General features: G+C 39.7%; 5 protein-coding genes and 1 long non-coding RNA gene across 8 annotated transcripts; 3 read left to right on the plus strand and 3 right to left on the minus strand.

Annotated features, from left to right (window-relative positions):
- Positions 1-34,052: 34,052 nt before the first annotated feature.
- Positions 34,053-40,744, minus strand: LOC146668727 (uncharacterized). Its single transcript, XM_085410725.1, has 4 exons — positions 39,890-40,744; positions 39,657-39,790; positions 39,327-39,429; positions 34,053-38,378 (listed from the first exon to the last, which is right to left on the minus strand). The coding sequence occupies exons 1-4, from the start codon at positions 40,191-40,193 to the stop codon at positions 37,177-37,179; spliced, it is 1,743 nt and encodes a 580-aa protein (XP_085266851.1). The 5' UTR covers positions 40,194-40,744; the 3' UTR covers positions 34,053-37,176.
- Positions 40,745-44,603: 3,859 nt separating this feature from the next.
- On the minus strand, positions 44,604-50,372 carry LOC146668728 (uncharacterized). Its single transcript, XM_085410726.1, has 4 exons — positions 49,171-50,372; positions 48,073-48,206; positions 47,507-47,603; positions 44,604-47,356 (listed from the first exon to the last, which is right to left on the minus strand). The coding sequence occupies exons 1-4, from the start codon at positions 49,433-49,435 to the stop codon at positions 46,188-46,190; spliced, it is 1,665 nt and encodes a 554-aa protein (XP_085266852.1). The 5' UTR covers positions 49,436-50,372; the 3' UTR covers positions 44,604-46,187.
- Positions 50,373-50,742: 370 nt separating this feature from the next.
- On the plus strand, positions 50,743-65,197 carry LOC146668729 (uncharacterized). Its single transcript, XM_085410723.1, has 5 exons — positions 50,743-51,348; positions 59,366-59,526; positions 59,618-59,711; positions 60,396-62,755; positions 62,936-65,197. The coding sequence occupies exons 1-5, from the start codon at positions 51,078-51,080 to the stop codon at positions 64,946-64,948; spliced, it is 4,899 nt and encodes a 1,632-aa protein (XP_085266849.1). The 5' UTR covers positions 50,743-51,077; the 3' UTR covers positions 64,949-65,197.
- A 2,605-nt stretch (positions 65,198-67,802) lies between these two features.
- Positions 67,803-100,142, minus strand: vwa11 (von Willebrand factor A domain containing 11). 3 transcript variants are annotated; one of them, XM_085410729.1, is made up of 19 exons: positions 99,991-100,117; positions 82,618-82,649; positions 75,611-75,800; positions 75,110-75,246; positions 74,864-75,008; positions 74,636-74,729; positions 74,097-74,231; positions 72,473-72,659; positions 72,185-72,354; positions 71,864-71,976; positions 71,625-71,741; positions 71,353-71,526; positions 71,103-71,235; positions 70,849-71,001; positions 70,620-70,712; positions 69,949-70,220; positions 69,635-69,768; positions 69,101-69,260; positions 67,803-68,965 (listed from the first exon to the last, which is right to left on the minus strand). In XM_085410729.1, exons 3-19 carry the CDS (start codon positions 75,791-75,793, stop codon positions 68,585-68,587), a joined length of 2,781 nt encoding a protein of 926 aa, XP_085266855.1. In that variant the 5' UTR covers positions 75,794-75,800; positions 82,618-82,649; positions 99,991-100,117; the 3' UTR covers positions 67,803-68,584. The 3 variants fall into 3 exon arrangements, with proteins under 3 accessions (XP_085266855.1, XP_085266854.1, XP_085266853.1); XM_085410728.1 differs by lacking the exon at positions 82,618-82,649 and having other exon boundaries at positions 99,991-100,142; XM_085410727.1 differs by lacking the exons at positions 82,618-82,649; positions 99,991-100,117 and adding an exon at positions 80,306-81,201.
- On the plus strand, positions 90,626-96,169 carry LOC146668731 (prostaglandin D2 receptor 2-like). The gene is made up of 2 exons (XM_085410730.1): positions 90,626-90,759; positions 93,764-96,169. The coding sequence occupies exon 2, from the start codon at positions 93,781-93,783 to the stop codon at positions 95,125-95,127; it is 1,347 nt and encodes a 448-aa protein (XP_085266856.1). The 5' UTR covers positions 90,626-90,759; positions 93,764-93,780; the 3' UTR covers positions 95,128-96,169.
- Positions 100,143-101,747: 1,605 nt separating the features above from the next.
- Positions 101,748-104,384, plus strand: LOC146668732 (uncharacterized). Its single transcript, XR_014912001.1, has 4 exons — positions 101,748-101,872; positions 102,334-102,412; positions 102,791-102,886; positions 103,649-104,384. It is a non-coding gene; the product is annotated as an uncharacterized LOC146668732 (long non-coding RNA).
- The last annotated feature ends 19,023 nt before the right edge of the window (positions 104,385-123,407 follow it).

A 123,407-nucleotide genomic window follows, 5' to 3' on the forward strand; every position in this document is an offset into this window, starting at 1 on the left:
AGAGAAGTAAAAACTGAGGGATTTACTTACAATGTGATTTGTCAATAAATGAGCTGTACATCCATAATTATATTTTTAACAAAATTAAATATAGCAGTCAACAACTTCCGGTGGAAACTGGTTGGTTGTTGCAGTTCAGTGGACACAGAGGTCACTAAAGGAATTTTAGCCTTTCCATAAAAATGTGATGCTTAAGACTTTGGTTATCAGTGATTTGATGGCATGTATAGTTTTTGCTGTTTCAGCACACAAGTAAGCACACACACTGGTAACCACCAGTCACTTGAGGAAAATGTGTCCTCAACTGGTTGGTAAGTTGTTGCAGGAGGCTGCTGCCGCACCAACAACTTTCTTGTGTTTCTGTTAGTTGCTGACAGATTGATGAAGTTAAACATCATTTGAATGGAAGACACCATCTTATCTGCAAACACTTGTCAAGTGGTGAAATGTGCAACGAAAACCAGAAACACGGACATTAGACCTTCATAGAAAAATTCGACTTGTTGAAACATGTTGGTTTCAGCTGTAAAGCAAAACTTTTACTTTGAAAGAGAACAGTCTCCATTTTCACTTTGCATTGCACTTTTTCAAGTTTCATTGAAGCTCATGGGTTAGTTAGCAAGCGTTTGCAGATAAGCCAGTGTCTTCCATGTGCAACTATATCAATCTGCTGACAACCAATGCAATCACAAAAAGGTTTTTGGACACTGAAATGTCTTTGCGGCCAATTTCACAGCGCAACCCCCAGCAACCAGTCAACACCTGGTAAGGGGCTATCATTTTTTTTCCCTATGGACCAGAGGTTGCGAACGGTTCTGCTACAGGTCTTTAGGCCTGTGTGACTAAGACCAAAGTTTGTTCAGACAAGCTACTCAACTGATTCAGTGTCATATACATTATAAATGCAGTATTTTTCATCTCTACCTGTAATGAACCATATCAAACGGAAAATGCAGAACACAGGATGCAACAATAAAAATCCATAACAATCCTGGACTTTCCTTCCATGTAGAGGAAATACCAATCGGTCAGTCAGGTCAATCCATCTATGCCAAAAATCTACCAAAGGTCACTTTCTGCTTCCCTGTGAGATGCCAGTGGCTTTGAAAAATTGCAGCATCTGACACCACAAGAATGACAATGGGTCAAGTTGAATCTAGCTTGGGAATGCCAAACTTCTAAACAAAGAGTAATGACAAAATAGCCGATGGCTGAAGCTAATAAACGGCTTCTGGTTTGTTCCCTTGGGTTTGCTGTTTGTTTTTGTAAACACAAAAGAAGATGAACTACTATCAGAGTGAAAAGTTTCCCAAATACTTTGTTCTTTAAACAAAAAAGCCTTATAGCTCAGTGTCCAAACAAAACTGTAAGTGGCTTCATGAAATCTCCTGAAAACATTAATGCGTCTGAGTTTCTCCATAAAATATCAAAGGTAAGGTAGATTTAAAGCCAAGCTTTTCTTTTTCATAAGCTTTGTCTGATAACTTTCCATTTGGTACCTGGTGCTCTTTTCACCTTCTACCGTTTACTGAAATTTGAGCTTCTGAATTCTAAAATGGAAATTTGTGCACTCTGTGGTGGCCTCAGAAGTTTCCACAATGGAGTGTAAAATCTGGTGTCAAAAGCATTTTTCTTCTTTTTGATTAAAATCCCACAATTCAAGGCTTTGACGGTGCTGCAGTGAATCCACAGCTGCAGCATTTGTTCAGTATAGTCTGAGGAGAGCGATCTGAGAAGCTGGGAACACTGTCGATTAATAGTTTTTCAGGGAAGACATACATGAGAGAGACAATACTCTTGTTGGAGAATGCCTGTTAGGTTTGCACTTTTACACTTCAGATGAACTCAGAAATGACAAAAACAGTTTCCAGAAAGATTTCTATGATAATTACGGTGGCACTGGCTGTCAAGCTAAACAACAAAAACTATGTTTCGAAGAACAACAGAGACACACAGCAGGAGCTATTTACTGTCGCACGTAAATACTGAGATTAGCTCTTCTAGTTTTAAACATTCAGTTATGTTTTTGTGATCATTCACAATATACACAGGCTGGTTTTCTCAGGCTCAGGCTATCCAAAGAAGAAAGTTCATCAAGATGAGAAAATTTACAGGGGTGCCTCCTTGACCAACTGAGGTGGAGGATAACAATTTGTAAAACACTGCTGCCTTCAGGCAAAAAAGGAAATACGATGAAAAATATGTAGGGAAGATTCAAAAGTCTGATTTTTTTTCCTTTCTTCTCTTTTCATTCTTATCTATATTTAACACCCCCTCCCTCCCTCCCTTCCTCCCTTCTTCCCCTCTGCAAAGCTCTCTGTGCCTCTAACTCTTTCTTGGTATCTTACACCTCAAATGGTGCAGAGACAGACTCACAGTTCACTTCATCTACTCTGCTTCCCAACAGAACAGACAGTTATGTGCTCTCACAACATGCAGTTATGGAAGCGCACTTACGTGTAACTTCCACACACACACATGAATACACCCTCTGACAAGCACAGAGTTGCGCATGGCTATGTGAAAAGTGGTTCACGCACACAACTGCCTAGTGGTAAGCTACATAGTCACTTGGCATGACACTCACATACACAAGCACACACATACATGAGTCATTTATATGGGCAGCCAAATGGACTACCAAGTGCTGCTTCACCTCCCATAAAGCTGCCATAAACCCTCTCTGCCTCTGACAGTTGACTGATTGGTGTTATAACAAGGCAGGTATGTGTGTGAAACTGGTGGCATATATGTGTGTCCATACACTGAGGTGGACAAACTGCCTCTTACTGCCAGGTGTGGATCTAAAGAAAGACAAATGTTTCATAAGGCAATTATCTTAGTAAAAATGGCACCCACAGTTAATAATATCTCCATAATTATTGGTGTAAAATGCAAATTTCAGTTCTTGTGAGCCATATATAATAGTGGGTGGTTTTTACTGACATTAATGTTTCGATTGTCCATCTTAATTTATTTTCTGCTCATTCAGAGTTTTTTTTCCCAGTCAAATCAAAATACCTGAAACATATACTTTAAAAAAGCTGCATTGTCTATGTTTCTCTCCCTGTAAACAAGGTCTAGATTTTTTCTCTCTCTCCTCCACAATAAATGTGTATTTGCTTGGAATTTGAAGCAATGATTCTCTCCCATCCAGCCACAAGAGCATACTGATATTGGGCATAGGTCGGGCATTAAGGTCACACAGTGATGTCAGATGTTGAGGTTTGCTTCACAGTTGGCATTCCAATTTATCCCAACGATGTTATATGGGGTTGAGGTCAGGGTAGTGTGGAGTCTAATTAAGTTCAAACCCAGAAAACCATTTCTTGTTTTAAATTTTTTTTATTCGATATCTTACACTGCAGAGGCAGAGAAAGGAGGAAAGAGAGACACAAAGAAGGTCCCAGACAAATATTAAGCAGGCCATATTAAAGTCCCACAGTAACAAAGTGTTAGCCACTCAAGACAATGGAGCCATAGGGACTGCTGTTGTTGTGTCGTGTATGAGAACGCTGTCATGTTAAGACAAGACTAAGATTTTCTAAACTGTGCACTATTGTCTGTGATTCCCAACCAGGGAAGAGGATAAGATACCCTTAGGGGTATTTTTGTAGTACACGCCCTACAACAAACTGTCACTTATGCAGGCACAAAATGCAGTTACAAGCAAAATATGTCTGAATTCTTACCTAAAAATGAGTCTACCTACTATGTGTGTGTGTGTGTGTGTGTGTGTCTCGACCTCAATTGCACTCTGTCTCACCTCTCACCTCGCCAACTAAAGCTCATAACCTCTTACCAGACAGAAGCCACTCTCATATATGTAACAATCTAACTGAAACTGTGTACGGAATATATTGAATAAATGCTTTAATCAAATGCCACTACTCAAAGCTTAATAAAAAGGATATAAACGAATAAAAGATAATAATGAATAACATGGCATGTATGTCTTGTAAGCGTGTAGGCAATCCTTCCATAGCTCTAAGTCACTTTGCACAATAGATCGTCTGGACCTAGCGCCAGACGAAGCTTCTGACCCTCAATTAACTGACTGAGCTTCAACTCTTTAAAAAGCACAAACTGCAGGGTGTGTATAAAAACAGTTATAACTGCACCAGAGCTAAAATTGGTCATTGCATGATGAAAACAGAGTAATGCCATGCAGTGACTAAATTGTATATTTGAATCAAAGTTTTTAAAAAGTCAAAGTGGTTGATAAAGTATAGGTAAACAGCTGAAGTTTTAATTTATCACAATGGATGGACAAACTGAATGAATTGTTAGCTGATTGCCAATAAATTAGTAGGTGAAAATAGTAGAGGAATGGTTAAAACAGTGAGTCAATAGTTAAACAGTTCACTGACAGTTCACTACCATAGCTCTATGTGGCATATATGAAGGGATCCTTCCACCTCCACAGCCCTATTCATGTGACAGGGAGGTGGAACCACTAACACATAATATAGTTGTAGGTTTTTAGAATGAAGTCCAGTCAAATTGCATTTTTAACTTCTACTGTCATCTCATGGAAATCCGCCCAGCTAATTGAACTTTAACAAAAAGCATTCCTCGACACCACCAAAGACTATCGGCTGACCCGATGCATCCATCAGTGTGTGTGTGAATGTCAGATAGAAAGCGCTCTGACAGTTTGCTTCCAAGGAGGCTCAACAGGTAAGTTTTTCTTCTGGAGTGTCAGCCAGGTTTCTCTACTGACATATAAGGTTAATTTAGGAAATTTGCAAACCACACAAAGGATGTGTTTGTGTTAACACAGCTAAGACCCAATACCCTGACCATTGAATGAAAACCAATCCAATACAATTTGTAAAACACCAAATGATATATTCAAACACATCAATCACAAAAGCCAAACAAACACACCAGTCAACCAGAAAATTCAGTGCGCACAGCCCATAATTTTGCTTCACAGCAGTTGCTTCAGTTCATTCATAAAACAGAAAACAAAGAAATCCACTCCAGGGTTTTTTGTTTTTTTTTATCCGTTCCTCGGTTCATTCCAGTAAGGTAATGTAGATCCCTCAGAATACTTTTTAGTTCTTCTGCTCATTTATCACACTCTTTATACAAACAGCCGAGACCCTAAATCCACCAGGTTTATAGTAAGTTATAGGAGATAACTTATGGCGCCCAAGCAAGCTGACAGTCCCTCCTGGTCTGTTTCTTTAACTGTTTCCACTGTACTTCAGGGGAAATGCATGTCACTAACGCAAGATTAGCTTAGCCTGTGAACTCACTGTGTGAGGAGGTTAAACAATGGCGAATTTCTGCCGGTATGCACATTTGTTTGGCCACAACCAACACAAGGTCTGTCTGTTGATAATTATGGACAGAATTACTACTAAAACTAAAAAAAGAAGGTCTTTGGTAGTGAATGTCTGCCTGACGTCTGAAGAACCATGGGCATCACCGAATGCTGCTTTTCCTCTCATGAGATGCTCTGCAAGGCCTTCAGTTGTGGATTGTTTGTGGAGCTTTTTGCCTTCAATTTGTATTCAGTTACAGAAAAACATGTTCTACTGGGCTGATACCTGTCCACTGAAGAATATTGCATTACTTTGAGAAACCTTGAGAAATTCTTGGATTTGCTTTTTGCATTATCCATTTGCACTGTGGACTACTGCGCAGTTTTGTAGCATTTAGCTCAATCTGACTGGAGAATAGCCTTGTGCACTTCAGTCTGGTATTTCTATCAGCAGTCACGTCATCAATAAATTCTACAGATCTGGTTCAATACATTCCCTTGCCATTGCATTGCCTCCACAATGTTTGACTGAACTTGTGGTATTTTAGGGATTATGAGCTCTCACTTTCCTTGGTTCATCTTGGTTTCATCTGTTCAAAGAACTGTGCAGAGATTTTTCCCTCTAAATTTATTCTGGGCGTCCTATTCTCAACCAATGGCTTGCACCTTGTTGTCAACACTCTGAATTTAGATTCATGCAGATGTTTCTTGATTGCAGACTTTGACATTGACACTACCCCCTGAAGAGTTCTTCACTCTTCAGTTTTTCATTGGTAATCCACTTTATTTGTCTTCTGTGGTGTCACAAGCCTTTTGATGTTGCTGAGGTGGCAGAGTGCATTCTTTCTTTTTTAAAAATACATGAGATTGTTCAATAACCACTCCTAAAATTGTTTGCATCTCTCTGATGGGTTTATTTGGTTTATCAGTCTAATTATGCCCTCCTTCACTTGCATCCGCATCATTTTGGACCACACATTGGGAGATCAAGTGAACAGCTACCAAATGTTAATTCAACACTTGGAAACAACTCCAGATGTTTTATCAGCTTACCAAACACACACACGCACACATGCTTTTGCATTCCTTAACCCTTCAGAAATGGAGCAGTGGTCTCTCTGATTCATATTGTCTCTCCTCTGCTCACATTAAAATTGGTACACTCACTCTTACTGACTCCCTCCCACTCTCTGCCTCGAACACATACACACACACACATCTGGCACAGGCACACGCACACAACAGCCCACAGCGGTAGCAGTGCTACCCGGTGTGGACAGCTCCATCTATTGTCTGTGAATAATGTCCAAGGTCACTGTGCACTCAGAGGGTGATCATAAAAACCATACGGCTGCTAACCACAGGCCCAACCACTGAATTAGACAGATGCTGGGTGAAACAGGGAGAGATGAAAACAGAGGAAAAGGAGGAGGTAAGCGAGAAAGTGTGCCAGTAAGTGAGCGATGGAGAAAGAAAGGGTGCAGCACAGAGAAGAGGAGGGATAGAGATAAAGGGCGGAGGGAAAGCAGGGAACGCAAGCAGTGGATAAGCATGGGTGAGGAGGAGAGAGGCATCTGATACCCTCTCTGCCTCTCTCTCTCTCAGATCAGCTTATCAGATCACAGATCACAGAGGAAGACAGCAGATCTGCACTCCTAATTTCACTCTTGCTTACTACTTGCAAATGTGGGAGCTTTTGAGTTTTTGTCACATCCAGGGACCAAATCTGAACTTCACGCCAGTTGACCAAGGACAGCTTGTCAAACCAGAGACACAATCTATTTTCCAAATTTGACTTCAGTGCACTTTCACTCAGCACACTAATAGACGGTCTCTCCCTTAATTGGGGTTTCTTAAGGTCAGGCCTCATGGAAATTAACAGAAAAGATTGCAATATTTGCTAAATTGACTGTGTGTAACAAAAAATCCATCCATCCATTTTTTTAAACAATTTATCAGTCTAGGGTTGAATAGAGCCTGGAGCCTATTCCAGCTGGTTGCCAGAGGTTGCCAGACCATCACCGGGCTAGCATAGATGTGTTTGGATTTCAGAAGATGACACATAAAGGCACACGGAGAGCTTTCAGTTTCCTAATGAGTTAGTTAGGAGACCAACAGCACTCCGATGAATACAAGGGTGCAGTTAGGAGCTGGTTTGAGTTGTTATTATTGTAGATGTATACTCTAGGCACAAAAATAATCAAGAATATGAAACTACAACTTAATACTTTGCTTTGCAAAAAACAACAACAGCAACAACAAAAATACATTACCAGCACTGAAGGTATTAAATAGTGGTTAATGGTTCCTGTTTGCACTTTCCATAATGCAAGATTTAGTGAAGATTGTAAGAAAGGCAATAGCAATTGTAGGTAACAATACTAATTAGTGGTAAGTTGAATAGCAGGTTTGCACATATATTGAAATGCAAGTACTGCCATTTTTTTCAAGGTTTTGTTCATCAGCTTGCAAAAACTCTTGAACTCCCTCCATCTTTATGAAGTCTCAAAATCGGATCATACTTTAGTCAAATCCTCATGAGGCAGAGCAATGCTAAAAGATATACAATCCAGGCAAAACCCATTTTTTCCTTGGTTGTACCGTCACTAGCATCAGATTAAAGGTTCTAAAAATAAGCAAATACAGTTAAGATTAATTGTATATTTTAAGAGTCTCATGCACCACTACTACACCACTACTACTCAGTGCACCACTACTAAAAATGAAAGGCTTAATTTTAAGAAAATGTAACATTGTATGTATGACCCAAATTGTCTTAAGGCTTACAATGAATCAATCACTGTGAGGGTACTAGGATCACATCTGCAGAAAAGGAAAAAAAAGTTGTTAATTCATATTTATCTCACTAATTTATCGTGTTTTTTTATTCTTGAGCTTCTCATTTTAATAGTTCATGACAGAATATAACTTTTACAGGAATGTTTAGCAATTTTTTAAAAAAGGAACACATGAAGCTAAAACCAAGACAGGTAGACAGAAACATCACTGACTGGTAATGTTGCTGTGTATCTTTTGTACATAAGCATTTGTTACAAGGTTCAGCCACTTAAGCACTTAAGCTTAAGGCCAGGTTATGCTCTACAAAATCTAGTTTATATGCAAAAGGAGTTTATGGTTTCTCTGAACAGTCACAGACAGAAACAAGATGATACAATCATTTAAATATGGAGATGAGAGCACATATTTTTTAGACAGTTTCTCCTGGAAGGCATTAAGAGTGTTTCACTTGGTTGTTCATGTAAAAAATAACCGAAATGCTTGTGTAAATGATCAAAAACCAGGGCTTAAGGGAGAAATTCAAACTCTGCCTCTTTTTGCAACAACACCTTGCCAGTTGCTGCATAAAATAGGTGGGAATGCTGGATTGTTAGTAGTGGAAACTTAAAGAAATGGTCAGATAAACTCTTCACACATTCCATCACAACCACCAACACCACCATCAATAAATGGTCACATTTCATATTCCAGAGTCGCAGCTGCATTTAGTACAATCATTATTTCCTTTTCTTTCTTTCTTTCTTTTTAAATGAACAGCAGATAACAAGTTTAGATTTGGGGCTGCTGCATATTATATTTTCACACTTAGAGGGTACACCACAGAAACGGGAAACCAGATTCATCTGTAAGCTTTTCTTTTGTAGTCCACACTTGGGAAGTTTTCTTACAACTAGACCCTCAAATGAAGCTATAATACACTCACTCCAATTAATTCAATTTGAAAATGATATTGTGGGCTGTTGTAGAAGTGAAGAAGTGTTGCTCGCTGTGTCAATGTCTAAACCCAGAAATAAAGATGCAGAAGTGTGTCTGCTTGGCATATTGGCAAAGTAAGCTGCTGGGTACAATTTTCACTCAAAGCAACATTTTCTTTCATATTGGAAGGTATGCAAATTAAGATGTACCCGAGGCTACCAATGATGAGGAATTTGTTTGCGTGTCAGTCATGAATGAGATCATTTCAAGCACAGCGAGAGCATGAAAATGGCATACCGAGGCACAGCAGGCAAAATATCTCCAATTAGTGTCTGCACAAAATGTTAGGACTGATGAGGGAATCTCATATATGTGATCACCCAAACAACCTCTACCTTGCATGTGTAAGTAGTTCTCCAGGTCCAGTGCCATATACAGCCTATGTATGGAATGCACACGATCTTACTCTCTTGGGAAAGATAATAATTTAGTGGCTTTTGACAAATTTGGAGAAAAGAGAAAAGGAACTATAACTTCAAAAAGACATTTGATGCTCTAAAGGTCTTTTAAAGGAATCAAAATAGGTTCTGCTGAAATAACTCCCACAACAGCCATGGAGACGTGTGCAATAACTACTACATGTTTATGGATTACTCTACTGACCTTTTGTTATTGTGAGTGGTTACAATAAAGTATATTGAGCATTCAATCATAATATACAACAAGAATTATTAATACCATTAAAAAAAAAAGCAATTACATTGAAAAAGTTACCTTTAATGAAGCATGTGATTAAGTGTCATTTTCATTTAATAAACTGTATAATTATGGCACCAGGAATAGAACTAGTTATTGGCTTTGCTCCTGTTTAAAGATCATGACACAACATATACTGCTCAAAAAATGAAAGGAACCCTTTCTTTCTCAAAAATGAAAAAAAAAAAGTCGTGCTGGATATCTATATTTATATGGACTGGGGAATTAAGGCATGCCACATTGTTTAATGGAAATCAAAATAGCGTAGGCTAATGGCATTCATTGCCATTGCCTAATCTGTACAGCTCTGTGTGTCTCTCCATGAATATGCTTCCCCAGACAATCACTGACCACCACCAAATTGGCTACCAACAAATTGGTCATACTGAACAATGTTATAGGCAGTATTATGTGCTCTCCAGGGCCTGTGCTGGACCTGCCAATTCTGGTATTCTAAATGACTCGACTGCACCAGGAAGTGTACGCAGGGCTCACTAGAGGACGCTGGGCCCTCAGGCCACCCTCATTAAGTCTGTTTTTGATTGCTTGGCTTGAGACTTTCACACCAGTAGCCTGCTGGAGGTCATCTTGTAGGTCTGGCAGTTCTCATCCTGTTCCTCCTTGCACAAAAGAGCAGATACCAGTCTCGCTGATGGGTTATGGACTTTCTACAGCCATGTCCAGCTCTCATAGAGTAACTGCCAATCTCTGGAATCTCCTCCATGCTCTTGAGACTGTGTTGGGAGACAATGCAAACCTTCTGGCAATGGAACAAATTGCTGTGTCATCTTGGAGGGTCCTACCTGTGCAATCTCTGTTCCTCATGCTACCAGTAGCACAACGCCAAAGCAGCAGAAACCGATTAACAACCCCCTCACCTATTTAACAGCCCTAATCAGTATCCCAGAAGTTTTAATGACTTGTTTCTATACCCGGATTAAAACGAGTTCCTTTAATTTTTTTTAGGTATTTTAGTTTAAGTAGCTAACACTTTTTCACACAGTAAGACTCGAGTTCCATTGGGTACAAAATTCTTTACCTTGAGTTTAAAATGAAGTCTGCAGTGTCAAAATAATTAGATTAGATGTGTGGGAAGTCCAAGTATGTATGACAGATGTACACTATTACATGTTATGCATATATGATTATATGGCATGTATGCTCATTTTTAATGTATTAGGGGACCAAGATAAATTTAAATGCTATACACTGCCCATCAGTTGAAGTCAATAAAAATCAAACAATCATGGGATGCCACCCCTTAGTGAAAGTACGTAATTTAAAGCTAATAAGCATCACAAAAACCTAGAAAAAATTATTACTATTGCAAAATCTACTGAAATGTGCTGTACAGCACACATATAGGATACATTTTGGGATACTAAACATAAACATTTCACAACAAGCCCAGTAAAATACACTGTATTATAATATTATAATATAATATATCATTATGTTCCAAAGTAATTTATGACAACTGAATGTTAAAGCAAAAAATTATTTATGAAGAACTCGCAACATCAAAGTCAGAGCAGCTTATATAAAGCCAATATCTATGGCGCCAAGTAGACGTGAGGTTGGAGAGTGAGGAAACGATTTAGAGTGGGTATTGCAAATCAGAGGGATTCCGAGGAGAAACCCTGAAAGCACCAAGGGTCAAAACCAGCTGGGGGAATGCAGGCACCGAAAGAGAGAGCTAGAGAGGAGATAAGGGAACGAGGCAAGTATAGTGATTAAGTAAGCATATGAAAGACACTAAACTAGAGCCTGACGTTTACCACTTAAGCATCAGTGCAAGCTGATGAAGAGTGGGTGAATGAACTTGCTGTTAAATGGATAGGAGGCTTGTGAGCTAATGGAAAACAGGTGCGCAGTTGGAGGCCCGGCCAGGCGCTGACTGAGAGCCCCACCTCCTGACGGGCCTCACCGGAGCTGGAAGATTCACCTACATGAGAAGGGTAAGAGATTAAGAAGATAGCAAGTGCAAAAAGGAAAGAGGGAAGGAGGAAGGATACTGATACTGCCAGCCTGTGACATTATATTATTAATGATAAAATACAGCAAGTAAATGAGCGACATGAACAGTGGGAGGATCCATAAATATTGAACAGAACCATGCTCATAAAATAAATATAAAACATAAAGAAGTAATGAAAAACCTATTAACCTGCTATAAAATATTTGTTTTATATATGTGCATTTGTTTTGTATTTAGTAGGTACGTATCATCTGATTTTATTGGATTTTAAAATTGCAATGTTTGTTTTTAATGCCACTTTTGGTTTTTTTTATTCAACAGGTGTGATGGTGCCATATTTGTCAGAATGCGCGTTACTGCATGTGTGAATTATTGTGTGTGTTTTGCCTGCTTTCCCCCATATCCCCATGCACCTTCGTAATTAGTGTGTTCTTGGTAATGTAGTCTAATGGCTTCACGGGAACACTCTGAAATGCTGATGAACATCTGTTTGGCAGAAAGCTCAGAAAACACACGTTCCGTCTATGTTGGTCTCAAACCCAGATAGAAATGCACATTTCCTACAGTTTGCCATCCAAGTGACTTTGTGTGTATGTAAATCTATGTGAAGAACATAAATGTCATGAGCTCGGAAGAATTGATCCAGCTGAAAAACTTAAACACCTGTAATTATACAAATATCCCTGCATAACATTTTGCTTCGTTAATGTGGCTGCATAGCAGAATCAATTAGCATTTTAGACATGCTCAAACATTTAAGTACACACGCAGAAACCAAATCCTTCACTTGTTTATCTCAGCGGTGAAGAAGAGAATTGTGGATGATTTTACACTCTTTCCATTCCCTTAATGCCCATTAAGACACATACAGTCATGCTGAATTCATAGCAGCTCTCTGACATGGAACACTTTCTACATGAGAACAGGTGGCTGTGTATGTTTGTGGCCTTGTTAGGGCTGTACAGTGTGCTGCCCCTACCAAGGTCAAAAAATGTCTCAGCACACCCTAGGAGAAGGAACAGGGCATTTTGTGTGTGTGTGTGTGTGTGTGTGTGTGTTGGTGTGTGCACCCCTGCCAGCTGGCAGGGACCCAACCTGCTATCAGTGTCGCGCCTTCTCCTGGAGACAGATCCGCTGCCTAGTTAAGAAGGTAAGCAGAGAATCTGATGCCTTCTCTCACTCTGGCCTCTCCTCCTCTCTTTTTGTCCTTCTGTCATTCTCTCAAATGTCAGGGCAAAGCAAAAAAGGGCAAAAAGTGTGCATGTGTGGGTGGTTGGCTCTGCAGCAATGTATTATGGTGCAACCAGCCATAGTCATGTCTAGGATCCAACAGTTTGCATGCTATAACCTGAGGCACATCCTTCAGAGGGACCAAAACATACAGTTATTGTGACACAATATGACTGACATTCATTTATTTCTTTCTCTCGAATACTCAGACTGCAGCGTGGACAGATGAAGGGACGGTGGGATGCAGGGATGAAGGAGAAGACGGATGCCAAGAGAGGGAACCATGCGACGACGGCGGCTTAAACAAGCTGCCTAATTGGACACAAGAGGCCTCACAAGTTTAGTGGCAGAAGACTTCAAAAACACTTTTCTAATACAAATACAACCAGGAGAGGCACATAAAGGGGCGCAGATAATTACAGACAATTGGCAAAACATGTACATAAACACACAGCAGTAAATGCAAAACAGAAACGGTGATGCGAGCAGCAAACTTGTATAAAATAATTATTGTCAGAAAACATAGTGCACACACACACACACGAACAGAAAGTAAAGAGCAGTGCTGTGGAGGGCTTGTGTCTTCCACTGACACATGTACATGTATAAGCTTACCAGCACACACACATACACACACACTTAATATAATAGGAGTCCCTCAGATCACAAAGCAGCTGCATTATTTAACAGTAGGACTAGGATAGCCTCCAGTGTGTGTGTGTGTGTGTGTGTGTGTGTGCGAATCTCCTTTTCCAGCTATAAATACACCTGCATCTGAGAATCCCCTTGTTCTTTTTGCTGTTTTCCTCTGTCTCTCCTCTGCTTTATTCACTGTCTCTCTCCATCTGCACCGGAACTGTTATACTCCACAGCGATTCATCACCATTTGAAATGTTTCTCGACTTAAATCTAAACGTTACCCAGCATGGAAGCAGGATTCAGTAATATATGATATTATAGGAGACGGAAAAGTAGTGTCACTGTCTGCTGTTTTTATTCAAAACCAGCCATCAAGATGATATGTATCATTTTCCCACCAGGTTAGGGTGTGAGTTCACCTATGTTTCCTGTGAAAATGATTGTTATCTCTGCATTACAAACCAAAAAGTACTATAAATGTCACTGATATGTCTCTAGAGTAGAATGCAATACGAGCTGTTGCACCCACACACTGGATCAGTCTCAGGCAGCGTCTGATCCAGTGCTGCTTATAGCGCCCATGTTGTAGATGAAAGACATGTGCTTCATTTCTAAATGGAAAATATTTTAATCAAGAACACGTCCCTCCTAAATGAGAGATTTTTACACTTGTTTACTGGCATATTTATAAATATGGTTAATATGCTTTAACACATATAGCATGATGGGCTTTCTCTTTCACATTCCTGAAGCTTGCAGATATGTTTAATTGAGCATCTCATTTGCATACTCCACTATATCCGGACAGACATTTCCTAAGGATTGCTACTGTACTGGTGCATAACAAAATAGCTGATCTCCTGGGTGATGCATTTCAGAAAAACCCATAAATGTCATGTCCTGCTACTTCGGTGTCTGTTCCAAGTTATATCTTGTTCTTTTACCACTTCCGGTTTTATTTTGTGTATTTAGCTCAACTCTGTGTCAGATCCTCCACTTTCTGCCCTTGTGTGTTTCCTTATGTTGTGACTGTGCGCCACCCTATTATGTTCCACCACTGCCAAATTATCCTTCCCCCTTGTGTATGTCTCCCCCTGTCTCTATGTCAGATTGTCTTTGTATCATGTGTTGAGCATTACAACAGTTTCCTCCATGTGCAAGGCTTCCTGTGAGCCTGACATTGTCTGTCTTTGATTTTTTTTTCTTCTGCCTTCTCCCTCTGGTTGTGCTTGCATGGTTCAACTAATAACCCGTGTACCGAACAGTTTTTGCCTCAAGTAGAGTTTTTCTTTTTCAATTTTAATACTGCCTCTGGTGTCATGCATTTAAGTCTACCTGTTCCTGCCAACCAATCATTACCGGTATCTGTTATCTGTGATAATTCTAACATATTGACTGCAAGATTAATTTACCATGACAATCAGCTTTTCTCATATTCTTGACTTCTTCTTGTTCTCGCATGTTAGAGAAAATTCGCAATAAGAGGAAAATGTTCAGATCATCGGCACCAAATTTCATTGCAGAAAACCAAATTGTTGAATAAGAAAATCAAAATAAAATCTTATGATTGTCCTAGAAAGAAAGTCGTGTGATGACTACAGTAAATCGATGTCATCATCTGAAAAACATTGATTCTTCTACAAGCATTTATGGCCATCCATCCTATAATTGTTATTCAAATTCTAAAGAGGAAAACCGCGGCTCATTAACAGAGCCACACAAATTAAAGCTTAATGATCTAATTCCATAAGTGTTCATGCGACACCGAGCCTTCAGAATCCTTCCGTTTTCTCCAATTCATCATAAATATGAATTATAATCACAAATGACTGTCAGGGGAAGTTTGCCAGTTCACTTGAATTTAATTAGTGCATTGATAACTTTCTCATTTTCATGTTCTGTTCTGTTTTAATACTATGTTGCAGATATTTTGTAGAATCAATCCAGTATCTCAAACTGAGAGTAAAGAATACCCAGCAAACCAATACTTTCGAATTTTGTCACATGGGAGGCAATTAAAATAATGCCAAGCAGCGTACTTTAGATGGGCAGACATGCATGCATGTACACTATCAACTTATGGCTGGATGTGGTCTCTTTGACTCTACTAACGATCAGAAACTGTGGCAGTTGATGGGAGCACAGCTGGATAAATATTCAGCTCAACTAAAAAGCTGAGACACAGCTAAAGACAATCTTACAATTGGCTGTACCCAAACCCCCTGACTCGCTGGACCACACAGTCGTGTGGGAGCACACACACACACACAAACACACACACACACACACACACACACACACACACACACACACACACACACACACACACACACACACCGAGTGAAATGAAAATATTTCAGTCTGGAGAAATTATTACATAATATAGCGTGAACTGAAATGGAAGGGAAGTCGCTTACAGCTATCCAAGGTCTTCATTTTGTCATAATATTTTATTGAACTTGAAGTGAAGATAAAGTGAAACAAAACCAGTAAAAAGCTGCAGCTCTATTAGAAGTTGTGGAAAAAAGGGAAAACATCTTGTAAAAATTGGAAGATTGAACTATAAACTATAAGTCCACAATTTATTAGTCAAAAAAACCAATCCACTGGATTCGTGTCACGTTAGACGTAACATATATTATAGATGATTTATTTTATCTCAGTTACTTAACAGGATTGTTTTCATAGTTAGGTGGTGGAAAATTCTTAATAAAATATCACTGGGGCAATCATGGCTCAAGAGTTGGGAGTTCGTCTTGTAATCGGAAGGTTGCCGGTTCGAGCCCCGGCTCGGACAGTCTCGGTCATTGTGTCCTTGGGCAAGACACCTTACCTACCGCCTACTGGTGTTGGCCAGAGGGGCTGATGGCGAAATATGGCAGCCTCGCTTCTGTCAGTCTGCCCCAGGGCTACAACTGTAGCTGCCTCCACCAGTGTATGAATGTGAGAGTGAATGAATAGTGGTATTGTAAAGCGCTTTGAGGGTTCCTGAAAAGCGCTATAGAAATGCAATCCATTATTATTAGTATGAAAAGACTGTGATCTCAGGTAAAAACTAAAGTCACCATGGAAACCTCTGTTTGATGGCACCAAAAGGAGTGTATCATCAGCAAAGAGCAAAAATGCAATTTTAAGGTGACTAAACCTTAGCAAAAAAAATAAGATTATTAACATTCAAAGGATACACTTTAGCTCACACTACCTTTCATCAATATGTTGCAGGTTAACGTGTCAGAAAAGATTCTAAGAAGATAATTGCTACTTTATTTTAGCTATTCTTATTTAAACAATATTCATAGAGTTTTTGTGCATTTTGTGACTCTTGACTTTTACCAGCATGTTGCTGAATCTTTTCCCCAATGATTTTAGATTGCTCTCGAAGGAATAAGGAATCTTTATTTGGCGAAAGAAAGGTGTATTAACAGACATGTACACTCAGTGCACATGAGTCAGTGTTGACGGGACTGCTGAACGTCACGTTCAAGTCGTACCCCTTCACACTCACATGAGAACACACAGGCCATTAGGACAGAAATGCATTTGAGGCACTTTGTGGTATTGATTTTTGTTTACTAGTAAAAATAGAACAACTTTCAAATGTAGATCAATAGTCACACTATTTCTGCTTTCACGAAACAGTACCAAAAGGAACACAAATGTACACATACTCAGTCTAAGAACAGTCTTGCACTTACCGTAGATGAGGGGTGGCGAGGTCCAGGAACCAATCAGATAACAAAAGAGAAGACAAAAGCATGTGTGGGGAAGGAAAAATATGAGGACACAATAGCTGAGAACAGGCACTTCGGCTGCGGGGTACAAATGCACTTAAGCTGTAGCCTACAATCTGTCAGTCCACTGCAAGGAAAAATAGAAGATGATTGAGAAGAGAGCACAGTGAAAGAGCATTGTTCTTTTTCTTTTTTTCCGTTCAATAAGACCAACAGAGAGCAAAGACGTGTTCCACATAAAGCTAATTTATTTTTGCTGCCTCTTGCCACTAATATGCCAAAAGAGGGATTCTTGTCAAAACGGTGAGATACAAAGTGCTTGCTCTGACACAGGCAACTGACGGAGTCCAGCCACAAAAATAAGTGGGCCCAGTGCAAGTCATTGTAAACTGAGAGGGTAGGGTGAAGGAAAATAACTCTGTGTTTTTGCCCTTCTGGCCATGTAAGTATTTCGCCTTCTGAGCCATTCTGATAGTTGTTTTTTATGCAGATGACTTGTAGTTGTCTAAAAAAAAATTTAATATTAAGTAGAATTTGGCCTCAATTTTTTTTAGTGTTGCTAAGGGTTTATTTTGATTTGTCTCCTGTTTTTATTTTTCCCCGCTGTTGCAGCTGTCTTCCATGGACAAACATGAAAAAACAAAACGTGTTTTTTTCCTCTCTTTCTTTCATTCCCAGCTCAGACTTCTTTTTCAGTAACAATGTAGAAGAAAAAATATGTGATGGCATTTTCCATGACATGCAAACATTCAAACATGTTCTCATTTAAAATCTTTTAACATGCATAAATGTATATTTTCAAGCAGATTTGGAGAACAAATTCTAATAATTTTGCCAGACTTTGTCTCTCAGTTATTTTTGATTAAAATGTTGTTGTTGTAGACAATCTGGCTGGGGAAACATAAACTGGGAAGCAAAACATAAGCTTCCCACAGATTACCAAAAAACATTTGACAGCAATCTTCTTCCCTGGAATAAACACGCAGAGACGTCTCCCGAAAGTTTCTGTAACTACTCTAATGGAAGAGGAAAAACAGATCCAATTTGCCATCTTTGAAATGAGTCAGGTTGACCTATGGTTAGGTCTGTCGCGCCACAGAGGATTAAATAGCCAATATAACTCTATTTTAGCTGTTGGGCTTACTTCCAGCTGACTTTATGTTTCTCTTTTTAAGAATTACTAGCTCTTTAAATTAAAATAAAACTATTTTTAACCATAAGTGACTGAATTGAATTACATTCATAAAAACAGAGGACAGCGCATATGCTGTCTTTGAAGAAAACTAATAAAAACAAGTTTTTTAAGTGTTTAAACAGCTGCAAATATGAGGGGTTTTGGGAGTGTGGGAGACACTTTCAGAAACAGGCTAAAGTGTTCAAACTGTGTAACCAGTGTGCTTTCATGTAGTTTTAATGGACACCTGCTTTCCAGTCATAAACAAGTATTCACTGCAGGTGCAGTAACACAAAACTCCTATTATATCTCTTGCAAGAAATGGGTATTTCTTTACATTTTCAAAACTGATATACTGTAACAGACCAAAATGTTTAATGGGTAACTAGACAACAAAAGGCAGGCTTTCATCTGTGTCTGTGTGCACGCTCTACCTCTAGCCTATGAGCAGCATGTATATCATTTGAGTATCGCATATACTGCACCCCACAGACAGTGTCTTCACAGTGTAGCCAGTTTGTCAGCAGACCCCCTTTGGTGCTTCGGTCACTCTGTTCTATTACTGCACAGTATGCATGAAACCAAACAAACACCATGGCCAATAGGCAAGGCAAACAGTTTCTCAGCATCCTGCTGCCATTTAAGGCACAGTATGAGGTCTGTGCTGTGCGCGTGTTGTGTATTTGGGATAATGGTAGTTGGTGAGCTTGAGAATTTTTCCAGTAACTGGATGAAGTTGATTGTGTATGTGTCACAGATGTGGGAATATAAAAGAAAGTTGCGCTTTGCAAATATGAAAATTTATGAGCATTGTTATGTCGCCGTGTGTATTTCTAGACGCTGCTGATGTCCTGCGGCCAGAGATTCATTGTCCTTCTGCAGCCGATGAGATCAAACTCCATTCTGTCCTATTAACACCATTGTCTCCTGCTGATAATTATCTGCAACACTGCACTCTTCTACTCAGCTGTAGTTTAAAAGGGAAAGAGCAAGTTTGTAAAACAGCCTGAAAACTTAGTTAGGGAGTAAGCAGGGGGAAAGAAAGGCAGAGCGACAGTCAGGTGGAGTGGCGTGGAGCGGGGAGGGTGGGGGTTCGGGGAAGGGGCAGACAGACGAAAGGAGAGGAAGGAGAAATGATGATGATGAGTGTGGATAGGCAGGGAGAATTGAATCTTTTAATCTCCCAAAGTGGGAAGAAAGCGACCTGAGGCATTTGTGATTGGATTTCCTTTAAGTCCACAAGTAGGTCAATAGAACTAGCATTGCTCATTAGCAAAGAGGGAGGAGAGGGGTAGCGAGGAGAGTGAGGGGAAAGTTTTTTGTCAGTACAGTGAGCATCATTCATTTGCCCTTTCTTCAGAAAAGGAGGAGGGGCAGGAGAGAGGAGACAGAGCAGCGTGCACTGGGACATTTAGTTTTGTTGACTCTCTGAAAAGGGTAGAGGAGTGACAGCAAATATAATGAAGCAGAGAAGACTTGCAAAACTGTATTCACACTAAATATTAGCCAGCAGGCCTCCAGAGGAAATAAAGATTTCTCGCTGTAAAATCTAAGTGAAAAACAGAGAAAAAGAGAGGCCCTATTAAGTCAATCGAAAATCATCCAAGGTTGCTTCTAGCCTAGAAGGATATAAATAAATAAAAGCAAGCCAACATGTATAAAGTCTTGTATTTATCAAGCCTTAAAATGACTGCCATCTACACTGGGGTGTGAATGAAAGCATTAGCCACTGGTTTTGACATTTGGCTGAATAATAAACAAGTACTAAGAGCTCGGGATAATTCTTTCAACCCGGATTTGTTTCTGCACAATTAGATCTTCCTTTTAAAGCACAATTAGCAATATGGTGCCAAAGCCAACCAGGGAGAAGAAGGAGAGGTGTGGCAGAGCTCAGGGAAAGCAATAAAGAGAAGCAAAAAGGTTAAGTTGAGTGGCGCACAGTTTTTATGGAAATGTCACAATGTTTTTAAAGCATTTATTGTGCCTGGGTGCTAGATGCTTTCTAAACTGAAAGCGCTTTATCCTAATTCATTCCAAAACAGCCTCCAAAATAAACTGGATAGAACAGCTTAATTATGGCTGTGGTAAAATATTCAGTACATGTTTAATGAAAAATAAACCTCAGAATTATCGTATGGAACGACTTAACTCGCAAGAATGATGTGTCCACTAAATTAAAATTATTCTTCTACTTTATATTAAAGAGATGCTAGTGATTCATTTTATTCTTTATTTGGATCTCCACTATTTGTTACCACAGCAACAACTATTCGGTACAGTACAAGATATTCAAACATTACACTATATTCAGTAACCAAGTAAATTGAACAGAACAGCGTGAAGTTCCTTCAAGAGTCTAAAGCAAAACAGTGATGCCACAGATACATACATAATTAACTCATTTGTCTTTTATTTATTTCTACAATTTTTATTAATCCAATTTTAAAAAGCTGTTCCAGTCTGACACGGCCCTCTTCAGTAGTTTACGGTTTTCTTTAAAGCACAAGATGCCATGAAGAAACATCTGGCATTATGACACTGCCCCTCATTATTGTATAATAGTTCTGAATACAAATACACAATTTTTTGTCATTTAAGACCAGACCAGAAGCCAGCATGTCTTTTACCATCATCCAAAAACAGTGCATCTCTTCTATGGTGTCCCTCATTTAGAGGCAGAGAGTGAAGATGGTGAAGCTCTGCTTTGAGTGAACTGGATCTTAATAAGGTCTTGTTTTGAAGTGTCAGACCATATTGCTGGACAGTAATTAGGGTGGCATAAGACCATGGATTGCAATACTTGTTAAACTACTATTGTTTTTTATATACATAAAGAAACATTTTCTAATCGTGGAAACGCTCATTTTAGCACCTATGTTATGAACATGAGCTGACCATGAAACGTGACACTTAGCAATTTGGCTTCTTTAATCTGCTCAACAGCCTCCTGTTCCAAAAAATACACCGCCTGTGATCTGTCCTGAGAGCATGCCTCGAGCTGAGTGCAAGAGTCTTTGAGATGTTAAACTTTAACCTGCTCTCCAAAACCCTTTGATCAACTACCATCAAGTCTTCTTGAAGCATTTTCTGAAGTTCCTTTGCATTTTCAGCATATATTTACGTTGCAGTGGCATCAAAGCACATAGCAAAGCGTGTTGTGTAAAGATGGAATAAGGTAGAGTTCTTAACAGCTCCTCTGGGGAATTCCATATTATAACGACTTTAAAGTTGACACAGTGCCACTAAACATAAAATGCTGCTAACTGTTGAATAAATTACTCGTTCCTGGGTTCTATCTGAAGTCTAGTTTGTTTTAATTGTTTCACTCCTGCCACTTAGCGATGCTTCCAACTCACTAGACATCCGTGGACTATGGTTACTATGGTAACTGAGAGGCACTATATACAACAACAAATCTGACATTCGTTGCACAAATGGGCGCTTCTTTTACAATAAATTAAACCAAGTTGCATTCCCTGACAGCGTGTGACTTTTTTGTATCATAGTTAATTTTCTATCACAGACACACAAAACAGCTTTTATTAACCCAACTAACTCTCTTTGGATTAGTTTTGAGTTCAACGTCTTCCAGTATGCAGTAATTGATAGTTTGACTAGCACTGAATTTTCTTACCACTTGTTGAGCTGGTCTTGTCTGATTTCGTGTTTTTCCAGTTTTATTTTGATCTTTAATGAAAGCAGTTAGAGTAAATGACACCTGCCTACCAGTCATGTCTGCATTTGGTTCCTCCTTCTTGCTCCAACCTTGGCAAAACATTATCACGTTGAGTATTTTAAATCTAGCACCTGGTTACATTTGAATTGGATACCATTGTCTTATCAGAGAGCTAAATATAAAAGCAGACAGCAGGCAGTAAGCTTAGATTAGCAAAGGATAGAGGCAGGCATTAAGCCATGGTAAAATAACTACCTTTACTGCCATTTCTAAGACTTATTAGTAATGAATATAGTTTCATTTATTTATTTGATACACTAGGAGTCATTCAGTACGACACAAATCAAAAAAAAAGGATTGTGTTTGTTGTTGGCGTCATTTGTTTTTATGTTTTGTGAGATAAGAGCTCACAGTGCTTTTTAAAGAGTGACAGTCCATTAGAAAGAAGGAGAGGTGCAATGATTTCTCAGCCACAAGACTCTTGTTCTGTCTGGGAGCTTTGTTTTCACTTGCTGATTACTTTAGCTTTCACCTGCTTTTTGGATTAGGTTTGGGCACTCTAACTATGTGGTTAGGTTCCCAGACAAGCCTCCAAAATGTTAAACTTTAGTGCTGCCTGGGCCACGATGCCCAACGTCAAAGGATACCTTGTCTGTAGAACTGAGATGGCTTTAACAAAGAGCAGTACTTGACGATGTGAAAAGCATGATGTAGGACTTTGCATTATGAGATAGGCCACACCTCCTAACAAGCAGCAGAGTTTTGTCTTTGTGTTCAAAGATGGAGTGGTGTTTCTGTACAGTAATTGTATAATAGCAATCATTTTGGTGCTATTTTCCTAAATTGGACCGTATTGGGTAAATGCATGTGTTGGAACATAACATTTCAAAACAGTTTCAACAAATTGCAGCTCGACAAATCTAAATGATGGACAGCACCCTCGCTCTGCTTGCATAAATTAATACAGAGGTTTACGGCACTCACAAAAAAGACAAGCTCAGTCGAGCACACATACACATATTAAACATTTACACACTCAGTCCTGTGCATATATTCATAGACCTTGTCTCTGTCCCCCTGCCAACCAACACACACACACACACACACACACACACGTGCACGCACGTGCACTAAATGTACAAGGAGCTGATGCTGATGAAGCAGTGGCAGCCTTTGGGCTGAGACAGATGATGGATGGATGGGAGTAGATGACTGTGTTGGGTGGCTGCTCGCTCCCTTTCTTTTTTCTCTGCCAGCCCTCCCCATAAAGTATCCCTCGCTTTGTCCCTCCTTACTTCTTGCTATACCCTCTCTCACTCTGTCCTTTCCTCCCTTCACACCTTCGTCCAAGTCTTTCTTTTTCCCTGCTGATGAGTGATGGATTGAGGATCTGTTCTGGCTCCGTGCTTCCTTCCTGACACTAAAGGTGTCAGCATCTCCACTGTTTGGTTCCTGTACAATTTATAAGACCATTGTTGGACAAGAGGATGAGGAAACCAGACATGTGCTGCAATGGACAAAGAAGGAGAGAGGGATAGAAAATCTAAGATAGATGAGGGAACAGACAGAAGAAGGGGAAGAAAGTAGTGGGGCAAGAGGAGGTTGCCACAGTGGGCTGAAATGTCACTGAGCAATGAGGAGGAAATTTGCCAAATGTCCATACAATTTATACCCAAGAATCTCCAAGTTAATGATCTCTAAAGCTGCAATTTATTTCAATTTTAACTTAAAAACTTTCATCATAAGTGTAAATCTAACCTTAGCAACATGGGAGACTTTATGTCGAACCACACTGATGCTGCGGTTGCTCCAGAAAGTGACAACCGATTAAACTGTGTGAGATGGTTATTAGGATTAGCACAAAGTGATTAAATGTTAATGATATAATGAATAATGGGCCCCCACTCATTCTCATTAGCAACCAGTTGATAACTGTATACAAGGCCACTGTGAGCTGTAGCAGAGAGGGAATGAAGGAAAGAGGAAGCATAATTAGAAAAGGGGGCGAAAAACTTGAGAAATAAGGGAAGGAGTGGAAGACGCTCGGCAAAGGGGTTGTAATAATACTACTTAGTTGTGATTTTTGGATTAGCAAACACTACGGACACTTTAATCCAAAGTCAAACAGGCCTGCCTCAGTATACTTCCTGACATTTAGTACAGACCCTGGAGCAGATTGTAGAACTATGCAGCTGCTCTGGGAGCACAAAATCATTTCCTGAAAATGCCCAGAAATCTGAGACACCACCGATAACAAAAGTAGTCTTCTCAAAAACAGGATTTTAATAGAGGGTTAGGTCCTGTTTCTTACAAGCATGCGCTATTTCTTGCGAATAACCCATTTATATATTTATTTCTTTATTCGTTTGGTTGTCCCGAGGAGCTGAATTATTCAATATAACCAGAGCACCCCCAAGTGGTGAGAAAATGGAACTGCTGACTGTCCAGGGGGATGAGCATCACTTCGGGGACCTGGCAGCAGAGCACAGGAGTAGATTAAGGGGGGAAATTATTTATAAATTTCCCTTCAATTATTTATTAAGCAATTCCTCGCAGTGTTTACTAAGGGGTTATTAAATATTATGCTGCTAAGCTACTCAAAAGACAGAATCGTCAGAGGACATTCCGGGATACTTTTAATTCCAGTGCTCAGAGAATTTAGAGCTTCTAAAACCAGCATTCAGAATGCAATTAAAATAGGGGCTGCTCTGTCAGTTTTCATACCATTTCACTTTTTCATCTCTCTCTTTCTTTATTTTTTCATTTTTGTTCAGCCAGAAAAACTTGCAGTCTCTAGCCAGACACCGTGTGTGTGTGTGTGTGTGTGTGTGTGTGTGTGTGTGTGTGTGTGTGTGTGTGTGTGTGTAGACACACGTGTGTATGTATGGCTGAGAGGTAATGGAATAACTGCAACTCAGCTAATCCGATCTGTCTCTCCTTCTCCATCTCCAGTCCCTGTCTTCCTCTCTCTCTCTATCACACTTGCTCAGTACACTGAGAGACAGACCCCTGTCTGCTCAATAGTTTGTCCAGATACTCGCTCCAGGCTTAGCCAGGAAGAGGTAATGTAGCCTTGGATTTTTTTTCCTTCTCGGCTTCCACAATAAGCCATCTAATAGACTTTGTTAAATGGGAAAGGGAACAGGAGAGTAACTTTAACCACACAGTACAACATTACGGAGTCAAAATTATTCTGGCTGACATGTATAACACACATTCAGATACATGTCCACACAGATACACTGGTCAGTCCCACAGACACTTCCATTGTAAAATGAGATAAAAATTTACAGAGAAATGGACACTTTCATTCCAGTATGCTTCTTAAGCCACTCTTCCTGCCTGTTCCCCCGTTGTTACATCTGCTAAGTGCCCTCATGAGAAAACAAAAATTGTATATATCTGTCTGTGTGTGCGCGGAAGTTTGCTCTAGGTGGATCCCTTTACCAAGAGAGAAAAAGGGGGAAAACACAAAACCATAGCTATCATCACTCTCCACTCTCACCCACACTCTCAGCCTGTCTTGCTTCTCCTCCCTTGCTTTGCTTTGCTATCGTGTGTGTCTTACTCAGTGTGTGTGTGTTTGTGGTTGTGTGACCAGAGGGTAGAACACTTCAGAAAGCAGAAAAAAGACCAAAAAGTTGGAGAAGAAGAAGCATGAAGAAGCATCCAAAGAAGAAAAAGAGGAAGTGTCATCTGCTTTATAGTTCTGGGAATCAGAGCTGGAAACTAGATTAAAGAGTGTGCTTTTGTTTGTGTGGTACCGTGTCAATTTGCGTTGTTAAGATTTACTTTTTATGGCACATTTGCACACACAGCTCAATCAACACACCCCAGAAAAGACTCGCAGTGTCACAGTTTTCCATGGAGCAACACTGACCCCTGCTGAATGCAGCCTATTTTTTAAATACACCGCATCACTATTGGTATGACGCTCCTAATCGCAGCATTTCGTACCGAGCCTGTGAATACCTAGACTCGAGGAATAAGAAGGCTTCCAAGAACAAAGTAATGAATGTGGCTAGCAATAGTGATGTAAGGTAAAGTAACAGACAGGCCTAATTGAGAAAAGCAGATGTGAGATGTCCAGTACAGAAATGAGTCCTTTGAAGGGAATTTCCTGCTGTTCTATCTGTACAATCAAGGATAACTGGATTGAGAGGTTTATCTTTTTCTTTGAAATTATTAATTTTGACTCTATCAATTAGATTGACTTTGAGAGCAAATGTAGAGAATTGGTAGGAAAAGACTTAATTTCCTGTATTTTCTCTCTAAACAGTTAAACCCCACATTAATTATGCTTGGTGTTATGGGTATAACTTTTAATCACTTCTCAGTTTTCTTCTAATGTAATAATTGTTCTGGAGCACGAGCTGATATATTTCTCACGACATTTTCAAATGGCAGTTTGGGGATTCAGCAGATGTTGGCTGATTGAGCCTCTAATGTCAGAGTGCTTTTGATTTCTGTCAGCAAGTGCGTGTGTCCAAGTCATTGAGTCAGACAGCTTTGCTAAAATACCAGTAAAACAGAGTTTTCTTTCAGTGGTTTGTCAGGGGTTTTCTCCTGGATACTGTAGGATCTTTACGTCTTAGTATAAAGTCCCTCAACCCTTTGTAAATAAACCTGAACTGAACTGGGTGTGAATCGATGGAGCCGGTTTTAGTTAAATTTTTAAGAAAGGTTTTTAGCTTCACCACTGCACTTCACCAATTCCACCGACGCTCCGTTCTTGTGTTGTTTTGGGAAAATAATAATTGTAATAATTAACACTGCAAGCAAGCATTTTGCCCATAACAAAATAGGGAAGCAGGTGCTTCTTTTCAGCCCTGAGTAACGCCTGGAGTCATCCTCTCAGGACTCCAATAACCTCCAGTAAAAAGATGAGGTAGAAAGCCACCTGAGAGTCAAACTCAAGGAAGAAAAATGCTTGACAATCACATAGCTGCTGCTAGTTAACTTTATTGCTCTGCGCACAAGGTAATAACTGAATGTGATTCAGATGGATGAATTCATCAGCTCATCTCTTCTTTCTTCTGCCATGTCAGAATATATTTAAAAGGGTTTCTGTAAGAAAAATGACCTGAAACTTACCTGGCTGAAATTATACCTTTGCACAGAGCTCTAACATCTCGTTGAGCAGTATGTTGTATATTCAAACTGACTGAACCTTCAGAAAGTCTTGTACAAGAAGTATGTTTTTATGGAATTATTTCAAAGGTGAGTATTACGGTATACATTTTTACTTATTCCTTGACATATCTCAGTATCTACTGGACAGAATGGTAAAAAGCCATTCTTGGTTATAAGATGCTGTATTTTTTTTTTCTTTTGAGGTTTTGAGAGAAATGTTTCAATAATTGGAGTCTAGCTTGGCATTCAATCTGTCAAACACATTGAAGCCCCTCTAAGAATACATCACTTTTAATGTCCTCTGAATAGTTCCATTCATTATCAAATACCAGCAAAACTAATACAATTCCAGTGAATTTTGGCCAGGTTTTGTGTTTAGAGTTGAATAGAAAGCATAAGCATTGCAACATGCCTACTACGATGCTGAACCATTTATTTTCATTGAAGACAGGTTTTAAACTATACATCTTTCATTTTTAGCATTAGTAATTGATCATTTTTACCATCAGTGGAAGTATTTTAAATCTTGTAATGTTGCATGTTTAGCATTGGAAGAAACAAAAGGAAAAAAGGGAATCCTGCCCTTTTAACTGTAAATATGCTGAAATTCCCTATGTCACAAAAGTACCAGTTTCATCTTCTTGACAAGGACACAGAAAAAGTAGTTAAACATAGTTTAAAAAACTGCTGCAATGATGACAGTTGCAAACGAAGCCACTTTGCTTTGAGTGTGTGGGAGGATATGTGCCTACAGCTAAACAAGGGGAAATGACAAGTCAAAATGGCACTTTTTAAAGTCCTGGATCCTGCTATAGGCAGATTTTCAGATGCTACCAGAGTTATATTATGATTGGCTGTGGGTGGAGAAACGTGTGCAGGGGGAGCCGAGAAGGAAGGATGAGGGTCAAAGAGGTGAGAACGAGAAAACATAGGAGGTGGGGAAGAGGGAGCTGTGCAAATGAGGACAAAGAGAAAACAAGAAAGATCAAGACATAGAATATAGCATGCGGATAACATGATGAGAAAAACAAATGAAAATGGACTTTAAAGGAATAGACACGGCCAATCTGTACCACGCTGGACGCCGATGAGTATTGACAAACATCGACAAACACTGTTTGAACAGAGAATGCTTTCAAAATCAACATTAGACAATTAACAGCGCTCCAGAGAAGACAAAGAAATCTTCAATGTCCAAATTACCAGGTATGGATTAATGAAACTGCAGAACAATCCAGTGTGATGGAGGAACTCTCTGGACTTCTCAAATGTGCAAATACTGTGAACATGACAACATGACAAAATGCATTAGCAAAAAGGAACAAAGGTCAGGAAAAAACTACATAATGGTGCCAAAATTGATCCACATCATCTCTCGCAGCATTTGCACAAACTGTACTGTGCTTAATGATCATCTGATTGACAACAGAGTGGGAACATATTTTGTATCCGAACTCAGTGCATTCAGATTCAAAACTAAAATGTTCCAATGGAGGTCTGGTGCTGTATGTCTAAATATGTGACAATCAACAATCAACAGGCGATTACAGCTGCTCTATTATTATTTAGTAGTAGTAAAATGGTTGAAGTGCTTCCTCCTAAATTATCACACTGGTCACAAATATCACCTCTTCAACACCACCGAATCAAACCTCGCAAAGTGGCAGGCCTCAGCTGGTTGAACATGATTTGATTAGCTTTGCTAATATGAGCAGATTCTGGATTTTTATAACAAATGCTGTCATGATCTTTGTTACCATACAATCTTTTAAGAAGCTGAAGCAGTTAAAACATCTTTTTGCAGAGTCACAATGGTGACCTAATACACCCTTACAGACTTGATAGCTTTGATTTGGAGTCATATTTCTGTCTTTGTTACAAATAAATGCCCATTTTATCCTGTTTTAACTTCTACTAATTCCTGCAAACAAATGTTAGCCAACATTTATTAGGACAGTTTGCAAAATTCCTAGTTTGTAATAATTATTTGGAGGCTAACCACTAAAAAAAATCCCAACACTGTTAACAAAACGTTTTCCAGTTTGTTTCAGGAATTTTCGATTTCCCAGGTCTGTTTGTTGATCTTTTGCCATTTCAGTATACAGTGGAGGAAACAATCGTTTCATATCCTGTTGAATTTGTAAGTTTGGTTTGCAGATATCTCAGGAAGTATTTTGGTGCACAGAAATGCTCTAAATCCTACGTTTCTTGGTTGCTGTTCACATTGAAGCTTCACTTTAGTTTTGGGCTGATCCGCTACCTTTCTCATAACCATCTTCACGCTATGAAGCAATTTCTTGCGTGGAGCTCTTGATCGCAGGTGATTCACAATCATTTCTTCCATTTCTGAATAATCATACCAACAGCTGTCACCTCATCACGAAGCTTCTTGCTGATGTCTTGTAGCCCATTCTACGGATTGATTGTGATCTGTGTGTCACTTGGGCACACAGCAAATCTGTAGGAGCCAGAATTTTGCCTGGGTGGTCGGGGGATCAAATACTTCTTACACTCAATGAGATGAACAAATCAATTTGTAACTTTTAAATAATGTAATTTTTTCTGGATTTTTGGTTGTTATTCTGTCTCTCTACATTAAAATGAAACTGCTGTAAAAATGTATTTATAAGTGAACAAAGTCACAAATTCAGCAGGGTGTCACATAATTATTTCCCACAATGTATAGCGGCACAATAGTGTATATGGAACTGACAATAATGGTGGCCAAACACAGAGAGTTATGCAACAGCCAACTCTGGGACCTACCCATATCTACAACAGTTTATTAGATTGCTTCTAATATATTCAGGGACAAAATTGAAATTATTACTAAGAGAAAACACTCCAGGCTCTCTGATTCATTTCAGAGACCTTGTTAACAAGGATCTTGTTGACCCTGTGCTACTCTTGTCCATGCCAAAGGTTCTCTCCTGACAAATACATAATGAATGGACATGTAAGGTGCTTAATATTACAAATGTAGTACATTGTTAGTCTTTATATAAAAGGACTATTTAGGCTTTTGGATTTATTCTTGCATAGAAACAGATTTTTCTATTATTGTGACTGTCCACTGCAGGTGCACTTACACACACAGCAAGACAGGTTATGTGATTTCAGAAGCTTTTGCCAAACTTGAAGGACAAACAAGCATCACACTGTGAGGATGGCAGGGGAAAGAGTCAAGCACAGTTATTATTACACACACAAAGAGCGATGAAAGATGTGCATGCCTGTCCATTGGCAATGACAGTGTGAACCCCACCAGTATGCACGATTCTCCATCCCTTTCTCTCTCTCTGCACACAGGTGTAGAGAAAAACAGACAAATAGAAATAAATTCCTTTTTCATAAATAACTCCCAATGTCAAGTGGCTGCTCTCATTGCTATTCACTGAGTATCAAAGAGAAATGCTTATTTGTGTCCGGTAACAGTAATCACAGTGTGTTTTATCTTACCACCAGGAGTTCTCCTGAATGTCGAAGCTCCTCAGAGCAACAGTTATTTGTCAATGAAGAGAATACTTCATCTAAAATGCAGTGAATGCTTCTTATTCGGGAACATGAAAACAAGTTCTTGAAAAAGGATCTTCTTTCAAGGATGCTTTTATGTATGCCAATCAACCACAACATAGAAACCACTGAAAGCAGAAGTGAATAATAACATTGATCAATTTCTTACAATAAAATGCTCGTCATTCATTTGGATGTTATTCTGTCCAGTACCGCCCACGCTGTTGCAGATCAGCAGTGTAGCAATGGCACTTCCCAAAGGCAGTGGCCTCCCCAGCAGGGCGAGGCGCTTCATGAAACTACTACAACTGATCCAAACTGCCAAGATCTCAATCTGACTGCACATGCATTGGATGCTTGGTGAAAAACACGATCCGCAAAGGACCTACCCCGTAACCCACTGTGCCCATAGGATTTGTTGCCAATGTTCCAGTGCCAGACTCCACAGTACATCAGTCAGTCAGAGCTATGTCGATGGCATAAGGAAGACTTACACAATATTAGGCAGGTAGTTACATAAAAATAAATGTAAAAAGTGAGAGGGCTTTTTTAATCACCGATTAAAGCTAAACACTCATGTTAGCATTCTAAAATACTTGCAGTAACAATATTATTATGCTGATGCTTTTTACACCGGTCTTTGTCACTGTGCAGCAGGCTAGCATGTAAACATTAACAGCCCCTAAACACAAAGCACAGACTAGGCTGATTGGAAAGATTCTTCTAAAAACAAAACAAAAAAAACAAAACTGAAGAGAATGAAATTTTGACCTGACAATTCACATGTTATTGCATCGTTATAGAAAAGCCCACCTGCAGAGCAAAACAAGGCTTTCCTCTGCAGCCTGACAGTTATTTCAGATTTGTTTAGCCAAAATGCTGGATAGCTGTTAAATTGGATGCACTAACAAGCCACTTGGTTTGCTCACAAGCACAGAGTACGGAAAATAGTGCACACAGCTCCCCTAGTCCTGTTATAAAATGCCATCTCACATCAATCCTCCCCTTCCGCAGCAAGACAGGTTGTCAGTGTGTTGATCTTTTAAACTGACTTCGATTAGATTTATGCCATTTAATCTTATTGAAAATATTACCGCCTTTTCACTACAGCTCCAGAACTAGCTAATATTTGCTAATTAGCACTCACCATTGATTGGACAGTGAAGAGTTTTGCGTCATTCACCTCTCACGGCAGCTTTATTGGCCTATCCAAATCAAAAATAGAGATAGGAAACCAATGGTTAACATCATAGTGGCTACATCCATCTTTCATATGCAATCTATGATTGCACCAAGCATCAGTGTAACCCCCTACTCAATAAAGCAGTTGCCAAAGCAATTCATTTGAGCCCACAAATGGAGGCCTTGAAAAGGAAAGGTCAGGAGTTCATAAAAGACACGGGGATTGATCTTTAGAGAAAAAAATCTATATAAATGTTGGTAAGGCAATGGTTGTAAGGTAGGTGTTGAAATAGGAAAGAAATAAAAGAGAGTGATGCACTGTGCAAGCATTTCTCAATTGACTGAACATCATATCTAAAAGATTCAAGTCCGGTTTCCTATCAGATTTGAGTCTCTATGGAAACTTTCAAGATCTTCCCTTGAGTATTCTCTAAATGTTTGTGAATACAATCCAAGTTCATATTATATTAGGTAAAAAAAAAAAAAAAAAAGTAGTCCCAACACCATAGCTGTACTTATTCATTCATATGAAATAAAATTAAAGAAAGGAAGCTCAAGGTCTTCAACTCCCATCTTAATAGCTTCAGTGGTCTTACAACAATGAATGTTAAGACATTAAGACAGGGTGTGTGAAGTAGGTTGAGACATTTTAGAGAAGCAGGTGGAAAAAAAGAAAAGAGAGTAAAGAGAGAAGAAATTAATAATGGATGTTACTCGTTTTAGTGTGACAGATTTAATAAAGATTAAGCTCCTTTCTGAATATTTTCATAATGAAGACGGGCTGAGCATGCTGAAAGTATTCTCTAAATGTTTCTGAATACAGAGCCTGCTCACACGACCTTAGTAGAAATAAGCTAAAGTAGTGCCGTGTTCATAGTTGCACTTACTCTTTAATACACAAAGAATAAGGTCTCATGGTGTTAAACTTACTTCTAAATAGTTTTAGTGAGCATACAGGGAAGAATAAACAGAGAATAAAGGTTGGAATGAAAAACACATCATACTGCTTTTATGAAATATGAAGGTGTGAAGAATAAGGCACACTAGCCTTGCAACATGACATAAATCTTCCACAGTGCGCTCCTTGGCCTGGAAAGTACTGAATATAATATTGAAATGGTTTGACACAGCAGAGAAAAGTGCTTTTTTCCTTTTATTGTATAGCCATCGCTTCAGCTATGAAGACAAATTATTAGGTCCAGTCAAGCACTTCTACTGTTATTGTAACTGGGTACGAGGGGGTGACGGTTCTTTGAATATTAGGAATTTTACATGTCTTCTTTATGGTGCATTCTTTCAGCATCCTTTCTTGTCAGATTCTTTCAGATTCCTTTGTCTCTCTCCCAGCGTTGGGAAGTGTTAACAGGCTCAAGGTAATGAAAGGCAGTAGCTAAAAAACACTTGACAATGCTGAATTGCATGTTACAATTAGAAACATATTAAAAACAGTGGGAGATGGAAAGGCAAGGCCAATATGAGTCTTGAATGTGAAGGAATATACTACAGGCTTCTGTGTATTTAAGCTTAAATAAAGGGCTGTCACAATAAAGTGTCATTTACTGTGGAGGAAGAATAGCTTTTCTGGAAGAGTATGAAAGGCTTCTTGCCCTATTGATTTTGTGTGATGTAGTATTTTGCTATAACCTACATCTGGTTCACTTATTTGACTATTATGCCCTTTTCTTGAACAACTCAACAATAGCAGGTGACTACATTTTTTGACAAGTCCTCCAACTTAAATATGGCAATATACAGTTTGTTTATGCTCTCCAGTTATCATTTGTCCAAACATGTCTTAAAAGATTCACTGGGCGATCATTTCTTTGGTTCTTGAAAGCCACGAAAGGATCAGATCAGCCAAAGAGTCACAGACGAAAGGAGACATGGTGATGTGGTAATAACAAATGCAAGGACTTACAGCTTACACCAAAAAAAAAAAAATAATAATTTTTAGGTGTTTTATACTACAGGTGAACTCACACAGCAAGAAAAACTAGGAAAAAAACATTTGCAGGCCAGGGCAAGAGAAAACATTACACAAAGGTTTAAGGTAGCTTATTATTTAGACCAAGATACCAGACACCAAGGCCATTAAAACAAAAATGGAAAATACCAAAATATTGTGCATACAGATGTGCTTGATTTTTTCGATTATGCTACAGTCACACTAGGAAAAACAGTGACTGGAGACAGCAGCCCAATGAAAATATTTGCCACGGGCCCTGGTCTGTGACCACTCACAGTCTGCTGTCTATCACCAGGTGACCTGTGCAGTCACATTGAGATTGAAAGTGGTTGTTCACAGGTGGAGAGTGTTGCACACTTTAAGAACCAGCTGGTTGTCACACAACTTGCAATTGTTTGCAAAGTGCAAAGAATTTCAATAAAATCCACAGTCCATCCCTGATTTTTTCTAGTTGCCATCAGTCTCGGTCCTATTTTTGCTCTAGTTTGACTGAGCTATTGATTAGTAAAAATATAAAGAAATTATTATTATTAATCTGCTTTTAGGAAGAGGAAGGTGACAAAATTAAAAGAAACAGCAGCACAGTAGCAGTGATGACTTTATTTCCAGTAGATCAACTTACTGCAGGCCTCGTTGTATGATTTCTTTATTTTGTTTTAAGCATTTAAAGTCAGAGGCAGAGAGCCCACATTTTTCCTTTTATAACCACCATTACAGGCCTTTGTGGGGGCGATTACAAATGTTCTATTTCTAACTACTGGACAAACAAAAATGTATTTCATGCTTGAATAAATGAAACTCTACTTAACAAAATTGGTTTAAAAATGCCTGTATTATAATTCTTGTCTTGGCTCAGAACAAAATCTCTGTGGAGGGTTGCCAAAAATTTCCTCCTCTCTTAGAGTATGTTTTCTTTTTTAAGCTAAATCAAGCTTAACAGCATCCCAGCTTGAAGTGGCTTTCTGATGTCACCAAAGAAAAAGTCAGAAAGACCAACCTGCACACAAAAAAAGCAGCTTCCTATTCTTCATAAGGCTACCAACTTAGTGAGGCTTATGATTCCCTGACAGGCCAGAAAGAGTCTCAGAAGAAAGGGAAACGTGTTCAAATCAAAGTGCAAAAGAGAGCAGGAAAGGGAAAATGAAAGTATAATTGTGGTTTGGTCTTTTTTGTATTTGCTTTTTTTTTAACCAAATAAACATCTTCAGAAAAACCGCTCCAGCGATGGAATTAAAACAAAACGATGACTCATACAAGAGTGTTTGAAATGCACAGGCAGAAGGTAAATGTTTGCGCGATGCATACAGCAATGTTTAGGTATACTGAGCACCGCACACATTAAACAGACTAGTTTCACAATCCCCCACAAACAACAAGCACTATCTGTTATGCTCACTGCAGATTCAGCTAAGTAGGTATTTCTTAATTACACCTCACAGATAACTTCTCTTGTTATTGGGTTCAAACATCAAAAAGGAAAGATACCATCTGTAGACAGAAGCACTGCTTTAATCCACATTTTCTCTCTCCACACATACATGTACACAGGGAGAAAGAGATCAGCCTCTGCTAGCTTTTTCCTCACCTTGAAAATAAGATTAAAATGTTATCGGTTGTACCACCTGCACAGTGCTGCTCTGACTTCACAGATACAACACATCAAGCCTAATCCTGAGTGTAAGATATGTAACACACACAGGTCTGGGCACACAGATCAGCTAAAACGGTGCTTACAGACACTTGTTACCACGGATTGTTACTCTAATGGAGGGGTTTTCTTTGAGAGCACCTCTATATTACATTATTACATTAGAAGCAAGACAAGAGGATACGAAATCCTCAAAAAAAAAAAAAAATCTCTGCCAAGGTCCTCGTTGCCACAATAAGTTTGGTGAAAGGATGACACCAAGTGTTCAATTAAGATACTGCAATATTGTTTAAAACCTTAATATCAGGGTTATTTTAAGGCTTTTTTTTTTACTTAAACAGATACGATTAATGAATATTTAAATATGAATGTAGTCATCACTTATGATAAATCGTTTTTCAAAAGAAGCACTTTTCAAGACATTGGTAAAGAAGTCTTTGCATCTTGAAATATCAGATCATCGATCATTGTACAATTTTAAAACTAAGAAAGGATGCATCTACATTAAAACTGTTTCGTTACCGGAGGGAGGGTTCTTAGATCAAATGATTTGGGCCTATATTTATTAACAAGTTTTAAAGAACAACTTGGAACCATTTATTAACTTACTCTGCAGGCAGTAAACTCTTGTATTAAAAATTATCTGCTAAAAATTAATTAAATGGATGTTCTTCTTGATTATGGCAATCGCGACTTTTCTTACTTTATGATGTAATCAAGAGGGCAGCGCTGTTAACACATTCCCTCAACATGAAAGATCCCCGGTACAAGACTGGGAGGAGGCACAAATCCCCGAGAGCAGGCACAAATCCCTGGGAGCAGGCACAAATCCCTGGGAGGGTTGCATCAGGAAGAGCATCCAGCTTAAAACTCAGTGCCAAATCAAATATGTGGCTCCATCTGCTGCAGCAGCTCCTTACAAATAAGAGAGCAGTCATAAGCTTTTTCTTTATGATGTAATTTTCCTCATTAAAAACAAAATCTAAGCACTGATCAATAAACTTACATTTTTTTAATGCAAAGTTGGCATAACGAGAGGTATAGCAAGAAAAGTTGCTGTTGCAGACATTAACTACTGCACCTTAACCAATTTTAGTGTCCTGTGGATATCTGTTTAAATTTGTAGTATTTTGCAAAGTATTTTTAGAGCTAGGCTTACCAGTTTGAATAAATGTTACAGCTGATAAATGTAGGCTCTGATCCATGGCTGACAAGTGCTTGTGTGCTCACAGGCACATTGCAGTTGACACAACACAATAATATGCATATTCACAGTCTTTTACTGACCAAATGTATCAACTGCCCTATCTTTGCACACGGTAAACGACACAACACATTCTTGTTTTTCATCCTTTAGTAACATTAAAACATTTTTATATGTTATTAGATTAACCTTTCTGGAATGCACAGTATTATTCAGGACAATCACTTTAAAAGATAAATATACAAAAAGAAGGCCTGCAAAGCCTCACACAGACTGTATTGCAACACAACATAGCTCTGTAGCATCTTAAAGAAATACACATATTTAAGTTGTCCTTTCATGATGTATGTTGGATCTCTATCAACATGCATCAAGGTGGATCCTCTGGTGGCGTTTGAGATTACATTTCTGGGTAAAGCGTTTGCCACAGGCCAAGCAGCAGTATGGTCTCTCTCCAGTGTGGACGCGACGGTGTGCTTTAAGGTTGCTCAGCTTGGTGAAACTCCGGCCACAGAGCGAACAGCAGAAAGGCCGCTCACCTGTGTGAGTCTGCAGGTGGGCCTTCAAGTTACTGGGGTGGGGGAAGCACTTCCCACACTGCCCACAGCGTAGGAGATGCCTTGGAGCGGCGTGAGACTGAGAGTCTGGATGGGTACCAGGACTGACGTGGTGAGAGTTTGCAGGATGGTGCTGGGACCTGTTGCTGACCCAGGAGTCTCCAGTTCGGTTAAGGGTTGATGTCTGTTTGTCACCCAGGTGAACTCGCTGGATTGAGGATACAGCAGGAGATGCTTTGGATGTGGAGGGAATTCTTTGAAGGTTATTTAAGTTTACAACTTGAGAGGGAGCTATAGACAGTGCCGCAGCGGTACTGTTCGAGAGAGTGTGAGACGGCTTTTTCATCGGTCGGTGGAGATGCTGTAAAGCGGCTTGCAATCTGAAACCTGAACCGGCTTTGGAATGTAGCTTCATAACCTCTTGCACAGCAGCTTTTTGAGAAATGTGGTTTAGTCTGTGTGCTTCTGAACTCACCTTGTGCTGCTTTACTGAACATGAAAAAGAGGACATACCTGAGTTTGTTATTTTCTTTTCTATATGCTCACCTTCCTCACATCCATCAGAATCAAGAATGACTTCCTTCTTGATAGTCAGGCCTAAAACATCACTGTTTTTTAGTCTTGCCTTAGGGGACCCTGAGGATGAAATTTTATCTCTGCCTGGGGTAACCTGAATGTCCGCTCTGACAGAATCAGACAGCTCATGTTCTCCTTTAGTTTTGACTGGATCACGTTCCGTTTCAGCTCCAAGTCTGGGATTCTGCAACAACTCAGCGCCTGTGACAGTCAAGCCAGCCCAACTGGTATCTATTTCCAAAGATGAAACACGCGGTCGATCTGTAGACGGGTGTTTTTCCTGCCTGTCTTCAGGAAAGCCATAACCCGAAGCTATCTGTGGGTCTTTCTTCATGACATTTCTCAATAATTCCTCACTGTTTTCTTCAGTCTGTTTGGGTTGTACCTGAACTGTTCCACTCTCGTTGTCTGATCCAGGTCCCTCTTCATCTAGAAAATAAGGATTTTTCTTTTAAATTAAGGAAATAAAAATTAATTAATTAAAAAATGCAACAATGTTATTGTTTCTTTCGGGCCTGAATCCCTTTTAGGTGCACTGAGGTAAAGTGGACAACAAAAATTCTATCTTCATTTTGGAGATAGGGACCAGTCACTTTAATGTCATCTGCTAAATTTGAAAAGCCATTTTATTCTAATTTACTTTACTGAATTTATTATACTAACGTGTTGTATTATATCCTACTATTTGCATTATATTCTATTGTACTTTATTAAGATTTTTACCTTATATTGGCTACTTTGTTTTATCATATTAGGCTTATTGAAGAAAAAAACCTAATCTTTTGTGTTCTAGATTGTGTTTAATGTTTTGCATGGTGAAATAAAGGAATTTCCCAACTTTTCAGATGTTTAAAGTCTATTTGAGCGTATATTAGCATGCACATCATTGTAGGTACCATTAATGCTGGAAAAACACCAACTGCAATCCAGGCGACACCTTTCTGAGAAAATGTCTTGCTTAATTCAACATTCTTCATGTAAAAGAGTCTGAATGTTAAAGTGGCCTACCTGCAACACAAACCTGTCATGTACTGGGGTGGGGAGTTTGAACAACAACAAAGGATGTGGAAATTGCCTAGTGGTCACTGTTTGTCTGGCAATTAATTTTCCCCAGGAGCCACAGAGATAACAAAAAAAAATTATATAAATTTATTAATGTTGAGCAGAACTGAGTTGAGGTTAACAAGTCAAGCTCTCCTAAAGCAAAGAATAAATTATAAAACAATGTGTCAACCATAACACCTGCTTGAGGGGATAGGGAGCTATATCACGGCACACGGTAGGGTCGAGAGGGTATGTGTTTGTGCAATAAATAATGCTTAATGTTCCTTTACTATGGACAGACTGAAAGAAAGATAAGATCCTAACAATACGTACCACTACAGTTCCACCCTCCCATATGCACAGAGGAGCAAGATGGCTGACTAACTTCTTCCTCCTTCGTAGCAACAGCTGATCTCACATCCTTTTCTTCTGCTGCCTGAAGACATACAGTGCATGAAATACTGTGAATATCTACTGGTTCCATTTCACCAATTTTTAGAGCCATTATCGATACTGTTGTTTTTTTATACAACATTACAGCTCTTATAGCACTTGAAATGTGTCCAGAAGCACCCAATAAAATGCAGATACATAAAGAAGATGATGATTATTTAATGTCAGTACAACATAACTTTGCTCTGGTAGTCATTTAATCTGGCTCACCTCTGGCTCCCTTTCAGGGCTCTGTGCAGCTGTAGCACTGTCTGCCTCTGGTAGCGACTCTGATGTGTCTTCTAGTCTGCAGCTTGCTGTCCATCTTTCAAAAGAGTCACTCTCTGTCTTCACACTAACTTGTTCTTTAAAAAAAAAAAAAAAACAGAAACACAACAGTGTTTACAATATTTAGGGCATCCCATGACCTATATAAAATTCATTTTACATCTGTTTCTTCTTACCTTCCTGATGGTTTTTAGGCCTTTTTTCTGCAGTGTCAGTGGACAGTTCCACACCATGCCTTGCACAGTGCACGCCCCTTCCAGTCTTTCCTCCTTCTTTCCCTGCTTGATCCTTGAATTTGCTCTCAATCCACTGCAGCTGCATCCTCAGGGACTCTATCTCCTGGCTCCTGCGCTTCACCTCCACCAAAAACACATCTTCCACCAACCTGGTCACCTCAAACATGGCTGTCTTCACTACAGCCTCCATCACATCTGAAAGCTGGGTCTGAAAGGTGACTATGAGGGTGTCCAGGTCCGACATGGTGCACTCTATCAGCCTCCCTTGTCTTAGCTGTTACTCACGGGGCTTATGTGCTTTAGTGAATGAATGCAAAGGAGAATGACGTTTGATGTTTTATTAAATGGTGTATTGTGAAAATCCTGCTACATGTTGTAAGCTGAAGGCCATAACCGCAGAGTAATTTCTATTCAACAATACACCAATTTTCCGCTGTCGGTATTCCTCGTGAGGAGGGATAAGCTTTTATTAATAACATTATTAATGGTAAAAAGCAGCCTAACGCGATGTTTACTGATATGAGACGTCGATTTGAACTGTCAGCTAGCCAGCTAATATTTAGCTGTAGCATTCGTGTGATATCGTGTCCGGTACGAGTGCTACAGACACTTGTAAACGGGAGTGAAATCTTAATTGTCGAGATGTTTCACGCGTGGGTTTTTGCTTTCGATTGTAACAGCTGTTAAAGGAATTAAATTGCGTTGAACGGAGCTAGCTACTCATCACTCGCCTGTGGTCCTTGTTTTTGCTCGTGGCGTCACGCACAACGCAGTACGGTGGCCTCGACTGGAGACGAGTAAAAAACGAAACGCGTTTTACTAAAGTGAAACCATCAGGCTGCACCTGGCAGTCAGTTTTAACTTGCGATTTGCGGACATTTTTTTTTTCATATTTTCTTTCCGGCCGACTGGACAGCGTTGTGAAGAAGATTGTAAATTTTGGACTTTTCATACTACATGAAAGTAATTAAGTATTAGATAATTAAATGACAGAAAATCTCCTATTTTTTTACTGTCTACTACAGAATTTATGGGCAGTTAGAACTAACAGAACTTATTCTTTTGCACATTATTTCTTTCTTTTACTAAAAAACTATTAGTTTTGTCGTAGTTTTTCTATCATGTAGAAAAACTAAGTTTTCTTCCACTTTTTTTTTTATCTTGAGAATTAAATATGTAGCTAAACTTCTTTACACAAACAGAAGAGGCAGTGGTTTTTCCCACTTGCCTGCTTTAGGCCTTTCCCTGAGTCCAGACCTTAAATTAAATCTACTTCACTGAGTTTACAGTTCTGTCTCATATCCCCACAACAAACCTTTGAGCCTCAGAAAATTAACTTCCAGCATTCTTGTGAGGATAGTATGCACCAATTTTTACCACCACAAGGTGGTGGAAATGTCTTTAAGGAAAATGCTAGTGTACATAATACTAATAATAATATTACTTCTTTTAACAGCAAAATAAAAACATTAGGTAAACAAATGAAATCGTAACTATAAAATGAATCAAAGTAATTTGATTGTACTCTTTCTATTCCTTTAAAAAAATATTTAAATGTATCAGGCCCTAGATTTCATTAGGCAATAAACAGACAACATGACTTTTAAACTATAAAAACAGTGCCTCTGAATTTGTTTTGAGAACACAGGCTCCTAATAGACATGGGACCAAGACTATTCAGCTGCTGTCTAGATCACAGTGCTGTTTGGTGTGTGTGGTAGGGATGGTTACATTTACCATAAAAGATTCATCAGTTGTATGAATTCATATTTCATGAGCAAACAAAACTGACTGTTGAAGAAAAAAGCCCCTGTTAAAAAAGTATTATTCTGACATCTCTGCTTCTTTTTTGCGCTTCATGAAGGCAACAAATGTGTGTATTTTAAATATTGGGCAGAACATCTTCTTTGAGTCTGTATCTATCAGCTGTCACTTGTTTTATTTGTATGGCTCTTTATTATATACAAACATTTACAAAAAAATCTTATTTTGTCATAAAGGATTCTCTTTAGTAGCTAACTGGAATATGTTCACCCACACAGACCTGGACCAGTACGCCTCATCTGTACTGGATTACATCTCCAAAACCACAGACAGTGTCACCACCCAGAAACGGATCACCATGTACCCCAACCAGAAGCCTTGGATGAACCGGGATGTTCGTCTCCTCCTGAAGGCCCGCAACACCGCCTTAAGGTCAGGAGATGCACACGCCTACAGTACAGCCAGGGCTAATCTAAAGAAGGGCATCAAAAAAGCCAAACACCATTACAAAAAGAAGGTAGAAGAACACTTCTCCAACTCCAACCCCCGACGCATGTGGCAAGGACTCCAGACCATCACAGACTACAGGACCACCAAACCCTCCCCCGCATCCTCTGATGTCTCCTTCCTCAACGAGCTCAACAACTTTTATGCTCGTTTTGAGCGAGGGAACCCCACAACCACAACCAAAGCAGACGTGACGCCAGACCACCAACCTCTGACTCTCTCCCCCACCGATGTAGGAGCGGTGCTGAGCAGGATCAATGTCCACAAGGCTGCAGGTCCTGATGGCATCCCCGGGCGTGTTCTCAGAGTGTGTTCTGGGGAGCTTGCAGGAGTGCTGACAGACATATTCAACCTGTCCTTGGCCCACGCTGTGGTACCGGCCTGCTTCAAATCCACCTCCATCGTCCCGATACCCAAAAACTCCAACCCATCTTGCCTCAATGACTACTGCCCAGTAGCACTCACTCCCATCATCACTAAGTGCTTAGAGCAGCTGGTCCTAGCACACTTCAAATCCTGTCTCCCCCCCACCCTGGACCCCCACCAATTCGCATACCGCCAGAACAGGAGCACAGAGGATGCAGTCTCCATCGCATTGCACTCTGTCCTCGCACACCTGGACAACAACAACACCTACGCCAGAGTGCTGTTTATAGACTTCAGTTCAGCGTTCAATACAGTCCACCCCTCGCAACTCATCAGGAAACTGACAGACCTGGGCATCAGTTCCCTCATCTGCAAATGGTTACTGGACTTCCTGACCAACCGCCCCCAACATGTCCGGCTGGATAACCGCTGCTCATCTACCATCACAATGAACACCGGTGTACCACAAGGCTGTGTGATGAGCCCTTTCCTCTACTCCCTCTTCACCCACGACTGCAGACCTACTGATGGTTCCAACACCATCATTAAGTTTGCAGATGACACCACGGTGATTGGCCTTATCAGTGACAACGATGAGGCCGCCTACAGGGAGGAGGTGGATCGTCTGGCTGAGTGGTGCGACACAAACAACCTGCTGCTTAACACCGAGAAGACCAAGGAGCTCATCGTGGACTACAGGAGGAATGCTGACCCACATCCACCCATCCACATTAAGGGGACGGCTGTGGAGCGTGTGAGCAGCTTCAAGTTCCTGGGAGTCCACATCTCCGAGGATCTCACCTGGACGACCAACTGCTCCAAGGTTGTCAAGAAGGCTCACCAGCGCCTCTTCTTCTTGAGGACTCTGAGGAAGAACCACCTGTCCTCAGACATCCTGGTGAACTTCTATCGTTGCACCATCGAGAGCATCCTGACCAACTGTATAACAGTCTGGTACAGGAACTGCTCTGCCTCGGACCGGAAGGCGTTACAGAGGGTCGTGAAAACTGCCCAGCGCATCGCCGGAGCACCACTTCCTGCCATAAAAGACATCTACAGGAAGCGGTGTCTGAAAAGGGCTGGGAAAATCATCAGAGACCCCAGTCACCCATCACATGGACTCTTCACCCTCCTGCCCTCTGGGAGGCGCCACAGGAGCCTCTGGACTAAGACCACCAGGTACCGGAACAGCTTCTTCCCCACAGCTGTCAGACTCCTGAACTCTGCCTCCTGACATCTGACCCACGTTAACACATGGACTGAACATACACACACCCACAATGGACAACTGTACCCTCAAACACACAATAATAACATGGACTGAACCACCACTCACAACCACTAGCACTTTATATAGCCTCTGTAGAAACTATCTACATCCTCACTTATCTTAACTGCACTACTGTATAGCTCTGTGTAAATAATCATTCTGTACATTCGATCATTTTTAATCCTACAACTGTTTACAACTTGCATAGTTCCCATTTCTGTATAACTGTATATCTCAGATTTCTGTAAAGTTATTTATTTCATATTCTGTATAGTTTTTCATATTTATATCCTGTTCATAGCCTGTACATAGCTTGTACTCACTACAGCCTGTACATACTTATAATTATAGAATATTCACAACATACTTCATACCGTGTACATTATAACATACCATAATAGACCCATTTCTGTAATATACTCACATATCTATATTATTGCTAATATATATTGTAATATATCTATATCACTAAAGCACTTCTGGATGGATGCAAACTGCATTTCGTTGCCCTGTACCTGTGCATGTGCAATGACAATAAAGTTGAATTCTAATTCTAATTCTAATTCTAATTTAGACAAAAGTTAAAAAACACACACACACACAGTTGTTGCATCTTGTGTTTTTCCTGAGTCAACCTTTTCTCTTTACTCTTGTAAATCTAGAAGCTCTTATTGACTTTTCCAATCAATACCAGATCTTACAACATCAAATAAAGCATTTGAAGAAGCTGAGGTCAGACTTATGCTAGGCTCAGTCTACAAACTACAGATGTTTATATAATTTCTTGCTCCACACAGATGGTGAATTGACCAAGAAACACAACAAAGTACACAGATATCCATCCATCTCTTCGACTTAGCCTTTCCTGGGTCGAGCGGGGGGGCCCTATCCCAGCTGTCTAAAGGCAAGAGGCAGGGTACACCCTGGACAGGTCGCAGGGCTAGCACATAGACCAGTGGTTCTCAAAGTGTGTGGCAGGTGGGGCACAAGTTACCTGGCAGAAAAGTTATGTGGAACTAATGATTAACATCGGGATCACTTTCATGGCGGTACAAAGAAATTCGCAGCAGTTACATAAATAATATGCGCATCCGCTGAAAAGCTGCAGCCGTTTGTGTAAGTTGATAGTCGCAATAAAGAAGTGTACTGAAAACTGCGAATATGTTGTCAGGTCAAACCCAGAATTGGGGCAAAAAAAGACCTGACCGCGTTTGCACTTTTCAGTACACTTCTTTATTGTGGCTGTCAACTTACACATGCAGCTGCAGCTTTTCAGCTACAGCCTACACACATCAACAACAACAGGACCTAGTTCAAGCCGGCGAGACGTGATTGGGGATGCCGCTCAGGTGCGTCCGCCTCCCCCACAGACCATGCCCCACCACAGCTCTGCAGTCAAAAACAGGCTCACTGCAGCCACTAAGTGAATAGTACTAAACTCACACTAAATTATATATACCCTTCATTTCTGTTCACAAGTTTCTGGATTTGTTTGTTTTTTTAATAAAAAGTGTTTTAAGACTAAGACTGAACTGTATTTTTCCATGTTTGGCAATGTTCAAATTCTGTTTAACTGGTTGCTTTTTTGAAGAAGTGTTGCAGAGTAATGAAGTAGTGTAGTGACAAAAGTTACAAATAGTTGTTTGAAATGAAAGTTGTTTGTTTAAAGCAAAAATAACTGAAGGATTCATTGTGCAGCTAGGCTTTTCTTTCTTTCTTGTGTTTAGAGGGGGCGTGTCATGTGGGGAATGATGTAAAATGTTTGAGAACCACTGACATAGACAGCCATTCTGACTCACATTCACGCCATGGGCAATTTAAAGTTTCCAATTAACCTATCTCCACTATCTGCATGCCTTTGGACTATGGAAGGAAGCTAGAGTAGAACCCACGCAAACACATGCAAACTCCACACAGAAAGACCCCTGCTGATGGTGGAATTGAACTAAGTACCTTCTTGGTGGGAGGCAACAGTGAAAATCAAAACATTACTCCATTACTACCTGGGTGACGTCATTAGGAAGTATGTGCCAAGAACTAACTTCAGGAAACAAGAATATAAACAGACGATGGCATCTAAAGCCAGTTTTATTTTCAATCAGCTGAGTAATCACAAAGATATTGTTGGTCAAGTTCTTCAGTTATACTCCAAGGCAGTATATTTTTAATGAGTATAAAATATGCAGCAGTAACTGATTACAAATGAGACTTGTTTAACTGAATGTGATAGACCTTATCTATCCATCACAGGCTCATTAATATAAATATTCACTTAAACCTTCAGATAGCACAAATAATATTAAATAATTTGATACTTCTTCTCCCAAGGAATTATAGATCTGTCATGTGCTTGCGTTGATGGGATTTCAGATGATCCAGGCGTTTGAAGCTGAGACCGCAAACAGTGCAGCAGTATGGTCTTTCCCCTGTGTGGGTACGCTGGTGAACCTTCAATATGTCTGCTCTTGTGAAGCTCTTGTCACACATGGTGCACCGATGAGGTTTTTCCTGTGTGTGAATTCTCTGGTGCAACTTAAGATTCCATAGACGGCTGAACTTATTCCCACATACTGTGCAGCAATATGGCTTGTCCCCTACTTGACCACATTTGTGTGCCTTTAGGTCAGAAAATGAAGGAAAACCTTTACCACAATGGCTGCAGAGGTGAACCCCTTGCCCTAAATGAGTCCTTTGGTGGACTTTAAGGTTACAAGCTTGAGTAAAGGTCTTTCCACACTGGTTGCAGGAGTATGGGGGCACTTGTCCAGTGCCTTTGTGTGTGTGTTTGTGAGCCTTGAGGGAAGCAGAATCCGGAAAGGACATGGAGCACTGGTTACAAGTGTATCTCCTTGCTCCTCTCACTGTTGCCTGAGGTTGCATCTGTTGTCCCACGTTTAAGGTATCGCTGTACGTATCTGAAGGCTCATACATATCCTCAGTGCTGTCTAGAGAAGGGCCAATACGAATACCCTGGCCGCGGAAGCTGAATCTACTACCTGAATCACTGGACACTTGTTCAGGGTACAAGACATTTGTGTCCTGCAGATACCCCTCCTCATTAATTAGTAAACAGCTGAACTCTCCACTTACATCAATGTTAGTCCTAGAGGGGGAACCTGAGGGTGAACCTTCCTGATCCTTTCTATTCCGCTGAGTGCCTGTTTGGTAAGTTTGATGATCAGCTCCTTCTGGTGTTACCACATCCTCATCATAATGGCCCACATAACTCAGATCTTTGCCCAGGTGCGATGGTGAATGTATCCCATCAAAATTACCCATGTCTATCATTCCAGTGTCTCCATATCCAGACTTGTCAATGCCATCTAAGTCTTCCATGCCGTACCTGTTTGGGAACAGAGGTTCAGTCGGTTCACCCGAGTGTCCATCATTGTTTGATTCTGCTCTCTGCTCAAATCCAGTTTCCCAATTTACTTGGCACTTTGGGATCTTTTGGTCATTAAAACATTTACTGGGTCCTGGAAGAGCTGACACATCTGCTTCTGAAACACGAGTAGTGAGAAAAAGTTAAAATAGCCTCACTGCATTCAATATACACCATACATTGTGTTGTCTCTATTTGTACAGCACTTGAAAAATTAACGAGAAATTAATTTGTTAAATTTTCTGCATGTACTTGCACAGAGACTTACCATCTAAGCTGATGTGCCACCCTTGCGACTCATCATTTTCTGGTTGGATCTGAAGAGCTTCTTCCTTGAACAGTCCAGTGCCTTGAATACCTGATGACTGGGGAAAAAAAGTGGAAAGGCAACATTAATCCATCAGGTTTTACCTTAGTTGCCTTAAGTAGAACCCTAACTTTGGCAAGCAGATCTAACGTAATGCTTAAGGGTTTTTCAAACAAAAAATAATTAAAATACTTAAAAATATTACATGGATGCTGTGTAATGTGCACAGTCAGTTCCCATACCCCCACAATTTTTAACAATATAAATGATTCAATTTTCATGGTGCATGGCTCACCAAGAGAACATTAGTGAACATGTCTCCCCCTCACCCCCCCCAAAAAAATAAAAAAATAAATAAAAATCACATTTCGTCAGTTTACCCATACCACAAATGTTTCCTTGGTTTATCACACTCCCTGCAGTGGCTCTATACCCCATAATATGAGACTAAGTGGCTTAAACACACATTTTATACACTTTTGTTTTGTAAATTTATAAAGCTGTATAATGTAATAAAACTATCATACCTGCGTTGCTTTTGTGGCACTTTGGCGCTCTATTTTTTCCTCTCCTTCCTTCTCATGGCTCAGTGTACATCCATCAGCTCCCTGGGAACTATTTATTTCTTCATGAAGCACAATCTCCTGTTTCAGGCTTTTCTCTGAAAATAATAGAATTTCAAAGATTTAGAAAACAAAATAAGGCAAAGGTCAGTTGACTTATATAATGTCAAGAAGATTGCCTCTGAGCTCTAGCAATCTTCTTTAAGCAGCAAAAAAGGAAACAATTTTTGGTGATTAGTAAAAATCATAATTAACAGTGGGTGATCAGAATCTCTTTATTTTCCCCAGTATGTTTAACTTAGGGTTACAAATCCAAAAGCCAAAAGGAGAAATATGTGAATATGTGGCTATGAACATAGTCAAAAGAAACATGATTATGTTTCTCTTAAAACCCACAAGAAATAGAATTATAGATTTCTTCTTTGGGGAAGAGATGTAGCAGTATATTACAAAGTTGTACAGACAAAGTTCAAAGTATTTTAAATTAACTTTTTTCCGCATTCTGGTGCTTGATTTGAACTTAAGCACGTTGTCTTGACCATGTCTGCATGCCTAAATGCATGGAGTTGCTGCTATGTGATTGGCTCTATATTATTTGTGTTAATGAACAGCTGAACTGGAGTAACTAATGAAGCAGCCAGAAAGTGTTTATTCATTTGTGATCAAATTCTCCAACCTGGCTTCATAAGTACTAGTTACACAAGTAAGATATGCAGAAGTCAGGCACCACAGTGTGAGTAATGCAGATTAAAGAATATGTAATGCAAGTTTATGCACTGGAAGTACCTTTATTTCCAGGCAAAATTTTAAAACAACCACAAAGTGTTTAAAATGTATTCTGTGTATGCTGCATTTATACAGCTGTGGCCTGAGGTAGTGTAGTCCAACCCCAAATACTTAAATAATCACATTTCTTAAAATATTTGCAATATTTATACACCTAGTTTTGTTTGTAATGGAATTGTTAATGTAATGTTAATTCTAATGAAAGGTTAACTCTTCATTAGCCTTAAGAAAATAAATACAGGTAAAACATGGACGACTAACCCTAGAAAGACCCACCTGAGGTTCTGGGTTGGTTCTCACTGGATATCCCGACTTTTCCACAGTCAATGCATCTCCCTCTCCAGTCTCCCTCTCGTTCTTTGCGACGAGTCTCCGACCACTTCAGTCGTCTCTTTAAGGACTCAACCTGCTCCCGGCACCGCGTTACCTCTTCCAAAAAACTGTCCTCCACCAACCGGGTGATCTCATACATAGCAGCCTTGAACACCGTCTCCATGACGCCAGAAAGCTGTGACTGAAACGTTAGTATAGTCTCCGCCATTATAACTGCGCTGTGGCTTAAAGTCTTTTTAATAAACGGAAAAGGAGGAGAAAAAAATGACTGGCAATTCAAAGCCTGTTGTTGTTGACTGGCTACAGCTAAAGTCGGTGTCTCTAAGGTAGATGTGTCCGTTTCTTACACGTGCTTTTTGTGTAGTTAATGATTTATGGATTGTATCGGTTGTCCGAGTTTACAGCTTGGTTGCTTTCATGAACCCTGCTGTTTAAACAAAGTGTCATGCTAACGTTAGCTGCAACTAGCTCGCTCCATTAGTTCTGATTTATGTTTAACGGATTCTGGACACTATTTAATTTGAAAAAAACATAAGCTCGCTTGAGATTTTTGACATAAATGATCGCATTCTTTACATATCGTGTATTTAGAACTCAGGCTTAGTAGAAAAAGTAATTCCGTAGCTTAGCTTTACTCTTGCGTTATGACATTTCTCCCGATTCCGTAAACAACGACACTTCCGGTATCTAAATACGGGTCGTCGATTGGAACAATTTTCATGCTACGGAAGAAAGAAAAGAGAACTGGTTCCAGTGGGAAACGTGCTTAAAGAGCACTAAATGACAAGGGTGGAGAAGTATTGTCATATTAGGATACTGTTCCATAAATAAACAGTTTCACATCCAAATCAAACCTTTTTGTTGCTTCAGTTAAATCCCATTTTGCATCTTAAAGTTCACCTCTTTCACTTATGAGACAGGAAGTGAAACGTGTTTTCTCCGTGTAACGTGTGTGCTTTTTGTGTCATTTTTTAGACAACAAGTAGATTAAAAAGATAACTGTTTTAGCATATGAGCACGTGTTATGTGGGGCACAACCAGCCCATGAAAGGGTTCAGTTTGGCTTGATGAAAGGCAAAATTTGAAAATTGCAGTGCAGTCATTAATAAATAATTTTATTAATGTCAAAACGAGCGATAGTAACTACAGAGATGGTTCCTTAAACTAGTCAAAGAGGACATGCAGAGGCTGTGTGTGACAGAAGAGGATGCTACAGATACGATGAGATGGAGTCTAAGTAATGACTTATTTGGAAAATATTCTTTACGATTTTAAAGATCAGTTCATTCACTTTTGGAGGAAGAGGAGTAAGTAAAAGTCGGTAAATCAATAAATAAAAGTAAATAAAAAAGCACATGGAATAAATTAAAGTTATGCATGAACTAAAACAAGTTCGACACCCCGGATATCTTAAAGTTCCGATTAATCCTCCAATCCAGACGGTGGCGGTAATGCTCTTAAAAGCTGTTTACCAACTGCGGTTAAAGCAAAATCGACGAACAAGAAAGCATAATCTCAGCTGCAACGAAAAGATTGAGGTCTCTTGGTGTTGTGTGGGATTATACGACGGTAGTAATAATAATTCGGCGCCGACAGATTTCCTAGTTTATTTTTTGTTCACTGACTGAACTTCTTCAAAAAGCAAAGTTTGGCTTGAAGTGAAACACCGGATGCTTGCGTAAGTCAGTCATCCAATGTGCGTCACACAAAGCAGAGATCGCGTCCGTCCATGTGAAGAAGCCATGTTGGCGGAGCTTCTGACGGCGTGCCTTTAAAAAAAACGCCAGAGTAAAGACACTCTTTCAGGTGGGCTCGTATCTGTATCCAGGAAGTACAGTACGACAAACAAGATGTCTTCGGACGATTTTCAGACGAAGTATGCCTCTTTCATGGAGAGCATGCTGAAGAGCGCTGTTGCAGAAACCACGAAACTTTACGAAACTATGGTTGACGAGCTGAAGGCAGAAATATGCAAAATCAAGAAGGAGAATGAGGACCTCAGAACAAAATGCAGCCAGTTTGAGAACGCGAAAAGCCAATCGGGCAGTTATCAAAGAGAAAAACAGCCTCTTCCTGGGCAAAGCAACGACTTCGAGAAATGCGACACAGCCGTGCAGTGTGGTGAGTTGCACAGCATGTTAGCCACCCCGAGCTAACTAATATTAAGTTATAACTGGCTTATGATGGTATGTGTTGTGTTTAGCTAACATTTTACGTGTATTCATGTTATCTGGAACACACTGAACATCATAGTTGTTAATGCTTGCTTCTCAGCATAGTCATCTTGAGCGTGGGATCCAAAATGGGAGGGAAACCATACTAGTTTCTCCATTTTTAGAGGACAGTGAACGTTGGTCCAAACTTCAAAAAATCGTCTCTTTATGGCTACATAAAGCTCAAAAACGTTTTACATGTATATATATTTATAAGGAACTGAACAGATGCTCCATAATTATTCAAATGAAATCGAGCATTGGTATAACTGATTTGAGCTAAATTGACTGCTCCTTTACAGCTCAGACTCACCACTTCTATCTTTATATTGGTTTTTATCTATAAAATACAATTAGGATTAGCTAAAGGAAGCCAGAACCTCTTCTAAATTGGCCAATCAGTTCTTTATGCCCCCCCCCCCGAGTATATTTCTTTTTGTTCGTTCTGCTGTAGTTTACAGACCGTTACACATTACAAATTTTTTACGTCAGCATCCTGGTCGTGGACACCCATGTCACATGCAAACCTGTTTCTTATTCTGTTTGTAACTACGTTCACACTCAATGGTACTAAGGTTTTCCCACACAGGAAGCTGGTGAGGTGCGAATGAGGGGGCTGATAACGAACTGCAGTCTTCTAATGGCACTGGCATAGTGCCAGGCAAAACCACTAAGACGTGTATTTAAAAAAAAAATTTAACTGAACTGAAATCTTATCAATGTATAGCTTTATTCCACACTTGTATTTAGATATTGATAAGTTGTGTAATAATTCTGAAACAGAAACTAGAATACAAAGGTCCATAAACTTGTATCACAGATGTTTTTGTGTACTCTAATGTAGTGTTTAAAGAGCATTCAAAACATCAGAATGTTTTTTTTTCCTTTAGAGGAGATGATTAAGACGAAGTATTAACCAAACAATTGTTTAAGAGAATTGCTGCCTCTCTGTTGTTGTTAGAATGTTTTGCAGAAATTAGAACCCTTTCTCACTAGTAGCTACTCAATGTGACTCGACTCTACTCGGTTACTGACATTTTCTGTTATAATTGAGTTCCACCTAGTGTGCGTGGGGTCATTATAGCAGTGCGTCTGGAAGTCCCAGATTTGAATCTGCAACAACAGTATTAAGGTCTATACATAATGACTGTGTTGCGAAAAAAATAAATGAAACTATGAATGCAAACTTGTTTAGACACTTGTGTAGAAGGGCAATACAGATTAATGAACATTTTAATAAATGTAAATATGCCAGATTATACCATTGGGCTGATTTTCATCTGCAGACCCTCTGGCAGGTTGGAGTTAAACAAAAGTTAGTAAAAACATACAGAGACACTATTTACAGATCATGTGGCAAGGACAAAAACAGTGATCACATTATATTAGAACAAACAATGACAAGAAGAGGGGACACAGAGGACAGTATAGATGACAATAACGGAAACACATCAGTTATTAGGGCTGTGCGATATGACCAAAATCTCATATTCCGATATAAGAATTCTATCGTCCCGATAACGATATAAATCACAAAAATGTAACGTTTTCTGTCAATTCTATGGATCTCAGGCAGCTCGACTTGCGGGAAGTGTTTCCAGTTGCGCGTCATGTAGCTGGAGTCGAGTGTGTTTTAACCGATGCATGAAACGATACATTTTTAGTAGAGCTGGGCGATAGAACGATAACGATATGTATCGCGATATAACTTTTACTCGATAGAGAAATTAAGCTATCGCTATAGACCTCGCCGCTCTTGTCCTCTTAAAAAAAAAAAAGGTCAGCCAATCCAAATTAAGTAGCGCAGAGCCGAACCAATCACAGCCGCAGCGTCACGTCGCGTGACTTGTTACGTACAGCACAAGTGCCAAGCCGCACGTGTGTTTGTTTGGGAAGCAGCCAGCGGGTAATGGAGCCAGCGCATAATGGAGGAAATGAGTGTGCCGACTAGAAAAATCAACCGAGTGTGACCGAAGAGAAAACAGATGATGGTTCCAACGCCGGAGAGATTGTCGAACGGAAGAGCCATAGAAGTTCCGTAGTGTGAAGGTATTTCGGCTATTTCAAGTCTGACAAAAAACAGAGTAGCGTGCACTGTAAATTGTGCCGAAAGCAAGTCTGGAAATACAATAAACTGGTGCATGCATCACACTGTGCGCCACGTTATTGTTTCGGTGAAATGAATTTCTACAATACTGTTACTGTTAATTCTACTTTCTGCGGTGTTTAAATGCTTACATATACACACAGTTACTGTCCGTCCACACATACGACTCTGTTCTGCTTCTATGCCCCAGCTTTGTTTACTTTTTCCCACCGAGGCTTCTAGACTTCTGATTGGCCAACATTTCTGCACGGTTAGGAATCTAGCGCCACCTGCTGCTTTGGCATGTTCATAGCGGCGTTTTCCTTCATTTCTGCCTTTATGTGTGGACGGGATTATTTTTTAAAACGAAAACGGAAAATCTCTGTTTTCAAAAATACCCGTGTACGTGTGGACGTAGCCTCAGTCTCTGACTGGAAGCGCTAATTCGTCATTGGGCTTTTGTCAGACTAAAGTAACTGTTAAAACTGTTTGAAAAGCTAAGCTATACAACAAGGAGAGATTGAGAATTTCCTTTTAGTTCTCTGTTTATTTGATATTGACAAAAGTTAGTCAGTTTTGTCTGTTCTTCTGTAAAACAAACTAAGATTTATTTTTAGAATTCATATTTTGTTTCTAAGTGGAATTGACAATTTAGTCTGTTTCGTTTGTTCTATTTTGAAACTTAAACGCTTTAGCGGCTGCCTTTTGTGTAGTTTGCAATATTTGCCTTTATTTATCTGAAAAAGTCTCATGTTCCGTAAGTACATCTACCCTGTTGAACTTATTATGGGAAATAAATATTTAAATAAAAACAAGCTGCTGATTATTTCACATTTTACTTGTGAGCAACGGCACATTTAAATCTTACAAATATAGTTATTTGGCTTATATCGTGATAGATATCGTTATCGCCTGAAATGAAAAAAACATATCGTGATATGAAAAAATCTCATATCGCCCAGCTCTAATTTTTAGACATAAGTTGTAACGGCCGCTGTTTTCTTTGTGAGCATTTATTACACGGCGTGCTGCGGGGAAAAGCCTGTTCTAACGTTTGAGTCTAAGGTTTATTTTTTAGCACCTGGCGGCTCTTTTTTTACTTTTCATCCGTAAATAATCTGCTCGTTCACGTGATTCAGTTTATTTTGAAAAGTCTCAACAGGATCTTGAGCTTTATTGTGAAAGGTTTATGTGGAGCATAAACAAGCGGACACGCGATGGTGTTACCGTCGTTGTCGCTAACCACAACGCATAAAAACAGGCGCTTGTCCGCCCGTAGTGTGGTTATATAAAATATAAGAGAAAGATAGAACTTTAAGAAATTAATATAGCCACTACAGTGACCATCAAAACAATGAAAAATATTGCCGTAAACAGCTTATTTTGCGACACCACAAAACAAACGATAGCGTAAAATAAAACGATAGACGTTTTTATACTGTCATCCGATATATATCAGTTATATTGCACAAACTCCAGTATTGCACATGGCCTGACTGTCCTGATATTGCGCTGACCCATTACACTAATAGTTGGTTCCCTTTTTTTTTTTTTTTTTTTTTTTTTTTTTTTTTTTTTTTTTTTAAATACACTCTTTTTCGCGTCCAATATAAAGCATGATTATTAAACATGATCACATGTTTGTGTGTCCCTCATCCACCCTTTTAAGTGACTCTTAAAGATGGGGATACTTTTACTTTCCCTCACTGACAGTGGAAGGCTATTCCAGAAGCGCACTCCCTGATATGTGAAAAGGTGGTCTGTCTAAATGCCAATTCACAATCACCTCTAACAGTGGCTCGAGTCAGTCGAGACCCAGCAATACTGCTAGACTTTTGTTTAATACACTCACTCACTGGTGGAAGCGCCAGACGATGTATAACTTTGTATATTAGACAGGCAGATTTAAATAAATATAACGCGTTGCATTTTTGCAAAAGAATCATGCTCAAATAATGCACTGGTAAAAAAAAAAAAAAAAGAAAATGAAGTCTACATCAAGTTATGATGAGCTGGTCCTGATGCTTCTAAACAAGAGAAGAAAGAAATGGAGGTTCTGGTTTCATCCAAATCTCAAGTAAAGGCCACATCAGGGATAATTTCATGGTTTCATTCCGGCGCTGAAGCCGTATCACGATAGCTTTCATACTGGCTCAGGAGGTCAGTGGGGCAGTTTGAGCTTGTTGGCAAACTTAGGACCACATTGACGAGGTAGGGAAATAATTTTACAGATTAACATTGACCCAATTGGCATCCCAGCATCTAGTTGTGTGTCTGAATTTTAAATGGTATTGTTCTACTATTATCATATTATTGTATATGCAGTACCAGTGCCTGTTTTTACCATCGAGTACAACATTAATGCAGTGGTTTGATTGGTCAGATCTGTTTATATGCTTCCAAAACACTGAAAGAGGTGTCACTGCCATCCTTTAGAACAAGCACAATGTAAGACTTCATATGTATTGGTGGTTGTTCATACTATTTGTCTTATAGTCCAATCGTGACTATATCTTAACTTTTTCCCATACTGTACCTTTGTCTACCTACAGAAGAGAAAGACTGTAATGTTACTTCTTTATTGTAACAAAAAAAACATGACGCAATTTAAAATAAAATAAAAAATACTGATTTAAACAGCAGATTAAAGTTATTGACTCTTGTTACCAACTCACTGGCAGTAATCATTTTTCTCAGACGGCACTTTCCCAGCTATGCACAGAACGTAGCGCGACTGTTGAGCAGCTGTGTCATACTTGGCTACCACATTGGGTTTGCGGTAAAGCCTCATAGCAGATCCATATATGAGCCTTAATTGAGATAGTACTGCACTTATTGTGCAATTTAACCTCCCCCCAAATTAATATTTTCTTGCCTTGCCATTGAGTTAATATGTCTGTTTATTAATGTTCTCCTTTGTTTACATTTGAACATTTCTTCAACTTGTACTAGGGATATATATATATATATATATATATATATATAAGAAGTTGTTTTTTTTTGTTGTATTTTTTTAAATCTCTGTATTTGTGGAATTGTTCCATACAGTATAGTTGTAGTATTTTCCTAAAGACTTACTAAGAAATAAATCATCTCTGATTTTTATAATGGTTTTATGTTAACCCTTTAAAGCCGGTAACTATTTTTAAATCACTAGAACCGGAACCACGTAAGCTAGCGCAATAATTACTTTTTGCATATGAAACCAGAGGAGTTGTACTTACATCTTATGCCATCAGCTTGTCCTAGGTCACGGTTTCCTTCCACATATAGCTTGAGTACAATCCTAATTGTACTCAATGATATGCAAGTCAATTTATAACTTTAATATGCTTTTCTTAGTAAAAAATAATACTTAAGCCAAAATTAAAATTTTATCCTTACTTAGGAGTAAAAACAAAGCTTGATAGGGTAAGACATGGGTGAGTTATGCAGACACCCACCAGTAGCCAGAACTTCAAAACACAGAGTAAAGCGGTCTTTTCAGTGGACCTGGCCTCTTGACAGTGGTCCGGGGTGTGCATTAGGGCTGCCACGATTTGTCGACTAGTCACGATTACGTCGACTATCAAAATCGTCGACGACTGATTTAATAGTCGACGCGTCGTTTGAAGCTTTGTAAGATCACAAAAGACGCAGGAATAAGTGGCAGGATTTAAGAGTGTAATAACGGACTGAAACAGAAGATGGCAGCATTCCATGTACAAGGATGTCAGCTACCGTTTAACCCCGAAGAAGAAGAAGAAGAAGCAGCTGTGTCCCAGAATTCATAGCGCGGCCCAGCGCAGTTTCCAACAATGGTGGCAGCTAGTTAGTTTTAATGTTACTCTTATTATTCTTTCTGGGTCACAAAATAAACGTTTAACATATTTTCAGGCGAGAATGTAGTCAAAGTCAAGTCAAAGTCACCTTTATTGTCAATTCTGCCACATGTACAGGACATACAGAGAATAGAAACTACGTTACTCTCAATCCCTAGATAAAATAGCAAATGAACATTTAAATATAAGAGTGATTAAAAAATGCAGGTAAAATAATTAAAAAGTAAAAATTTAAATAAATACAATACAATTTTACATATAACAAGAAAGCTATACAATATACAATGTAGCTGTGTAAACCTCAAATATCTGCTCAGTTTATCAGGACACCACATATTTTCAAAAGTGCTCCGACGTTTTCGGAGACATCTGTTACCCACTAGCTCGTTAGCGAGCTGGGGGCTAGGCTCACTAGCGCCGTGAGAACACCGGACTCCCCGCAAATCGTTTTCAAACCCACCGCCGTCTTTCGCTACTCAGGTTAGATATATATGAGTCACTTAGATAACTTAAAATGTTATTGTTTGGCTTTTTTTTTTTAGTATTTTATTTGTTCCTGAGTAAATCAGTTTGTCTGAGATTAAAGTTATAGTTTTTACACAGCTGAATAAACGTCAAGCAGACAACTGATTATCAGAAGTGTGAGATGCTCCAGAATATACTCCAGTGTCCTGTTATATTTTAGATAGCAAGGAGTTTATTAAACTTCACCGAAACAATCTCCAAATTTCATTAAAATTTAATAAACTATCATCTTGTCTTTATTTTTAGTTAGCACAGACCTTAAACACTTAAAGCTGTAAGCTAATGATAGTTATATAAGAGCAGATGCTGGTGCAATAAGCTGTAGTTTTACGTCCAATGGATGATGATCTGATTAGTCGACTAATCGCAAAAATAATCAGTGACTAGTCGACTATCAAAATAATCGTTTGTGGCAGCCCTAGTGTGCATATATGTGCAATAGGGCTGCCACAAACGATTATTTTAATAGCCAACTAGTCACCGATTATTTTTGCAATTAGTCGACTAATCAGATCATGCGTCCATTGGACGTAACACGTACAGCGTATTGCACCAGCATGCATCTGCTTTTATATAACTATCATTAGCTTACAGCTTTAAGTGTTTAAGGTATGTGCTAACTAAAAATAAAGACAAGATGATAGTATATTCTCGAGCATCTGACACTTGATAATAACTGATAATCAGTTGTCTGCTTGACGTTTATTCAGCTGTGTAAAAACTATAGCTTTAATCTCAGCCAAACAGATTTGCTCAGGAACAAATAAAATACTGAAAAAAGCCAAGCAATAAAATATTTAAGGTATCTAAGTGACTTATATATCATGTTTAACCAGAGTAGCAAAAGTTCATGAATTTGGACACAACTATGATACTGGACACAGCTTCTTCTTCTTTGGGGTTTAACGGCAGCTGGCATCCTTGTACATGCAGTGTTGCCATCTTCTGTTTCAGTCTGTTATTACACTCTTAAATCCTACTACTTATTCCTGCGTCTTTTGGGATCTTACAAAGCTTCAAACGACGAGTCAACTATTAAATTAGTCGTCAACGATTTTGATAGTTGACGTAATTGTGACTAGTCGACTAATCATGGCAGCCCTAATGTGCACACAATTTTCTCCATAGTGAGCTCAAGACTTCAACTCCAGTAGAGTTGAAGAATACAGTAGCCACCTGGACTCCAGGTGGCTACTGTATTCTCTGTTCTCCAACCTTTGTGAGCATAGTATAGCAGCACTACCTCTATACCTGTTTCCACTTCTGGTTAGAGTGGCCTTGCAGCTGATCTCTAGAGAATTGCAAGGTCTGCCACTGCCAGCTCCAGTTCAAAGCGGTGACATTGCGGTCTTCACTTTTTTCTGCTGGTGCAATAAAACTAGTTCATTACTCCCCTGGAAATTGTCGCTGTACTCAACTCTCTTCTGAACTCTATTCTTGAACAATTAGTTATTCTGTTTTTTCTTTGTGTGTTTGCATGTTTCTCTTTACAGATATTGTCTCCTTCCGCACAGTGTTGGTCGAGCAATGTCAGCCACTGGGGCAGTCATCATTAAAAAACCAACAAATGTTACACGCTGGTGAGAGGTTTGGATATGGTTTGCAGGAGCAGGGAGGAAATTCTCAGATGACATTTATACTTGTCAAACAGGAGGTTTGTGTGTACCATAGCAGCATTAAAAAAATAAAATGTTCTGATTTTTTTGCACCTTCTCAAAACCTAAATTTTTGTCCTCCTCCTACAGGAATCATACAGTGATACTTCTCTACAGTCTGAGTTAAAAGAAGAGGAAGTTGAGTCAGCAGTGGCCTCTGAACAAGCCCTTAGTAATGTTTCAGGTGAGGAAATTAAACTGATGGTTTTGGAATAAAGAAAGAATTGTAAGAATTAAATAATGGCATTTTGAATTTGCTCATCAGCAAATGTATTATTTCCCAATTATCTTGTGATGGTCAAATGTGTTTAGTTAACTGAATGTCATAATCAACTGCTACTTCACTGAGATTCTGCCTCTGTTGTGTGAGAGAGCTGTTTGAAACTGTAGTGCAGGTCTTCCCCACCTGCTGCAGATTGTGTTAGAGCACAACAGCAACTGCCATCCTTAGCTACAGTTTAATTTTTGTGTATGTCTAGCCTGGAGATGAAACCTCATTTGGGAAGCAGCTTGACGACAACACTATAGCAGTCAGTAGGGAAAGTGCAAGGTAGAAAGGGTTGAGGCTAAATGGTTGGCAGAGTTTAAACATCCAAAATAATAGTGGAAGATTATTCACCAGTAAACAGGTTGTGTGTGCAGCATTTCCCAGTGGTAGTATATGAGTGCCAAATCAAAACAGGACTTAGCACATCTTTAAAAAAAATAAAATAAACAGTTCCCTTTAAAATAATTGTATGGACCATGTAATGTTAAGGGGAAAAGGAAAAAATGTCTAACTAAAGTTTCATTGTTCCAGAGTTTTCTCTGCCTTAGTAACTTTTTCCTCTTATGTTTCTTCTGACATCTTTATCACTGTGGTGCCTAGGTTCTTTACATGTCTCTTTAAATGGAACTGAAAATGAAGGGATGCTTATTAACCAGGAAGATTCAACAGAAGAAACTACATTAGCTCGAAAAGATGAAGAGACCAAAATGGTCCGGGAGGTATCCTGTATGGGAGAGAGTAGCCGTTCAGAGGGAACGCAGAGCCAGACCACTGATTCAGAACATTCAATAGTTATTTCACTTGCTGCAATGACGGACAATATCAAAGAAGAGTCTGAAGTTGATCAGGAGACATCAGAAGTAGAGACACAGGTTCTTCAGCAATGTCAAAGAGATGGTGAAACAGTAGAAAATGAACAAACTGCTATTACTGTTAAGCCATCTGCACATGTGCACTGTGCAGATGAACAGTTAGGGGGGTCCATATTGGTCAACAAAGAAGTTATTTGTGAAGAATTAAAAAACAGCTTGGCAGAAGATGAAGCTACTTCCAAAACTAATGTGTCAGTACGGCGTAGAAGAGGACGGCCACCAAAGAAAATTAAACCAAAAGAAGCACTTGTGTCATCATCTTTTGATGCCTTAAAAGGCCAGGAACAGTTGAACACACCTTCAGAAATAGTTGACAAATCCACTGCAGTAGATGCAGTGAAGATTTCTGCTTTTGCCTCTCCAAGATCATCTGGGATTCAGTCGAAAGAGACTTCCTCTACTGCCAATCCATCTGTACAGGAGATGGCAAGCACTGATTTGAAAAACATGGACAATAGAAAGGCTGGTTCTCTGCCTGCTTCAGTTTTGTCTTTGAGTAGCAGTTCTTCTGAAAAGCCAGTAGACCCTGAAACTCAGCAGCTTCCCACGGGTGTAGAGAAAGAGGCAGTTGAGGCTCCATCCATTGAAGCTTTATCTGCAAAGAAAACATTGAACTCTCCTCCATTGGACTCACCACAACTGACACCCGGTCAGCACAAGGAACGTCGCACTTCTGCAACACTTCAGGATGCAATGCTGCTAGTTGAAGCAATGAATCAGTCAACAATGGGAAATATTATTCCGTCTTCCGAAAAAATTTCATCACCTATGACTCATTGTGCTCCCTGTGTGGATACCCTACAAACAGTGGACAAAATCCTAGCTAAACCACAGACACAGAATCTTACTGTAAAATCTCAGTCAAGTGTAGAGGCCAATGAAACCCTCAAAGCATTTGTTACACCACAACAACAGCAAGTTTTATCAAATGCTGCTACTCAAACTTTTGTCCTGCCATCTTCCCACCCCGTAGCACCCAGAAAACTGACTAAAATTAGGCCTAAAATAATAACTGTTGTGCCAAGAGTAGGACCATCTCACAATATAGCATCGTCTACAACAAAGCTTTCTTCTATAGAGTCGAGGACTACACACAATAATTTACTTGCAACTTCTGGAGTTGCAGGGTTGCCTCTGGAAACGCCTTCACTTTTCTGTCTTCCTCAACAAACAAATACTACCTCCATGACATTAGTCCCAGTTTCACAGTTGACTAAACCATCAGAAAATCAGCAAACAGGTGGTCCACCACACAAAAAAATAACAATCATAGTTCCAATACGGTTGGCAGCAGTGGCACCAAGTAAACATCCGCCACAGACAATAGTTGTGAAAGCAATGCAAGAGGCAGCAATGCCTCGTGATGTTCCTGTCACATTGACATCTACACAGTCGACTGCAGCTTCACAGGAGTTAAGTGTTTCAGCTTCCGATGACACAGCATTCTCTCAAAGTGAAAACACAACCGACAGCCCTGAATCTCCTGAACAAACTGCCTCTGTTTCTGAAGTGATAAGCACTCCTACAGAAACCAGTTTAGAACAGTCAGTTAAGATAATACCAGCATCACAGCCGACTGTTGATAGGAAGCTCACTCCTGTGGTCAGATTAACCAAACTTCCATTTTCAGTATCCCCCAACGAATCTGTTTTGGTATCGAAACTGCTTTTAAAGGGATTTTCTGAAGGTACTATGCAAGAGATGTCTTCAAAACCAGCAATCTCAGAGAAGCTAGATTCATCTTCAAGCAGTAGTTTAGATGTAACCGAAATGCTTAGTCCTGTGACTCTAAATACACCTCAGAAGTCAGAAGAGTCAAATAATCATGAGCGGGCTCAACTGTCATCTGAAACATTCACTGTCATGAGAGAGGCAACTGTCGGTGAAGATTTGCAGCCATCTACATCAGCCACATCTGTTGAACCCATTCCTAATATGGACAGCAGTGACGTACAGGAGAATGAATCTGCCATCATACAGCTTACCTCCATGTCCAGAGAGGCATCTGACCCTCACTTACAGATGACTAAAGCACAGTTCTTGGCACAACTGGCAGTTTCACCGATCGTTCAAGATCCAGAAAAACAGGTAAATGCTATTCAGTACATGGGGCTCATAATTTCTGTGGTTACACATTGAAATTGATAGTCATCATGTTATGTTGTTGTTGTTGTGGGATTTTGTTATTGTTTTTTTTTTTATTAGAACCCCTACAGAATGTGGTACCTATTTATTTATTTTTTGTTTCTTCTTTCCATTTTGATACAGGCCAACTCTGACTTTGCAAATGGTAAAGCTTCTTTGACGGAGAGAAGCTTACAGAAGAAAAGCTTACAGAAAAACTCCTTGGTCGTTCGGCTGCGAAGTCATCTGAAAACTCACTTGCAAGTTAAAAGAACTGAAAAAAGTCTGGAACAGAATTCAGAAAGTGAGACTACCACTCTCATCTCTAAGAAACTTGGAATAGAGAATGGCAGTCTTAACGGTGAAAAGTCAACTAAGGAAACCAGTCCTGTTTGCCTTGGAAGGAGAGATGTGGTTAAAGATAATACAGCTCTAATTAATAATGCCCCATCTTCCATCAGTCCTGTAAGATCTGTACTGTGTAATGGTGGTGATTTACCCAAGATGATTGATAATGAGCCAACTTCTAAGAAGAGCAGGGCTAACAGTGATTCCACCACCATGACTCCTAAGGCGGACAGTACACATAGAGATGGTTTAGGCACAGATAATAAAAAATCCACATCTGTGAGTCCTAGAGAGGGTAATTTAAATGAAGAAATTGCTAGTCCTGAAATGACTTCAGTGACTCCTAGGAGGTCTTTGGGTAGGGATAGTCCTAGATATAAAAAATCCAGTTCTTTAAGTCCGAGGAGGTCGCCTTCAGGTAGAAAAGGTTCTTTGAGTTCTAGAAGTCCTAGCTCAACTAAAGAAAGTGGTAGCCCCAAAATGACTAACAATGATACAACCCCTATAAATGAAAAATCAAGTTCTGTAAGCCTTGTAATGTCAACCAGAGGAAGCACTAGTCCTAAAAAGACTGACTTGCCTTCTGTTAGTCCAAGAACACCTAGTTTGAGGCAGTCTGGCATCCGTAGGAGTTCACTTTTCAGCAAGGATGACTCAAGGACAAAAAGGATTAAAAGGGAATTAAGATCTTTTGGTATAACCACAGGTGGCGCTATTACTAGAAGAAATAAAGGTGAAACTTGTTCCCCAAGTGTCAAGTCCCCTACAATAGCTAAAAATTGCATCAGTCCTACAAGGACTGAGGAATCTACACCTGCTAAGAAGCCCAGACTAATCCAAGATGTTACTGGTCCTAAAAGGGGTTTTAAAGTTGTTAATGCTATGAAGTTAGCTAAAGCAGCAAAAGCTAAAAAAATTGCTTCAATGAAAAAGTCTAACAAATCTAAATTGGCAAAAAGTCTGTTATCAGAGAGTCGGACCAACTGTGGGGTTGGGAAAAAATGTCGAGCTAAAGTGTGGATACCTCCTGTCATGACAGAAAGTGAAATGGCTCCACCTGGGGAAAAGGAGTCGTCTTTGTTAAACGTAAAGATGGAGACGGGATCTGATAATCAAAACCCCAGAGGCTCCCCTGATTCACCCCAACCCAAATTTGTTACGTCACCAATTGTATCACCTCTACAGCCTTTGTCAGTCATAGGTAGGCATCTGCTAAGGAACCAGTGTGGGGAATGTGGTCGAATTCTTAGCAGCAGTGCTGCACTGGAAAGCCACGTTAGTCTTCATACGGGACACAGGCCCTTCTCATGCACATTCTGTGGGAAGAATTTCCCAGACTCCAAGAGCTTTAAACGCCACGGCCGGGTGCACCGTAATGGTCGGATACATATCTGCCAGCATTGCGGGAAGGGATTTGTCTACCGCTTTGGCCTTACAAAACACATACAAATGGTGCATGGCAGGATAAGACCTTTCATTTGCCAGATCTGCAAAAAAGGATTCTTCACAAAACGAGACGTAGAAGTACATATTAGGATCCACACTGGAGAGAAACCATTTCAGTGTACCCTCTGTGAAAGGAAATTCATAAGAAGAGTAGAACTGAATGTGCATTTGCGATGGCATAATGGAGAGAAAAGACACTGGTGTCCATTCTGTGGAAAAGGATTTTTAGACTACAATAACCTTAAAAGGCACAAATACACCCATACAGGGGAGAAACCACATGCCTGTCCACACTGTTCAAAGAAATTCACGCAGACGGGTCACCTAAAAAAACATGTTAAAAATGTACATGGTGGTCCGTGAGAGATGGACATGTAAGAAACCATGTTCACCTTGGAACAATGGTATGCTTTGAAATAGGAAATATACATTCTTGTAATTCAGAAAATGCATGCTGTGGAGCGGGTTTTTGTTTGTTTGGTTTTTATAATGGAATTTATATGCAAATGGAGAATTTACTTATTTTGCCTTTTTGAGATAATTATTTTGTATCTTTGTAGAATGGTTCGAGAGTTTGGGAATTTGTACTCATTTGCTGCTTTGTTGGAAATCCATCCATCTGTCTTAAAGAACGGAAGCAACTTAACTAAAGCCAACAGACGAACATGCGTGCCACTTGGTACTGTTGAAAATAAAAACGATGCAATATAGACAGGCTAGACAAGTAAATCTCCCCAAAATCACAAATTGTACTTTAAAGTGATGCAGCATAATGATTAGTGACAGTTGTTCTTTATACTAGCTACACTTTTGTTCCTCCTCACTTGCAAGCAGATGAGGAAACTTTCCAGAGTGTTGAACTTTATTTTTTTTTCTTTTTAAAATGTTCTGTATGGCACTGTGTGCTCTCTGCAAAGTAAAGTGTAATATAGATGGAGATTGAGGTTTTTCAGAAATATACATCTTTAAATTTAAGTTGGTTTGTCAGAATATGCAGGTATCCTTTTCTCATACTTTTTGATTCAGTAGGTGATGTCACAAGATGTGTGAGAGCATAACCCCAGTTTGGCATGGTATTTCTTCCCGAATGTTGTACCTGAGTTAGTTTAGGGAAAATTGTTAAGGTAAATTTGGCTTCAACTCAAGTAAGCCTTTGTGGCATACATAATGCTTTTGTTTTGGACATGGACTTTAGTGTCCTAGTGGCATTTTAAAGCTGTCATCTTTTTCTTTTCTCATTTTGTAATGAGTTCGCCATAATACACTTGCATTCGTTTTTAAATATTGTCAACTGAACACATTAAAAACAGATGTTTTGTTAGTTTTTTTAATTGGTAATTTATTGATGTTGTTTTCATATATACAGTTACAAAAATTGAAGCACTTGCCTATCATTAAAAAAGAAGTATTTGATAATCTTTCCACAATAACTCTGGAAAGCACATCTTGTGACCAGTGTTGGAATTTGGATGTTGGATTTTGAAATATGCACTAAGGTTAAAACATGTCTTAATTAAATTGAGACTGAAAATACGATCTAATTTCCATTACCCATCTTTCAATTTCTGTCAGTATGCCACGTCATTACTGATGTCTAAATGGCAATGAAGTCTAATTGTATTACTTGCACAGTAATTAACCACCTCATTCAGGGAGGACTAAAAGTGAATCTTTTTTTATTTTTAAACATATTTTCATTCTGTTCAACATTGTGCTGTATTTAAAAAAAAAAAAAAAAAAAAAAAAAAAAAGATGTCTTTACTTTGGTGTAAATGTCTAATTTTTCTCAGATATGTTTGAAAAGCTAACTTTCCCAAAAAATATCAAACACAATATTAACACATTCTTTTACAGCCCTAAACCTCATTGTACATACTGTGAATTTACATTGATTTGATTTTTGTCAAGTCAAGTTGCATAGTTTGTTTGTACTGGCTGTTAAAATGAAAGAAATGTAAATAAACATTTTGTTTATAAAATTATTTTGTGATCATTTAAAAATGTGTAGCACAAGTGATAGCTTTGCAGTCCTGGAGTTTAATGATGACTTTGACTTTATGCTGTATGGTTTCAAATCAACTAATGCAAACCAATATTCTCCAGTGGGGGTAATACGCAAAAGATCTTGCACTGTTTGTTCTTCACCTTATGACCACCATTTTTCAAAAGTCCACACTGCACTCAGGGCCGTTTCTAGACAGGCATATATGAGGGGTAACTGTTTTTGTCAGGTAATTGGATTGCACTTTGTCAGGCCTCTACCCAAAGACCTGACCAACTTGGGTGTCCCAACTGAAGGCTGAGCTGCTGCTGGTCAAGCTTTTATGGTCACTAACGCGTGCGAAACCCCTGACCACGTTAAGGTGGCAATCCCTCAGGGGGAAAACAGAAAAGCAAAAAATAAAATATTCTAAAAACATGACATTTAACTTAATTGGATAGCCTATGTCGAATATATTTGAAACCAACAATAACACTTCACACTATTGCCAATATTAACAAAACTAAAAAGGGTGGGCCCAGTTATAAAAAAGAGAATTCACAAAGTCTTGAAAAATAAAACTTAAAAATAGAAATAAAAAATAAAATATCCATTCAGATCTTTAAAATCAACAACATAAAATCTGTCTTAATTGGAGGGCCTTATTCAAATACATTTCATGGAAACTCAAATTAACACAGAGACATTAAACGCACCTCATTGCCTGCTCTGCCAAACGGGAGAAAGTACGTTCTTTGCAGATGCACTTCGTCTCAGAGGTAGGTTAATAAATTGGATTTAACTTAACCATAATAATAACCACAATTTGAAGGCAATGGCAAGATGCGCGGCATGGATGTTTAGCTGGGGGAGGGGGAGTTCTCTGCCGAGTGCTGTGAGCCTGCGCACAAAGAGTGCACGGAGGCAAAGAGCGGATGAGACGTGAAACCTATCATTTAATTTGTGCCTTTTCTAGCGGATTATTCAGCTACTGTAGTAAATCTTGTCCATATTTAGTTTGTGGGTAATTTATTATTTTCTTTCTAAACTTCTAAAAGTTTGACTTAATGGGACATGACGTTTGTTTAAGGGGGGCATTGCCCCCTCTTGCGTATAGCCAGTAGGCCACCACTAATATTTCAGAAACCAAGAAAGTAGCATTATTTAGATGAAAAAGAAACACCACCAATCAGTAAATTTTGGAAGCACATGTTTATTGTATTTATTTGGACAATGTACAGTCTTCAGCTTTTAGCCCAAGGAATTATACCCCGATACATGACTTCTGTAAGGCATTATGAAGCATATTTCACTGATGTTTTTAAATCTGACTAAAAATTATACCTATAATTAACCTATACCCACCTATCCCCCCCCCCCCCCTGCGACAAACTGGCGACCTGTCCAGGGTGTCCCCCGCCTCTCGCCCTATGATAGCTGGGATAGGCTCCAGCCCCCCACGACCCTGAAAAGGATCAGCGGAAGCGAATGGATGGATGGATCATACCCATTGTTTAACCAATATTATGCCTACTTATGCTAAAAGCATTGGGACACAAAAATCTGTGAATATTTTAATGCTGCATTTCAAAAGCAATAAAAAAAAGAACAGTCTCACCCACAGATTTCAAAGTAATCAATATTACTTAAAACACTCAAAAACAACTGACTTTTTATTTTCACACAAGTATAGATTCATAATTTTATTTCAGTGTTTTATTTAAACTGAGTTTCCGTAGTCTCCAAAGTTTAGTGGTTAACATTTGATACTGGAAGGAGACACAAATACCTGGAAATGTTGTTTCAAGGAGGTTATCTGACATAAAACTGTGCTAAATCCACCAAGTGTCTATCTCTTATGGTGGCCCCTTTTAAATAAGGGAAAAGCTGAGAGAAGCTTTATTTAAGCTGAACACCAGTAAGCAAAATAGACATTATAGCAGAAGTGCATTATTTTAAATGATTTAAATTTGGCGCAGATTAAAGACACAAGATTAGCATAATGTAACCTGAGTCTTTCAAGGCCTTACTAAGAAGGCAGATACCAACAGGCATATCCACAGTGGCAGCGACAGAGTAAGAGCAGGAGGGACACCTGACCGAGCAATTGATTGGTAGCATTTTCCCACATTGCCAACTTTATCTACAGCTATTATTTCAACAGTCTGTGAGCAGCAGGAGGCATTGTAGTTTGCCACGATGATAGGAGCGCTCAATGAGGTGTATGTGAGGGTTCCATTACCCTGATGGAGGGAAATGCTCTCTATCCCAGTTCCGTTTCCATCTGTAATGTTAGCTGAGAGCCCCCACTGGAAATGTCCACACTGGGACAGATCATGAGGGCATTTGTTATCCTGCACACTAACCACTTTACATAATGGCTGAATAAAATCTGTAATCTGGAAAAGAAGAAAGATGTGTTTGACATGTGTGAAAGGACTGTCAACATTCAGCTTTTGATCAGTAGGACATGTCTTTACCAGCAATTTGTGTGGATATGTTCAGAAGCGCTTTTGCTTATTTCACTGACTTACCTTGGTAACAACAGACAATCTCAAAACAGCATAATTTGAGTCAACGCCATTGGATGACTGTGCGTCAATAGTCAGTGTGACATCAGTGCCTGACTGCGTGCTGGCAGGTGGTGTTATGGTCAATGTAGCATTGGCATATTGCCCAGTTACCAGGGTGAGTCTGTCAAGACAAGAGTAAAATATAATAATACCACAGGGGCTACATTTGTTATATGCATTAAAGATGTGACAGAAACCTAATGTTGTATAGCACATTTGGGCGGAGCAATAACAGCTATTGCTTACCCTTACCTTCTATACCAACTGATTATTGGGGTGACACAGGTCACTCAACCCTTTTATAATTTTAAAGGCCCAACAAATTAGACTCAAACAGGACATAAGGTAGCTGTGAACCCAATTTATGTGTTTTGGTCTAAGTTACGCTAACTAAGCTTCAAAGATATAAAAATGCTGTAAATATTAGCAGACTATCAGTGCCAGTCTTTACAACATTTAACATTTAAAGTATTATTTTAGCAGTGAACCTCTTACTCATTTGGGAAAATCATGGGGAATTTTCTGTCATTTCTGGCACTGATGGAATACTTTCCACCAGAGCTCTGAGTCATCACACTGAATGGAAGCTTAAAGGTCTGTCCTGGCTCCACACTGCTGTCCACCACAGCCTAGAGTGGACAAGGAAAAGCAACAACTTAAAAGGACTGGTATCGTTCTTGTACCTTGTGAATGCTTAATTATTCTGTATCTATTTATGGAATGAATTTGATTCGAATTAGACTCATTGTATCTGATATTATAGTCAAACAAAACACATTTACATTAAAGGGGAAATTGAAAAGACAAACCTGGATCTTCACTTTGGAGAGAGACATTTGGGTGTTTGACTGCCTCTGAAATTGACTGTTGGACACTTTGTCAGTTCCTTTTACAACGACCACAAACTCGCCTTTAGGGACAGCCTCAACAGTCACCAGAATTTCTCCATTGTCCATCTGAGTTAGTACACCATTGCTAAAACTCTCAGGACCTGAGACTTTTGCCAGGCTAACTTGTTCAGCAGTCATCGAAGACGGACCTCTTCTACCCATAACTGACAGTATTAGTGTGGCTGACTGGCCTGGATTTTCAGAATTAAGAAGAAAAGAATCAAAGTGTGAGGAAAAGCAAACGGAAAACAAAATTATATTAAAGATAAAAATAAAATATTATTACAAGATCTTTAAAAATCCTCTTTTGAGCTAAACAAGGTGCCAGTGGTGACGTAGTCATACATTTCACCACTAGATGATGCTCTTGTAATACAGAAACTTCACATCAATTAACTACACTTGTTACTTGTGTTGTAATATAAATACGTTATGTGCAATGCTGTTAAAATGTCAAAAGTTACTCTATTGGTGGGGTGTGGAGCACATTTTTTTTACTGAAAATAAATCTCTTAAAGCAAAATAAGGTCAGGTTAATGAAGTTACCTTCAACCGTAAAAGAATAAAACTGCTTTATTGTGGTGCTGTACCTTCTTGTGGACGCCCACTGAGCACTGCGTAACCTGGGTGAGGTCCAGCAAAGCTTTCCACAAAGTCATAGATAAAGGTAATTGTACTCTGGCCTGGAAAAGCAAGCGTTTACAGTAAATACAGACTTACAGGAAATGCACATACACGGCAAAAACTCATTGAACCTGAATCACTTCTGACACTTGTATAATAAAGACTTGTAGTAAATAAACATATACCCGATTCTACCTGTGATTTTGAGTGTGTAGGGTTGGTTGGAGTTGATGTTGATCTGCCAGTTTCCTGCCTGCTTCTCAGAGTTGAAGCGAATCCTGTGCAAGTTGCCCACAGTCTGAATGGTGCCCAGTTTACCACTGGCCTCACTTTGACTCTGGGTTACACCTGAAAATGTTTAACATCCATTATCACTAATGGGTATTTTGCAATTACATTTGTTGAAATTGGTTGTGTGAAGCACGGAAATGTTTGGAAATGAGAGGTACCAGCAGGGTTTGTCAGCGTGAAAGTAATGGATCTTCCTGTGATGTAGATAGTGATGTTTTTCAATGACTCATCCAGTGTGAAGGGGAAGGTCTCTTGCGTTCCAGGATTTCTTGCTCGCTGAAGAACTGTCACCTGACAGAATTGAGGGAAAGGGGGGAAAAATGAGCGACTTACTCTGCGATCTCTATTCTTCAAACAATAGTCCAGTCATATAAGTCTCATTATATTCACTGAACTGTAGAATCATACCAGAGCTGAAGTTGAGGTGTCAAGGATAATATCTGTGGCTTGAGACAGCTCTGATTTGGAAACATGAATGGCCTGGCCTCCAGAGGTCAGAGCTATGTCTTTGTAGTCGTCAAAGGAAGCAGCTCTGAGGGAACGACGGCGTCTGCTAAATGGTGTAGTAATGAAGAACGACACCTGTGGAGATCAGTTAATGTCACAGTTATACCCACAGCTGCCATGCCTAAGTAGGCTTAATGAATACTGATTATCATGAAGTGTCATTCTGCATTTACCTTTGACTTAGTGCTACTAATGAGAGCATTGATAGTGTCTTTGAGCTCAATGTCTTTTGCTAAAGCATCAGTGAAAACATAGATGTCAGAAGAGGAAGGAGCACCTGTCAGAGCAAGCTGGAGAAATAAAGTATACATAAAATCTTCGATGCATCCACATTTTCATCTTTCTGAAATGTTTTTGTCTGATTAACCAAAATCCCAGTTACAAGTGAAAATGTCACAACTGATTGTAGTACCTGAAGCCCTGACAGGCACATCTCAGGTTCATCACCTCCACCACTTGCTGTAAGCTTCGAGATTTCTTCTTTCATCTTATCCACGTGTGTTGTCCTGATCATAGGTCCAAACTCTACATACAAGAACAAAAAAGAGCTAACCATGTAGACTGACCTGAGGACTAAATATAGCCGGTTGTCTACAAGCACATTGGGACAATATGCAGATTTGCATCACAAATGCACTTTATGTTTCATAAAACAGAAATTAAATACAACTAGTACAGGTCGTTTAAATACCAGTAAATGCTAATATCATTAACGGGATAGAGGAGTTCATACCAGGGTCATTGAAAGGCACCAGGATGTACTCGGAGGGCTCGTCTTGTGTTCCTTTGTATGCGTCAATGATTTGATAAACAACTGATCTTGCTTCTTCAATGTCATCTGACATACTCCCAGTTGTGTCAATTACGAAGCACAAGACAGATGAGCGAGCAATCCCCATCATTCTGTGAGAAAAGAAAATTCAGTTTTCATTTCAATCCCAGAGTACTGAAATACTGAAGTAAAATACTTCATACTTCATAGTATACTCTGAAATACTTTGTTCATGTGTCATTATAGTACCTCAAAAAGTTACTGTCTCCTACAGCTAAGCGAAGATCCTGCAATAACTCGAGACTGGCGTCTGTTGCTGCTTGCACAGCAGCGTTGTGAAAAGCCAAGTTGTCTTGATGACGCTCATCTTTGCTGATGCCTCCTTGAGGATTGATTTTGCTAGTACGATCAGCTGCACCTCCATGGCTGCATTTACCTTACATAAGGAAGAGATCGTTGTACCCATATCTTGATTAGATATACTGATCTTGCATGTGTGTTTAAGTACTCCTAAAAAACCCTAAAAGCATGTAATAATAGTAAAAAATTATATGAAAAAAAATTGTGAAATCAAACTGATGTGTGTGTTAGTTTGGTTCAGTTCAGGTTTTATCAGTGGTACAGAAAACTGTCATACATGTCTGATGAATACAAAGTCACAGACAGAAACAAGTTAGGTTAGCTCAGCATAAACATGGCACTACTGAGGTAAAAAAAAAAAAAAAAGAGTCTATCCTGTTAGTACATCTAAAGCTCACTGACATACAGTGGTCCCTCGCTATAACACGGTTCACTGCACTTTGCACCGTCAAAGGCTCCTGTGGTAGCACCTAAAAGGCAGAGGAAGATGCTAACCATCGCACAAAAAGTTGGACTTCTGGACATCCTAAAGGAAGGTAGAAGTTACCGTATTTTTCGGACCATAAGGTGCACCTGGTTATAAGGCGCATTAAGCAAAACAAAACAGTCAGATGAGTCAAACTTTACTCAACTCATTGTTCTTGCTTCCTCTATTTCCGTACCATTGATTCATTAATGTTGAATTCTCTGGCAGCTGCTCTATTCCCATGTTCTGGACCTGAAAACAGGGTTTGATCTTTGGCTTCATTCTGTAATACTGGACTTATTTTTCCACAAAGTTTCGAACTTTGAGAGTCTTTAAACAGGAGAAAAGTGTGACAATGTTCATGCCTGTCAGAGTAAAGTGTATAAAGTATGTAGTGAGGGGTTTTACAGCCTTAAAACATGGAGAATAAAAAAATAAAGCTGGCTACTTCGTGAATTTCAATTTTCGTGAGTTATTTTTAGAACGTAACTTCCACGATAAACGAGGGAACACTGTATTCTGTTTATTATTTTCATTGAGAAGTAGAGCATTATGTAAAAGCACAGGTTAAACGGAAAATATAAATAATATTAGCATAACTCGATTTAAATGTTCATGGGAGTGTGCGTGTGTGTGAATATTAGATAAAAAGCACTTAAGCATTGCAAAAATAGTGTTTGTATGAATGGATATGAATTGGTGAATGAGACATGTTGTATAAAGTGTGAGTGCTTAGGTAGAATAAGAACTATATAAGAAGTTCATTTAACATTTTAAGCTACAGTAAGTGAAATCTGAAAACTTGAAAACTGAAGCCCTTGGGTGAGAGGTGAAACTTGTTCAGGAAATTTAAAGAAGTCCATTCATGTTCTTTCCAAGCTTCTTAGATGTTCTCAATCATCATGGCCTTGATGACTGAGAACCTACACAGGCATTGTAGACATTGTTTGGGCATCTGCAAAATGCTCAGATTGTAGTGTTAACTGCTTCGAGTACACACTGCCTTCTCAACTTGAATGTAATTTATCTATGTGTGTGAAATGATACCTTTAGGTTTGACAGAAGAAAAGACTCCCATATAGCCAGATGTGAGTTTCTTGTCTTTTAGGATGTTGGGGAGCAGCTGATTGGGGCATGTTCCACTGGCACTGTCACAGTTACTGCAGGTGGGGGTGTTCACATCTACACACACACACACACACACACACACACACACACACACACACACACACACACACACACACACACACACAAAACAGGATTACTGTAGGAGACGATTGCTTGATAAATATCCAGATATCTTTTAACAACTAGTGAGACTCTAAGCAACTCATCTCTTTAATTCATTATTTATGTACACTGTTTGGAGTTGTTTTATGAATGCAGTGGTCTGAAAATGAAACGTAATGACCAGCCAATGATAATCAGCCACTGTCATGTCCTTAGCAAGACTTCAGTCTCTGATATTTGGTCTATACATATTCTCTCGAGAAAAGAAAAAAGCATGGATGTTATCTTTTTATGGCACTTTACCCATCCCAAGGGAATGGGTTGGGTTCATAATAGTGGTGATAATCCACACTTACCTGCCAGGTTATCCAGAGGGAGGCCTGGGTTTATGAGGTTGCTGTATGGCTTTGTGTACCCCAGCTCAACCCAGTTACTGTGACTGTAAAAGTCCTGAGAGTGCAGAGAAACACATGTTACACAAACCTCATATAACCTCCATACTTAAATTTCTGATTGTATGGCTGTTCCAATACCTTTTTAAGTTAATTCATTTATGCCCTGGTGTTTTGTTGCACCCCTCTCACCTGTAGTGTGTGAAGGGCTCTACCCAGTGTTGTCCTTGCAGCCTGAAAATTCTCATTGTGAACGTTAGCTTTAATGGCCACCATGCCCTGTGTGATTAGGCTCCGCCCCTCCAAGAAAGCCTCAGAGTTGAAGTGATGTGGAGCACTAAAAGATTTTTTTAACATATAAGTGAAATCCTTGCCTTACCATTTGTAAAAATGTAATTTAATTATTCCATAGGTTGTTATTCCACGATTTTGCTTTACCTGTTGACAAAGTCGCGATCTACCAACCCATTCTGGGCGTAGATCTCTTGAAGAGCAGAATGAAATTTGGCACCAGACACCTCTCCTGTTGCTGTGGGACCTAGACAGGCTTGCACCAGCTCTTCAGGAGAGGAACCCTAAAGGGTAAAGTTATGAAGTTCAAAAAAATATTCCTGTTAAAAATGAAAAGGTGAGTACAAAATACATTTTACTTTATGAGGGGAACTGCATTTGTCAGAAAAAGAAAGCTCAAATTGTTAAAAAGCCTATAAGTTCTATTAAACACACACACACACACACAAGCCTTGGTATTAAGTTTAATACAATCATAAAATGGACAATAAATGGGTACATTTATTCTGTGGGTTTCTTTTTTGCTTTTAAAGCTTATCCAGACAAACATCCACATTAAAATGGATCTGACTTTGTGTTTAAGTGTTAATGTTTTTATCTGTGGCAGGCGACTAAGTTTATGCTATTTTGTACATATTGTATACCTACCGTGGGGTTGAACTCATAACCATTTTTCTCAGCCACCGCCTGACACGTCTCTCGCACTTTCTGCAATATAGCCGTTCCTGTAATGCTGACATGAGTGGATGCTCCACCCCCAGTAGAGACAAAGGCCATACCTGGCCCTAAAAGAGCCAAAGGCAGCAGCGCTATGACCAGCAATGAATTCATGACAGATCTATTTTTAAAAAAAGAAAAAAAGGAACAGCATTTGTTAATTTAGCTGATTCAGTTAATTTTGATTAGAGTACTGCAAACATACTAAAACTGTGTGGTTTGAGATAATTACAAAGTAAGTAATTAAGTAGTTTTTTTCAGAACAGGTTCAATCATTTATAAGGATTTTAAAAGGTTTTTATTTTAATAAAATATGTTAATAATATAAATAATCATTGGAATCTTTAACAAAAACTCTACTTTACAAACAATATGCAGATGTTTCCAGTGCGTTACATTCAAGTACAATACTGTTCTTATTTTATCTTATTTCTTTATAGTTGTATATATGTATATTTTAATTTTAATTTTTACAGTTTGCACCTTTGATCCAGAGGATGATATTTCATCCCACTGTATACTTGAGTGTATATTGTTGGGTTGACAATAAAACTCTATTTTACTTGTGCTTTTTCATCCTGTGATTTATATTTACACAGATTTCAGAATAAAAGTTATTATGTAGTAATGAATAAAAAGCCAATGAAAAATAATGAACATTTTCAAATTAAGTTAATTTTTTTTTTTTTTTTTTTTTTTCCTTTAAATGACATCAGAAACAGCAGTATGCGACATTACGTGATGGCAGAGCTTCAGTTCATCCTTTGTCATTTTTTTTTTTTTTTTTTTTTTTTAATAAATAGGACAGGGGGAATGAATGAGAGAAAGAGGGGGAGAGAAAGAAAGAAAACCAAAGGGGAGAAGAGACGGTGAGAAGGGGGGGGAAGAGAGAGAGAAAAAAAGAAAAGAACTCCTGGGTCACCTGTATGGAGAAAAAAAAAAAACAAACAAAAAAAACAAACAGAGGAGACAGCAAACAACAAAGAGTAACATAATAATAGAGAAAACAAAGCACCATCACAATAAACTAGCTAGTCATAGATATCAATATTTACTAAATAATAAACGATATTGTGCAGCACGCAAGATAGACAGCGCACAGTGTGCTTTGAGGCAGCAGCCAAGAAAGCTTTAGTCCGCGTCTGTGAATACCCATGTGTGCATACCTGTGTGGATCAGCATGCTTGCATTCCAAAGGTTTCTCCATGTAATGATCTGCTAGGCAGTGTGGGGGGGCCACAGCCCCGTCCTCCAGGGTGTGAAGCGGGTATGGAGGAGATCAAAACTCCAGACATCCAGAGGCCCCCAGAACACAAGAGACCATGGAAGACCAACAGAGGGGCAGCCGCGCCACTGTTCCAGTAAGAGCTGAGGAGAGTCCCAGATGAGGGCTCGCCCAGCAGCCGCGGAGCAGAAGCCAGGGGGAGTTGCAGTGACGCGCCCGTGAGCTCCGCCGGCCCCCAGCTGTGCCTGAGTGACCGAGCCCCAGGCCGAGAGGCCGGGGGCACCCCACCTCCAAAGGGGCCCGAGCGAGCCCCAGGCCCCAGGCCCCGACAAGCGGCCGCCAAGGAGTGAGCCGGTGTGTACCCGGACGCCCACCCCCAGACACAAAGAACCACCAACACACCGACACCTGAGGGAGTCCGCCACCGGCAGGGGAAGTGGTGGTGGGTGGAGATAGGCCTCCAAACCTTGGAGGGCCTGAGGTGTCCCCAGAGAGGTGGCATCTGATACCCAACCTGACATATAGACACAGACATACAGGCACACACAGACACAAACATCCATTCCCACCCTCATGCTCTCATATGCACTCACTCCACACTCAACCAACGTGGAGACAGACATAAAGAGACGCTGTACACACAATCACACTCCCCAAGCGTACTCTACAAACCGGGTCTAGGTACCCTTGCCCCTGGAGGGGGGAATTGCACCCAGACCCAGGTGGTGTTACCCTTTTCCCTGCGGTGGGGAGAGGCAGACCACCCCGACTCCGCAGCAGCAGGGAGGCCCCACACCCCAGACCGCAGTCGGACGGCCAACTCCTCCTACTAGCCCTCCCGCTCCAGCAGGCCGCAGAGAATGGGGGTGGGAGAAGACTCCAAACCTCCCTCCACCCGCTCATTGTAGTGTTGATGCATATGTGTTCTAAGGTGCAATTAAAACCCAGGAGGGCATGGAGCTACCTGCCAAGGAGCAGCAGGTAAGCGCATAGTCCCTCCTGCTAGCCCTCAATGACTAAGTGTATTTAAAATTGAGAGGTGGGCAACGACGTCAGGGGTGAGGTATACACCCTGATGGTGATTTGGACTCCGTGATTGTGCCCACCCCCAAGATCCTATATGTATGTGTAATGAGAGTGTGAATAATGTGAATGTCTAAGTTGTGGGATAAAATTGAGGCAGAGGCAGCCAGAAGGGGACAGGGGGGGGGGGGGGGGGGTTAGCCTCCTCTGCACCCTGGTGACATACCCCCACTCCAAGGCCCTGCATGTGTGGGTGGTTGTGGAGGAGCGGGAAGAGGGAGGCAGCTGGAGATGGGGAGGGAAGGAAGGGAGGGGCAGGTAACCCCTCCTTGGGGCCCCCCCCCGCTGACCCCAGTAGGCACTCCCACCCTCTGCGACCCGCCAGGGAAGGGGGGCCCAGGCCCATCAGACCGGGGCCCAGTGCAGTAGCGCCCCCCGGCTCCACAGAGCCCTGGACAGTCCACCCAACCCCACCACAGAGAAAACTGCACCCACCCCACCATCCACACATCTTCCAGACTACATAAGACGGTAAACGCCCAGGCTGAGATCTTCCTCCACCTCTCCTGTATCTCCCCCTCCTGCAGAGAGTTCCTGAAGAGAAGAAAGCTCCTGCAAGATGTGACCATCCCCCCCACCATTTGAAGAGCCCCCCAGGCGGCTCGACGCACCGGCGGCACCCTGCTCCAGGGCCGGGCCCCCATGCACCCACCCGCCCACAACCCCGGCAACACACCAACCAGGACCCAAGCCCCCGAGGCCCGGCCCGGGCCCCAGCCCAGAGACGGAGCGCCCCCAGAACCTCACGCCCATCCCGGACCCACCCAGGGGCAGCCAGGTTGCCAGGTCAGTAACCCACGTCCGTCAGCACAGACCCTTCCCTAGCCCCGCTGCACGCAGCCGCGAGGAAACAGTCACCTGAGAGCCAACAGAGCCCCCAACCGGACGTGACCGCTACCCCGGGTTGAGCTCCCCAAGGAAGATGCCTCCGGGGAACCCCCCGACGCCCTAAGCCTGTCCCTACCCCCTCACCAATCACAACAGTGAAGGCGGGACCAAACTATGACCCCCCACCCCCACTAGGTGATGGAGCTGATAAAAGGGGCCCAGAGCAATTGATCTAATGTGGTGGCAGAGGCTGTGTCAAGACTAATGTAATCTAATAGATAATTTCTATATTGGTTAGAATTAAGATTATTTTTATTTTTCCAGTTCATGAGGACTGTTTTCTTGGCTATGCATAGGGCAGTGAAGATCATATGGGCTATATTCTTTTCTGAAGTGACATTATCTAAGCTGCCCAGTAGACACACTAAGGGGGAAGTTGGGATGTTACATTTCAGACACTTTGATAAGTCTTCACATATCTCGCGCCAAAACTTTTGCACTGGTGGACAGAACCAAAGAGCGTGGATGTAATTGTCTGGTGTATTGCCTTGACAGTGTGAGCAGTTGTTGGAAGATGTAAAGCCCATCTTGAACATCCGATGACCTGTATAGTGCACTCTATGAAGTATTTTGTATTGTATTAATTGCAGACTGGGATTTTTAATTAATTTAAAAGTTTTTAAGCAAATCTGAGACCAGAAGTTTTGGTCTAGGTTGACTGATAAATCTGCTTCCCACTTTGCAGTAGGAAGGGATATTGATTCATCTAATTTAGAAAGTGTTCTGTATATTTTAGATAATAATTTGGGGGGTTTAAGAGTAAGAAAATGTGCCGCACTTAGTGGTGTTTGTAATTCAACTTGACTGAGGTTAAATTTCTTTTTTACTATGGATTTAATTTGTTGATATTCTAAAAACCTTGTCTTGTTGATCCCATATTGTTCAACTAGTCTGTCAAATGGAATAAATTCTGTTCCCTCTAATATATGTTCTAAGTATTTAATTCCTTTACAACTCCATTCTGGGAAATTAATCATATTATTGTTTTGTAATATGTCAGGGTTATTCCAGATAGGTGTGCGTTTGCATGGGATTAATGAAGACTCCGTTATTTTTAGAAACTCCCACCATGCTGTTAGAGAAAAGCTGATGTTGATACTTTTAAAGCATTCATGTCTTTTGATGTTTGAGCTAATAAATGGTAGGTCTGAAATCTCTAGATCCTTGCATAGTGCCTGTTCAACATCTAGCCAGGGCTCAACTAAGAAGGTATGTTTTAACCATTCTGAGATGAACTGAAGCCTGTTGGCTAAGAAGTATTGGTGAAAATTAGGCAGATCTAATCCTCCTCTATCCTTGGTTCTTTGTAGCGTTTTTAAGTTAAAGTTAAATTAAGTTAAAGAAAAAATAATTTAAAAGCTACCGTACATGCAATACTGGGAGAAAATGTCATTTCAGTTACATAAATAAACTATAAAATACAATCATACCTTGATGTTTCCAACCTATGACGACTCCAGTGGGCTTTAAAGTGTGCTGCCCTGTCACTGAATATATACTGAACTAAGGGAGGGGACCTGAACAGGAAGCGGTGCCTGAGGAAAGCGGGGAGGATCATCAAGGACTCCAGTCACCCCAGCCATAAACTGTTCAGACTGCTTCCATCAGGAAGGAGGTTCTGCAGTATCCAGTCTCGTACCAGCAGACTGAGAGACAGCTTTTTCCATCAGGCCATCAGACTGCTGAACACGTCATAGACACCTCAGCTTCACTACTGGAACTTCAACATTATGCACTCCACACTGTATATAAATGCCACTTGTTTTGCACATATTCAACTCTGTATATTTTATATATTTTATTATTATTATTATTATTATTTTATTTTATTTTTTTACTATTTAATTTGTAAAAATGTGTATACACACACACACACACACACACACACACACACACACACACACACACACACACACACACACACACGTAGGAAAATATTTAGTATACACATCCAGAAATACATACACTATTATATATTGTACATATATTTATTAGTTTCAGGTTGGCCATTCTTGTATTTTGCTCGTTTGTGTTGTTGTGTTTGCACATCTCTGTTGCTTGTGGGGCTCGCACACAAGAATTTCACTCGCATGTGCTGTGCCAGTGTGCCTGCACATGTGATGTGACAATAAAAAGTGATTTGATTTGATTTGATTTGATTTGAACATGACATAAAGAGCTGTAATCTAAGTTAACTGGAAGGCAATATATTTCAAAGTGTGCATCACCACAATGAATCCATTTGGCCACACCTTGAGGAACACATTTTTTCTTTCTGTAATACTTGCCATACTAAAATGAAATATAAACCTTGATTAGCAAATGATTACCACATTATAACAAAAGTTTTCCTGCAAAGGTTCAATAGTTCAGTTATCTCAGTATGTCTTTATGGACAAGTATAATACCTCTAATGGAGATTATTTTTGACCTGCATTTATTTTGAGGTCAGTTTTAAGTACTAATAGAAATGCAACATTGTTTTTGTATTTACATTTTCTTCTTTCCCATTATATCCATTTTTAATTTAATTCATGATAAAATCTTCCCAAAGCATTTTCTCCTTTCTAGAACTTGTGTCATGCATATTAAATCAACTGAAATTCATGGCAACATAAGGGACAATTTTAGTTAATAAAATAAGAAATAAATATTATATTACCATTATGCGCAGCATGTACTCATCTTTTATTTTACTAAAAATGGTCAGGGTTACTCAATGGGCCATTTTGCTATGTTGCCAATTAGGTTTATGCATATTTTATTTTCAAGTACTTTCATTACAACATATTCATAAATATCATCAAACATTTGTTAGTTGTGCAAATGCTCAAATAATGGGTAATTTGGCGAAGCCTTAATGTCTCCCAAGAAGAACAAGAGGCAGTGAGGAGGAAGAGGTCTCTGCTTAGACTCCAGCCCATAAGACCAGCCCCTGGACAAGAAAAATTTTGTGTGATAGGGTTTTGTGTGATAAAGCAATATTCCATTTATTTCCACTCAGTTCAATTTATTTCAACTCAATTTTATTTATATAGCACGAAATCACAACAGCACAATTTTGTGACAGTGGGAAGAAAAATCCCTTTGAACAGGCAGAAACCTCTAGCAGAACATGACCCATGGTTGGGCAGCCATATACCATGACTGGTTTGGGGGGTAAGGGGAGGAAGACAGAACAAATTTAATGTGTGAGAGAAAGCCAGACACCAATAATAAATGGCCTGCATTTGTATAGCGCTTTTCTAGTCCCTAAGGACCCCAAAGCGCTTCACACTACATTCAGTCATCCACCCATTCACACACACATTCACACACTGGCAATGGCAAGCTACATTGTAGCCACAGCTGCCCTGGGGCGCACTGACAGAGGCGAGGCTGCCGGACACTGGCGCCACCGGGCCCTCTGACCACCACCAGTAGGCAAACACGGGTTAGTATCTTGCCCAAGGATATTTGGCATGCAGCCAGGAGGCAGTCTGGGATTGAACCACCGACCTTCTGAGTAGTGGCTGACCTGCTCTGCCACCTGAGCTACAGCCATACCCAAAGAATAACTAATGATGAACATGTTTCCCTTCAGTTGGCACATTCTTACTGATAGATCACTATTTGATTCTTACGTTGTACCTATTATCTTCGGGGTTTTAGATTATTTTTTACAATTGGACATTCTGTTAAAAAATACTAAACGTGCTTTGGATAAGTGGTTACACATATCAACCAACTAAATCCTACTTACTTTAGCTTCCTGTTCTAAGTCAGTGGGAGAACCTAAAGAGGCCAAGAAAAACAAAACAAAAGAAGAAAAACATGAAAGTCACGTTCTGACCAACCTGACTATATAAGTCGAAAAAGGGAGTGGAAGGAGAAATGGCAGTCTTAGTCATGCAGAAAACTTTAACAAAGTGGCAAGAAAATGCCATATTCTCCCTTTCTTACTGTGTTAAAAAGCAAAAACAGTGTTTACTGAATTCATTTCTGTGTGCTCAATGCAAAGGCATAAAAAGTGGAGGCAGGGGCAAACAGGATTAGTCTGAATTACTCTTAGTGAGTTAGAAAGAGTTAGTCTGAACACTTTTTGGCAGATCATTTCAAAATGTTTGGAGTGAATGGGAGGTGTTTCTAAATTACCATCTTCAAATCCAGCTCACCCCATGGTCTTTTATGCTTAAGCTTAGGTAGTGCACTTCCTTGTACTAGTGTTGGGCTGTGAGCCAGCCACAGAAAAGAGAAGACATAACATACAGAAAAATCTCGTCTGACTGCTTTGTGTCACTGCTGAACTGAAATTTGAGCCAATTTGCAAGTCTGAAGTTGCAGGTACTCTAGTAAAGGTTTTACCTCTTTGTTTTTGAAAGCAGTCATCCCTTCCTGGTGTTGTTCATAACTTATATGGAGAAGAATTTCTAGGCACAGCCCAGTGGTGATTTGGTGGTCTGGGGTTTACTCCTACACTATTTGCAAATCGCGTTGCCTTTTGTTGACCTCAAGTTTACACTTGGGAAATTTGCATAGTAAATTTGCATAACGAAAATTTTCTCCTCCAAGTCGGAAAATGTAAAAAGGATTTAATGAACTTAAAGTGAGGGAAAAGTAACCCCATATGGAGAAGTTTAAGTGTCTCAGAGTCTTGTTCACCAGTGAGGTGAACAAGACTCTTTCAATTCAGTTCAGTTCAGTTCAATTCAGTTTTATTTATATAGCATCAAATCACTACAAGAATTGCCTCAACGTGCTTTATATTGTAAGGTAATGACCCTACAACAATACAAAGAAAAACCCATCAATAAGATGACCCTTCATGAGCAAGCATTTTGGCAACTGTGGGGAGGAAAAACTTCCTTTTAACAGTAAGAAACCTCCTTGCAACTTGCTGTGGGTGAAGAGAAGAACACAGAACAAAAGACACGCTGTAGAAGATAGTCAGAGATAATAATAACTAATGATTAAATGTATAAGATAAATGTTTATATGTTAATACACTAGAAAGATGTACAGTGCTGCTGAGATGGTTACTTTTTTGAATGCCAGCACAAGACCAGCAGAGTTCTGTTAGAGTGAAAATGGCTCAGCTTGCCTGGACAGCTTTCTAGCAAACATAATATTAGTACTGAGGGCAATGCCAATCTAATTCAGATTCCATATATTTTCAGTGAAAATGACTGGCACTAAAAATTTTCTGTAATAGATGGCAGTCTGCCATTTGGTACTAATGAAGAAGTAAACAGTTGTTGTACACCAGCGGTCCCCTTTTTTGCGCCACAGACCGGTTTATGTCTGACAATATTTTCACGGACTGGCCTTCAAGGTGTCACAGATAAATACAACAAAATAAAACCAGTACCAGTACCAAAAAAGAAGATTTATTCATAACACACAGGAAAAGACCAAGGGAAACAGAGTTAATGATAAAAATGATAAAAAAAATTAATAACAATAAAGAAACCCTGAAAACCATAAATTTCACACCCGAGCCTCAATGGCCTGGTACCAAACGTCTCACAGACTGGTACCGGTCTGTGGCCTGGGGCCTGATAAATTTTATCAAAACGCTAATCAGTTTATTTAGTTATTTTTTTATTAGTGCAGCTTTTGGTTGAATTCCAGGTCATGAAATGTCAGCTATTCCATAAATGATTTTACTACTGAATAATATCTTTTTACACAGCTAAATTTAACTTGTACATGACAATATATCAGTGGTGGTGAAACACACGTAGTGCAGTGTTTCATCATGCAAACTGTCTCATTGTTTGAGTGTCACGGTACGGAGTGTGGAAAGGAATCACGCTAAAAAAAAACCAAAAAAAAAACTTCTTCATGTCCTTCCAAACAATCTTCCTTCTCTCACAAACTGAAACAAAGCCTGATAACTTTTATTCCCCGACTCCTTTTGCTATAACTTAATAAGATCCAATTTCATGTTAATGTTACTGAGACTTTGGACCAGTTGTCTCCTCTCTAGCTTATAATTCCGACAATGCAAAATAACATCCTCCAAAGTTTCCTCCTCTCCACAATAGTCACATTTCATTGAATTCAATCCTGTATGTCCAAATCTCAGTCTTGACACCACAACCTCCTTTCGCCTACTCCTTCCTGTGGCTCTCCTTACTCCCATCCCCCTTTGAATTTTATAAAACCACCTTCCCCTCCTTTCTTCTTCCCACTGTTTCTGCCATCTACCCCTCATTTCTAGCTTAATAATATGCTTAACTTCCACCTGACCAAAACTCACCACCAGATCAACTATCCTATGATTAGTGGCTTCCTTTGCTAACCTATCCGCTGCTTCATTCCCCCTTACCCCATAGTGAGCTGGGACCCATACAAACACTACTGACAGACCCATCATATGTATTCTGAAAAGAGTTTGCTGAATCTCTATTAAAATATCTGATCTACCTTCCGAATGACCGCTCTATAGACTGACCATGGCTGCTCTTGAATCTGAACAAATAATTGCTTTCAATGGCCTCAACTCTTCCACCCACTGAACCGCTAATAGAATTGCTATCATTTCTCCTGTAAACACAGACAATCCATCATTAATCCTCTTCCCAATTTCAACCATAAAGTCCGGAATTACTACGCTACCCCCACTTGACTAGCTGGATTCTTTGAAAGCATCCGTATAAGAACTGAACCGAGTCTAAACCGCCTGCCCTATCCTTACTCTTCTGGTGCAATAACGCAAAATCTACAGCTGCTTCAGGAAGTATCCATGGAGGGATTGCAGGCCACGGCACTCGCTGACATATGTCTAACTGATCTGAATGTGGGTATGCTGCACAAAACTTTACAACTCTTTGTGCCCATCTCAGATTTCATATCAAAGACGTAAAAAAAAAAAGTATTATGTCCATTTGAAGGTTGCTCAAAATACTCCAGTGTCTGAACATCATTTTCCAGCCATATTTCTTGAAAACATAAGCAGACAGTTCGGCATTCAAGGCAACAAGAAATTGGTGAAATTGCCATAATAAAAGGACAGGACACAGTTAATCTATTAGAAGACAGGAATTCACAGCACAATAGTACTGATGAAGACGTATTTCTATATCGATTGGCATTGCTTTATTTAACCTCCTAAGACCCAAACTCTTCCACGGCATGAATTTTTAATTTCTCTTTGATATTTGGGCTGATTGGGACCCGATGAATGTAAAAATAAAGAATTACAAGATTTATTTTTTTTACCTAATTTTTGTTTCTAAGAAAAATGAGAGTCACGTATGAGGATATTCGTTTAAAATTTTCAATAGAACAGTAGCAGTGTACTGTCCTCGTAAGTGGGACCCTTGTAGGGTAAAATTTAGTATTTTGGTCTAAATAACCCAAAATGTGACGCCAGGTCCTAGGAGGTTAAAAATAGGGATGGATATTGAAAAGATTTTCATGATTCCGATTCCATTTTCGATTCTGTTTAACGATTCGATTCTTTATCGATTCTCTTATCGATACTTTTTAAAAAAGGAGAACACTAAGGTCGATTAGCTTAGAACTTTGTTTTATATCTTCTCTTCTTTGTTTTATATCTTCTCTATATCTTCAGGAGTAACATGGCCTTACAAACCCAACAGTGAGATCTTAAGAGATCCACAGCCTACGACTCTTCAATGGGGCGTCACTGCCTTTCCGTTACTATTCAATCCTAATTGCAGGGTTCATCTTTTAGTGAGGACATATTTGTTGAAATAGCCATATAAAGTAACTTTTCCAATGGCCTCTTTTTTGAGATGCAACAGACCAGAGAATCTGAATGACACGATTACTCTGGAGCTTTGCCCTGCTGCATCAGCTGAAACATAATCAAAGGCATAAAGGATTATTAATTATTTCTCCAGTCAGAAGCTCAAATGGAAACTTTTGTATGAGGACACTTCTCCAGCAGATAGAAAGTGAGGGAGTTTTGACCAATAACAAGGTTGGCACAGCAGACATACTTCTCATGATGAAGTATTACAAGGAAAACGAAGACGCCCTCTTTGACTTAGCAGATGTAAGCTTTTTCCATACAGCTCTAGGTTTAATGCTGTTGCTCGCTGTCATGTTTTTTGTTTTTTGTTTTTTTTTTGTTTTTTTGGGGGGGGGTTGTTACATAAAATGTCTTGGTCCTTTTTCTGATAGGAAACATCTGGCAGGAAACATCTACCAGGATGTCTCTTGGGGCAGAGGGCAACCTGCCAATGACGCCAAGGCTTGTTATGCTTGGTAAAAAGTCATTTATGAAATATAGCTGATTAGACAATATTACAATTTCTGTTTGGCACAGGAGCTTTTCGTGGAGACAGGTATCCAGACTCTGTTTTGTTAGCTCTCATCTCATTACTGATCAACATGGTAGTCTAGCTACACCAACAGCAGAAATACTGAATTCAATACTGTAAAGTTTAACAGCAGCACCAACTATAAACTCCAAAATAACCATACAGCTGATGCAACTCCGGTAATTTAATTGGGCTGACTCTTTGTTAGGTGTGTTTAATATGCAGAATAATTCCCAATTATGTACAATCATAATATGTTAACTTATGTACATAAGGCCATTAATAATTAACTGTACATAGCTATTTGCTTTACGATTATCTATACAGTGTGAAGAAGTGAAGTATTGGAGTTATTTTATTTTGCATAATGACAATGTTGCCCCTATAAATTTAAGGACAAAGTTCAATGACTGCCACCTGCTGGATGGTGAGTGCAGAGGGGCTTGTAATTGTTGAGCTGGACAAAGAGAACACCTTTGCTGATGCGATGTCAGTCTTCTTTGGTTCCCTCTATGTATTGAACCTGGAATACCAGTAGTCAGCGTGTGCAATATTGGAACTAATTCAGAGGTATGTTTGAACAGTTAGCTAATAGTGATAGATGATGAATAAATAATCTCTGAGTAACTCATTATTTCACATCACAACTCAATGCTACTGTGTGTTACTATTTATTATGGCATGCTTTAAGGTTTTTAAGGATAAACCCTGAAGATAGAACAAAATGTACCTCCAACAATGAAGACAAGCTCTCTCACCATCTTACAAGAAGCTGTCTCTGTCCAATAGGTTTTTTAATTGCAACAGTTTTTTTTCCTTCTTTTACCCGTTTGTTAAAAATGATTTCAGTTACTTACACTTTGTCACATGTATTGGCTCACCCTACAAATCAATGAACTCAGCCCACAAAGCAAGGTCAGGGTTCAGTGCAGGACAGTAAAGTTCCTTCACACCACACATGCTCATCCATGTCCTTGTGGACCCTGCTTTGTGCGTTGATTTGGTGGTGTGAGCCAGTATTTTTGGACAAAGTGTATATAAAGGCAGAAGTGTGGGGCTTGATATTCTATTCATAACAATTCAGTTTATTTGAATGGTGCCAACAAAATAAATGCTAAGGCACTTCAGAGTGTAGGTTTAAGACCCTAAAAAATATAACTAAGAAAACCCAGCACTTGTGCACATGTTGTCTGTCATGATATATACAAACCAGATTCCAAAAAAGTTGGGACACCAAACAAATTGTGAATAAAAACTGAATGCAATGATGTGGAGATGGCAAATGTCAATATTTTGTTCAGAATAGAACGTAGATGACAGATCAAAAGTTCAATCCGAGAAAATGTATCATTTGAAAGGAAAAATATGTTGATTCAAAATTTCACAGTGTCAACAAATCCCAAAAAAGTTGGGACAAGTAGCAATAAGAGGGTGGAAAAAGTAAATTTGAGCATAACGAAGAGCTGGAAGACCAATTAACACGAATTAGGTTAATTGGCAACATGATTGGGTATAAAAAGAGCTTCTCAGAGTGGCAGTGTCTCTCAGAAGCCAAGATGGGTAGAGGATCACCAATTCCCACAATGTTGCCCAGAAAGATAGTGGAGCAATATCAGAAAGGTGTTACCCAGCGAAAAATTGCAAAGACTTTGCAGTTATCATCATCAACTGTGCATAACATCATCCGAAGATTCAGAGAATCTGGAACAATCTCTGTGCGTAAGGGTCAAGGGCATAAACCCATACTGGATGCCCGTGATCTCCGGGGCCTTAAACGACACTGCACCACAAACAGGAATGCTACTGTAAAGGAAATCACAGAATGGGCTCAGGAATACTTCCAGAAACCATTGTCAGTGAACACAATCCACCGTGCCATCCGCCGTTGCCAGCTGAAACTCTACAGTGCAAAGAAGAAGCCATTTCTAAGCAAAATCCACAAGCTCAGGCGTTTTCACTGGGCCAGGGATCATTTAAAATGGAGTGTGGCAAAATGGAAGACTGTTCTGTGGTCAGACGAGTCACGATTTGAAGTTCTTTTTGGAAATGTGGGACGCCACGTCATCCGGACCAAAGAGGACAAGGACAACCCAAGTTGTTATCAATGCTCAGTTCAGAAGCCTGCATCTCTGATGGTATGAGGTTGCTTGCATGTCTGGAAAGGCACCATCAATACAGAAAAATACATTCAGGTTCTAGAACAACATATGCTCCCATCCAGACGTCATCTCTTCCAGGGAAGACCCTGCATTTTTCAACAAGATAATGCCAGACCACATTCTGCAGCAATCACAACATCATGGCTGCGTAGGAGAAGGATCTGGGTACTGAAATGGCCAGTCTGCAGTCCAGATCTTTCACCTATAGAGAACATTTGGCGCATCATAAAGAGGAAGGTGCGATAAAGAAGGCCCAAGACGATTGAACAGTTAGAGGCCTGTATTAGACAAGAATGGGAGAGCATTCCTATTTCTAAACTTGAGAAACTGGTCTCCTCGGTCCCCAGACATCTGTTGAGTATTGTAAGAAGAAGGGGAGATGCCACACAGTGGTGAAAATGGCTTTGTCCCAACTTTTTTGGGATTTGTTGACACCATGACATTTTGAATCACCATATTTTTCCCGTAAAATGATAACTTTTCTCAGTTTACACTTTTGTTCCGTGATTTATGTTCTATTCTGAATAAAATATTGACATTTGCCATCTCCACATCATTGCATTCAGTTTTTATTCACAATCTGTTTAATGTCCTTTTTTGGAATCCGGTTTGTATGACATAATATCATTATTGTTTGTACAACCATATCAGAAAATACATGGGTTAAATGGTTTAGTAAAAACAAGTGCTTCCTCACTGAAAATATGTTTTCAGTTTATTTCAGCTTTTGATTTGCGAAATGCATATTTCTGCAGAGAAAAATCAGAACTGAAATAAATAAATGGTGTAATTAAATGGTGTAATTATACATACATATATATATATATATATATATATATATATATATATATATATATATATATATATATATATATATATATATATATACACATATACATATATACATACATATATACATATACATATATATATATATACACACATATACATATATACATATACATATACACATACATATATATATACACATACACATATATATATATATATATATATATATATATATATATATATATATATATATATATATATATATATATATAAAACCCAGCACGCCCCTGCGGGCGGTTTATCCTTCAAGCTCGGGTCCTCTACCAGAGGCCGTGTTACTTACCGTAACACGGCGGAATGACTCTGGCAACAGTGACACCAGTATATTACTGCAAAGTGGAGACAAAAAATCTAACAGTGTGTTACACCCACTGTGTCATTAGACATTTTTTCAGTGTATGGGGTGGAGCAAAGGGAGGTATGTCAGCATTCATCTCTGTGTGTCTGGGATTCAGTAGGTGTCTCTAGGACTGGAAAGTACTATAAACTGAGAGAACTGAAGTGCTGAGTAAGAAAAGTAGGCTCACAAGAAGTGCACAACAGAAATTTTTGAAAAGTTTCAACTTTCTATTTCTTCTGTGAATCTGACCGACTATACAGGTGAGTGTTTTCTACAATACTAAAGTTTAGTTATGAGTACAAGCTATGTATGCAGTCATCATGGTTTTGCTCTACTTCTTGCTGTTGTTGAGCAATAGTTATGTTTGGTTTTGAGCTTGTCACCTGTCCCTTTATACATTTAATTTTAGCAATGGACAGTAAATCTGATATATTGATTATTGCACATTTAGTTAGCAGGTTTTGGGGGGTTTTTGTTTGTTTGTTTGTTTTTTAAAAGGCTACACTTCAATGTAATTTAATTCACTGAGACAAAGGTGTAACTCGGTTTTATGGCCAATGTAGAGGCTGTATATTATGTTGCTGTTGAATTGAATTGCTGTTACTTAATAAAATATGACCTGACTATATAGAGCACACATAAAGCATAAGAATCAATAGAATTCACATAAAAGTGTAATGTGTAGCAGCTGTCAAGTAGTAAAAATAGAAATAATTTCACACTGATAATATGCTTTGACATAATAGACTCAATGTTCATAAAAGCACAAATCTCTATTTTCATAATCACTACAGCTGGTGCGAAAGCAGGCAGAGTTGCCTGGTGAAATTGTTCTGTCTTGTATTAGATGGGCCTCTCATAATGTAGGTATTCAAAGACTGAGTTCACCCAAGTTCTCCAGAAAGATAAAAAAAAGAAAATTAGTAGTCCAAGAAAGAAACATGCATTCACGTCAGCATTGTGTCTCGTTTTTATCAACTCATCCGTCTGTATTCATGTGCAGACTTGGTGTTGTGTTTACCTCATCTACATCATGAGTGCAGGGATGTGACTAAGAATGTAACCATAGCTAAGGGAGAACAATGTTGCTTTGAATTTTATACGTGAATAGTCAAATGTTTTTATTATAAAAATCTCAACCCATAATTCAGTGCCTGTAAAATGTCTGGAATCTTTTAGAAAATAAGGGAGAAATAGCAACAGTAGAGAACAATTAGAACAGGCAGAAACTTAAAGTTCATATTAATAGTGTATTTCTTTATTTTACCTCCCTTAATGTTCAATACTAGAACTACTAAGAAGCTACTGTAGTAATCAGATAATTTTTTATTAGCTACACTGTCTCTTTTGTAAGGGTGTCACTGCTTTGTGTTACTCCCCTTAATCTAATCTAACAATAAATACTTGTGTTAAAGCTGAGCCACAAATTATTCAAATGTATCGGCCCTAGGATTTTTTTTTCCTTTGAAGCCAGGTGTATTGGAATTGGAAATCCATAGTTCTTGAAACAATGTGGCATGTGGTAATCAGGGGGGAAAATGACTCTTCGTTTAAGACGCAGTTATCTTGATTCCATTTACTACTTCATCTACTTCCTACTTGCGTAAGTACAGTGATCCTGGTGTTAACGTGCCAGGTAACTGTCAGTGGGTTTTGTGCCTGAGGTGCAGATCATGTCTTCAGTTATGACTTTAAATAGTTCCTAACCGTTCACACTTACAGGAGAGGCTTACAACCTTAAAGTCAAATCTCTGATGAGACAAGCATATAAGCCACAACCAATCTTTGTGAGGAGTGAAGTGATAACGAGTGTCTATTTCTCTAATTTGAACATCATATTTCATTCACGCACTGTGAATTATGCAGTCATGATCTAGCAACTTCATAATCATGTCCATTTTAAGAAATGACCCTTAAGTATGTTGATAGTAGTAATATCAGGAAAAAAGAAAAAGTGATTATTTGATGTCTTCCCTTGTCTTTTACAATTTTAAAATGACTTTTATAATGATTTATCATAACATTAACAACAATCACTTGAAACCTTAAAAATAGGTGTTTTGAATTGTGTACACAGTATGGTAATGTTTTAAAACTGAAAAGTGCCCGTACATTTAAGTTTTGGCTACCCTTATGTCTTTAGAGTGTATATTTCACTGGAGATATTATGGGCTGATAATGACAGGCATCCTCACAGATTGTTGGTATCTCTGTTGTCTCCTATGGATTGTCTTTAACTAAGCATGTGTAGTTGCCCAATAGATGGTATGTGGCTAGTCCACAAAAACAAGCTTTGACATGTTTCAAAGAGACTGTGTCGCTGTTTTTCTTATTTTTTTCTCACAGTGAACTTCCATGACAGTTATGGTGAAAGGTAACTCTAGTCAGAAAACGATGCTTTAATTTGCAAAAATATTACTACCCAGTGATTTACTATTCATCAATAATCATATTAGTCATAATGCTGAAAGCAAAGTATGTAATTGCTCAATAAAAACAAAAAGACAAATAGGCAAGAAAAGTTGAATCAATGCACCTTAGGGTGTGGAAGGAGTGTCCGTGGTAACCACAATCACATAAAAGTTTCATAACATTATGTCAAGAGGATGCACCTCCCCAGCACATTTATCTGTTGTGCCAAATCAAAATCATGAGTATCAAAAGGGGAAAAGGAATCACTAATGCCAAACCACAGGGACAGTTGACAAATCTCAGCTTATTTTTTGCCTTTCCAGCAAATATGCTATTTTTTTTGCCTTCAACAGAGCTTGTATATATATATATTTATTCAAGCTCTTGTGAATATATGTTGTTTTTAATTTACCTCAACTCGTTCAAAACAAACATTTAAAAGTGAAACCACAATTCAGTCCAGCAGGTGTCACTATAGCAAGTGCTGAGATCCAATACTTCTCTCTCAGAGACAGCAACTTGGATAGATACTCCATGTATGTCTGGCTATAACATACGTGGAGTATGCGGCAGCCGGGTGTTTAGCTATGAAAAACTCCATGTTCCCAGTGCAAATTGCTGTTTTGTGCTTTGAAATGTGTTGTTAGAGTATCTCTTTGCTTGTTCAGCGTAAGCTTGCTCACAGGGGCATTTAAACACATAGATTACTTATTACATTCTCACAAAGATGGATATGAGATCAGGAAAGTAAAATACCTCCTGACCTTTTGTAAAACAAATGGAACCTGCGTTAAATCTGACTTTAACTGGTTATTCATAAGCTTCGTGTCTGTGTCTTGTTTCACTTTTCAGAAAAAGTAATCTCAAACATGTCCAACAAGACAAATGTCTCAGAGGACCAGGTTTTCTGTCCCCAGCTTGAGATGATGAGGAGGCATGAACTTAATAACAACACACAGGTCAATCTGACTGTGGTTTGCATCCATGGACTGGTCTCTGGCCTGGGGATTTTGGAGAATGCCTTGATCATCTGGGTGGTGGGCTTCCGCCTAAGACAACGCACCGTGGCCTCCATCTGGGTGCTCAACCTGGCCCTGTCTGACTTCCTGGCTACCCTGACGCTTCCCCTGTTCACTTTATACCTAAACTCTGGTCACAGCTGGGAGCTCGGCAACCCACTTTGCAAAGTGCAGACATTCATCTTTTTCTTCAACATGTTCGTATCAGCCTTCCTTTTGGCAGCCATTTCGCTGGACCGCTTACTTCTGGTCACCAAGCCAGTGTGGAGCCAAAATCATCGATCAGTAGCAGGCGCGTGGAAAGTGTGCATATTGGGTTGGCTATGGGCAGCAGCTAATGCATTGCCATATTATGTTTTCCGCTCAGTAACTGAAACGAAGCATAAAAGAAAGTTGTGCTATCACAATTTTGCCATGTATTCCTCATATGCCACACCTGAGAGAGACTGTAACATGAGGCAGTGGACCACAGCTATCTCCAAGCTGCTGCTGGCATTCATATTGCCACTGGCAGTGATTGCAGGAAGCTACATCAAAATTGGTCTCAGTTTGAGGAGCAGGAACAGGAGGAGGAAGCAGAGTGCCACTAGACTAACTGATGATCTGATTACGTTAAACAGAAATCAACAATCAAGAACTACACATGGAAGAACTGCAGCCACAAATAAATTATCTCTCAAATTTCTAATCCCTGGTCCATCATTAACCACTAAAGAAGGCCCCTTGACTCCTACCACCCCTAATCTGACGAGTCAGAGCCAGCTATCCCAGAGTTTCACTAAAATGGTGACATCTGTGATTACAGCGTTTGCACTGTGCTGGGCTCCTTATCACATCTTCTGTATGATTGAAGTGGCAGCCCAATATAATATGGAATATCTCAAACTAGTGGAAGTAGGTCTACCTCTAGCTACAACACTGGCATTCTTAAATCCACTACTGAATCCTATTCTCTATGTCTTCAGTTGCCCACGTTTCTGTGTAAGAATACGGCAGAGTCTGGGAGCAGTGTTTGACGGACTGGTAGAAGAAAGAGGGGTGTTACTGATGACCCCAGGAAAGAGTTTAATAAGTCACATTAGGAGGAGGAGCAGTCGAGATGTTGGCCTAGGAATCCCAGCATCACCCTGTCAGTCATACAGTAGCCAGCCCATCGTCTCACCAGCTTTGCAGGACAATATAGTGGAGCATAGCTGAGACATCAATTGATTTTTGGCTTTGTGCCTCGGGAAGTGCATGAATTACATTTAATCAAGCACACGTGCCCTACAGGTACTGTAAGACATACACTATATTACCAAAATTCTACTATCCAAATTATTGACACACTCCTAAAATATGTGGAAGAGTTGAAGCTGTTATAGTTGCAAAGGGTGGTCCAACATCATCAACTTAAGTTTATGTGTTTGTGAAGGCAGACAATCAATACTTTTGGCCATATAGTTCAATTCAATTTAATCTATATAGCACCAAATCCCAATAACAGTTGTGTCAAGGCCCTCCCCATAATACAAAGAAAAGCCCAACAATCATATGACCCCCATGAGTAAGTGCTTTGGCGACTGTGAGAAGGAAAAACGTCCTTTTCATACAATTAAATAACAATGTGTAAATGTATGGTTTGTGTTGTGTTTGTGCAGCAAACTATAGTTATCCATATGGTACGGTGCTTTGTTCCTGACTGAAATCACTGCTCACACTGTTGCTGAAGTTTCAACACCTGAAACTAAACATTTCCATGTTAACATCATTGATTGTCCCACCAATCAGTGTTTTGATTTAGGGCTTTAAGAAGAGTAGTTCAAATGTGGGAAATGATACATCATCAACAACTATATAGTTTTGTTAGTAATCAGTGAAGTTACATTTCAAATGTTTTTATATGGCCTTTTAAAATTGTACTACATTGTCACTACTACCCCTGAATGGCGACCCTATAAAGATCAATACATCAGCTTGTGCATGTGACTGAAAACTGGAAAATGTATATCCTTCTGATTTAGTGCAAGACCATGGCAATTTGTAGTTAGCTTTCCCGAGCTCTATCATGAGGTCGAAATTCAGTTTGTACCGTACAAAATATATTGTTCCATATCCTGTCTCATGTAAAAGTTACAAAATCTTAGCATTTATGCACAGCGTTTAACATTGTAAATGTGTAAGTGTTCGAATTTCAAGTATTTTTATACTTATCTTTTTATAGTGATGTATAGCTGTTTTAAATGTTTTAAATAAAAAGCTGTAATTGTTTGTATCACTTTGGTGGAACTTTGGTATTAAACTCATAAACATTTTTAAATGACTGGATGAATTTAGAGTGGAATTTAGCTTGTTTGTCTTTTCAGTCACTTTATTAACCTTTTTGTAAGAAGAAAAGATGCCATAGATAGATGGCCCCGTACTGCCAATTCATACTGTACAGCAGCAGTCCCCAACCTTTTTTGCGCCACGGACCGGTTTATGCCCGACAATATTTTCATGAACCGGCCTTTAAGGTGTCGCGGATAAATACAACAAAATAAAACTAGTACCGGTACCGAAAAAAAGAAAATTTATTCATAACACACATGAAAAGACCAAGGAAAACCGAGTAAACGATAAAAACAATAACAAAATAACGCTGAAAACCGATAAAAACCCTGAAAACTATTGTACTAATTTCACACCTGAGCCTCAACTCTCGCGGCCCGGTACCAAACGACTCACGGACCGGTACCGGTCCGAGGCCCGGGGGTTGGGGACCGCTGCTGTACAGTTTTTAGACACCAGAGGGTAGGGTAGCACTGATTTTGAACAGGAGCCATGAAACCACAATGCAGGATTATGCTTTTCAGGTCCTGTCCTCCAGTAACACTTTAAATCTAAACTGCTGATTGCCCAACCACCTATCTGAGTGATTGGATTTGATCATATCTGATATCCATTTTGATTGACTATCTCATCACTGCAATAGCAATTGTTTGCTTTCATCACACTGAGCAGAACACAGACTAACGTATAATGTAGGCCACAGAAGGGTGGGATTACCATAGAGGTAGTTGTAATTTGAAAAGAATATTAGACAGTGGAGAGCCAGAATATAAAGACAGAGCAGGATTAAACAGGTCAGGCAAGCATAAAAAATTCCTCTTTCCCCTCAGATTTTCACTTTGAACAGATTATCATTCTTTCTCCACCTCTGCTTATGACTCACTTCTTTTTTCCCCTTCAGTAATCATCTGTTTCTGACTGCATGTTTGCGTTGATTTCCAGCAATGATTTATTTTGCTTTGTAAATGATAGAGTAAAAGAAAAAGATCACAGTAAATCAAAGACACAGAAAAAAGAAAAGAAATGCAAAAAAAGGAAGACTCAGACAGGGATGGAAAGTGTTGCCTAAGCCTGGCATTTCGTTTATTAGTTTTACAATACACAGGGTTGCAGAACAGTCAAAGTAATTACTAGCATGAGGGGAAGTAGAGTTTCTTCTGTATTCTGTCTATTAAGTAATTTTTTATTATCATTTTTTTGTTGCCCAATATTTACATTCTGCTTATTTGATAATACTTTGTATATTTGATTACTTTACATATTTTTTATTGTTAGCCAAATAGTGTGTTTTGGGTTTGTTTGGGGTTTTTTTCTTGGTAATTGTAAAAATCTGAGGAAAGCATGAATAACCCTGAGTTATTGATATTTTACAAAAACTGTATATCCTAGTATTTAATCCACTACTGTGCTAACAAATTAAATTTCATATTCTATCTAAGTGATCGAGTGTTGAGTGGAGAGAGGGGCTAATCTTTATAGTCTGAATATCTCTTTAAATTCTCAATAATTCTCAGTAATTGTCAAAACCGAGAGATGTGAATCTAAAGATGAAAGATATAGAAGTAATAAAGATTAAAGGGTACTGACAGTCAACAAGAGACAATGAAACAGCAGGCCAACAGTGAGAACACTCGCAGCATAATATGCAGCAAATGATATCATCGGAGAGATTATATAAAATCTAAAAAAAGAGAAAAGGATGAAAAAGAGTATGGTGAGGTTAAGTATTGCTTTAAAGTATGTAATGCACTGCTAGAGCTGACAGATGCTGCCTAGAGAATTAAGCAAAGCTGAGGTTTATCACAGTGAATTTCCCATGACCATCATGTACTTAAGTGTATGCCTATGTGCACATTGGGTGATAAAGGTACAAACTGTCATATTCATATGTCTATACTACAGTGCCTCAGCCTTGGGGATAAGGGGAAGAGCTCAGAGTGGAGCTAGTGGTCCTCTGCAGCCCAGACAGATTGGTGAGATAAAGCATTGCCCCTCAATAATTCAAAACAGATGATTGGATGTATAACAAAGTGTTCTTCAAAGTATTTCTAAGCATTAGTGTAGAAATTTCCAATTTATATGGCTTTTTTGGTCGTTACAATGTGAGGAGTGTCTAGCTGCTACCAAAAACCTCAAATCAAACTGTTAAGAGCATTTTTCCTTTAAATGTTACACAGTTGTTGACAGAAAAAGTGTAAATTTGGTATAAGATACAAACCAACTAAATACTCTCAAATCCCAAGAACATTAATATTTACAAACAAGATAACACAATACAAAAGAACAGGTGACATTATGATTTATACATGCTTACTGACAGTGGCGGTCCTAGCCTGTTTCGCGCCCCGGGCGAACACTCCCTCTGGAGTGTTCACACAAACACACACATATGAAGAGAGAGAGAGAGTATGTATGCAAACGACTACCAAACACCCATCATAATTCCTCATACAATGAGAACAGGACAAATCAACAATTGACAATGACTAAATATTAAAATCTGTAACATAATGTATTGTTTGGAGTTTAGTCTGTCACTGTTACTATTTTTACCATTTCTTCTTGGACCAACCCACATAACCCACATAATTTCCTTAGGGATTAATAAAGTATTCTGATTCTGATTGTTTCAGGATGACCTGCCATTATCCAATGACACATCTACTTACCTGTATCTTTTGCTCGTTTCTCCTCCTCTTCTTTTCTCTTTTTTCTAAACTGAGGACCTGATGGCTCTGAACTTTTCTTGTCCATCTTCCATTGGATTTAATTTTGCACTCCAGTATGAACACCCATCCCTCAACCCCAGGATCACCACAACATAACCTAATAGACCTACACCTTAGTTCACAGATTCACTTTGTCTAGGGTGCATTTCTGAGATTTCACACAACCCAGGATTTAAATCATGAATACATAATGGGCTTGGATTTACAACATTATGAATGTTGTGTGTGAGCCTTTAAATCATCAAACTGTAAATTTTAAATTTCAAATTGTTATTGATCCCTTTACCCCGAGTCCTAAAGTGTATATTTATTTTCTTACTCTTCTTATATTTATTGTTTGTTTACTTGCACTGCTGTAACTGGAGCCTTGTCGTCTCTTCTCTCTATATACTGGACTGTATGTAGCGGAGATGACAATAACGTTTACTTTGACTTCAGCAGCGAGCAGGCGCACGGAGGGCTCTTCCGCTCACTTTTCGAGTATAGAATTTCGAAAAAACATCAGTGCAAATTATAAGTCTGTATCATAATGTCCGCTGTTTTCGTGTTTGTTGGTTTGTTTGTTTTTTTGTTTTATTTTGCGAGTTGGTTATTAGATGCTGCTCAAGCCGGTCAGAGAATTCCCCACCTCCGCCCCCCTCCCCCCCTCCTCCCTGCGCCGCCAGCAGCAGGCTCACCTCGCAAACGAAGGGCGCCCTTACCCCCAGCAAATGGGCGATAGAAAACCGATCGGTGCATATGTCATTCCCAGTATGCGCTGACTGACGCCGATGCCCGTGATGTCGCCCCCCACCACGATGCCGCCCCGGGCAACCGCCCGTGTCGCCCGTATCTAAAACCGCTACTGCTTACACATTCCAAAAATACTCTTAAGTTATTTTATTAGGTATGTTGTATTCTTGTACAGCACTTTGGTCAACGCTCCTGTTGTAATTAAATGTGCTATATAAATAAATAAACTATAAAATAAAACTATAATAAAAGATCACATAAACTGGAGAAGTGGAAGTATTTTACTTACCCCTGCATAGAAGAATGAGTCATCTAGGGTTTTTGTATGGTTACGAAGAAACTCCTGACACAAAGGCTGTTTGTTTGTGTCAGACTTCGACTGTGGTCGAGGACACTTCTAAAAGTTTGCACTCCTCCTCTTTTTTACTTGCCACTGCACAATATGTCTCAGTGCAAGATCAGGCGTGTGTGTGTTTGTCAATGCTTGAAAGACAAAATTTCCTGTATTACATTAGCCTACATATAGTTGTAACTGAATTTCATTTACTTCTCTGAATTTTATTTTAAAGGAAGTACATTTTGTAATCTTCTTTCTTCATTTCTTCTTTGTCTTTAGGCAGAATTAAGGTCAAACATAGGTGAAAGTGTTAAAAGTTGATAACTGGTTCATTACTGCTGAACTGATCGATTCTGGCTCCATTCTGTTTTTTCTTGTATTCTGCTGGAATCAATGTGCATGATTCACAGTTTATACAGCTTCTCGATTCATTCTTTCTCTTAATCGAGCTGTTTTAGCAGCACCCCCTTTAAGCCTCTGTAACGCGTGGTTGAGCAGTGAAGGCAGAAATGAAGGACCTTTAAAAGAGTTCAGCAGTTCAAGCGTCTTTTTAACTGTCCCTTTCCCATTACAACAGTGGATTAGTGCAGCAGATTAACAGTGCAGGTCAATTTGGCCAAAACTAAGAAAATGACTTAAAGTAGATTGGAAAAAAAATGTAATTGGGAATCTCTAGCAATGAAGATGAAAGTCTCACAAATATATTAACTAAGAAAACAGATTTGTATCATGCATCAATTCAGTTGTGCCTTTGGCAGTACAGTCGCTGTGGCTTGCTTAAAACAGTTTCCTGAAATAAATGGATTCTTAAGAAAAGATGTCGATAGGAAGGAGATCCTCCCATAGGAAGAAATAACATTTTTTTCCACTATCCCAAGTGAATTATGTAACTAATCGAAAACCTGATTTCAAATATTTTGAAAACTCCCCGTCCTTCATGTCAATTTTGGCTGATTACACAGGAATCCATGGGTGACCAGAAAAGGAATTCAAAATGTTGCACAATGGTTTAGTTGTTCATGAGTCAAACCAAAGGAAGTCAGCAAAAGTAGTTATTTAGAGTGGCGTGGAGCCTGAGCTTATGGCTTACAGGGATAATACATATTTATGACAACTTCATTATTGCAAACTCTCATGTTTAGCATGAGAATTCAGCAGTGAAACAGTAAATGCCACTAAACAAAAACACAAGGAAGGAATTACATGAAGACATAATTTGCGGTGCATTCAGAAATATACTCTGTTGTGGCTTCTGCTATCTTTTATCTTTTATGGTGTGGTCTGCTGGGGCGGCAGCATCTCTGCTGGGGACAGGAAGAGACTGAACAGGGTGATCCGAAGGGCCAGCTCTGTTCTAGGATGCCCTCTGGACCCAGTGGAGGTGGTGAGTGACAGGAGAACGGCGGCTAAGCTGTCATCCCTGTTGGACAACATCTCCCACCCCATGCAGCAGACTGTGACAGCACTGAGCAGCTCCTTCAGTGGGAGACTGCGGCACCCACGGTGTGGGACGGAGCACTGTAAACCCCAACAGTCTACCTGACTTATAAAGTTTGTGGATATAACAATTAAAATTCCTCACAAAGTTGAAACAACTTAAAACTTTTCTGTTCGGTTAACGATTCAAACAGTTATAATTGTACATGGCTTAGAAGTTAAGAGTAAATACTGCTTTCTTAATTATGATTTTTGAGTAAATGTTTTTTTCCGAGCTCCGCATGTGGACGTCATGACGTCATGACGTCTTCTCTCTAACCTGAACGACGTTGACAGAAAATTCTGTTCAATATGGCTGCCCTTCTCGAGCGACTGGAGAACACATTTGGAGAAACTTGTAAGTAAAACTGAACCTTCGTTATGTTTATTTTTTCCGTAAAAAAGCAAGTATATTAATATGTTGCAGCCAATAACTTGTTTTCGAATGCGCTGTTGTGTTAAAAAGCACAGACCCAGGTGGTGAATAGTTGTTCGCGGTTGTTCGCGCTCTTTTTCAAACATAGATTATGTCGTCAGTTTTACAGTTTTAACCGATTAAAACACAGTTTTACGAAGAATCACACATAAAGAAAGGGTCTTAGTGATATTTTAACGACCCCTTGCCAACGCAAGAAAGTTGGCGTTTTTACAACAGCAGCCTCATTGTTCGGCAGGTTTTTTTTTTTCTTCTCATTAGCATCATTCAAAAGTGACTTAGCTAGCAGTGGCAACTTCTATCTAAAACAATTGAAATATAGCAAGGTGTTGTATATTTAGTGTGCTGATAAGGTTTTCAATATTTTTATTTTTTCTTCCAAGGCTGAAGGCCAAAGACAAAAAGACAGAAGAAAAAAAAATTCAGACTGCAATTAATTTCAGGTGGAGACAGTAAACACAGGTGAGTTGAAAGATCTATTGAAGAAACCATTCATTAAGTCCCTTAAGGTGAAGATTTCATATATTGATAATGATAAAATTAACACAAATTAAAAGTTTCACTGATAAACACACAATTTTTCCTTGCTTTGAACCCCATGTTCTATATAGATCACAGCTCTGATCTGGAGAACACTATTTTAAAATACTGTGTAGGGTTTTTGTCAAATGATTAAGAAACATACTCTCTGTCACAAGAGACAGAAAGGTTGTATCTTAAAAGAAAAGTCTCCAAAATTTAGTAGAGTCTGATGTCATGCAGTTTCATAAACATGTATTCTCCCCAAAGAATGACACCTGAAAACTTTGCGTTAAATGAACTTTTCTTTTCCCTTTTTAGGAGGCGCCTGATATCAACGTGAAACGCACTGCAGTACTTCGTGCCCTTCCTGTATACCTGCGGGAGGAGGACCCAGAATTCTTTTAGACATGTAATGTAAGTGTATTTTTGCATTACTTAAATTCTGCCAGTAAGATAAAATGCTATGGATTTTTTTAAATACAATTTAATACCCTAGCAGCTACCAAATTGTACAAACAAAATACCCTCTCTGTAGAAAACCCACACACACACAGGTCAGGAGCAGGGCACAGGCGTATCACAGCACTATGGCTATGCTGCAGGTGGCCCAAAAACCAGGCTGAAGTCAAGATTTAGTTTCTTTTTGAGATAAAGTCATGAAATAAAAAATTACTTTTTTTTTTAGAAAAATAATAAAAATACAAATTATGTAATGCAAGAAGCTAACACGTTAATGTACATTTTTCAAAAAAAGTAGAGTACCCTAACTCGTTACAAAGTAACCCACTACACTGCTGAATGTTTTGCTAGATTACAGGTCATGCTTGTCACATTCTCTCAAACCAACCTTACTTATTTAATTGGGGCGATCGTGGCTCAAGAGTTGGGAGTTCGCCTTGTAATCAGAAGGTTGCCGGTTCGAGCCCTGGCTCCGACAGTCTCGGTCGTTGTGTCCTTGGGCAAGACACTTCACCCGTTGCCTACTGGTGGTGGTCAGAGGGCCCGCTGGTGCCAGTGTCCGGCAGCCTCGCCTCTGTCAGTGCGCCCCAGGGTGGCTGTGGCTACAATGTAGCTGCCATCACCAGTGTGTGAATGGGTGTGAATGTCTGGATGACTGAATGTGTAAAGCGCTATACAAATACAGGCCATTTACCATTGATACTGTGTCTATTCCAGGCGGACGCATTGGATGAGTCGACCCTCATTGACACTCCAGTTGCCCTTCTCACAGTGGTTACCGACGGCGCTTCCCAGTCCAGTCCATTTTACTTCCTCAAGCATGGCTGTTTTGGTGAAAGGCGACTAGGTGATGCGTGATATTCCCAGATTTGCAAATGCATTTGCTTTATTGTTTGGCTTGATCTATGCTCTGCATTTAGACTACCCCAGGAAGCTGGTTCACACATTTGCCTTAGTCCAAAATATCTTCATGGGGCTTGATGACGGCAAACCCCTGAAACCCCTGCCTACATGCTCTTAAGGAATATAAGGCAATGTTTGTTAGGACACGCACTCTGTTACTGAGCACTTTGTTTGAAGCACTTTAAGTTTACTACAGGCTTTGGGTGGATTTAACTCCATCAGTTTACCTAATTTTCCTATACTTGACTGCCTTATCTGGTTATTTGGAAGCTGATCATCTTTGTACCCATTTTAAAAAATTGTTTTTCATTTCTATTTAAAAAAAAGTGATTAGTATTTGACTTTTTGTTTTGCATTTTTGTGTATTTTGAGAAAGATGCAATTAGGACTGATGTCGTCCTTTGTGAGTTTATAAAAAGATAAATGTTCTACACAGAATTTATAATGCTCACTTTATGGTGCCGATGTCCATGTTAGTTGTTTTATAAAAACATTTGTGATGTTTTTAAATTTTCATGAAAAAATGTTAAATAAACAAAATGTAAAGTAACTGAATTTCCGTACTTTTTTTTTTTTAGTAGTCTACACTCACAACATATCTTTTAATTAATAATCAGATAATTTGAGTTTAGGTTGTAATATAATTGCATTGTGTTGCATCAAAATAATAAACTACAAGAAACACAAAAATATTGAAATTAAAGTATACAGTCTTTGAGTAAAGCTCAATTAATAAAATATAAAATATAATTTAAAATTTTTAGGTTAACAATAAATACAAATTTTGAGTACCCCATACTTAGAAGATATGAGTTTTTGTACTTAAATCTTTTGAGGTAATCAGTTTCCACAAAAGTTTTAAGTTCAGTCAACTTGTTCGGGTTTACAGTGAGAGATTTCGCAGGTCTTTCCTCCCCACTGCTGTCAGACTCCATAATAAAGACTTTAACTGATCAAGCACACACATCCATACATATGCAATAATACTAAGTGCAATAATCCTTTCTGTCATCGTTGTATTTTTACTCAGTTGTATATAGTATTTGTATTTGTATTCTATTTTTATCTTATTGTATATTTATTTTTATTTTATTCTACTGTATATAGTATTTTATTCTATTCTGTACAGTTGTGTACTGTATTTATTCTTATTGTATTCTAATTTTTGCCTCATAACTTTTGCACTGTCCACTTCCTGCTGTGACAAAACAAATTTCCCACGTGTGGGACTAATAAAGGTTATCTTATCTTATCTTATCTTATCTTATTCAGAAAGCACACATCAAAGTCACAAATATCTTATTTCTTTGTTCCCCAGTGCTCAGGACTTTCTATTTTATAGATATTTTAACAATACCACTGCTTAAAATTTAAAAGACCCAGGTACATCAAAGTGCTTCACAGATGAGCTACATTTGCAGGGTTACAATAATAAAGGAGCAAAGAAAATACAGTTATCATTACAGATGGTGGCGTGGCACAAGCGCAAACCGGGGAAAAGTTAAAATCTAATTTGTTTAGAAGGCTGGAAATGGATTCTGGGATATTGCATTTCATCATTTCGAGCTGATTGAAGACCAAAACAGCCAATCAGATTTTTTTGCATCCAAGTCTGGGATTGGTTGGTTTTGTTTCACAATTATAACGGTGTACAGAAAGAGTTGAATGCGCACGGGCAGAAATGTTGAGAGCGCAAGCAACACGTTGCAAGCAAGCGCAAATGTAAAAACTGAGCGAGAGGGGCTGCTATTGTGTGTGTGTATGGATAATAGCAAACACTGAAATACATCTTTTGCACGCAGCAATGAATTTTGTTCACTCAAATTTAGCTTTTCTTCGCTCAAAATAAATTTCTCCTCAAAATACAACACTTGCACCTGCAGATTTTTTTTTACGTGCACTCAGAATAGTGGCACAAAAATAACGCCATAGAATTTAAGCGTGCACATGACTCATAATAATAATAATGGGTTGCATTTATATAGTGCGTTTTTGGGACTGCTTTACAATACCACTATTCATTCACTCTCACATTCATACACTGGTGAAGGCAAGCTACAGTTGTAGCCACAGCTGCCCTGGGGCAGACTGACTCAACAGTTAAGTTATCAGTTTGCAATTCTCCCAGGCACAGAGACAAGAGGAGTTAGGCTACACGGTAAATCACAAACTTAACTAAAAATGCCCCACAAGTAGCAACATGAAACTAATTTTTGTTTCACTTTTTCTACATATGTGAAGCCCAATTCCAATTTGATTAATGTGAGCAAAAGGGCCACATGCTTTGGTATATGTCTAACAGCATTATGGTCACAGATATTTTTATAAAATATTACATTTAGTCTGTTTAATCCATGTGCAGTTATTTTGATAGTACCAAAAACGTTCAGCCAAATGGAGCATATGCCACACAACTAACATAACTTTATTTTACCAATTTCAGTGTAAGTTCTCTCCCATTGTGTCCATCATTGTTAATATGTGTTTTGCAAATGTTTCGTCCTTGCTCCATTTCAAAAACAACACCAAATATTGAAACAGATGAATGGAATTCAGCCTCAATGAACATTTTCCAACTGTTTCTAAAAATGTCTTCTGTGAAAACAACTTTATATTTTAAACCACATAATGGTTTAAATGATAAATTACTGTAATTATGCAGAATGAAACATGTTGATAGTAGTTTGGCTTGGACGGAGACGGAAGTAGAGTGTTCTTCATAGATCCTTACAGTAACTGTGCTTCATCTTAATTTCTTCTAACCGCACCAGTTGGATTTTTCTCCTTTCCCACCCCGCTTTGTCATCTTTTTGGCTTCTCTTATGGGAAAACTGTAATTGCAGTTTCTAAATCATTTACTATTACCATTCCTGCCCCAACAAAGCTAGTAATTTGCTTTTTTATACACCCAGTAAGTGAAACATGGAAACATTATTTACAGAGATGTATTGCAGCATTAATCTGATAAACGTCTTAACCTTTTTAAAATAAGACAGACAGACAGACAGACAGACAGATAGATAGATAGATCCCCCTACTGTAAATCTATACTGTACAGAGATATAGATGGGTTGCAGGATATGAAAGAAAACAACCTTCTTCTTCTTTTTTAATCAGCATTTTTCGTGTCTACATGTTGGGTCTTTTTCTGTTGATCCCTCCTCTGTTTTTCTTTGAAATCCTTTTGGATTCTCTTGTGGAATCATGTCGTTTTCTTTCCCTGAAACTATTCCTGCCCCACCTATTTTAGGAATGGTTCAGTTCTAAGGGAGTCCTTCCCTCTAGATCTATGTCTGCATCTTCACATTTTGGTCTCAGAGCCAAAATTTTAAGAGACTTCTTACTATCATTCTGTACACTGTTTTGCGAGATACATTTCTATATTGGGAATATAGTAAACAATGGGAAGCAGTATTAGGTCCAGAGGATTGAGGACAAGCCTACATCAACATCGGAAGAGACGAGATCAGAGTGAGAGTGAGCAAATAAATACGGGATTACTGGAGATGTCACAAACACAGACAGGAAATGGTGTCAGGCTCAAAAAAGATCTATGTTAACCACTGTCATTGACACACTTATAAACATCTCAATATTTTGATACCTGCTTGTTAATTGGTCAGTTTCTACATAAACTGGAAAGAGACATTTAAAAATATATTTATTTACATTTTGGGAAGACTTCTGCTTATAATAATCTGTGCCTTGATGGGCTTTTCTGGAGAATTTAGCACATGTGTGACACAGAAGTATTTACAGGGGAACAACTACGAGCAAAGGATAGTAGAAACACACCGATTGAAAAGTGAGTGAGGGATGTAGATACTGTACAGGAGGAGTGAAAGATAGAGAGAGTAAAACTGAGGGATGAGAGAAGGAGGAGCGATAGCAGCAGGAGATATGCCTCAGATTATCAACCGGTGTCAGATGCTCTGGGGACAGATAAAGAGGAGGAGCGTGACACAGAGAGAAAGAGGACGTCTCTTTGAAGCAGGACTGTAAAAATGACTGATGTGAAAAATTCATCATCTGTGGAGTTGCCAGAGGGGAAGTTAATGAAGAAGGTCAGTGCATGTAGATGCAAAAATATGCAAACTCCTGTCAATGATGCTCTTAAACATCCCACGTGGTTTAACTTCTGAGGTCTGGCTGGTACTAATTTATTTTTTAAGTTAATGCCACAATGCTTAACGCTCATAATGTTACAAACCAAATGGAGTTTTATGCACTTAAACACAACATTATCACAGAAGATGCTTATATTTGTCAGAAACTAAACCATCAATGATCAACAGCTACATTTTTATTAATTTTGTGAGAGCCAACTTTTCTGAGTTGGTACATCATAAACTGTGTATTGAACGCTTATGATTTGTTTGTGCTCTCTTCTCCAGGGTTCAATCAAGAAGAAAATTGAATCATTCAGGAGATGGAGTTCAGCTAGCATCAAGAGACCACCAAAGCCCAAGGCCAAGACTTTGAGTCTGTCCTCCCCAGTGGGAGACCCAGATGACATCTGGCTGGAAGAAGGTGACAAGAGGAAGCTACGCCCTATTGTTGACTCTGTCTTTGGACAGGTAGGTGACTGAACTGGGAACTATGTAAAGCCAAGATATATAATTAGACTGTCATTTTTAAGGGTTCTTTTTTTTTTAAGGGTGTGTCTTTCCTTATAAGGCATGGGATGTTACAATATCATATTGCTATATGTATAAATCATATATAGCAGCACCCTTTTTGAAAAATGGCTCACAAATATAGTGTTAAAACATTATATATCCATATCTCTTTAACTATTTAGATTACGTTTAGATCTGTTGTGCAGTAGCGTGAGGTGTTTGTTTGCAGTAGTGAAAATTGTGCGCATAACATTTTTGCAACAGAGTATATGTTGACTGGTTACACATTAGTAAGAACCAGCCTGTATTATTAAAGAAGGATTATTTAAATTTAGATCAGCAGAACACTTGGAGGAAACACACATTCCTTGAGGATTGGAAGGGTAATAAACCTGCCAGGGCAAGCTTTAATTCAGACATAGTGTGAAACAGATGAAAAAGATAAAAATGTACCTAAAAAGTGTGTATTTGTTAGTGGCAGCCTTGTGAACTTGTTTTGCAGTCTTTAATAAGTAGTCAGCGTAGTTAGTAATCTGTCCCATAGTAAAAATTTCTGTGTGTATAAGCCAAGACTTCAGTTTCATGTATAATTTCTTGCCATGTACTTTTTTCTGTTCTCACTGGTTTGATCCAGATATTTTTGGTGTATTTTAATGTGTTGCAATAGCAAATCTTCCACATTGTTTTTGGCAGTTATGGCTTCCAGTTTCATCCACTTCCTGTTTATGTTTGTGGTGTTACTGAAGAAAAGACGAAAGCTTGTTATTTATATTCTCATATATATAAAATATTTCTTTTGCCTGTGTAGCTTCTTTTAGACACCAAAACTATTTGGCAGAAACAGCTGGAACCAGTGCATATGGAGCCAGTTTTCCCATCAATAATAATAATAATAATAAATAATAATAATAGTAGTAGTAATAATAATAATAATAATAATAATAATAATAATACACTTCCTGGGAAGGTTTCAAAAAACCTCCACGGATTATAATGGAAAGATTAGAGTTGACCTTGTTTAGAGGTGTCCTGACAACAGGTTTGCTTTTTTGTTGTATATGGGAGAAATGTAAAAGCATCACAGGAATTTCTTTTACCTTAAAAAATAAATCCCTGATGATGACTAACTGTACCCTTGTGTACCCTGTACCCTTTTAACATGAAAGGCAAACACTGCCTTACGGTAGTTCAAGCAATCAAATGTGTTTAAATTTAAACAAAATAACAGTTCTGAGGCACAAATGATAATCCTGCTTTGTGCCTTCCTTTCACTAGGCTGTGTTTTGACATGTTTTTATATTTCCCCTTTTTTTCTTAGTTTCATCTCCAGTTCTCATTATTCAGATGAGTCATCCATATGTAGCCGCTAAACTGGTGGAACTAAATCTTCACCACCACGCCTATACAAGCAGAAAGGGGAGTGAGTGGGTCAGCGCTCAGAGCACAGAAATTTAGCTGGCTTCAAACACACCATTTATTTTCAGGATAAAACACAGTCAGAACCCCAAATACAAGCTAAAATCCCCGTATACAATAAAAATAGTGTTTACAACCCGCTAAAAACCCTGCCGGCAGGAATGATTAAACGCTAAAAACACAAAGCTAAATGAATGTTTTTCCCTATACTAAAAACTCCCCCCCAGGGTCCTAATTCTCCCAGTCCAGCAACACACGGGCAAATTCTCCTGAGCTGAGAGAGACAGGAGAGGAACTCCTCTTCCGGGATGTGGACTCTCGCCAGCAGAAGACCAGGGAGGAGGCTCCTATCTCCACCTGACTGTGCGCAATCGTGCAGTCCAGCTACTCTCCACCTCCGCGCACAGCCTCCCTCGTAGCTCCGCCCTGAAACAACAGACACGGGCCAGCAACGTTGTCAGCGCAGCCGCTGTTACCCTTCCCCGGCAAAGCTACTCCTAGCGCCCAACAGTGGGAAAGCGATACTCACAGATGCAGGCAGAGGCGTACCCCTGCCCTACTGTGGATTTCACGCGTCGCCTCCCACGGTCGCTATTCTGTCCGTCGGGACTGGATCGCCGGGTTGTGCTGGCCGATCGCCGAATGTCTCGTGGCGCCCCACAGTCAGGCCAGAGGTCCTTCTTCTCATATGCTGGCTTGCACACGTTTTGTTTTCCAGCTCTCCACTTTTCGTGTGTCTCTCTTTTTTGTCTTTGCGCTCACTATCTCCCTTAAGTCAGTTTGGTGGCTGATAGGCCACCTCGGGGAACGCCCCCACCTCACAGGTGCCTACAATTGTCCGCTTAATCCACAGTGGAATAATAAAAAACATATTGTTCAATCAACACTATAAATATGGAGATAAAAATCATGCAATAGGAATATCAATAAACAAACATGCAATATCACTATTACAATAAAATCATGCAAATAAAATCAACACCCTGTACCAACACAGTCTGATCCAAAACAAGATATAAAAACACAATTTTCCACTGTGTGACATCCCCCCACATTTTACCTGTGACAGTCCCTGTCACCCTAGTCAAGCGACCTGTAACGGGCGGGTGGCTGACCAAAATTAGGCCTTGTCGAGCGCCGCACCTCTGACAACTCTCCCGGCTGCTGGGCTGGGGCGCTGGGCACAAAACCATAAAATGGAGGCTCAACTAGCACCTCTCCCTCAACGCTGACTTCCTGCCCCTCTGAGTGGTAGTCTGCTGCAGGGGTAACGCACAACTTTAGTGCATTCCAATGGAGGACCTTCTCCCCCCCCCCCCCCTTTCTCCGGATGCACCCTATATACTACACCGGTATTGCCAACTTCTTCCACTACCACATACGGCTCTGAGCTCCAACCTGGGTGCAACTTGCCTCGTCCCTGCCTATTCCTGTCCCTTATCCAAACTCTCTCGCCTGGCACCAACGGCAGGGCCCGTGCACTTCGGTCATAAGCCCTCTTGTTTTGGGTGGCTGCTGCCCTCATCTTCTTCTTAGCCATCTCATAGGCAAAGGATAGTTTCTGGTGATGGTCCTTAACCCACCCTCCCAGGTTGTGGCATGGAGAATCCCGCTCAACACCTAGGTTCAAATCCACTGGCTGCCTCAAATGCCGCCCAAACATCAGGTACGACGGCGCATACCCTGTGGCACTATGGACAGTATTATTATATGCTTGTAAGAGCTCTGGGAGATATTCTGGCCACCTCTGTTGTCTCTCTGACTCTAGGGACCGAAGCATGTGCAGCAATGTCTGGTTCATCCTCTCAACCCCACCATTTCCAGCCGGATGGTATGGGGTGGTCTTGCTTTTTGTAATGCCATAGCACTTACACAGCTGGTACATCAGGGCAGACTCAAAACTACCACCTCTATCTGAGTGTAGCCTGGTCGGGCCGTGTGAAAAGATCAGTCATAACCAGAATATTCTGGTACCTGTCTGTGGGCCTCCCCAATGTAAGAAAGTCCAGGGCCACAACCTCAAGGGGATAGGACACAATAACGGGATGCAAAGGGGCTCTAGGCCTATTTCTATCTCGTAGGCCACACGCAGCACACCCTAGCTGGAATTCGTGCACCTCCTCTTCCATGCTGGGCCAATAAAAGAAGCGACGTATCCTGGACAGTGTCTTTTCCACTCCCGCATGTGCCGCTGCCTCGTGATACTTCTCCCACACCTCCCTGTGTCTCTCTGCAGGACATAGGATCTGAAGGTACATTTCGTTAGTGTTAGGGTCCCTTACCTCTCTGCACAGCGTATCCTCGCAAACCTGCAGCCTTCTCCATTGCTGTAATAACTTCTGTACAGGGCTAGGTAGGGATCTCCTCGTTGGTGCATCAGGGGGGATTCCCTGTTCCACATACTCCCTCAGGATGCGCAGATCCATGTCCTTTTCTTGAGCCTCCTTCCAGTCATTCATCTGCGGCACCAGCCCCTGTGCATCCCGACGTGGAGCACTCGTGGTGTTTATGTAAGCTGTTTGACAGTCTGTGGGAAATCTAGAGAGAGCATCAGCATTAGCATTCTCTTTTCCAGCCCTGTACTTAACCTCGAAGTCAAAGGATGCCAGCTGTGCCACCCAGCGTTGCTCTGTTGCCCCAAGTCTAGCATTCTGTAAGTGGGCCACAGGATTGTTGTTGGTATACACGACAAACTTGGCACCTGTCAAGTAATCCTTGAACTTCTCAGTAATGGCCCATTTTAGAGCTAAAAGTTCCAGTTTGAAGGAACTATAGTTTTTGTCATTTCGTTCGGTGGGGTGTAGGCTCCTGCTGGCATATGCAATCACCCGTTCCTTGCCATCTTGCACCTGAGCTAACACAGCACCTAAGCCTTGATTGCTGGCATCAGTATAAAGTGCAAAGGGCTCCAGGAAATCTGCATAAGCCAAAATAGGGGGCTCGGTCAGAGCACATTTCAAGCTGTCAAAGGCTTCCTGACATTCAGCAGACCACTGGACCTGCATGCTTGACCTGCTAGAAATTCCCACGAGCAGAGCATTTAAAGGTCTAGCCAACCTAGCAAACCCTGGGACAAATCGCCTGTAATAACCTGCCAGGCCAAGGAAAGCTCTGACCTGATGGGTGGTCGAGGGAACAGGCCAGTTCTGGACAGCTTGGATTTTCTCAGGGTCCGGTCTTACCCCTTGTTGGTCGACAAGATGCCCCAGGAACTTCACCTGACGGTGGAACAGCTTACATTTGTCCAGCCTCAGCTTCAGACCATGTTGCCACAGCTTCTGCAGGACATTCTCCAATTGCTGTAGATGAGTAGAGAAGTCAGGTGAGTAGATTATTATATCATCCAGATATACCAAAACAGATTCAGAAAGGTGACTACTTAGGCACTGCTGCATCAGGCGCTGGAAGGTGGCAGGGGCATTACAGAGTCCAAAAGGCATGCGATCAAACTCAAACAAACCCAGAGGAGTGGTAAATGCAGTTTTCTCCCGATCCTTAGGATCCATTTCCACTTGCCAGTATCCACTGGCAAGATCCAGTGTGGAAAACCACTCAGCTCTGGTCAGACATGTTAAAGTCTCTTCAATTCGGGGGAGCGGGAATGCATCTTTATGAGTTACTGCGTTTAATTTTCTGTAGTCTACACAAAATCGCCAACTGCCGTCCTTTTTCCTCACCAACACAATGGGGGCTGCCCAGGGACTGCTACTCTCGAATGACACCTTTTTTCAGCATATCTGCTAGAAGTATCTTAATCTCTTTGTACATCAGTGGTGGTAAAGGGCGATATTTTTGTTTAATGGGTGGTGTATCACCTGTGTGGATCTGGTGTTGGACCAAATCAGTTCTTCCGTAATCCTCCTCGTTCACAGCAAACACCTTTCGCCACCTCTGCAGCAGGGTCTGGAGCTCGACCTTCTGCTGGGGGGTCAAGTCTATGCCGTTAAGCAGTTGACTCACCTCCTCTTCAGGGATCGCAGGCTCTTCGGGCCCAGCTGCTTCAACTACGCCCACCTCGATCACACCATCGGATCCCATTGTCAGGCTAAGATCACTGTCCATCTCCACGTCCGAATCCTCCACCTGGTACAACTGGCCCATCTTCTGGTAGCATCCTATAGTCACTTCGTATGGATTAGGGTTACAGACCCGGATAGGGAGCCTCCCTCCTTTGACTACTGACAGGGTTCGGGCTACCCCCCAGGGTCCAGCATCAGGTAAGGCCTCCACTAGTGCCAAGCGTTCTGTCCCACCCTTACCTTTACACGTCCGGCCCCAGACCATCACTTCACAGTTCGGGGGCACCTTGACTCCTCTGCGGCTAGCAGGTCGAACATAGCCTAGAAAGCCATCAGTCTTGGTGGTAGCAGTCTGTTGACAGACGGCAAACGCCTCTTTCCATGCTCTGCTGGACTTCAGCTTTTGAGGATGAAAAGCAGACTTGCCTTCGACAAAAACATCATCCCAGCATGCACTAATAACATTCATACCAATAATTAAAGGGTGCGTGGAACAGTCATTTCTCACAACCACAACCCCTTTTCCTGGTATCTCCACCCCTTCTACCTCAAAATCCATGACCGCATAGCCTGAGTATGGTATCTCAAGTCCATTGGCTGCCTTTAAGGCGAACAACAGGGGTGTGTCAGTTTTATTCACTTCAGGGAAATGGAGATCCATTACCTGCTGTTGCACTAGTGTAACCTGAGAGCCTGTGTCTAATAATCCCGTCATCTTAACCCCTCCCATACACACCTCAATGAGTGGACATTCTCCCACAAAAGCTGTACTGGCCCCCTGATTGTTTGAATAGTCCCTTGTCCCCACCGCTTGGGCCTCGGCAGCGGGGTTTATTAGTTTAAAGGTGGTTGTTGGTCTAGTGTGCTCTGACAGAATCTGGCAATATGCCCAACTTGATTACAACGATGGCAAATGGGTTCTCCCTCTCGGGTCCAGTTATTAGCATATCCAGAACGCTTTGGCTTAAACCTTGATTTATTAAAAGCTGAGCCGGCTGGGCTTTGCTGTGGCAAGAGCGGTTTAATTTCATTACCAACATCTTTGACGAGATCTTGCATTTGACCCTTGACATCCTCCATAATTTCTTTTTTAAATGTCTCTTTCCAGTCTGGTTCATAAGGTGGCTTAACACACCTGGACTCACCCACTGTCAAGCACGTAGTTTGCAATCCCTGGTGTCCCAACTGTTCCTCCTCTAGGAGCAACGCCTCCCGATGGACTGTTGCAAAATCCTCTTCTGGATGGTGACGCACGTAGGCTCGCAGGGTTTGTGACAACGGGCCCTCCCGCAGGCCCAACAGCATCTGTTCCTGTAAACACTTTTCAGTAGGTGCTTGATTTGGATTGCGTTGTTGTAGCCTGCAGTGCAACTCCCTCAACCTTAAGGTAAAAGATTTTACCGACTCATTTTGTTTTTGTATACAGCTAAAAAACTGCGACCTCAAAACCGCTAGGGAGGTATTGTCACCATATAGAGAATCTAGATATGCGAATATTTTCCTAATCTGGTCTCTATCTTTTTCTTCTAACACGCTTACTTGACGCTTTGCCTCACCGCTTAAAGCCCCAATTAAAATTTCTACTTTCCGGGCCTCAGCTATTTCTTGAGCGTTCAATAAACCTTGTATTTGTTCTTTCCAATCTCCATATGAAACATCTGCTTCAGGACCCTTATATTTTGGTACCCAAGGGGCACCCGGATACACCGGCATCATCATCTCTATATCTGCACTCCAGGTGCGGAACACTGCTCCCCAAACTTGTATCCTGTCGACAAACGCCAAAATTATGTAGCCGCTAAACTGGTGGAACTAAATCTTCACCACCACGCCTATACAAGCAGAAAGGGGAGTGAGTGGGTCAGCGCTCAGAGCACAGAAATTTAGCTGGCTTCAAACACATCATTTATTTTCAGGATAAAACACAGTCAGAACCCCAAATACAAGCTAAAATCCCCGTATACAATAAAAATAGTGTTTACAACCCGCTAAAATCCCTGCCGGCAGGAATGATTAAACGCTAAAAACACAAAGCTAAATGAATGTTTTTCCCTATACTAAAAACTCCCCCCCAGGGTCCTAATTCTCCCAGTCCAGCAACACACGGGCAAATTCTCCTGAGCTGAGAGAGACAGGAGAGGAACTCCTCTTCCGGGATGTGGACTCTCGCCAGCAGAAGACCAGGGAGGAGGCTCCTATCTCCACCTGACTGTGCGCAATCGTGCAGTCTAGCTACTCTCCACCTCCGCGCACAGCCTCCCTCGTAGCTCCGCCCTGAAACAACAGACACGGGCCAGCAACGTTGTCAGCGCAGCCGCTGTTACCCTTCCCCGGCAAAGCTACTCCTAGCGCCCAACAGTGGGAAAGCGATACTCACAGATGCAGGCAGAGGCGTACCCCTGCCCTACTGTGGATTTCACGCGTCGCCTCCCACGGTCGCTATTCTGTCCGTCGGGACTGGATCGCCGGGTTGTGCTGGCCGATCGCCGAATGTCTCGTGGCGCCCCACAGTCAGGCCAGAGGTCCTTCTTCTCATATGCTGGCTTACACACGTTTTGTTTTCCAGCTCTCCACTTTTCGTGTGTCTCTCTCTTTTTTGTCTTTGCGCTCACTATCTCCCTTAAGTCAGTTTGGTGGCTGATAGGCCACCTCGGGGAACGCCCCCACCTCACAGGTGCCTACAATTGTCCGCTTAATCCACAGTGGAATAATAAAAAACATATTGTTCAATCAACACTATAAATATGGAGATAAAATCACGCAATAGGAATATCAATAAACAAACATGCAATATCACTATTACAATAAAATCATGCAAATAAAATCGACACCCTGTACCAACACAGTCTGATCCAAAACAAGATATAAAAACACAATTTTCCACTGTGTGACACATACACTGAGCAACAGACTGACTGAATAATGAATTACTGGATGTCTGGGTCTGGGATAAAGGCTTGAGAGTGAATGATAGTTGAATGTAATAAAGGAAGAAAGAAGAGACCTATTGCAACATAAAGCGAGATTAGAGCTAGAAGGAAGGAACTAAACTTTGAGCAGACAGATGTAGTTTAGTCCAACATCAGTGCTAAAAAGGTCACGTCTGGCGAAGCAGACGTCATGGCATGAGGAGAGCTACATGTATGTGTTCCAGCTATGTGGGGATGCAGGGGGTGTTGGGCTTGTTCAAGTGGACAAGAAAATGCAGAACTCAACAGTGATTGGCAAAAACAATGTGGACCCAAATGCAGGCACGGTGGCGAGGGCAAATAATAACAAAAGGAGAGCCTTTATTTTGGCGGTGAAAAAAATACAAAGAAACACTAACACGACTGGAGGTACAGAGAAACTAACAAAAAAACGAAACTGGGAAAAGCTAAGAATAACAAATGACCTGAAGATGGCGAGTTAAGGCAAGGAACGAGGCAAGGAAAAAGGGCAAGGATACCTCAGTAGGTAGAGTGGTGGCCCCATGATCGTAAGGTCGGGGGTTTGATTCCCCTGAACAGCTACCCTGAGGTACCCCTGAGCAAGGTATCGTCCCTACACACTGCTCCCTGGGCGCCCAATGGCTGCCCACTGCTTCACTGGGTTAAATGCAGAGAGGAATTTCCCCACACGGATCAATAAAGTATACGTTATTATTGAAATAAAGAGGCGGACAGATCGACCAGGGACCGAAGGAAACACGATATATATACACACAGAAGGTAATGAGGGAATGGGAAACAGGAGGGTAATCAGACGGAGAAAGCAAAGCAGAAAACACTGACATAGGACAAGGACTATCAAAATAAGACAGGAAAACCCAGAACAGGCATGGAAACACAGACCAAGGAGACAGCTGACCAGGAAGACAGATGACTAAACGTATAGACAGAACAAAACCTATACTAGAGACACGACACACTTACACGGAAGGCCAGGGAACAAGCCTAAGAACCAGGAATCACAAAGACACTGACTGAGGAGATACATTGTGCACATATTCAGGGATTATTTATTTACTTCTGTTTATAAATGCGTTTAAAAGTTGGAATGTTTTTTTAACTGTATAAGGTGTACTTAATTACAGAAAAACAGCAAATAATTATAATTATATTGAGAGCTTTATTTGAGTGAGGAATTGAAAGAAGTTAATCAACAACTCATTTCATATGTAGGCAAAATCCAAATATCATGCACATGTCACATACATCCACCACATGAAACCATAGAAAGAAAAAAAATTATTTCAATAAATCCTAAAATTTATCCTCTAACTGAAATGTTAGCAGATGCCAGTGATTAGCTGGCCTTCTTTTTAAACTAATATATTCTAGCAAACAAGATTCCACACCTCACTTGCATGAAGGCATAACTGAACAGCAAGGAAACACTGTATAACAGTACATCCCATTGTTTACCCAGTATGTGTGAATAGCCGTTTTATAGGGTCTAATTTACACCACTCCACACATTTCTGGTAATTAGTATTAGTAACTTAGTATTCAGTGGCTTTGAAAAATATTGTATTATCTCACTTCTGAATGATCAAACACATTGGCTATATTTGAAAGATGAAAGACGAAATGCTACAGCTGCAGCTTTACGTCATAATATCACGAAACAGTAAAAACTACACCTTTATTTCTGATATATGTTAAAAATCACACACAGTTTTCTGAACTGGTCAACATTTTTAACAAAGCAACGAGGACATTGGTATAATAACCAGCACAGCTTTAGAAAAATGCTTTATAAGTGGGTTAACTGTTGTTCTATTTCCACTGGGGCAAAGCAGCAACAGTTGTTCACTGTTCAAAAAACAAAAACAATCCAACAAACACGTATTCCGACATTACTGCGACTTTCTGACCCTTATTTTTGTTTGTAAGAGAAGTCTTTGATTTAATTTAACAGGACAGCCACATTTATCTTCTAGGTCACATGAAAATGCAGAAATAATATCTGGACAGGTGCAAAAGGCATTATCCTCCTTTTGGGAGTGGGGAAGTGGGCGAGAATGAGAGCAGAGAATGTGGGACAATCCAGACAGCCATATGTGGTCGCAGCCTGTAAAATGATGTCAGGTTAAATGGGAATCCTTTACTGACTACACCAGCATGTTATATTCCTCCTGTCAGCACAGTGCTGCTGCAATTTTGGACTTAGTTCAGGTTTGATTAGCGTGTCTATCAACCTTTTAAACAGAAAGCATGAGATTTTGATGAATGTGTGCTTAAGCATCACTAAGCCAATTCACCGTACATTCCATAAAAGAGCCAAGCTCACGTGGTGATCATCATTTAGTTATTCCTGGTAACATTGATCCAGCATATTTAATTCTTCAAAGCCACAAAAGGCAAGCCAGAGCCAGTTATAAATAATCTGATCACAGGCTAGTGGAGACATGTACTGAAGCTGTTAATTATAGCAAAAAGAAGGGGGGGGGGGGAAGGAACGAAGTTCTGTTAAAACTCTTACATGACATCTCAGTTTAAAGTATGTCATGAAAATCAAAGTGAACGACAAAAAAACAAAAGTGGGTAGCAATAAAAAACAGCCAACGTATGTTCTTTTCAGTTGTAGCAACCTGCAGCAATCTCTCTGTTTTACTGTTACTGTTTTTTTGCTCCCAGTTCAATTCAATTCCATTTTATTTATATAGTGCCAGATCCCAACAACACTTGCCTAAGAATGACTTCATACTGTAAAGTATTGTATTGTAAATAATACAATAATGTACCAAATGCATAAAATAACCCAGTACTCAGATGACCCCTATAATCAAGCACTTTCTTACAAGAGAAACTGAGGGGTTAGACTGGATAATGATAATGGCCAGAAACAGGTGAGAACACAGCTGGGATAAATCTAACTAATGAAACAGAGGAAGTAGAATAAAAAAATGCTGCACACAGACAGATGATTAACACAATAAAACAGGTAAAAGGCATGGAAACTGACAAAGGCTCCATAACTGAAAACACCAGGTCAACAACCCAGGTACTCTGACAACAACCAAAGAAATTATTAGGTCATAAATGTCATTAAAATTCTCTCTCCTTTCAAAGTAAATAAGAATAAAACGCTACTATTATTGCACCACTTTAAGGGTGATAAAGGTGGAATTTGCCCTCTAAGACACAGGCAGCATATCTCAGGTAAAATGAGTTAATTATGATATTTTGTCATATCACAGGTCATACTGTGGTTTCAGTTGTATTCTTATCACACTTTTACCTCCCCATGTGTTTTGCTAATATAAGACATATTAGATAGTATTATTCTATCCTGACTGAATCAGTAATACGAGAGTATACTCTAAAGAAACATGATGATCATGCACTAGTTTCTCCACTTGAATTGTTCTTTGTTTTATCAGTGCACAAGTCGCAACCACTTCCTCCCACAAACATTTTTTTCTGTCATTTAATCTTGTTTAAACAGACAAGACTCAGAGACGATGTAACTTTATGCTCAAGCTGCTGTGATAACTGATCCAAATTCTGGTCTGAAGAACTGACATATTCATATTCGTCTACAGATTGATCTGGCTAAAATGATAAATCACTGTCAGAGGTCAGGCCCATGGAGCCACATGTGTCTCGTTCTACTTTTTTTTTCTCCACTATGTTCCCAAGCTAGTGTCTGCTAGGCGCAGTGTATGTTTTATAGTCAGTTACTGGGTTTGTGACTGACTTTTAGTGGTAAGCAGGAAGTCTAGAGTGAATTATAAGTAAAAATGTGGCTTGTAAAACCAATAAAATAAGATGGAGACAAAAAGGCTCACAATTTGTTGCAGCCACACTTACATTAAAGTACATTGATGCAGTTAGTTAAGTTGACTTCATAAGTATTATTTTGTACCTAGAGAACACGGTTTGGATTCCTTATTGCATAATGGTATTTGTCTCTACAATTACGCTTTGAAATGTAATAGAATGGGAAGTGCTAATACTCAAAACAGAGCGTGAGTTCTTCTAGTTTAATAATTGTCTCCATTGTTGTGTTGTCGCAGATATATATTTTCACGCATTAATATGTTTGCTGTGAGCTATGTTTGTGTTACAGCTCAGTCTTATCTTTGTTCAACAGGGTTAAGCTCAATTTAGCTTAACTTCAGCCACAACTCAAGAGATTATCGCACATTGAAGGTCAAAGGTATGAAAAGAAACAGAAACAGAAAAGAATAGAAAAAACCAAATGAAGAAAGGACTCTTAATGTTTCCATTAAAGATGGGACATCAAACATGCTTAGTGTACTATACATATTCCCAGTCTTTAATTCAGTGAAAAACTTGTAAGAAGTGCAGAATGCTAGAATGGGTTGATGACACCGATGTTGTTCAGGCTGCTGCTTATTTATATAAGAAAGACTTCAAAACGGTTTTAGCAATTTTTCTTTAGCTTTTTGTTTATTTATTTGTTTGTTTTGTGATAAACTTGTGTGTCTGCACATTTTAAATTGGAAAGCACCCTTTTTTGCTCATCTGACCTTACTATGAGATCTTTTTTTTGTGTGTGTGTCATTGTGCAAAAAGTGGGCATGCAAATACACATAGACATCCCCCATCTCAAATGGCAAAATGTTTGACCTGACCCACCCTAAAGCTGTTTGCATAGCATGCAAAATCCTGGGTTTTGGAATCTGTCCATCATGCTGTTTACAGCCCAGCACTGGATTTTCAGTTGGCCTGTCTTCCATCCTTGTCTTTCAGGCATCTGGTATGCTTGCAGTTGTCGAGGGATGGCACATGAATTCTCACCCAGCTGCTTTGTTTGGGGTTTTGTGGCTGAAAGGCTTTGTGCTCACACCAAGCTGCTGATGAAGGCATGGTGGAAACGCTTCTTTTTTGTTGTTGTTTGGAGAGCAAAAGAACCTCTGTTCTGTATTCTGGGTGCTTTTCAATACCACTTGAACTCATTGGTCTAGTTCATCTAAAGTAATCTGTGCATGACTACCTAAGAGGCAGCACAAGCACAAAGCTTCAAAGAAATAGCAGGAAAATCTCAATTTCACCAATTTTTTGGCATGCCAACAAACAAGCTAGCATTTCTGCCTTGTGGCCTTCATCAGAGCATGAAACAAAACTGAAGGTTGTAACATTTACAGTAATCTGACATTGTTTCTGATCTCATGTGACGACCTTCATACATTTTAAAACAGAGCAGAGTGAATACAGCCGGGGTTAAAGTTTTCTATACTATGTCACAACCCGGCTCATAGAAAGTGACAATTAAGAGGGAGACCACACACAGGCTTTTAAAGGCTGTAAGAGATATTTAATGAAAATAAGGTAAAGCAACTTAAAGACAATTTAAAGGACATAACAGCTATAACTGAAACTTCCAAATGAACAAGATGGGTGCCAGACGGCGAGAGACAGAGCCAAAGCCAGCCTGCTGGTTCAGTCAAGGTGTCTTTATATACACTGGGACTGGTGTTGCATCACTAATTGGGTCAGCTCCACCTACCTGCAAGAAACGGGTAAAAGAAAAAGCAAAACACAAGGCCAGCCCACTGGCCGTCACAACTATTACATTTCATTTATATACTTATTCAGAGAAGATCTGAGCTAAAATCATTAGTCAGCCCAGCAGGTGTCATTGTGTTTAGTGATGAGATCCAACATCTATTTATTTGATAAAATTCCCTGGCAGAAATAGCAGAAAGAATTACATGTTCAAGTCCAGTGAACAGCAGGAGGAGCAGCAGGAGAGCCATGATTGGCTTCATAGTTGTGTTTGGCTAAGACAGACTCTATGTGCCCAGTTCTGTAACTCTTGTTTGAATATTCTACTTAACATCTAAAGTGTTGTTACACTCACTGCATTTTCCACATCTGAAGTTTCCTTTCGTGTATGTTTTGGTTTGATAGGCTGAAAAGTGTGTTTACAATTATCTCTGATTGTTCAAGCACTTCAAAATCACAGTGATTCCACTTAGTCATCACTCAGATTTTAAGATGTGTCAGTATTAGTAATGTCTCTGAGTTTCTTGTGACAGCAGTTAAATTAAGTGGAGAAAATTATTCTTTCCAGTTGATATTTTAGGTGTAAGCAGTTCAGATTTTAAAACATTATTGTAGGCAGTGCTGATTATTGATCGATGATACGCTATTTCATTAAATCTTGATTTCATCTGATTGCCATGCTTTAGAATATTGGGAGGTAGACTACAGGAATCACTTTGGGAAATATTTGAAAATTGAAATTAAAACAGTTTCATTTGGACTGCAAGCATAAAGACTCTCAGTGTCAGTGTTGATTTTGTATGATTTTTCAAGCAATTTAGTCCATCTTTGTCTCTTTAAAGAAATGAGGTGTTGATGGTACAATATCTTTTAGAAAAAACTTCAGTAGAGGTTCAGTAATAGATTTTATACCAGAGACAATAGTTCTTGATTAGGAATTGTACTGTTGCACTTTGGGTGTATTGCACTAAGAGGAATTCAATCTCTTGTGTAGCTCGTGAGAGCTACGCTAGCATGCATGAAGAGACTTTTAATTTAACTTTTGATTTCATTCACTGGA

The sequence above is a fragment of the Rhamphochromis longiceps genome, linkage group LG6 (assembly GCF_057381845.1).
Source record: "Rhamphochromis longiceps isolate RC_006_pf linkage group LG6, R_longiceps_female_GT1.1, whole genome shotgun sequence".
NCBI classification, from domain to species: Eukaryota; Metazoa; Chordata; class Actinopteri; order Cichliformes; family Cichlidae; genus Rhamphochromis; species Rhamphochromis longiceps.

Excerpts from the sequence above, each read along its gene's own strand:
- LOC146668729 (XM_085410723.1), top strand. The coding sequence starts at position 51,078 with ATGTCTTCGGACGATTTTCAGACGAAGTATGCCTCTTTCATGGAGAGC. Across the intron at positions 59,527-59,617 it reads TTATACTTGTCAAACAGGAG|GAATCATACAGTGATACTTC; the intron begins GTTTGTGTGTAC and ends CTCCTCCTACAG. Across the intron at positions 62,756-62,935 it reads TTCAAGATCCAGAAAAACAG|GCCAACTCTGACTTTGCAAA; the intron begins GTAAATGCTATT and ends ATTTTGATACAG.
- LOC146668728 (XM_085410726.1), bottom strand. The coding sequence starts at position 49,435 with ATGGCGGAGACTATACTAACGTTTCAGTCACAGCTTTCTGGCGTCATG. Across the intron at positions 47,604-48,072 it reads GTGCCACAAAAGCAACGCAG|TCATCAGGTATTCAAGGCAC; the intron begins GTATGATAGTTT and ends TTTTTTCCCCAG. Across the intron at positions 47,357-47,506 it reads GTGGCACATCAGCTTAGATG|AAGCAGATGTGTCAGCTCTT; the intron begins GTAAGTCTCTGT and ends CTCGTGTTTCAG.
- LOC146668727 (XM_085410725.1), bottom strand. The coding sequence starts at position 40,193 with ATGTCGGACCTGGACACCCTCATAGTCACCTTTCAGACCCAGCTTTCA. Across the intron at positions 39,791-39,889 it reads GCCTAAAAACCATCAGGAAG|AACAAGTTAGTGTGAAGACA; the intron begins GTAAGAAGAAAC and ends TTTTTTTTAAAG. Across the intron at positions 39,430-39,656 it reads GCCCTGAAAGGGAGCCAGAG|GCAGCAGAAGAAAAGGATGT; the intron begins GTGAGCCAGATT and ends GTATGTCTTCAG.
- LOC146668731 (XM_085410730.1), top strand. The coding sequence starts at position 93,781 with ATGTCCAACAAGACAAATGTCTCAGAGGACCAGGTTTTCTGTCCCCAG.
- vwa11 (XM_085410727.1), bottom strand. The coding sequence starts at position 80,433 with ATGATCCTCCCCGCTTTCCTCAGGCACCGCTTCCTGTTCAGGTCCCCT. Across the intron at positions 74,232-74,635 it reads CCCTCTGGATAACCTGGCAG|ATGTGAACACCCCCACCTGC; the intron begins GTAAGTGTGGAT and ends GTGTGTGTGTAG. Across the intron at positions 72,355-72,472 it reads GGAGACAGTAACTTTTTGAG|AATGATGGGGATTGCTCGCT; the intron begins GTACTATAATGA and ends CTTTTCTCACAG.